Raw genomic sequence first — 144179 nt, 5'->3', positions numbered from 1 at the left:
GACGTCCCTGGTTCAAGGGTCCTCACTGGGGCACTACTTTTCTGTTTATTTTAATACAGGTTTTATGTAGGTAGATTAGGTTGGACCCTTGCTGTTCTATCTGTTGAAAATTCTGTAGCACCCTTTTATTTATCCGATTATACAGCACTCCAGACACAGAGACCATCATATCAGTAAAAATGTTTTAGCAGCAGCTGTAACCCGTGCTTTGACCATCTGTAACAACCTCCTCACAAATGGTATGGCTCTTTTGAATAAGCTTTTTTTTAAATATACCACCCAAAAGCAGATCGCTACATGAGTGACACTCCGTGGAAGGCAGGCATGCCTCCACATATTGGCCATATAATAAACCCTGTAAAGGAACAGGTCAATGCAATTTTTTATTACCACAGGATCAATAGTCATAGTTTTACGAGGATCCCATTTAATTGCGTGATCATCTTTGCTTGAATGAGACAGGTGCTGCTTGGTCATCCGTTGTCATCGCACATAGATATTTGTATTATACTGAATGTTCTCAACCCTTTCGTTGAAACCCTTGACTGACATATGTCAGTCATTGTCTTGTCTTTGAGAATCTCTTGAAACACACTCTTGGACAGGATGTTGATGACTGTCAGTACATATTTACAACTGTCATTACGCTTTGCTAATTTATTTAAATCGATTACATCTACTTGCCTTTGATGGTTTGCATTCCAAGTTATTGTGGTTCTTCATGGATAGTACACACTAGCTGATTTATGAAGAGCAGACGAATCTTCCCCCATAGCCACTCTATCACATCAACTCTTTTGATCTTCAGTACCTTGTTAGTACGAGTTTGTCTGACATGTTTGACCTGAGCTTTCTGTTTATTTTCTTGCATTTTCTCAGAAGAAGGCTAGTTTGCCTTCTGAAGGAATCGTTGTTACAGTTTGTGTTGAATACTGTGCCTTATTTTTGACCGTTTTAAAAATATCAACCTCTCATACCTTTGCAGGGCTGACAACATAATCCTCAAGTTATACTTATCAGATTGTACAATTGTTACTGATACAACTAATGTCCTTTAATGCAGAAATAAGACTGATGTGGTTGATCCAGAGCAGGTTCTAGATCTATGTACAGCTGCAGCACTTGCAAATGAACGTCTTCTTTATACATAGGCCAGTAACCGTCCAGGATACAGATAAACCCACGCTTTTGACATCTCTCAAAATTAGGAAAATCTATTTTCAGAAACAGTATTTTTTCCTTAATGAGTAGATAGAGAACTTTCAAAAGTGTGCGGCACATCTTGTTGCAGGTCCTGATAAAGGTATTTGTACCAATTGTGTGTAATCATTGTGTTTCAAGCACTTCTTTACCACAGCAGCCATTACACCTCGAACCATAGTGACTTTCTTCCATCCCTGTTTCATCTTTTAACAGCTCCCCTGCAAATTCCTTCACATGTCCCAACTTTGTACAAAAATGTGATCTCTATGTTTTGAGGAGCAGAGACAATACAATTACCGATTGCTCCATACTTACATTTCCAGCAACATCCTTGCCTTCATTGTCTGGGGTTTTCACCTGCGCAGGGGCATCATCCTCAAATTGTTGCATGAAGATTTCTACAAGCTCCTCCAGACCCTCATTGAAGCTACTATCATTCTCGTCCTCTTCCACAGTGTCCATGAACAATGGTATTTTGGGGTTCTCTCACAGAATCTCACTCCACAGCGTTGATAGCCACCTCTGTTTCCTAGTTGAAGATGTTCTGCTCCTAATAGCATAATTTGCCACAATTCTGAGGCAGCTGTTTGAAATATCGAAGACAGCCCGCTCTTCTTTGGCCCACATATCGCACCCTGCGGCAGTGGGTCATTGTTATCATATCATATGTCTTGGGCTAGTAAAATAACCTGGAGAAAAGCAATTAAAATTCAAATAAAGCAGAAATACAAAAAAAACATTTTAATAGAAACTGCAATTCAAAAAGTGTTTGAAGAAAGAAATGTAAAAGAAAGGAAAAGAAATAAAACATATTTATATAAATAAATTGATCAAATATGATATTAAAAGGGGGTGAGCCTCAATACCTAGTGTCAACCCCCTACGGAGCACTTGCCACTTTGACGAAAGTATTCCCTTTTTGCTATTAATGCATGCTCCCAAATCCCTCTGCTGCGCTGTTTCACATTGCACAATTGTAGGAACAACTAATATGATATGATACTGATATCATAACATATCATATCATATATCATAATTAGTCGTGGGCTTAATAGTTAATCTGAGAGTCTAGTAAATACATAGTATTATTAATAGTAATTCTATACATTATTTTTCAGGAAGGCAGTTTAATTGATCTGTGAACAGGGATTGGTTAGGTATACGAAACATGCTGGAAGAAAGACAAAGGAGAGCGAGGAAGTCTTTGTTTGATTCTGCAACAATTTATGATTTATTGTATCAATGCCACATATGCTAAATGACTGATGGAGGGTGTGTTTATGTAATTGAACATGAAACAATGCATGATGAATATGAATTAATTTAGAAAATAATTGTATGTGTACAAAACATTTTTTGACACAAGAAGGATTTTTGTGGATTGAATACATACACTATACAAATTGTTTTTTCTAGCAGAATTCATTAGCTTAATGTGCTTCATTTGAATGTGAGACATTTAAATGTATTGAAGGTTTATATGATTGGAGTGCGTTTTGGTTCCGCATTAGGTATAATGGGCTTGTTTATGCCATCTATTGGGCACAGCCAGCATGAAAGTGTTTTCAAAGTGCAACAGTAGTGTCGGGGGGAAATTCTCCCGGGGTCGGCTGGGCCGTCCGCGGACCTCCGGGCAGGGAGGCCCCAACTCCTCCCGTATATCCCAAAAGAGATATGAGACACACGCAAGAAGCAAGGTGATTCTGCTGTTTATTAAACAAAACGGCAGGGATGGGTCAAGGATCGTACGCGTCCGTCCTGACACTCTCTCAACATCGTGGAGCTCGCAGGCCCTTTTTACTTTAGTATGACGCGCTACTTGCGTCACCTGAGAAAGTTAGCAAAAAACCTATCGCCACTCTGGATTGGTTCCTCGAGTGGTAGGGTTAGTATAGCATACGTATAGAGAACGCTGTTAGTGGTTAAGGGTCAGTCAGGTGGTATAGTTGGGTTGTCCCTTCAATTTGATACATAAAAATTCTTACATGGAGACTCCTGAGGATTGGTCAATGTTAATGGCGTCAGTGATAAAGGCCCCATGTTCTGATTGGTCCACCCGCGAGCCCCCCAGTCTGGGACCATCGCTGTTCCCAGCTCGCGGTGCACCTGTCATTTGCAACAATGTTTCACTATGGGTATGTGCAGACAATGTGAGGATTTATTCATAAGCAGGAAGGCCGACTACTCCCACCGCTGCAGATGTCCATTGAGTCGCTTAATTGTATCTGCCTGTGTCTTGAGACGGGGGATCCAGGCGCCTTCTTCCTCCTGGGCTTGGCACCCTACCAGGTTCGGCTTGATCACGTGAGGTGGACCGGGGTTGAGGCAGAATTCTGCACAATTAATATTGCATTTCTCACTGTGTGCCTGGCTTATCTTGCAGGTGTGACCTTGGTGTCGGCTTGCGGTATGAGAGTTTGTAACGTTGTGCCCTTGACTGTCTGCTTTCGCTGGGCTCATTCTGCATGGTCAGCAACCGAACTCTTGCTCATTCAATGTTCATGGAAGCTTTTGCTTGCGGCCTACTTGGGCCTGGTGCATAGGTGGAACCGTTTGATACAGAGCGCTTTAGGTTATGGTATCATATTGCTCTATCCCCAGTATCGTGTCTTCGTTATATTTCTCAGTATGGTACGTGGGCTTAGGAGATGCGTGAGTTCATTGTGCGTCTTGCGTTTCTGCATTTTGGAAAGCCTATGTGGAAAATAATAAAGATGGACGTCCGTGGGTGTGTCCGTCGCCTACGTCATAGCACTGAGTATGTTTTTCGTGTGGATTGGTGTGGGAGTGTCCGGTGTGTATGTTTGCACGGGTGTGCTGACCGTTGGCTAGGTCGTCATGGCATCTCTAACGATGTGTTGATTTGGTGCTGGATGGTTCAGTCGAGTCCATCCATGCCGCAGGTGTCGGCATGTGCAGGGCAGGCTGGTGGGCAGGCGGGTGGGCACATCCGTATGTTCCTGTACCAGGGTATTTGGTCGTCTGATAGATGGGCAAACTCCTCTCGTGGCGGGTGTCTGGGCTGTGATCCTCTAGGCCAGGGTTGAGAGGGGATTGGTGGGAGCCTTTTGTTCACTTTTCCCACTTCAGTCCCCCCTCTGGTCGACTTGTCGACCACAAACATATCATTTTCATTATCTCCTCTCACTCTCCATATTTTAGTTACTCCTCCCAAATGCCCATAGTGGTTAACATGGTCTTCGAATGACCAGTACATATACACACAGGTTCCTCCAGGTGTGCAGTATACCCATTTCCCTAAGTAGCTCCTTGGGTTTCTTGGGTTTTCGAGCTTCACAGATGGTGGGTCCAGGTGGTTGGTGATGATCTGGTTGCGCAACCTCTCTCTCTCTTTTATTATTGTGCCTGTGTGGTGGCCGTCATCTGCTGGCATCAGGGGGTGCATACCGACCATTTCGATCATCTCGTCTGTGGTGCGTGCCTTCCGGGCCTTCCAAAATGTTATTATGATAAGTGCAGCTCCAGCCAAAATTATGCATCCAACTATAATCTTCAGTCCATCTGACAGCCAAGATGGCATCCATGACCATAGCGTCGAAAACCAGCTCTCGTCCTTCTTCACACCTTTATTTTCATCCATCATTTTGGAGTGCATCTGGGCCAATTGTGATACTGCTTCCGTCAGTGTACCATTGTCAGCATCGTTAGCAGGAATGAATGTGCAGCATGATTGTCCTATCTTTGCGCAAACTCCTCCTTCCATTGCTGTGAGGAGGTCCAGTACATATCTGTTCTGTAGTGCTACCATCCTCACTGCTCGCAATTCCTCTTTTATTGCATTGAATCCATTTACTGTAGAGTTAATTGTCATCATTAGTTCGCATCTAGTTATCTGGAGCCATTTTGCGTTTGCGTAAGCCTGTAGTCCCGGATGTATTATTGATGAGAAGAACATTGCTGCTCTGCTGAATAGTCTGTGTTCTGGCGGAATTGAAGTGAGTGCTGTTTCCGACCTTCCCCATAGGTAATTTCCTGTCAGGGGTTCTCCTTGTCTTTTCTTTCTATTCAGGACAGTGTTGTTGCCGTTGTTTTGTTTTTTTGGCCCCTTCTGAAGCTGTGCAGATCTCTTCTTCCTCTTGTTTCCTTCATCCATTTTGGGGAAGTTCGCCACATTCACATGTTTCTGGGGCACCACTAGTGATGGTACATTAACGTGTACCATTGTGCATACACCATTCCACAGAAGGGGCAGTGTGTGGTATGCCTTGTCTCCACAGGCTCAGTAATGGTCCATTACTACTGCTGTTCCTGCTCCCCCCTCAGGTAGCTCTGTCACGCTTGCACAGTTGTTGTTGTATCCTACGTCCACTTCTCCTTTATGTTGGTAGCATACCTTAGGTGCAGTCATCGGCAGTATTGTTATTGGGTCTTCATCCTTCTCTATCCACGTTAGCATGGGTACGTACTTGACCCAATTCGTCCAACATCTGTTGTTGTGTTCAGCAATAGTTGTAGTATCCTATCTCATTACCATGTTGCTGCCAACCACTCCTGTGTCCCATTTGTCACCCAGGTACACCTTTCCTGTTATTATTATCAGTGGTCTTTCCCAACATCCTTGTTTACCAGGAACTTCAGTGGCGTACCAATCACATGGTAGGTACTGTAGTGTAACTTTCTTTGTTTCTCCTTTTTCAGGGCCACTTGTTATGTATCTGAATGCTTCAGCCTGTAAACTGGCCTTGTGGTAACTCAAATAGCTCTTAAGGAAGTTATTTTCATACGGGTATGTGTCTCGTGTTTTCCATACCAGGCGCACCGTGTTCCCTTGAAATCTCCCTTTCGTTTGGAACAGTGCCAGGTATATTATGCACCGTGCTGTTTTTTCATCTATTTCCGTGGCAACAAAAGTTCGCGAAGCACTCATGGCGTATGGGATCAATGAGCAGACGTAGCAGCTGTCTTCTGTTGTTTGTTTACCTATTTGAGTCATGTGTTGGTACCACATGTTGTTTGAGACGTGTGCTGAATTTTGTATGTAGTTGTCAATATCTTTATTGTCTGAGTATGTGCTGCGTTTAACTCTATTTTCCTTATGTGGAATTTTGTAAGTACCACCTGACGTAACACCTGTTGCAGCTGGGGGTGGGGGTATATTAGGTTTGGGTACAGCAAAAATATTGATAGCATAACTGTTCCGCCATACAGAGGCAGCCACGAGCCCGGTGATCATCAAAATCCCTATCATCTTTATTACAGAGGCTAGTCTCACCGGCATTTTGCTCTTACCTTGCTGCAGTCCGGCAGCTAATTCTTGCGACGTTAAAGTTGCCCGCCTGAAAATTCTCAATATGCTTGTTATTAGTGTTAGTTGTTGTTTCAAGCTCTCCCTATCAAGTAGTCGTTCAGTGCCCAGGCGAAGAGCTGTTCCCACGCCAATCTAAGTGATCTATCTCTTAGCACAGGCAAGTATGGGCGGAGGTGGGGCATTGATTGTTCTATGGCCAAGAGAAGTGCTGTGTAGTAGACACGTACCCTCCTCTTTTTCAGGTACTTTGGCCTTTTTATGTAATAGACAAATGGGTGCGATAATTCTTCAGGGTAGTTATTGTCTGAGGGTATCATCTACTCCTCCTGGGCAGTGAACTTTGTTAGTTATCTGTTTTCTTAGCAGTACAATAATACACCGTACCTGCATGTGCGAGAGAAAAAAAAAAGAGAAAAAAACATTCAAGTGTTTACATGTGTATGCGCAAAACAATGTCCTTCAGTTGGGTTATTACTGCAGTGGGTGGGGGTCGATGGGCAGAGGGTTTGGGGCTCAACTGGTAGAGGTTTCTTTACTCTTCGATCGTGTGACCATGGGGTGGGCGGTATGGTAATTACCCCATTTTATTTCAGTAATTGTCTCTGGGGAATCAGGGGTGTGGCAGGGTATGGGGACACTTTGGCCGTTAGCTGCGGTAGAAGTCCCTTCCTCCGTTGACGACGCTGTTGCTGTTCTTTCAAAGGCCCTGTCGGTGACGCTAGGGCGGGTCTGGAGTTTGCAGATCTTTACGTCATGTAGGTGATTCCAGGCACGTTTGTCCTGTAACTTTACTGCTCTCGTTGATACTTCCCCTACCAGGTGGGGGCCAGTGAAGCGTGGGCTGTTCCACTTTCTGTTGAAATTGCGGAGTAGTACGTGGTCACCTTTAGCAATTTTGCACAGTTTTCCCTTTTCCAATTCTTCATCCGCGTCTTCTTGTTGATCACTTTTAGACCCGCCCTGCGTGCGCTCGAGCTGTTGAGACACAAACACTACACTAGTAATCAAAGAAGACACATATTGGTACATTTCATCACCAAGGACAGTTGCAGTACTCTCATGGTCGGTGAATGCTCTTGATGTTGGCGTCAGAGGAAGACTAATTTGACGTCCGGTCACCACCTCGTGAGGGGTGAGGTGGTGGTCGGAGCCTGGTCTATTCCTTAGCTCAAATAGGGCTAGCGGAAGGCAATACAGCCAACTCTTCTTTGTTGTTTGCTGTATTTTTGCAATTGCCTCCTTTAATAGGCCATTCAGGCGTTCGCATATACCGTTGGCCTGTGGGTGATATGCACATGCAAATTTATGCTTGATGTTCAGTAAGGATGTGATATGTTGGAACATTTCATTGGCGAAATGCGGGCCATTGTCTGACCGCAGTATTTCGCACACCCCCCACCTGGGGAAGACCTCCCTCACTAGGAATTTAGCTGCTCGGAATGCATCTGGGTGTGAGCAGGGCCCTGCCTCAATCCACCTCGAGAATGGGCATACAACTACAATCATGTACCTATTTCCTTGACATACGTTGATCATATCAACATAGTCAATATGGATGTGTCGGAAGGGTTCCTCTGGCCGGGGTATAGTAAACTGCTGACATGTGAGACAATTGCTGATAAAATTTGACACATGGGAATTTAACTCGGGGCAGAACCAATCTTCCCTAATTCGTGCTACAATGACTTCCTTGCCTGTGTGGGCTGGGTGGTGTAGTTGGCTCAGGGCGGTGTTCAATAGTGCCAGTGGCATTACCATCTTTCCAGTGCTACCCTGGCGCCATAGTGCGTCAGTTGGCGACATTGTCATCCTTTTTTTACCCATATTTCTTTTTCTGCCATTGGTGCAGCCCCTTGTAGTTCCATTATCTGTGTGGCTGGGAGATGGGTGTACCCTTCTCTTATTAACATCTCCTTAGCTATTCCCCTCCCTCTCCCTCTCTCTGACTCTGGAGGGTTCCATATCTCGCCAAAATATGCAGCATACTTCGCGTGTGCGTCTGCTGCTGCATTCCCTTTTGAAATATGGTCTTCTCCATTAGTATGTGCAGTGCATTTGACCAAGGCTAATTCTTGGGGGTCATTTATTACTTCAATTAGTTCAGCCAATAAGAGGGCATGTTGCACTGGAGTGCCGTCAGCTCTCCTAAACCCTCTTCTTCTCCATTTGGACAACCCTGAGTGGACAGTAGACGTGACATATGCACTGTCGGAATATATGGTCACTCGTTTGTCAAAGCTTTCCTTCAACGCCAAGATCAGTGCAACTAGTTCCGCCGCTTGAGCAGAGTAATGCTGTGGTAATTGTACGCATTTCATCGCCACACACACCGGTACCTCCGTCATTTTTACCACTGCTGCCCCAGTTCTCCTGATTCCGTCACTTTGGTCAATTGTTGATGACCCATCAATGAACAAGAGCTCACCTCCCTCTAGTGCGTTCTCTTCAACCTTTCTAGTACATGAGTACATTTCAGTAGTCTTTGTACAATCGTGTGCATAGTCTCCTTGCTCAATTACTTCTGCTATAAACCTTGCAGGGTTGACCGTGCTATATCTAACAATTGATAGTTCAGCTCTAGATAGGATTATCTCATAACCTGACGCCCTCTGCGTTGTTAGTGTTGACTTAGGCTTGTTCAATATTGCAAATAGTGCATGTTCCACAAATAGTGTGGTTGGGCACCCCATGGTGATTGCTGATGCTTTCTCTACCGCAAAGGCAGCTGCGGCGAGACCTTGTTCGCAAGGGAAATGACCTAACATCACAGGATCCAAGTGGCCGCTGTAAAACGCTACTGGTTTGTAGCCCATGCTTGTTTTTTGAGCAAACACTGCTTTCATTACTGCTGAATCGCAATGTGAAAATATAAAGAATTGTCGTTCATAATCTGGGGTGGCCAGTACCGGAGCGGTTGATATTGCGTCTTTCAGTTCATCAAAAGCCTCTTTCATTTCCATTGTCCACCCCAACTTTTTCTCCCCTTTGTTAGCTTCTTTTAACCCCTCAAGTAGGGGTCCTATGTATGAGCTGTAATCAAATACCCATGCTCTGCAGTAGTTGCACAGGCCCAGGAACTGCTGTAATTCTCTCACTGTTTGTGGCAATGGTGTTTTTGAAATGGCCTGTGCTCTTTGGGGTGCAATCTTTCTTCCATATTGGGATATGAGCCGGCCAATGTAAAGTACCTGTTCCTGACAGTACTGTAACTTTTCCTTGTCTACCTTGTAACCTTTTTCAGCCAATATTGTCAGCATCTTTAAAGAGTCCTCTCTACATCTTCTTTCGTTTGTGCTGCAAATTATTATGTCGTCAACATACTGCAACACTGTGCTGTCTACTTCAATGTTACCCAAATCCATCTGTATTACTCTGTTGAATATTGAGGGTGACTCGCAGTACCCCTGTGGCAATCTGGTGTGTTTCCACTTTGTGTTTCTGTAAGTGAAGCTTGTCAGATCTTGTGAGTCTGGGTGCAGTGGTATTGAGAAAAAGGCATTTTTAAGGTCAATCACTGTAAACCGTGATGCCTCTGCTGGAATGCCGCACAATATTGTGGCCGGGTTTGCTGCTATGGGGTATTCTGTTTCCACTATGTTGTTCAAAGGCCTGAGGTCCTGTATGAAGCGCCAAGACCCACCTTTAGCCTTGCGCACTGGGTATACAGCTGTGTTACATGGTGATTCTGATGGGACCAATATGCCATTATTTATAAGGGCCGTTATCGTTTCATATATGCCCTCATCTGCCTCTTTTGATAGTGGGTACTGTTTCACTCTGGGGAGTATTGCACCCTTTTTCAATTTTATTCTTACTCCCCTTATGCTTTTTATGCACCCCACGTCATAGGGGCTAGTAGTCCATAATGATGTGGGTACTTTTGCCATATCCTCCTCAAAGAAGGGAACTGGGGTGGACGTGGGTGCCTCAAGTGCCATTGCAATTTTCTGTGCCACTTGTTTGTACGTCACCCTTAGCCATATTTCCACACTCATCATAAATACCATTTCACCTTCTTCCTTTTCTCCTGAGAAGAGCTCCTCATCTGACACCTGGGTGAGTCTACATCCCTCCGCTAGTGCTATCACTGCCCTCCATGCTCTTCCATCTCTGTCTTGGGCATGTACTGCAATGTAATCAGCGGTTGCTATAATGCTCTGTATGTCCACTGAAATCACCTTTCCTTCTGGTTCATTGGCTGGTGTTTCTGGTCTAAACAAATACGCTGCTGGCCTCCTCCAGATCTTTCCTTCTATCCCTGGCATCCATGCAAATGCCATGTCTGTCCCGTACTGGAACATTTCACCATCTACTGGCTCAGCCCTAATCACTGTCTATCCACAGTATGCTTGCATAATCTGTCGTGCAGTGAGCATGTTAATTCCTGGAGTGGAGCAAATTATGCCGTTCTCCGTAAAGGAGATCGTCATATTCAACCTACTCATTATGTCTCTCCCCAGTATATTTACTGGTGAGGCCCTGGAATACAAAAGTGGGACTGACATGTCATAATCCCCTATTGATAAGGGAATGTTATCAGTAATGGGAACCAACCCCCTAGCCCCAGAGAATCCTTGGGTGTTCATGGCTTCACCTGACATCTTAAATTTACCTTCCCTTATGCAAGACCGGGTCGCCCCGGTGTCAACAAGGAATGATAATTTTTTGTCACCTATCGTTACCTCTATGCGTGGTTCCTCCGCACTATTAGGTGTTACCGACAGGATGGGACACACCAAGGTCGTCTGTGGGCTGTCCAATTGAGGGTATAATGATTGACCACTTCCTGTGTAAGGGTTGTGTCCCAGGATCGTCACCCTACCCAGTTGTGTTTGCTGTAGTTGGGTATTGGTAGAGGTTATGTTATGGTCTTGGACTTGTGCAGGTTGCTGTACTTGCTGTGCTTGGGGTTGTTGTGTCATCGCTACCTGTTGTTGAGGCGGTGGATATGTTTGTGGCTGTTGTTGTGTTACTAGTTGTTGCTGTCCATTTCCCTGTTGCAATGTCTGCTGTTGCTCGATGCCCTGCTGTTCCTGTGTGAGCTCTTGTTGTCCCTGTTCACTCCACGATTGTGTGCCTGGTCTCACTCTACACGTGCGAGACATGTGTCCTACCAATCCACAAATCCAACACACCAGTGGTTCCCTGTTCTGCCATGGAAAGCTTCCTGTGTTGTTCTGGTATACTGGGTGCCCGGTGGGGTAGGAATTTGTAAGTCCCCCCATCTGTTGTTGTGTGTTATATCCGTATCCTCTCCCTCTCATTATTCCTCCCCTTCCCCTGTTGTAATTATAATACCCAGCTCCTGGCGTTGAGTATCCTCCTCCCATGTTAGTCGTGTATGGTTGGAGTGGCGGCATCTGTTGTGTTACAGTCTGCGATGATTGTATTTGGGAAGGGTCTTGTGCATCCACTACTTGCGTGGGGCTTTAAGTCATTGTGGTAGGTGTAGTTATTAGTGCACCTTCCATTGTGTATTTAGTAAGTTTTTTCTGTACTAGCTTAGCCTCTTCCGTTTTCCTGTCCTCTTCCTTTTTTTTCATTTTTTCTTGCCATGTCCTGCAATGATGTACTATAGTCAGTTGTATTTCTGGCCATGCTTTTGCTTCCATCCCCACTACTTTCTTTAGTTGTTTCTGGACTGCTTCCGGGAGCCCCTGTACTAGTATATGATAGAATATTGCTGGTGTTTTGTCCCATTGTTCTCTAGTTTCCATACGCCATTTCTCTTGAATTTCCTGGATATAATCAACAGGATCTTCGTTCTCACGCATCTTGCACGAGGTAATTGCTCCTATGTCTGATGTGTCTGGGTACTGTACCCTCAGTGCCTGCCACAATGCGTGTCTGCAGTTTGCGAATGGTGCCCCATCGTGAGATGTATTTGTTATTGTGACCCCGGGGAAGCCCGCTCTCTTCCAAATGTCATCCACAGCATCCCCTAATATTGATATTAGAAGGCCCTTTACATCTCCCACTGCCAATTTCTGTCCTGCGGTGTGTTTTTCCATTTCATATATCCATTTACCCGCACCTCCACTTAATGATGGGAGTCTGCACTTTATATTTTCCTTGTCTGCATGCTTCCAAGGGACGTATTGTAGTCTAACCCCTCCCCTCTCTAGAAGAGGCATTAAGTTGTGTCCCGTTCGACCCCCTGGGTTCCACAAAATCGAGTCCGCACACCCCTCCTCTTCTTCCGTCTCTTCTACATCGTCAATTTCGTCCATATTTCTCCTGGTTTTAACTCTTTCTCCTCCACCACTTCCCCTTCTTTCATCATTTCCTTTAGTTACTGTGAGCGTGTGTATTCGTTGTCCCTGCCTGCGTCCAGGGAGGTCTCTAAGCCTTCCTGCATAGGTTGTCAGTTCGTTTATGAAGGGCGCAAGTTTAGATGGGCATGTTACACGTAATGAGCGTGAGGTGGTGGAGCATGTAGGAAGGGACGGTGACGGGGTGGCTTCACGTGTCTGCCTTTCCGCTATTCCTTGCTCTTCCTCCTCACTTCTCTGCAGTTCTTCCTTTCTCCTGCAGATCCATGGTGAGTCTCTATTCGTCCGGGTGGTGTATAGTTTATCTAGGCTTTCCCTTTCACTATTTCTTCCTTCCTTCTCCATTCCTTCTTCTTCCTCACTACGAAAGTCATTCATAGATGGCAACCCCCAAACTGTCTTTTTCCCCCCAATCGTTACTGTTCTTAAGTCTATTAGGTCCGTTCCTCCCTTTTCTTCTTTACTAATCGCTCCCCTTTGTGCCGATGTTGTTGCTACTTCTGTACCTCTATATACATCCCTCCTTACTTCACTCTCCCCTCTCCTATCTTCTCTTTCCCCTTCATTTCTCTCCACTATTACTCTACCAATTTCCTCTCTTTTCCTTTTTAATTCTTCCATTTCTTCACTACTAATTATTTTCAATATCTTTTCATCTTCTTTCTTCCTTTCCCATCTATCCCTCTCCTGTTCTAATATACTCTCTATCATCCTCCCTTCTTCGTATTTCCTTGTCGCTTCTGACACTAATCTCTTCTTCCATATTTCCATTTCTTTTTCTTTCTCCTCTTCTTCTCTTTTCCTATCGCGCAGTGCTGCTCTTGATACCCTTTCTGCTGCTGCCTTTAACCTTTCGGCTTCTCTCCTTTGCTCCTCAGTTCGTTCTCTCATTTTTCCCAACTCATTCTTACCTTCTTTCCTTTCCCGTGCTCTCTCTCTTTCCCCCCTCTCGAGCTGCTTGATCAGTGTATTCTGCTCATCCCTTAATTCTGCTAATCGTTCCTCCAAAGTCCCTTCCTTTTCTCTTAACAGCTCTTCCCCCTTTCTTTTCCCCTCTTCCCCTTTCATTTCACTCTCCCTGGTAGTATCCTCGTCCATTTTCCTTACCACCACCTTCTCTTCTCCTGTCAATGAACCTCGTAATTTTAATAGTATCTGCGCAGCTACCCACTCATCATTTCCTACGTCCGTAGCCAGTTCTTCTTCAGTCCTCCCCTCCCCTGCTAGCATCTTCCTATAAGCTGATCCCATTGTACTAGTCCGCTCCCCTCCCGTGTGGCCACCTGTAGCTGTATATGGAGGCGGGCTGTATGCCGGGTTCGAGTACCCCTCAGCCGCCCTTAATTGTTCTCTTGCTATTTCTCCTAGCTCTCTTGAAGGATACAATCCCCCTCCCTCTGTTTTCACTGCCTTCGCTAGGGGTATATCGTCGCTCTGTTCCTTTTTTATTTCATTTTCGTTTGAGTTGTTACTCTTTTCTCCTCCCTCTTGTCCGTTCCCCGTGTTCTGTTTGCCTTCCCTCTCTTTTTCCCCATTCTCTCCCTCCTCCTTAGTCTCCTTATCTCCCATTGTTTCTCCTACAATGAACATTCCGTTTGGTCCTGGTCGGGACCCTTGGACCATCCTCCATAAGTTGAACACCTCCACGTGGTGTGTCAACTTCTTCCCCTTGTATGTATTATGCAGATGGTTTAATAGTGAGTGTTGTGTATATGGGTCGAAGCTACCATTAGGCGGCCATGGTGTTGTCATTTTGTTGTCCGTCCCCTGTGTCCATTCTATGCTATACTTGATCAGTTTCTCCCTATGGGGTGACAGTGTTTTACATATGTGTTGCAGCGGAGTAGTGAGGGTGTTCCCCCACCCCTCCGATCCTGCCCCGTATGATATAGTAGCGCTCCACTTGTTATCCTTCCCCTATTTGGTAGCGGTTACCTCACTAGCAGTTTACAATATACAACCTTATATCTTTACCTGGCCCCGTAAGTTTGGGGACTTGCGATAGTCCGCTAAGGAAAAATTAGTAAAATATAGTATTTACATTTGTATATTCTTTTCTTTCGTTTCTTCCTTTATACAACACCCTTACGGCCCCTGCGGCCGAGGCGCACGTAGCCCCCTGCGGCTGCGTGCCCCTTGTGGTGTTCTTATACTGCCGTCCTACTTTCACTTGCCCCTCCTCCCTCTTCTACACTTGCCGTGGCCGGCGTGCGCAGCCACGTCCCCCTTTTCGCCTTCCCCCGATCAACTCATTACCGTTTATCTCCGTTTCCACGCCCTTAACACAGCTCTCCTCCCCGATACTCAAAAATAAGGATGCCTGGTTCTCGAGATGTCCTATGAAAGCCCTACTGGTGACGTCACCGATCTCTTCAAACTACTGGTAAGTTCTTCATATATTCTTTAAGTCCAAAATACACTTGCAATCTACCCCCGTTAACCCCACAGCTGTCTTCCTGTCACTCCTGGAACAAGGTAATCAATAATATAATAGGACTGCGCACGCTGCGTCGCCTCGCGTGTGATACGCCCCTCGACAGGAGGGCTTAACCAGCCAATTATCTTCCGTATTGGGCAACTAGCTAGCTACCGCCTACAGGGAAACGTCATCTATCTATCGAGTTTCCTGCTCAATCAATAGGGATCCTCATCTACTCATTGATCAATAATTGCCAAATCGTAGGAAACCACGCACACACACACCCTTACACATGGTCGCGACCTGGGCCAATCAGTTTCTATGAGCGGCCGCACGTGATGTTTTCGTGCTCCTCCCCCTTCTCTCCCGTAACGTAGCAGACTGCTCTCGCACTCGTCCGGCTACCATTCATTTCATTGCCAACACTAAATTATCAAACCTTCGCCGCGCACCTGTGCAATATCTCCCACCTCCCGTATTCAATTCCTCCCCCCTCCCTCACAATTTCACATTGCTTGTTGTGCGTGGCATACTCACCAAGTTCTCTTGATGCGGGGCCGCTCGACTGCGTGCACCCCTCCAAGCGGCTCGCCACCTCCCCTCGTCTGGACTACGTCTGGACACTCGCCAACCGCGGGCGGGATACTTCTCAACAGGCTCCCGAGGGCCAATATCCGGATTGCGCTGTCCGATCTTCTCGCAGTTCCGCGACGGTCCTGTAGTCCTCAAAAAGGGGGCAGCGGCAGAGGGGGCCGCGCCCCCGGGCCTCCTCGCAACGGGAGTACTTGGAAAAATAAAATAAAAGCAGATCTTAAACAGATCTCAGCAGTGCCTCCAACTTGTCGGGGGGAAATTCTCCCGGGGTCGGCTGGGCCGTCCGCGGACCTCCGGGCAGGGAGGCCCCAACTCCTCCTGTATATCCCAAAAGAGATAGAGTATGAGACACACGCAAGATGCAAGGTGATTCTGCTGTTTATTAAACAAAACGGCAGGGATGGGTCAAGGATCGTACGCGTCCGTCCTGACACTCTCTCAACATCGTGGGGCTCGCAGGCCCTTTTTACTTTAGTATGACGCGCTACTTGCGTCACCTGAGAAAGTTAGCAAAAAACCTATCGCCACTCTGGATTGGTTCCTCGAGTGGTAGGGTTAGTATAGCATACGTATAGAGAACGCTGTTAGTGGTTAAGGGTCAGACAGGTGGTATACTTGGGTTGTCCCTTCAATTTGATACATAAAAATTGTTACATGGAGACTCCTGAGGATTGGTCAATGTTAATGGCGTCAGTGATAAAGGCCCCATGTTCTGATTGGTCCACCCGCGAGCCCCCCAGTCTGGGACCATCGCTGTTCCCAGCTCGCGGTGCACCTGTCATTTGCAACAATGTTTCACTATGGGTATGTGCAGACAATGTGAGGATTTATTCATAAGCAGGAAGGCCGACTACTCCCACCGCTGCAGATGTCCATTGAGTTGCTTAATTGTATCTGCCTGTGTCTTGAGACGGGGGATCCAGGCGCCTTCTTCCTCCTGGGCTTGGCACCCTACCAGGTTCGGCTTGGTCATGTGAGGTGGGACCGGGGTTGAGGCAGAATTCTGCACAATTAATATTGCATTTCTCACTGTGTGCCTGGCTTATCTTGCAGGTGTGACCTTGGCGTCGGCTTGCGGTATGAGAGTTTGTAACGTTGTGCCCTTGACTGTCTGCTTTCGCTGGGCTCATTCTGCATGGTCAGCAACCGAACTCTTGCTCATTCAATGTTCATGGAAGCTTTTGCTTGCGGCCTACTTGGGCCTGGTGCATAGGTGGAACCGTTTGATACAGAGCGCTTTAGGTTATGGTATCATATTGCTCTATCCCCAATATCGTGTCTTCGTTATATTTCTCAGTATGGTACGTGGGCTTAGGAGAAGCGTGAGCAAGCCTTTTTAGATGAGTTCATTGTGCGTCTTGCGTTTCTGCATTTTGGAAAGCCTATGTGGAAAATAATAAAGATGCACGTCCGTGGGTGTGTCCGTCGCCTACGTCATAGCACTGAGTATGTTTTTCGTGTGGATTGGTGTGGGAGTGTCCGGTGTGTATGTTTGCACGGGTGTGCTGACCGTTGGCTAGGTCGTCATGGCATCTCTAACAATGTGTTGATTTGGTGCTGGATGGTTCAGTCGAGTCCATCCATGCCGCAGGTGTCGGCATGTGCAGGGCAGGCTGGTGGGCAGGCGGGTGGGCACATCCGTATGTTCCTGTACCAGGGTATTTGGTCATCTGGTAGATGGGCAAACTCCTCTTGTGGCGGGTGTCTGGGCCGTGATCCTCTAGGCCAGGGTTGAGAGGGGATTGGTGGGAGCCTTTTGTTCACTTTTCCCACTTCAGTAGCATTATTGGTCACAGCCAACAAGTAGATGCACTACGTTTAGTCATTATTAAAACATAGTTATTGAGGGGAGGAGCACTCAATTTCTCCCTAAATGTTTAGGGCTTGCATGCTGATGACAATTTCGAGGAAATATTGAATGCATTTCACTTGGAAAATTCACCAGCCACCACTGGGCATATGTTATGAATTGGGAAAATGGGCTGAAGTGCATCCTGCCTGACTGCATCCCATTCAAACAATGACTCTAAGGGCCAAAGATTCATAGAAAAAGTGCTAAGTCTCCCCAAACTATTGAGTGCCATAAACAACATTGCGCCTACTTACGCGTGTGAAAGGTTTTGCGCTGTCTGCGGATTCATAGATTCTAAAGCGCAAAGTAACCTGCTGCACAAACAACAATTTGTGCACAGAACACCCACAACACGCTCCCACACAAACAAAAACTAGCACCAACAAACCACTTTTGCACCTGCCTTTTCACCACCATCCAGCACCATCCAGCACTCCGGCGAAACTGCGATCAGTCACCTGTAACTCAAGGCAGCACCCCGGCGAAACTGCAGACCGCCACCGTAACTCAATGCAGCACCCAAACTATGTACCATTACCCCTAGGTTCAAGCGGCACCCCAACTACGTACCATCACCCCTTCATTCAAGCAGCACCAACCATCACCCCTAGGTTCAAACAGCACCCAAACTACGTACTGTCACCCCTAAGTTCAAGTGGCATCGTGGCGAAACTGTGGCCCATCACCCGTAAATCATAGCAGCATTGTCAAGTCCAGACACCGACCACTGCCCCAACTAACCTCGGCCCACTACCCCAGGCTGCCTCCTGCAAGTCTGCCCTCCTCCTACCACCCCCACCCTCCACCACCCACTACCCCAGGCTTCCCCCTCAAGTCCTGACACCTCCCACTACGCCCACTCACCTTGGCCAACCACCCCATCTTGCCCCTGCTGGTCTGCCCTCCTCCCACCAGCCACACTCATCTCCACCCACAACCCCAGGCTGCCCTCTCAAGTGCTCACACTACCCACCACCCCCACTCACCTCTGCCACCAACCCGAAGCAGCCCCCTCAAGTGCTCCCACCACCCACACTCACCTCGGCCCACTACACCAGGCTGTCCACTGATAGTCTGCCCTCCTCCAACCACTCCCACTCACCTCTGCCCACGACACCAGGCTTCCCCCTCAAGTGCTCACACCACCCACCACCTCCACTCACCTCCGCTCATGATCCTTGGCTGCCCCTTCAGGTGCTTACACCACCCACCACCCCCACTCACCTCTGCACCAACTCTAGGCTGGCACCTCAAGTGCTCACACCAGCCACCACCCCAACTCACCTCTGCCATCAACCCGCAGCTGCCCCCTCAAGTGCTCCCACCTCCCACCACCCCACTCACCTCAGTCAACAACCCCAGACTGCCCCCTCAAGTGCTCACACTACCCACCACCCCCACTCACCATCACCCACTACCGCAGGCTTCCCCCAAGTCCTGATATCTCCCACTACCCCCACTCACCTCAGCCCACTACCCTAGTCTGCGCCTGCTAGTTTGCACCCGTACCAGTCCAATGTTGAGCAACAACTTACCTCAACTCCTCTGCCCTACCTCCAACATGAAGTACACCTGCCACATATCCTACTCAAACATGAACAACAGGGAGCACTTCTTTTGAATCCATGTCTGTAGCTCCTTATAGAACTCCCTGGTACATCACACTCAGTTGCACATCAACAGGATAGCATAATGTAGCACCAGCAACTCTTTGACCACTCCATTTACTTGTGACATAGTACTGCAATGGAATGCAATTTTGCGTATTATTGTACCCATCTGTCATTGCAATGGCCTCAAAGCGCTGTAGGTGAATGCCCTTGGAGGACTCAAATCCGAGATATCAGAGATTATTGTGAGTCATTTGGAATGTGTTTGTGCTTTGTAGCCCGCAGAAAGGAAGGAAGGAAGGTAGGTATGTAGGTAGGCAGGTGTGGCAAAGTCCCTGCAAGTGACACAAGTAGAACAGGCTTGTGGTTGGGTGATGTGAAGGCTGTCAGAGAGTGTGTGAGTCAAGGATACGGATAATGTGCACAGCCAGACAGATTAATCAATTATGTGAATATGCAGCATTTCAGTGGCAGATGTGCAGCACGATATGAGAGCAGGTAGTGGGTGATTGCAGATGTGTGCAGGTGGGTGGACATGCATTAGGAGGGTTACAGCAACAGAATATCAAGTGCAGAAGTGATGAGCGTAGCCCAAACATCTACAGTGAGGCCCTAACCCATGTGACAAGTCATAGAAGAAATGCATTTGCATAACATGGAAAAGTGATTTTGCACATGGACAAAGAGACAATAGTCTGGTATCAAGATTCATAAACTTGCATTAAAAGTATGTACACTACCATTATAAACTATGAGGAAGGGTAAAAATGTCCAGCAACGAAAATAAAATAAAAGTCCAAAATTAAACCTAACACTATACAACTATATACACTGGCAGCAGGCTTAAATGTCTAGCAATGCTCCCACCAGGGCCGAGTCACTTTCCTCATCCTCTGCCTGTGAGTGGGCTACTGTTCTTGACTGGAGGGCTTGCAGGTCCACAACCATATGCCTCTCCTCCAGCGCTGCATCCCTTCAAGCATTCTCCATGATTTCTGCCCGCCTCTCTGCCACCTCGGCCCTGGTCCTGGCAATGGTTGCCTTCCTCGCCACTGCTTCTCCACCATCAGCTGCCTCTCATATTGTTCTTGGACGTACACCATTTCCCACTGCTGCTGCCTTTCCTCCTGCCAGATGTTTGCCATTTCTCACCTGATTTGCCTCCTCTAGGTGGAATGGCCCTGCATCAACTGTCTCCTCACACTCCTCATATGCAGCAGCCTGGCAGAGTGTATGCTGTGTAGGTACAACCTCCGACTGGATGACACTTGCCGGGGTGGCACAGCACCTGCACTGGCCTTAAGTGCCAGCTGTCCCTCCATTGCCTGTTTCGGTGTCGGTGCCTGGGCAGGCACAGTGACCACCTCATGTGGTATTCTTGGGACTTCCACCTCAGGCAGGGACATAGGCGCAGCCAGACTGGATGGTGTTGGTGGGACTGGTGCACAGGGGTCTATGGTGGTATGTGGCATGGATATCTTCCTGGAGAATGACTGGGGTACAGAAGAGGAAGTGGAGGGGGGCAATTGCATGCACCAGTGCACAAAGACCACCTGAGACCAGTGCAGTTGCCAGTTGGTCCAGGGTGCAGCACATCTGCTTGTGATGCTGAACGAGCTCCTCGCAAGAAGCTGAAACAGCATCACTAATAGACATGGTCCACCTCATAAAACCAGCCAGCAGGGGGCTGCACCACATCTCGAATGGTGAGCCCAGTCCAAATGAGGGCCTCGGTCTGGGTGGAGGCAACCACGAAGGTGGTCACTGCCACAGCAGATGGCCCAGAGACAGGAGGTTGTGCAGAACCCTCCATGGTGGACTACAGATCCTTATGTCTCTGGGCCAGGGGTGCAATATGAACACCCTCCTGGATGCCCTCACCTGACCCCATGGGCTGGCCTGCAATTGCCTCCTCCTCCACCTCCACCTCCACCTCCATCAACCCTAATGACTCCAGAGAGTCTTCTGCCCTCAATGGCCCCTGTGTGTCAGCACCCTGTCCCCCAGCCTCTGAGGTGCCCCCGGCCACAATCCCCTCCTTGAAATAACCCTCAGCAGCCTTGTCTGACGGGACTGGTGCTCCCACAGCCACATTGCTCTCAGAGGAGGAGGTGTCAACGGTGAGTCGCTAGGGTTTGCACTTGGGTCTGGAGGGCCTATCCCTGCTTCTCAGCTCCACATCATGGCTTCCACCCTCTACTCCACTGCAGCAACTGTGGAAAGGTGAACAAAGAACATTGACCTCAATCAACAGCGACAATGCATGTGTGGCATACACAACATTAACAGTACCATTAATTCAGCACGAGCCAACCAGCAACAGCCACACACACACACATAAACGCCCATGCAATCAGCATGAATACTGACACCGAAGTGTTGGGACAATGATGACTAACAGTCATGACACACGCACATGTCAAACCAGCTCATTGATGTGTGGCCACAAACACATTGCAAGAAATCATGACATGGTATTGCACCAATGCCAAAGTGATCCAAGTGTAACACGCAGCCATGGCCATGGGAAGTGCACCTGGGCACATGTATCACCAACACCAACACCATTGCATGTCTCGCATAATCATCTTGTCCGCTCGCATGGTATCCAGTCATTGGGCCTCATTACGAATCAGGCGTTAAGGGGTTAACGGCGCCGTAAACGGCGCCGACCCTTAACGCCTGATTCTGGGTCCCTTTGCGCCATGGTGAGTTTAACGCCTGCTTTTTGCAGGCGTTAAAATCCATGGCGCTAAGGGACCATGGTGTTAATTACGCCACCGTAATTTACGGTGGCGTAATTAGCGCCTTCCCCACTCCCATTATGCCCTATGGGGCAAAAATGGGAATGGGGAAGGGTAAAATGGGAAATGGGGATTTCACGCCCCACTCACCTTGGAATGGGGCGGTAAATCCGCCATCCACCATGGTGTAAACATAGTTTACACCATGGTGATAAGGGCACGACCCAGGCGGTAACTTACCGCCTGGGTCGTAATGAGGCCCATTGCATCGAATATAAAGGGCCTCATTACGAGTCAGGCGTTAAGGGGTTAACGGCGCCGTAAACGGCGCCGACCCTTAACGCCTGATTCCGAGGTCCCTTTGCGCCATGGTGAGTTTAACGCCTGCTTTTTGCAGGCGTTAAAATCCATGGCGCTAAGGGACCATGGTGCTAATTACGCCACCGTAATGTACGGTGACGTAATTAGCACCTTCCCCACTCCCATTATGCCCTATGGGGCAAAAATGGGAATGGGGAAGGGTAAATGGGAAATGGGGATTTACCGCCCCACTCACCTTGGAATGGGGCGGTAAATCCGCCATCCACCATGGTGTAAACGTAGGGTTTTATTTTAAGTATAATGGGTTTTAAGGGGCAAAAAATGGGGGAAAATGCATTTGATTCTTTTTTTTGTTGCTTTTTTTAGATGCTAAGGAATTCGATGCATTGGCATTAGATGCAATCACTATAAACCGTTCGCATAGACATGCAGCGCGGGAAAGGCTAAAAACAGGACGGCCACGAGGAGTCACCCATGGGACAGGGGACCTTAACAGACATGGCATACACAGTGGCACACCAGTGTGTGGCCACAATATGCACAACTGGGCCCATGACATTGACGCACTAGAGCAATATCCTCTGGAGAAGACTGGGGACACCAACTGCCTTACAGAGCCACACTAGCAGTTCCCTGGGACACTTAATGGGGCACATGTCCAGCCTGGACCTTCAACTGATGGTCTTGTTCAGCCACTCCCGCAGCATCCAGGCCTGTAGTTACACATGACTTGGTGCCCTGGTCCCAGGATGAAGTCCCTCAAGCTCCCATGCCACATGTCCATCACACCGGGAGAAACCAACCACTGGCTACAATACATGTGCAAAATGGTGTCCATGGAGCACAGATGCAGACAACTGTGGGACACAGCTGGGCCTGCTGTGACTCAGCCTATCTGGAGGGCCTGGCCCTGCCACATCGGCAGTTGGGCCTGGCCAAAGGTACTGGGCAAAGGAACCGATGGACGTATGGCCATTAGGCAGTGGCAGACATAAGGCGACCATCCAGTGTGTGGCCTTCATCCACCAACACTTTGCTGATGTCTGCTAGTGGCATTACACCATCTGTGGGTTGAGGCACATCAAAATGACTTGTGACCCCTAAGCGGTGCAGGTCAGATGGCCACATGACATCACATGCCCTGTGTCTGCTGTCTGATGACGAAATGTCACTGTGCACTGTGGACTTCCCACATCACTCCATGTGACTGAGGGACTCCTGGACGTGTAATGATGATACACTCAAGAAACATGCCCTAATGTAGCAGTCCGACAAGAAAAAACCCTCTTAGCTTTTTACACATATTTCCATAAGAAAAGATATGGGCCTCATCACGAGATTTGGCCTTATTCAGGCGATATTTCCACCGAGCGTAAATAGCGCTACCGCAGGGAGCCGTGGTGTTAATACCGCACAGAATGCACTTGTCATATGGCTGTATTTGTGCTTTGTGTTCTTGGTGCTATTAGCAGCACCAGTAATAGCACCGGCTGTAGTAGCGCTGGTACCTTCTGGTTCCGGTGGTATTTGCGCCAACTCATGATCCGGCGAAGCGGTATTGGCGGCGCTAATCTTGTCTCGGGAGGATATCTCAGGGGCAACGCACTCACCTTGGAAACAAGATGATGTGGAGCAACACAGGTTCAATCCCGTGTCCGCGCTTAGAAACCTGTGGGTATTAAGTGCGTTATAAATAACCAATTATAATACAGTTACCACAGGATTTAAGGGCTACCACCCAACTCGTGATGAGGCCCTTTGTCAAGAGACCTAGTTACAAAGTTATTTCATATATAATTTATTTCTAAACTTGCTCATACATTAATAATTCATCTTTTCAATACCCACTTCACTAATATTTTTAAACTAGCAACACAATGCTAAAATACAGATGCCCTCTACGCATAGAGCCTGCATTTTTTTTGGGGTGTGCTTGTCAGTTTGCTGGCACCATGAGTGGGAAGGCTCCAAAAGGGTGAGGACGGGGCCGTGGTGAGGACACACATGACCCTGCCCCAGGAAGAGGACATGGTGAGGACACACATGACCCTGCCCCAGGAGGAGGATGTGGTAAGGACACACATGACCTTGCCCCAGTAGAACGGCATGGTGAGGACACACATGACCAGGCCCCATGACGTTATGAGCCTCAGCCCACAGGTGACCCGGCACAGGACGAGTACATGGTCGGAGGCCTGCAGGTGGCCCAGCACCAACATAGGTCACTAGGTCCAAGAGGGAACAGGAAGAGGTACCACCCCATTATCAGGCACAGATGAAGCAGAAGGGGCCACTTCACCAAGGAGGAGCTTGAAATCCTCACGGCATATGTGCGGGAACACCATTGGGACCTCTACCACTCGGGTGGCAGCACCCATACTCCCGCTCAGCGAATGAGGATGTGACAGGAGGTCACTGACCTTATTAATGCTTTTGGCATGGAGCAGCGCATTGCTAAACAGGTCCACAAGCGGATGGATGACCTCATTCGCAGGACTAAGGAGAAGCTCAGTGGCAACCTGGCCTCTGCTCAGACAGAGGGCAGAGGGGGGCCACCAGAGGAGTAGGAGCTGAGCACTGGGAAGATAGCTCAGTGGAAACGCGCTTGTCTTTGAAGCAAGATGATGCTGAGCAACACAGGTTCGATCCCCGGGTCACCGCTTAGAAACCTCTGGGTATTAAGCGCGTTTTAAATAACCCATTACAATTTACAATGTACTCCTTTCAAAGAGGTTGCAAGTGGACTGATCAGCAGTGACCAGGTCCATGGTTTGGGAGGGATGGATGTCTATGTTGACATATAGTTTGAGCATATCGAAGGTGTTGATAATTTTGCATGACATACTCATATATCTGTTGGAGTTCAGTTGGCTGCAGTTGGCAGCCATCTGTGGGCAATGCTACCATGTACACTTCCATCACATGACCTGCATTCAGGGAGGTAGTTCTGTCGGTTCTGTGCGTGGTACATGTTGGTGTCACAGTACACACCACTGTCTGCTGGGCTTCACTGCTGTGCCAGTACTTGCATTTGTGGTAATAGACCGCAACACACTTCTCATCTGACACATTCAAAGTTTCATGCAGTTGTCTAGGCTAATCATGACTCATAGAGAATCCCTGAAATTTGTGAATGATGTCACAGTCATTCATCCCCTGACCGTGGCTGCCGGCAGGACCGGGATGAGCAACAATGTCTTTGGGTAGACGCATGAGGCCGTCTTCCAGATGGGATGAGATGTGGATGGACAATACTTGTTTCAGTGTAGTACATTCCATATTTGAAGTGTCAATGGAAAGCAGCCTTAGGGGCTGGTTGATGCTCAGTGAGTAGTTGTATATTGATTGTAATCCGTTTTTGGCCTGTTTCATGTGCTCCTGTGGAGGGGTTTGTGTGTTTTTTGCAATAGTTTTTTGACTGGTTTGTGTTATTCTGGTGGGTTGCTCTTGCATTTCTGTGGATTCCCAGCCTGTTTTTCTGAGCTGGCCAGCATCTAGAGTGTGCATTCCCTGGGATGTAGTCCTTTGTTTGTTTCTGGCTTTCTTTCTGTCCCCACCCTCCTGCTTGCAATTGGTTGGAACAGACAGGTATGTCTTTGCCTTTGTTCCTGGCAGCCATTTCCACTTGCCTTCTGGACTGCAATCTAGAAGGATCCTTTACAGAAACCACTTGAAAAGCAGCCTTGGGGGCTGGTTGATGCTCAGTGAGTAGTTGTACATTGATTGTAATCCATTTTTGGCCTGGTTCATGTGCTCCTCTGGAGGGTTTTGTGTGTGTTTTTGCAATAGTTTTTTTACTAGTTTGTGTATTTCTGTGGCTTCCCAGCCCATTTTTCTGGGCTGGCCTGCATCTAGAGTGTGCAGTCCCTGGGGTGTAGTTCTTTGTTGTTTCTGGCTTTCTTTCTGTCCCCACCCTCCCCCTTGCAATTGGTTGGAACAGTCAGGTGTGTCTCTGCCTTTCTTACTGGCAGCCATTTCCACTTGCCTTCTGGATGTTTTTCCATTTCTCTGCTGCACCTGTGTGACCACACCCCTGCCCCGTGATTGGCTGTTTCCCTAGGCTTTTAACCACACCCCTAGGGCCGCCCACTGTCTGTGCAGCCCCTTCGGCTAAGGGCCCTAAGGCGAAGGGCAGCTCCCAGAAAAGCAGCTCCAGACTGTGTTTGCCTGTGTTCACCTAAGAAGCAAGTAGCCAGCCATCAACCATCAGCGACTGACAAGATAAGTGTGGTCTCGGTGGGGAGTACAGCAATCACTGTATTCCAAAAAGCACTGCCTCTCTTGTTACGTACACAACATAAGCATATCAAAATCAGCTATTAAAGAATACCCCCTCACTGTTGAATAACAAATTCTCAGTGGTGTTATTCACTGTTGTGTCTCATACTTAGTCGTTCTCCATCTATTCACATACTTCAAATCTAGTTGTTTGCACTTCTGCTGTACCCCCAATTTAGGCATACACATTCTGTCCTGGTGAAGTTTAGCCATGCATCACACTCAGATAGAATAACTGTGTGAAGATTAGTATTGCATCATATCTGGACAACTGTAACACTAGCTTGCGTCACATCTAGACAGAATTGTGAAGATTAGCATTGCATCACATCTAGACAACTGTAACACTAGCTTGGGCCACATCTAGACAGAATTGTGAATATTAGGTCTGAACATAGTGACCAGCAATCACTGTCCCCCATTAGGCTGTCTGACCATATCTTATCTCCTTTCTCCAATAGCATTTGGCCTGACTGTGCCAAATAGCCATACCTCATATTCAGCCTGATTGTGCCAGATCTTCTGTCTCCAATAGCATTTAGGCTGACTGTGCCAGATAGCCATACCTCGTATTTAGCTTGATTGTGCCAGATAGCCATACCTTGTATTCAGCCTGATTGTGCGTAGATAGCCATACCTCATATTTAGCCTGATTTTTGCAAGATTTTGCCAGGCAAATCTCGGACTTTCACTCCAGAGAGGCGATGAATAACAAGACCATGCCGTCCACACTGGACAAAGCAAAAGAATGCTGCAACCGAACTACATCAAAGGCATACGGTACGTGTACCTTACACCACGTCTGTGGACAGAGGCCGCAAGTGCGGCCATCCATCCATGCACTATAGAATGCAGCTGTGTCTTTGCCATTTTGGTCTAGCAGCGCACATAGCCGTCCACACTGAAATCCCTGACGTACCTCAACACCTCTGCCACTAGCATACAGCGACTACCAACAAAAATACAATTCGGCATAGCTGGGCACACATTGAATCTTCAGCAAAAGCACTCTATCCTAAACCACCAACAGCGCCCACCCACGTGCCTGACCTCTGGACTCCTTACTGGAGCCTAGCCAGGCACCTAATTCCTAAGCTGGCAAAAAATGCACACACGCATCTCTTAATCTAAACTCTTACAACCTCCTACATATTGACTGCGGTCATCAAGGGCGTTCAAACCGCAAAGCTCATTGAGGCCATACAAATGGGGTAAGAGCACCATATAAATAATGAATACAATACAATACAATATGCATGTTCTGCCAGGTACTCATGCCTTGCAATGTTGTTGTCTGTCTTTGTGCAGGTGATGATGCAGCAGATGAATAGGTGGAGGAGGTAGAGGAGGGGGACAGACAACAGACCACCAGTGGAGGCTGGGGTTAATTCCCTGTGAGAATCCCATGTTGCTGCAGGCAGTCCTCGGTAGGGTTGCAGACTCTTTTCCTGCCTCTTAAGACCCTTCACATGAAGCTGCTGAATCAGATGTGGAGGACTCACTGAGGGACATGGAGGGTTCCTCATTGGGCAGTGCACATGGGGCTGTTCAGTCTGATGAGGTGAGCCAGGAGTCATGGGTCCGGTCATTGGGAAGCCCTGCATCTATGGTGGTTCTGGTTGCAAGATCGCCTTTGCCTGTGTTAGAATCAGCAGCAGGGGCTGTTGTCCAATGGAGGGATGCAGACCTGCAGCCAAGGACAGGGTTCTCACTGCGACAGGCCTGGACCCTGGCATCCCACTGCCAACGGCCCCGGACACGTGGTGGACATGTGCATGGTAACTGTTGGAGTGGGAGCAGCAGATGCTGCATGTGACTATGCGACATGGTGAGCTCATGCAGGAGGTGGCCAGGGACAACCATCACCTGGCAGAGAACGTCTCCTCACCAGCTGCCCAGGATGCACATCATCTGGCCTCTTGGGGCTATCAGCAGCATTTGGTGGACAGCCTGATGAGGACACTGCATGCTTACATGCAGTCCTTGAGTCCCTCTCACAAACTGGACATAGAGGCCAAAATTAAAAGCCAGCAGACTGATCTGCCATCTCTGCAAGATTCCCTGCATCAAGATGCGGTGGCACAGAGAAAAGGCCTGCAGCTAAAGATGTTGGCATCTTGAACCTCCAATTGCCGTAAAATGGAGAGCTTGAGGGCTTCGCTGCATGATTAGCTCTTGGCTACAAGATCCCACCTCCACCAGGAGATAGACACCTTGAGTCAGATGCTCTCCCAGCACTATGATGCGTCATGAGTGAGCACTCATGAGGACTCTACAGCCACTCGGAAGGAAGTTCATCATGACCTCTCTGCCACTGGGTTACTCATGCATGCATCTGTGTCATGAATGGCCCCAGCCAGTGAAGACCAGGTTTTGGCACTGCATGGACAGGATGCACCCACCACAACCCCCAGCCCCACCCGAGAAATCCACCACAGGATGGCAGTCCCAGATCACCCACACCGCCTCTACCACCGGTGCCTTGATGTCCATGAGCCCATGGAGGGGCTATCATTCTTTTGATTTTCTGTTGACTCTTTTCAGTGCACCTATGTGGACACACGCCTCTCCTCCCCAACCAGGATCGACACCTTTTCTTTTCTCTTTTTTTGACCTTCAGTGATGTCCCATTGCACTCTCGAGGCATTACTGAGGGGAGGACTGGGCATGCAGTGATGCTCAGTATTCCCATCTGGCATGGTTAACTTGACTGCAACAGCTTCACACATACAGGTGCAGATTACACTTTACTGCATTGATGTACACATGTGCAGTCTGAATAAATTACTGCTTCAGCTGGTCCAATCCAATGTCCTATGTTGTTACAGGGATCCTGCTTCATCCAGTACCTGCACTGCCTGAGAGGCCCACTCAGCACCCTTTTTGTACCCTAGTTCCCATGCTCTCTGCCAGACACTGGTCCTCTATTCCCCAATGCAGAGGCACAGTGTCGGGTGGAGGTGGTGAGGGAATCACAGCACAACAGCTCTGCCAACAGGTTATGGTTGTGCCCTGTAAATCATGCTCATGGCTGGTGATGTTTGCACTCCAACATTGGTATGCGGTGGCACACATAGGGTTTGCATGGATCATGTGATTTTGTGATGTTGCCTGTCACTGAAGATGTGAGTTGGGCCACATGTCTGTTTGTGTGCATGTCTGCTTGATCATCCATGCATGAGCTTTGGGTTTTGGTTGCACTTCCACAAAGGACTGCCGACTCAGAAGGTTGTGCTTCATTTATCCTCCTTGAGCCATCACCAGGCATTGACACTGTCAACGATAGCATCCTCATCAGCAGATGCCATTCTCTAGGCATCGTAGACTCTGCATTTCGATTGTTCACCTTTTACCTCACTGACTGTTCACAAATCTGCTTCCTATCACTCTTCTCCTCCCCCTGACCTTTCTGCAATGGAGTCCTGCAGGTGATCTCCCTATCCACCCCACTCTTCAACCTGTGCCTGTGCCCCCTCCCCACCCTTATTCACTCACATGACCTATTTACTTTACTTTACTTTTCACCCACATCCTTTCCAAGATCCCCAAGACCGCAGCTGCCCCCCATCGTGACTTCACCTCGGGCCACACCGATTTCAAAACACTGCATGGCAGCTAACACCACCTCCTAAATCCTGGTTGAAGCAGAATCCTGATTTGCAGTAATACAACACTCTTCCACAGGGCTTTAAGTGGGGTAAGAAATTGAGGGGGGGCCCTCATTTGGGGCGTGGCTTGTGGGGGGCGTGGCCTAAAACGTACGCAAATCGTAAGGTATGCACACACACATATATATGCATGTTATATATCTGTGTGCGTACCTTACTATGGTTTGTGTACTTTGCAAGCCATCTTTTCTAAACATAGAAATATGTATTTCTATGTTTAGAAAAGATGGCTTGCAAAGTACACAAACCATAGTAAGGTACGCACACAGTTATATAACATGCATATATATATATGTGTGTGCATACCTTACGGTTTGCCTACTTTTCAGGCCATTTTTTTAAAAAAACATTTCGGTTTTATAAAAGATGGCTTTGAAAGTACACAATTCAAGCCATCTTTTATAAAGCTTTCACTACGGACAAAATTGTCCGTCGGCAAAGCTTTATAAAAGATGGCTTGAATTGTGTACTTTTCAAGCCATCTTTCATAAACCTCGAAAAATATCAAGGAATCCCCAGGTTCGCCGAGGGTTAAAGACGCCTCGGCGACCTGGGAAAACAAAGGGACATTAACTGCCTCTGGTGACCCCTCGCGCGAGAGGTCACCAGAGGCAGTTACTTTGATTTACAGAAGTGGCAGCCAGGCACAGCATTGCTGTGGCTGGCTGCCACTTCTGTCAGATCGCCTGACTTCATGGCAGGCGCATATCCCGTCGCGGCTGCTGCCGCGACGGGATAATGCATCCCGCCAATGTTGCGTGTGGTGGGACGGGGGCCCCGGCAGGGCCCCGGCTCAGTCCCACTTTTTGGAGACTGCCGGGGCCCGGCCCCGGCAGGCCCCGGCCCACTTAAAGCCCTGCTCTTCCACAAACCGAACCTCTGGCTGTGCTCCCGAGACCACACTGACACAGCATCTAGCTCAGTGAAGAACCTGGGATGTACCATGGTTTAAGACAGAACACTCCATCACCACATGAACGCTGCTCGTAGATCATATCATCTACACCTCCACATCCTTAATTGATCCTTCCCTTGCCCATCCTACCCTCACTGAGTCATGGCAATGTTGTCAATCCTCCTCTCCCACCTAGACTGCTCTTATTCCAATTATGTGGCCCAGAAAGCAGCAACAGATTCAAAACAACTCAGCCTGCCTCATCCTTGCACTCACCCCAGGGAACACATGACTCCTGCACTCAAGGTTCTTCACTGGATTCCCACTGTCTGACACACCACCTTCAGGGCCATTTGCATCCCAACTGTGCCCTCCAGAAGATGTGTCTTGACTTTCTCCAACACTGGCTCACAGGCTACTCACACTATAGAAACCTCACATCAGGCTCTGCACTACTCCTTGTGATCCCTTTCCTCAGTTCACTAGAATTTGAGGTACCACTTTCTCTGTCAAGGCTCCCACACTCTAAAACTCCCTCCCACTCAGCATACGCCAAGTGGTGGACCACCTTTCCTTCTGTAAGGCACTCAAAACCTGGCTCTTTCCTTCCCCAAGCTGGACAAAGGCCACACCCAAGCAATATCCCAGCCTAGATTGTCCTGATGGGGGCACCCTGCCGGTCCATGGCACTGTTGTACTTCATGCCATGGCTGTGTTGGTTTTCAGGAGTCCAGCTTGTGTTGGCCAGCAGGGTGTGCATCAGCACATTTGTACATGGATCCAAAATCAACAAAAACTGTCGCAGCAGGTTATACAGTGTAATAATGTTCTGCAACCTCACTTACGCCAAAGAAGAAAAGATAAATAAAAGGGATCAATACTGACTGGAAGCTCTAGTCACTGTCTCAGATATTGTCCTATCCTAAGCTATTTGCTCAAAATAAAATCACATACATGTTAACTGCAAACATACATTTAAGTTAACCATTCTTGCCATTTTATCAAATTCATTGGACCTAATAATAGAAAAACAATTTCACAGTTTATTGCAGAAAATATCATTTTTTCAAGAGGTCCGATTTACACATATTTCATAAAAAAACACATCATAATTATACAGAGTCCAACAATAATGTTTAGTATCAACAGACAAACAAAAAAAGAAGAAAGGCAGCAATCGACATGGGGAATCCCTGCGAGTCAAGATATTCCTACATAGTGGTTGCTACCCTGTAACTCCTGCAGGTCTATTTATTTCCAAAAGAAGCATCACATTCCATCAAAATGATAATTCATTCAGTTGAGAACAATGTCTCACTGGTTATTTTGACTCTACTTCAATTAAAGAGTCAGGATAGTCCCACAGCAGCATTAATGTCCAATTGCTTTTGTAGAACTATTAATTTCGTGTTCGATCAATGTCTCACTATTCTTACAACTCTACTAAGGGTCTACATATCCTGCCTGTCTGGATATACACAGGCATCCCACTCACACCTAGTTGGAGATTCAAAATGGCGTGGCGGAATATCTTTCGGCGTGTAGGTCAAAATGGCCACCTTCCTCAGGACCAAAAGTCAGATATGTAAGAACAAGACCCCTCAGAAAAAGGAAATAAGAACAGAAAAAGAATATGTCACAATACAAATGTTGTAGTGAGTGTGTCTAGCTCTCCAGACCTCACCCATCAACCACAGTAAAATCAAAAAGTGGAGAGGGGAAAGATAGATTGAAATTATAGAAGAAAGAAGAAGAAAAACACACATCCCTAATGTTGATAAAAAAACTATATGGTGAGAGAAAAATCTCTCCAATAGCAAATGTTGCCAGGAAATTAATAAATATAGGCAGATAATGTTACCACCTCTGACAACATGGATTAGTGAGCAAAGACCAAAGAAGGCCAGTACAGATCTAACAGAGGGCACATATGCATTAGCAGCGCAAATCCTGTTTCAGCCCATGAAAGTCCTGATGCTAGGGCAGGGGTTCTAAGCAGAGGGACCTGCTGGGTGAATCTAAGGAGCAGTGCTTTTCTACCTCACATTCATAGCCTTGATTAATATAGCATGAGTGCCTCCATCTACAGATTTATATTTATTTCTTACTATTATGGTAACATATTATGACAGACATAGCAACTATAAAAACAAAACCAGATTAATGATCGTCTGCCCACAATAATTGATTGTGAACAGGAGGATTGATCTATAGGCTTAACCAAAGTGATTGTGGTCCTGAAGAAGGTGGCAAATGAAATGCCACTGAAACCAGTCGACCCTCACTATGGATTTCCTTTTGAGTGATTTTGATAGTTATACCTACTAGGAAAGCAAATATGTTCCTTTCTTTTTAAGCTCAGGCATGCTGTTTTTTTACTTTTGAAACAACCTAAAAGCTGATTAATTTGAAACCACATACTAACATACTGGGGTGGGGTAGATTAAAGCCTAAAATCCCTGCTGCAAACGTTTGATGTGTTTCATTTAACAACATTGATTTTTATCATTTACCTTTCTACAATGTGTTGACACTTTATGTAAATAGAAGAAACAAGTGCCTTCTGACTAGTAATTTGTACTTAGAAGCAAAAAAAAGTGAGTTTGTTTTCCTGTTGAATGAATAGTGGTAGTTTAGCAGAGGGACTGTTTCCTCTTGTAATCTCCCTGTTAGATAGGCGGAGCAACACCTTTACCTAGAGGCAGTTTCCACCTATGGGCAAAGTAGTCCTTCTTCGAGGGACAGAGAGAGTTTAGTTTGAGTTTATGATTCTTTCAAGGCATTAAAACACTTGTATTAATCAAGGTCACCCATGTGTGTTATGGCAATGTGTTTACTTCACTGCGAGTGATTATTCTGTTCCTGAGTTCAGATTTTGGTGTATTAATTGGTGCTCACACTCTTTGGTGTGACCTTCTGATTGTTGCCAGAGGGGGGACCCAGTCCATCTGTGCATGCAATGCACACTTATCGTGTTGGTTGATCTCTGGTCCTGAACTGTGTCTCTGTCTGGGGGCACCCACAGAGCCTTCCCCATTCTGGCGTGCCTCCCACATTCATGGCCACAGTTTTCAAAAATTGATTCCATCCACCTTGGCACTGTGTCACGGGTATGCCCCCTTGGGTGGGTCCCCTTACATGGGTGTCTTTCACCTACAGGCAGAGGAAAGGCTAAGCATCCTGGAAGCTCACTGGTGACCAGTTCATAGTGGACTGGTTTGGGTGTTGTGTGCCGCAGTGCAGGCCCTCTCGGCCATACTGTTCAACCTTCACCATTGAGCACATATATGCAGCCGTCCAGACAAAACGTTCTGTGGGATGACAGGGGGTGCCTGTCACCACACTGGTGGTGGCATGTGATGTGTCCCCTCCCACTTTTAGCTGTGCCTGAGGCTAGTCTCTCCCCTTCCACCACTACCCCTGGTGCAGTCTGGCCTGTTGGTGCATGCTTTGATGACGTGCCTGAGGTAAACACCAACTATGGACATGAAGGTGTGAGGAAGACTTTATTGATTTTAGAGCTACAGGGCTGCATCAATTCCTCCTCACCAGCAGCTTCCAACTCTCTCATTTAAAACACAACATTCTTTGAGATGTTGGCCATTCTGAAGCTCTCTACTGCATCAACAGGTGATATAAGATTCTACACATGGGTGAGCAACTATATACAAAAATGACCCTTTAACTGTATACACTACCAGCCCAATTACCCGGCTTTGCCCTGGATGTCCATTCTCAGATTTATTTTCATATTCCACTGAAAAAGATGAACAAATATTGTTGTTTGCCACAAAATTAACGCGATACATGTTAATTTAACTAATTAATTGAACACCAAATTTTCACTTATCTCTGATGTAAATTCTCCCATAAATATCATATTTGGACTTACTCTGATTATTTGCAGTGTTATGAGCAGGAGTGGCCATTGTCGCTGCTAAACGCACACTGCAAATAATCAGAGTAAGCATACAAATATGATATTCATGTGAGAATTTAATTCATAAAAATGTGGTGTTCAATTAATTAGTGAAATGTGCATGTATTAAGTTTATTGCAAAAGAAATCAATGAAAAGAAAGACACACTCACTCTCTTCTAAAAAAATTAGAAAACAAAAATAACGCAAGACCAGTTCAGAATAGACAGCGCAATAATGAGCACTTTCGACAAATTACCTGTAGATGGCGTGTGGAACACCACAAAACGTAATGCAGTTAATTATCTCGGGAACAGGATGACATATTGAGCTAGAAATAGTTGCATTAATTCGGCAATGAAAATAAAGAAAATTCATGATGCCAGACCTCAACGTTCATGAGGATTTACGTCCACAAGATCAACGCCACATACAAATCCACAAACGAACATGACGTTGTTTTATGTATATAGATATACACTATATAACACTGTCCACCGCCCAAGTGTTGGGGCTTTGCGTGCTCTCCTGCTTCTGTCCCACATAAGTCCCTGAGTGTTTGCAGATCAAGGCACGCCCATTGCTATGCTCAGGCAGGTGAAGCTAATGTGAGTATCCAGCCAGTGGTATTTCCTTGTCTCAATGAGTGAGCCATACATGTTTTTGTACACATGGCTAGTACGGTGAAAGTGCAAATGTCTCATTGAGTTAGTGATGTCCCCTTTGATGGTTGGCTCAGTTACATTGATTTCCATGGTGGCTATACAGCTAATACATGCCAGGATACGCTGACCTCCTGGGATGCGTGCATTAGTCAGCACTATAACAATATGGCATATCATGGTTGCATCAGTAACTGTAGCTACACTTGGTCAGTTTGCACCTCCCAGTGATGCAAACATATATAGTGATGTCTGGCCAGTCAACTTCCTGTGCCTACCATGGTGCTCAATGGTAAGGCTGAATCATGTTTCAGTTCAAGTGAGTGAGCCTGACAAACAGCCACCACATCCAAGGAAGGCAGCAGGCATGCTAATAAGCCAATCCCAATTTAGGGAGGTAGTGCCTTGAATCAATGTCACAGGATTCTTTCAATTCACTATGAATAGAATGTGTTCAGTTCACATCCTTCAATGGGAATCATTGGGGGCAAGTCTGGTAGAAGCAGCCATGGTGAGTCCAGGTCCGCATGCATAAGTTACATTTGCTGCCCTTGTAATTGGCCCTAGTTGTATCTTGTGATGGGTTGGTGATCTTGCACAAGGCACACATTTGCCTGTCCCAGCCCTGGCCTCCGCCTCCATGTGAATGGCCAGCATGCTGCCACAGAGACCACCAAGCAAACTTAGCGGTCAGTGCACTGGGAGCATGTTTGTTGAGTTCCACGATGGCCTGGTTGGACTCCCAAGTGTGGATGCTGAAAAGGGCATGGGTCCATCTCAGGTGCTGGCCAACATCTGGATGGATGTAAGATGTCTGTGACTCTTGTTGATGGATCACTCAGCTCATGCATCAATAAAAAGATGCAGCAAGCTGCAATTTGTATGTGTGATCTGTAGAACACATTGATCGTCGTCATATCAATCTCACCTTGCAGCTCTGTGTTCCTCCTGAGGCTAAGCCGGTTAGAGTGTTAGTTTAACATCAATTGCCTCAGGGCCCTCCCCGGGGTGCAACTGTGCCTGTCACAGGTCCCCCTAAGCTCAGACACAGTCACTGGATCCATGGACCTGGTGCAGTTACTTATTTCCGGGCACTCCTGGCCTCATAATTTCACTCCTTGTGGGGGCCGGAGAGGCACACCAACAGCATGCACCCGGCGGTGGTGGTGGTGGGCTAAACCTCCCAATGCACATTCCCCTACCCAAGGGCAGCTGATTCTGACACATGTGGCTGTCTAAGGTGTTCCACAGTTGCCAGCATGGGACAAGTGTTGGGCACAGGCCTCACAACCACATTCATGGTGTTTGTTGCAGATCAGGACAGCACACACTTGTTAATGAAAGAGGTACCATGCTGGGAGAACACCCCAACAGGGCCGGGATCAAGCCCATCCACCTTAGTTTCTGCTCATCTAGTATGGCCTCAAAACATATGTGGGTAGACGCAGAATGTGACCATCCCACTAAGCGGGGTGAAGTAACTGACCAGGATTACCTCCGAAACGGCATATGGGGAGGGAAGATCCCAGCACTGGATACACATCCAAAGGCATGTATAGGGAATTTCGTCTACAGAAGACCAACTCCACAGCATCACTCTGGGTGCCCAAATCTTTCTGTTCAGGGCACACCACATGGATGGTGTTAGGCTGGTAGCGTCCACTGGCACAGTGGTTTCACCAAAAAAGTACAGGTGGAGCAGCAAAAAATAAGTGCCACACCGACAGATCCGTTTCACACTGTGTACAGTAATCCAGAGGAAGGTGAGTGATCTTTCTTGTGCACCCTGGGTGACAGAGGGGGAGTTCTGGTCATGAACAACCTGCCTCCTTCTGGACCCACATTGAAATTGCATTTTTCAATTGACAGCCATCTGGACTTTCACAGGAGTTCATCCATCTGGTAGTGCAATGTATTCCAATGGTCCTGGGCAGGAAGGTCCATGTGGCCCCATGACCAAGGGACAGCAGGACTCGCTGGGCAGGGGCCAAAGCAGACCTGTATGCAATCCAGGCGCACAAGGGTCAGGGTGAGGAGGTGCAGCAGCAGTGGTTGTGCTTTTCCCTCTGAGGGACAGGGACCCCAGCAGGATGCTGCAGGTCCGCTGCTGGCCAGGCAAACGGTCAACCCACATTCCAGGCTGGTTCTCTGGGGAGGGAGCTGCACACCCATCTATCATGGAGCTCAGGCCAGGGGAGAAGATAGCTCTTCAATTAGCCAGATAAGCAGACACAGCCCCTGGCCTCCTAGCAGAGAACAACCCCCTCTGTGCAGCCCCAGGAGTGAATGCCCAGGTGATTATATGGTGTAGGGGGGCTATGGGTACCTTGGCAGTGCAAGCAGCTGCTAAACACATTGGGCCTTTGCAGAGCCTGGGGCTCACCCCAGGGACACACAGGGCACTGCTCAGTAAACAATGGTTGTCAAGTTTACCAGTTCCATGCAGGATTCATTGACAAAGTCCTTATTTTATTTTTCAATGCAAGCCTAGTCGAGCAGACCAGGAGGTTTGACAGGCCATGCCCAGGCCTCTCCAGATGTCATGGGTCAGAGGTGTCCCAGCCAATGCCCTGGCCATCCAGGGTGCTAAACCAGTCATTGCACACCTTCCCCTGATGCAGTTTGCCAGCAACACTACTCTACAGAGTTCCTCAAAGGGGACCAAACCTACCCTGGAGGGAAAAGCTCAAAGGCATTGAGGAAAGGACCCTGGATGAGCAGGGGTGCTACCCACCTTTTGGTGCCACTGGGTAGACCATAGCTGTCAAGTTACTTGTTCCATATGGGACTCCTCAAGGCTGTCCCATTGGTTTACTTTCACACACTGCATGTTTATGAAAGCTGGAAAGGTGATTTAGGGTGAAATGCTTTGGATGGGACCCAGGTGTGTACTTTGTGCAGGTTGGTTCATGGCACTCAGGGGAGCACAGGTTATGGTGACCTTGGTGGCAGCGATATGTTCACTGTGTTGGGTGTATTAATGTGCATTGGCCTGAGGTGAGCAGGTCCAACTGCATGGGTGCGGAGAGAGACATGAGATGGGAGACTGGTGTGTCATTGCTTGCAGTTGTTGCATGTCACTCAGGGGGACACACAGTGGTGGTGTTGTGGGTGGTGATGCTGTCACTCTGTGGGGTGTTTTTTCCGTGCCATGGCCTGAGGTGAGCAGGTCCAGCTGCATGGGTGCGGAGGGATGCATGGAGATGGGAAACTGGCGAGTCATTGCTTGCAGTTGTTGCATAGCACTCAGGGGGGGCACAGGGTACAGTGTCTTTGGGTGCAGTGAATTGTTACCTGCTCTGACCTTGTGTGTTACTTTCTTCTGAGGCATTCTGTTGGGGAGATGGTTACTGCTATGCAAGGACACAAGGCTGTGGAATGCCTGCACACCACACCTCAGCAGTCTAGGCTGCTTTGAATACCTACAGAGAAGTACATTGCTACATGAGTGGGGACAGCTGGAGCAGACTCACAAGGGAAAAGAGCTGAGGTGAGATGGGCATCTTTCTTGAACTGACCTTGCAGTTTTCTCAGTCTATATGACTATTTATATGTAGAGGGATTTTATGAGCTGTATTGTTGGCAGGGAATGTAGTAGCCACTCCACATGCATGTTTGGGCGACAGTAAAATTGCCTAGGGTGGCCAGAGCAGTCCTCACAAGTGTTTGTTCCTGCTTACATTATATGCTGTACCATTCTACTTGTGTTCTCCTGTGTGTTGTTGGGTGTCTGAGTGAACAATTGTTGGTGGTGATCATGTGGAAGTGATTACAGGTTTCATTGATTGTGTTGTGTGCTTTTGTGTGAATGACAAAGATACTGTTGTTTCCACTTGCTACGACTGTTTCTGTGGTTTGTGCACTTGATTTGATGGCAATGGACACACACAGTTTGCCTCTCCCAGACACACATTCTCAGGGTGTTGTTATAAGCAAGGAGGATTAGCCCTGTTTCATCATTGAAGGGCACCAGGTATGTGGCTTCACTGTGTGTGCTCCACAGGGGCTGCTATTCAGGTGAAGTAGGTTTGCAAGACCTGATTACTTGCATCCTGTCCCTGTGACCTTTGGCCTTACAAGGGGATGGGTGGTGCCTGTGGCTGAGGGTGATGTGCCTCCTGCAGCTCTACTGTTATGCCACGCCATGTGGCAACATTGTGCAGGACACAAGATGCCACAATGAATTTGCATACTACTGGTGGGGCATATAGCAATATGCCACCAGAGTGGTCAAGGGAGCGGAAAGCGTGACTTGAGCACTCTGATTGTGCTCTCCACTATGCCCCTAGTGGCTATGTGTGCTGTGTTATACCTTACCTAAGAAGGGGTTTTAGGATTCCTGAATGAGGTAAGCAGGAATGGTGAGAGTGAGCGGGTACCGTCCCCTGCAAATGTAGAAATTGTTGTTATTGGCATTGATTGCAGTGGCCTGTTATTCTGTGTCTCATGGGACAGCATGCATGTGTGTGATAGTTGATACTCACCAATGAGGCAGATGGCAAAGATTCCTGATGCCAGGGCCTGGTATAGTGGTGACCAGTGGTAAATGAAGCTATCATGTGTGCTTCCTGGGAAATTGGTATTCATATGCATGATGACTATCTTTGCATCGAAAATGACCTGTGAATTGATTGAATGCAATTGCTTCCGATTGAGGTAAATATGTGCTTGGTCGCTCGGGGGCGAGGGGGGGTCCTGTAGCGCAAGTGCGTGCAATCAATGGCTCCTAGTACCAGTGGAAAGGGTGCTATGGCTTAAAACTCCTGGCACACTCTCTGCCTTGCCTGCAGTGTGCATGACATGTATATGTGCCTACGCACATGTGATGTAATGCAGCACAATACCTGGTGTAGGCATCGCGATTGCATGGCCTGCGATAGGCCCCCAACAATGGCAGAGGTGTGCTGGAATGAACACGTACCCCAAAAACATAGGGCTGTCAGCAACTTTTTCAGGGGTGTGAGTGTATAGGAGCAGATAGTGTGTGGTGCAAGGTCTTCCTCCCACTGCATGACGAGGTCTAGCATGAAATGGGGAGGGAATCTGTACCTTGCATATGCCTCTTCACCTGGCATCCAAAAGAGCATTGTACGAGGATGGAAAATCCTGTTCCTCTCCATCCTCCTCCTCCTTCTTCCATAAACATGTATGATCGCTACTACTAAAGCTGGATTCATCCTGTAAGTGCAACTTTGAAATGGTATACCTTGTGTGCTTACATACATAACATTTGGGCTTTGTACGTTGCGTTACTTATCATGTGGCAGTGAGGTCACAAGGTTGCGTATGACTTTTTGCTCCGGGAAGTTGCAGTTAGTAATCCATGAATTGGGTTATGTTTGCGCTTCACTGGGCATGTTAGTCTTTTACATGCCTCGTCTCTCAACACACCCAAGTTTTTCCTCGTTCTTCCTCATTTTGCACAAGGAATGGGGAATATGCATGTTCCGCCCCTTATTTGTTTCTCTGCGCTGGCCCTTCCCACACTTTGCGCTGTGTGTCACGCAAAGTGCTCAGCCTCATGCTAAGTAGGGAAAGGCCAGCGCAAAGTGAGTCCAGACCCACGCTAAGTCTGATCCATGAATCGGCAACATGAGTTTTGCGTGCAGCAAAGTGCACTTTTTCGGCGCAAAGTGACGTTGCGGCACGCAAAATGTTTTATGAATCGGGCCCTAAGTTCCGGTGGCCTAACAGAGATACGCACTGACCAAACACCTTTTTGTCGCCAACAGAAATCTCTATTTTCAGCGCTAAAACATAAACGAGCTATAAAAACATGACGCCATGGCCTGTTTTGAAACCTTAACTGTATGACCTACTTAGTTTCCGAAGTACTGGGCACTGAAGAGCGACATCCATGATTTCATAAGCGGATGCAGGGCTTAATGCTGACTAAAAACAGATGTGGTTCCAAACTTCTTTGTAGTTTACTTATAGAGTACTGTACATTTAGACCGCCTTATACAATATACCAATGAATATATAGCGAAGGGAAATATTACAGTTGTTCTATTAGCATTCAGGGCGGTCTGAATCATTCTGCTGGAATGGGATTAAAAGTCTAACATTTCTAATATTGTTTTTGCTGTTACAGAAAAGTGAAACCATCCGTGCACTGCATACTTTGCATCGTTAAAAACATGTTATTCTGAAATGAAAGCTATGATCTAATCTATGACTTGCATATCATGTAACAACTCTGTGCGTTTATAATAGCTACTTCATCGCTATTATAAACGCACAGAGTTGTTACATGCCCTTCATCAGGTCATTATTTCAAGAAGCAGTGAGGCGTCATGAGGCAGTGACGAGTCAGCTGACCCACTTTGGTTCCTAGCATAACATGTGGCAAGCAACCCTTTGCCGTGAAGGGGCCCTTTGAACAGCTCTGCTGGAAACGTTTAATCCCCCTGGGGATCACAGCCCCCTTCTTGCCTGCCTTTATTGTGTGCATGTCTTTAATTTTCAGAAATGCACATTGAAAACCATTGGTTGAAATATTGATATATTCGTGCCTGCTTACTTTCCAGATAAGTTTGTATGAATTTGCAGTGCTGTTAGATGAAGAGGCTATAGGAAAAGCGCGTTCCTAAGCAAGCAGAATAAAACATTAGTGCCCTCATTACAGCCTTGGCAATGATAAAACAGTAGGTATTATAAGAATTTGGCCCATTTTACTCCACGCCACATTACAGGATTACTGAGTGATTACAAGATTGATACTGTCTGACAACACTACCAAATGTTAGCTCCACCCAAGAGATTAAGATACAAACTGTAGAAGGCACGCTACCGTTTTGTTGCATTTTTTTCTTGCAGTTAGGGGAAGTGCAGGTACTTTTTTTCACTGCAGAAAACAATTTCTGTATGGGAATGGCAAAGAGGTGAACAAATGTGCATTTCTACGGCTCACCTTCTTCCAGCGTTTCAAAGTGAATGCAGAGAAGGGTCAAGATTGACACCTCTCTGGATTAGAAATAATTGTAAAGTAGCACCATAATCCATTACTACTGGCATTAATCCAGACAAAAAACACCAAAGTTATAACAAGTTGATTTGGGAAGTATATTGAAATGAGCAAAATGTGCCAAAACGCGCCTGTTAGAATTGCGCAAATGCCTAGCTATTACAATGCAGCAAATTCACTAAGACGCAGTGTGCAACATGTGCAATCTGTAAATAGGTGTTCATGTTTGTTGCTGCGGAACATAATGTACACATTACCTGTGTACTGTCTATAACCTGCAGTGAAGAATCCAGGGAATTTGTCCCTTCTCCCCAGAATGGAGAGCTCCGCACCCCTTGGGACTAGGGAGGTGATCTTGCTGCGCAAACAGCCCCCTCTATAGGTTTGGGAAAGCGGAATCCCACTGGGGTGACCCCCCCTGTGGGGACAAGGAAGGCCCAAGACAGGCTCGCATCCCTCCTCCCTCTCCCCCTAAGAGCCTGGTATTTATGGGTTACATGAGAATTGACCCGATTACTTACATGCAAGGTCCCTTTAAGGTGGATGACTTGGTGACTGACCTCTTTTGGCTCAAGTGAAGGACTGGCAACTTTTGGTTTGAGGGGGAAGTAGAATTCTTTGACCCATGGTGCAGTGCAGAGGCCCAAGCCCCTAATGCAGCAGCCCCCAATTGCAGAACATGTTGGCTCAAGACCAAACTCTCACCCTCCAATGCATTTCCAAGTATACATAATATACATTATTGACATTACTTTCCTTTAATGCAACGCTTCTTTCAGTTATGTTTGTGGATTCTTAGATACCCGGATCCCAGGCAACTCTCCCACATGCCCAACATTGTGAAAGGATTTCACCAGGGTCACATAAATGGTAGAATGGAAAAGCTGGTAAAATGTACCCAGGTTTCCCTGTGTCCCAGATTGTAATTTGACAGCAGGCTACATCTCCTACCATCCCACCTGATTCCATATTTAGTTTACGACCAATCTAAAAAGAGGTGGTGAGGCTAGAAAATTCATTAGAACAGTTGAGCTATTGTCACGATCCCTCATCATGTGGTCCCCAAGGCACTCCCCCATCCCCCGTCTCGCCCTTCCCTCTCTTTCTCCCTTCCCAGGGACTCACGTGGACTCTTGCACGTCTTGCGAGCGCACCCGCGCCTGGTCCGTAACAGGACGGCTGTCAGGTTACGGCCGTTCCTACATTGGCAATTGCCTTGGCGCTTAGGATCGCGAAGGGCTAGCCCTGAGCTTCCGCGTCACGGGACTGTAAGGTCACGTGATGCTCTTGCTCGATCATGTGACTCAGCCGCTCATCACGTGACCAGAAGCGCGAGTACTTAAACTCGGAAACCCGGGTACTCGTTGCTTCACAGCTGTGCTCTGCATTCTGTTTGGCGCTATGAACCTTGAATCACCTTTGGATCACTCACGGAATCGACCTGGCTTGCTGTACTGGACTCTTCTTGGGTTTTGCCCCTTTGGATTTGTTTGCACATTAATACACGGCTCTCGACCACGGACTGTTATTGGACTGCCTCTTGGATCACCCTCTTGCACCTTGGCTCTTTGGACTTCTTGCCTCACAGCTCCACAGCTCCACAGCTCCTGCTAACAGGTGAACTACTGAGAATTACTCCTCTTGGGGTACCTCCGTCCACGTGGGTCCCGCACCTCTCCATTAGGTTCACTACCTCTTCCTTGACCCCGATTGGTAAGACCTTTTCCGTTTTATTCTAAACACTGTGGTTACTGTTTCTTGCTTGGTACTTAATCCGCATTTTCTTGCAGCAGTGTGGGGTCCCAGAGGTTCGCGGTCCCGGACTTGAACATCTTCGCCTGTGGCCTCAACGGCTGCACAGAGAGTGGCTTTAAGTTCTCTCTGTGCGGCATTTGGGGACGGAGGCCTCTTCTGCCTACACAACACTCAAGTCTCAACAGCTATAGCTGAACCGTGGGTCTGGCTTCTCTCTCAGAGCCGTACATGAGTTGGCACAGAAAAAGAACCACACCTGGCTTCATGCCTCCCCAGCCCACAACACAAAGCCCATACTTGGCCCTCTGTCTACTCTGTCAACCCAGACATATAGACCCTCACTTGGCAACCTGCCTCCCCACCAGTTTGCATTATATGCATGGTTACAGTTATTATAATGTATTGAGTAACCATGTAGATTATAAACCCACATAAGTGAACCATTCCCTAGTGAAGGAACACATAGAAAATAAAGCTCAGTGATGAAAAGTGATTTGCTCAGGATTGCAGAACATATGAAGTGTGGAAGGGGGGGGGGTTTAAGCCCTGGCTTCCTGGTTACACAGTTTCAAAATTAGAGAGCAGAGCACACTTCATCTTCTCCTATTCCATCTTCAATATTTTAACCAACAAAATGCTTTTTGCAAGGTTGTAATTCAAGGTGCAAACTAGTGCACTGTTCAATAAATTTGGCAATCAAAACACCAATGTATCTACTAGAGGGAAGCCTCTTAATAGTGTGTATCCTGAGGCGAAAACTTCTGAAAGTACACACAATTGTACAGACTCAGACTATAATTAATAATGACAACTCACTGCAATTATAATCTTAGTCTGTACAATTGTGTCTATTTTTAAAGGACTTAAGCCACATGATAAAGGAACCTGAATGATAAGAGAAGCATTTATTGAAACATATGTTCATAAAGCAAGCATGCATCTTTGTCAGAAAATAGAAAGGGGTCGAGCTAGTCCCACAGTCGGGTGCAGTGACTTGCATGTCAGGCACAACTCTCAGAAACAGTCAATCAACCTGCTGACCTACCATTCCAGATTTGTACCTCTGTCTCATATACTCTATTTTCCTTACCCATCACCTTCCGGTGTATTTCCTTTGCACCAGATCCTTGATGCTCCTTATCCCCCTTCCTTGCAAATCCCCTTTTGCTCCATTTTTAACCATCCCTTCCCTTGCCTTGTCCTCACCCTTTTCCTGAGACCACATATTTCATTGACCAACTCCTTGTCATTCATCCCTACCATTGCCATGGCTCATATGTAGACATTATACCACCTTGATTTTAAAGTTAGCCTATGGGGTCTGCACTTGGACAACACAGAGTGAAAGATGCTGAAGGGACTTGGCTTTCACTGTGCTCCGAAGTTGCACTTTCTTGGAAAGTCAGCTGCATATTTTAATTAATGGAAGCAGAGAGAACTGTGAGGAGCCCACCTAGGATTTGGTGATGATGACGGAACAAGAGCAACCTGTTATATCTATTTGTGTTTTCAAAGAAGGTGGAGTGTGTGCGTGTGTGAGTGTGTCTGTGTCTCTGAGCTTGCGTTTATGTTTCTGTTTCTGTGACTGTGGTGATAAGTTTGAGTTTATTTGTGACTTTGTTAAGTATAGGTAGAAGGATCTACATGTGTTAATTTGACCGTGCATCTTTATATCTGAATCTTTTGTTGATTTGCATGTATGTCCTGTTTTGGTCACATAAGAGTGTTCTGGACAAGACAATACAAAACAATAACAGACTGAGGGGATCATCATAGTTGGTTGGTAACAGTAAAATCTGCAGTATTTGACGTATACCACCAATAGTACCATCCACTTAATTCAAGGATTGATCAAATACCATCAGCAGTAATCCACATGATTGCCGGGGGCAGTATTTTGGGCAAACTTATTTCTGTTTGGAAGGAATCCACAGGTGCTTGCATTCAATATAGTGAAGTATGTTCTTACAAAGGGCATGTTAAGGGGGTGAAAAAGTGGGCATTTCTGATGCCACCTCATCAATGTAACAATGTAATGCATGAAAAGGTCAGAATTTATCCTATTTTGCATACAAGAAATGTACAGTAGTGGTATGAGCCACTAATGTACATAATCTGTTTTCACCATCACATGGCAGGTGAAAATGACTGACATTGTTTTTATGTTGATAGTATATATAAAAGAAGGTCTGAGGCCCATTGTCTTTGTCCGTTGCCTCTTTATAAAAAAGGCTGCCGTTGACCATTTCTACCTTGATTGTTTCCTCTTGCACCTCTTCCTCTATTAGATCTATTCTCACTTTCATTGCTGTTGCCACTCGATCCTGTTGTACTATATTCATCGTTGTCATCAGATCCTGCACTAGAGCTATATGAAGAATTTCTAAAACGCTCTCTACGGTTGTGCTGTTGGTTAGCCTTTTGCCCAGGTTTTGGGTCTCCAAACTTATAATCTTTATTGGTGTAAATAAAAGCTTTCTCATGAGAAAAATTCTGTACATCTTTCTTCATGCGTTTCACTCGTCATCACGCGATTTTTTGACGCACGGCATGTGAAACGCGACCGCGTCGCGTTAGTGACATAAAAAGCGGCCATTTTGTTCTTGCAAATGGCACAGGCGTACCTGGAACCTGTTTTGTGGCCAGAACCTGTCTCCTTTTTGAGGTAAGAGGGAGTGTACATACTATCCTGCAGTATAGACACATAATTAACTTCTTAAAAAACTCTTTCTGTAAGAAAAACTGTATCCAATTTACCTGTTGCAACCCTAGAGGCTTGAGGTTCTGGTTTGAATTCTACCCCCTAATGTAGTAATCACATACATTGGGACATGTAAAAAATGTGTTTCAGAAATCAGTGGTTTGGGCATCTTGTAGAAAGTTTAGTCCACTGATTTTAAGACCCACGTTTCTTTCCTGTTTTTTGATTCCATAGGAAGCCCTTTTTCGCCTTTTCATTTTACCACCTATCAAGATGGAGGCATATTCCAATCCCGAGCACTGATCTATGTGAAGGATCTGTAAGTAAGGTTCATGTGTTTAAAGATATAGGACCATGTAAGGTTCCCACCCCATTCTAAAACTAGGTTTTGTATTTTTTCTATGTGTTTCTTTGTGGAACTCGAGAGGAAGTTTGTGAGCGACCTTCTGTAACCACTTGGAAGTCGCTTTTATCAATACCAAAGATTTGGTGTTGTTTTGTGGAAGTTATGACCACAGTTTAGAAGGTATGTAAATGAAGATATATACCAAACACCCTTTTTTGGATCAGGGTGCTTATGTTTGTAGTCTATTTAATAAGACACAAAACATCCGTACAATCTAGTAATAGACGTTGTTTTTATTCCACAGGGTGTCAATTTTAGAAGTTCTATGTCTGCAAGAAAGTGATAGGAAGGAAATACCATCACCTTTGAGAAACAAACACATATCATTTTACCCCTGATGAATGTCCCACATTAATCTGTGTCTCTAGGACAGAAACTTGTACAAGTTGGGTTATTGAGAAACTACTAATAAGACCTAGACAAAAGAGAAATCACTCCAGAGTCAATTTAAAAATCAGCAGAATCAACCCATAATTTGGGATTTTCATGTGTTTTGTGAAGTACAGTCCTTTTATATGTTTTATATTTTGTATGTTTGATTATGAATTTTATGTAACATGATCATTTTAAGAGTGTCATAATTAAATAAATATATGTATTTAGAAGTATATTTGGTAATATACGGTTTCTTGTGTTTGTCATCCCTGTGGATATATTGTTCGGTGTTTACACCTTCTTTTATATATACTATCAGTCTTATCCATGTGGTAAGGAGTGTGTTTTGATCCATTAGAACATGGTTATTGCCGGTTGAGAAGAATATATTGTTTTTATGTTACCATAGGTGGTATTTCTGAAATATTGCTGGAGGTATTTCAGAAATACCATCTCTGCTGGTGGTAAACTCTGCATTGGGTGGGTTTTCAGAAATACCATTGGTGGAGGTAGTAACTTTCTCCATGAATATTTAATTAAATAAAATCCACCCAAATGTGGATGGCTCCTTTAGTTTGTAGTCTACTAATAATGAATACCTGGCTGTTACTTCTTTCTGAATATTTTCTTTCAATTGTGCCCAAAAGTGAGTACCACAAGCAATTGAACATCTATTTCCTTAAACACCATATAGTAACATCCATGGGTGCTATGAAACTTGTTTGGTAAGGAACTAACTAGTTATCATGCAATTCACTGCAACATAGGAGAGGAGTTCTTACAGAAAGAAACATAGGGAACATTGTAATAAGATATGGACCCTTACTTCCTTGGCAAGTTGTGAAAAGCTGCTAAGGATTGTAAAAGACCAATTTGCCAACATTACCATTCTGGGTTCACAGAAGTAGTCATTTAAATGAGTCCATTGCCGCTGGGTGTCTGAACATGCATCTGCAGCTTGGGCTCTTCTCATTCTTACTCACACACTATGGCAGCCAGGTACACTTGAAACATTTCTGAAATCAACATGAGTGCTTCACCCCAACTACAAAGAAGCTGAGGAGGCCTACCAGCACTCAGTTAGTGTGTGGTGTGGATTCTGAAGGATTTAGCCTTTCTGAATATTATCTCTTTCATTTTGCTGCTCTGGCCCTGTGAGCAACAGCTCAGCCAGCTTGGAGGCTCAATTGGCTCCTTGCCCCCCTCCCAGTCCACCCCTGTTGTCTCCCACCTCCTCTGAAGTCTGATGATCAATGGACTTCGTTTTCTAGATCCCAGGAGGAACTTAATGTGAGCAAGAGAACAGTCAGAGGAGAGAACATCAGAATGAAAGTCCTGAAGAGCAACCCTCACTAGGACATGGAGGACAGAGGCGGATGCTTAGTCTGAGGAATGAGAACCGTGCAGAGGATGTGGTGGGTGGAGCACAGGAGCTCTGTGAGAATGACAGATGCTTCAACAAAGGCGGGGAACTAAGGCAGTCCATGATTCTTGAGGAAGGGAGCATGCAGCAATACAACCCCAGGTACTGGCCAGCCAACGTACACACTGCCCTAGCAAAAGGGAAGAAGCAGATGAGACGCTGGAAAAATACCTTCTTAGAGCGATGCCAAGCTGTGGAACTTCCAGGGACCAGAATGCTGATGCCATCCAGGAGTCCCACCGCAAGAGAGAAGGGACGGGGCATGATACGGGGAATAGAAGGAGGGCGGTGCAGTGAACAGCAATAAAAGCTGTGGAAGCCCAGAGCCCTCTGAGGGGTGACAGCTACAATTTCCCAAAAGGGGATAAGAGAGACTTACCAATTAGGGCTGAGAAAGCCCATGGCCCACTCAGGGCTGAGAGCAGCAAGACACAAATGTGAAAAGAAAAAGGATAGTAACCAGGGCTGACAAAAACACATAGGCCATTGGGGGCTGAGAGCAGTAGGACCTCGCAGGGGGACTGAAGAAACCTTGTCATCAGGGTCAAGAAAGCCGATGGCCCACTGGGACTGAACCAAACTATACCTCAACGAGAAATAGAAATAGAAATAGAAAAAACATATTCACCCGGTCCACGAAATCCTAGAGAATCAGAGTCTCACGAGGGAACAGAAGAGACACACTAATCAAGGATTTGCATCTGGAGACTGAACTTTGTTTTTATTCCTAGACAGATGGAACTATCCAGGTCAAGAAAGTTTAACCTCGAAGAAGGGATACATTCTTTACTTTTTGATTAATTGAGAAAGAACATTAGGGCAGTTGTCACAAAGACCAAATACTTTTCAATTTCTTTCTTTGGTTAATCATAGGAAGTGCTATTGGAAATGACTGTAAGGACATTGTTGCAGTTGGTCAGAATAATAGCCACCTCCAGGTTTACCAAGAGGGAGTAAGCCTTTTGACTAAAACGTGACTTAGACTTTCTTTCTTTCTTTCTTTCTTTCTTTCTTTCTTTCTTTCTTTCTTTCTTTCTTTCTTTCTTTCTTTCTTTCTTTCTTTCTTTCTTTCTTTGGTTGGAAATAGCCTACAATAGGATTATTGACAGAGGACAACATTTGTTTTCATAAGACTTCCTGATGAGCACCAGTTTGTTATTTTGTAGCATAGGGAACCTATGTCCTCATGTCCGTCTCCTATTTCTGACCCACCACACTATATAAAGTACATGTGAGCCAATTGTTCATGGATCTATTGAGAGCCATATTTTGACTGTAATGGAATTACAGGCACATTTACTACATCGCCAAACTGCATGTTGGACCTTGAAGTGGAAGATTTACCCCCACTTCAACAACAATAATCAGTGTATTTAACGTGGCCTGCTTACCGCTTGCTGTAAATCTGCTAAAAATCCACATAGTCCTAGTAACTCTGAAAAATGGGACTAACAAGAAAAATGGGACTAACACAGCCATGCCACCACTTGGAATACAATGGAAGTCTACGAGACTGAGAGGTAGTAAAGGCAACCATTTTTTGGCAGTAATTTGGCAGATTTACCACTGAATTACCATCAGTCTTGGAATGAAGGTGATTGTTATTAATAGTAGTATTATTGTAAAGTATGTATGCGATAAAGTAGACCCTACCATACATTAGTACCCTGCACTGTTTCTCTATAATGTAAATGCGCCCGCAATTGGACGCAAAGCATGTGCTACTAGCCCATGAATACCTTACCACTGGTGTCTCAAGCCGGATCCTGCAACGGTCTTTCCTTTTTAATTTGGGGGCATTTAATTTCCTTATGTGACGCCCTCCAGTTTTGATCCGCACTGCATGTGACTTTCGCGTCCCGCATTTCAATCCTTTCATTGATGCCGCGGCATACTTCAGCTGCCATCTTCATGTCGCATAAAGTAAATCCTTTTCTTCCAAATCATCGATTCAGCTTTTATGGACCCTACACTATTTCTTTTAACTTGTTTGCCTCTCAAACCATGGAGGAGTTGCTAGAGGACAGTAGCACTGAAACAGAAGGCAGACAATGCTGCAAATCACAGCCCAGTACCTCTTCTATTGTTACTAATGTGGTGACTGATTCTAAGAAACATGCTAGTGTGGGCAGAAATGAATTAGGCTGAAGCTAAAACTCAATTTGGTACCAAATGGGCTGTGGAACCTTTCAAAAGTTGGCTACTTGAAAAAAGATATTCTCAATCTTTTGAAACAGAATCAATTGCTACTTTAGCTAAGCTTCTCCATCAGTTTTATGCTACCAGCCCCAAAGCCTTATTTTGCTCCAGTCTGGCATTAACCGGCATCTCGTTAGTCCTGTTTAGCTGCAACCTCAACATTATGCATAACCAAGATTTCATCTGAGACGTTCCGGAAAAGACCTTGCTATGCATAAAGCACCAATTTCTCACTTTGACCTTTTAAATGTGCGCTCTTTTGGAATCTTTAACATCAACTATCTTGATACTCTACAGTTTAAAGTGTGAGTTGATATTCAGATCCATTCTACCCATCGTAGCCAAGAAGAACTCAGACTCTTGCCAACCAACGCATTCCATGTCGTTACTGACGAAAATCACAAACATTATGTCAGTCTCACTTTCAATGAATTAACAAAAAAAAAACATTCGATTAAGTAAAGACACCGCAGTGATCTTTGGCCGAATGTATGCTATTCTGCATCAAGCTGACTGTCCAGTATATTCACCATGCTTCTTTGTGGCACCCCATCGTCTTATTAACGATGAGCTTGCAGCAGAAAAATCTGGGACACGAAGCAGCCTTTAGACAAAAATACTCAAGGAAACTTCATGCACAAAATAAGTTAGCATGGAAACCTGAATGGCATCTGTACTAATCACTCTATCCGCCCCACAGCAATTCAGCTTCTTTCAAATGCCGGACTAGAAACCTGACAAATTATCTCTGTTACTGGACACTGCAATGCTGCCTCCATTGAAAGCTATTGGCACCCACAAGCCAAAGAAAGAATGGATTGGCCATCCATCCTGCACCATGGCAATGTTAAAAAATCTCTTCCAACCTATGCATCTGATTCGCATACCAAAAACACTTTGGACCTGATTCACAGAAGTCTTTTAAAATGGTACAATCCCATTGGAAAACGCTCTTTAAATCAGGCTTTTCGTCTTCTACTTCCAACTTGATACCATGTCCCTCCTCTGCTTCATCGGCCCCCTATTCAAATTCCATTTCCAATTCTAATAACGTTCCTCAATTTGCAAATGGTTCCTTCACTCAATTTAAATCACACTTAAGGCTTTTGCAGTTGTACATCTTGCCATATGTCTCTTTACTTTATATTTCCTTTATGCACATATGGTCTTTTAAAAAAAATAACTGCATTATTCATTCTCCGTTCTTTAATTTTACTTCCACATGTTTAATATTTCCCCATCAGTATTTCCACATTGTTCACCTCTTCATCTTTCTAAATGCAAAACAATGTACTTCTGTTGCCATTAGACAAATTGGTGCCTCCATTTTTCTTACATATGTAATAAATATGTTTTTCTTTAATTTAACTTGAAGTGTTCATATTTATTTTTTAAGCTTTAATTTCACTGATTTACATTGTACAGGAATAGAATAGAAAATATTCTGCAAATGTTCCATTGTATTCCCACACAATGTAAGTATTATGCACTCACCCAACATGGCTGCCGTTGTCAAGCAGTGCCTGTTTGAATGGCATCATTCTAGTGTACTTAAAAAAACTCCAGCTTCCGAATGCGATGACAACGGATCATCACAGACGATAAGCTGAGTTTCTCCATTGACACCGCCACACCAGAACTATTAGTATCCTGGAAAATACACCTGGGATACTAATAGCAATAAGCCCCTCGTCGTGGCAATTACTGAGTCAGGTAATTCCCGAGGCCTTCGTTAAGGTTGTTATGGACCTCGGGGCACTACCTGACTCGCTAATGCTGCCCTGGCTCGATGCTTATTGCTGAATTATGAGTGTATTGGCATTCACAAGGGTTTTGATGACAAAACATAGGACAGAGGCTGAAGGCCACATTCCTTCATAAGGTTACAGAGTCTCTATATTATATAAACAGAAAAACTGTGGCCATATTATCAAAATGATGCAAAGAATGGTCCAAATTAATTTAGTACCAGTCGTTCTGCTTAGATAATATCGAATGGACCAAACAGACCAAACATCTCGCAGCTCAATCTTCATTCCGACTCTGTTGGCTCTCTCCATGACCAACAATCTGGCTTCAGGACCACCAGAAGTACGGAAACTGCTCTCCTGAACATCCGTGAAGACCTGCTCTCCAACTTTGACACTAACACTCCAAAATTTCAATTTCAAATTCCAACACTTCAAAATTGGTGTGCCGCCACACACATCTCGGACATCTCTAAAAAGTCAAACTTCCTACTCCACCTCCTTAGAGGTACTCTGCCTTTCCTCTCCTTTCCCCAGAAGCTCACTGTCTCCAAAGCTCTGGTTCTCTTGCTTGCTTGACTACTGTAACAGCTTCTTTCTAAATCTACCTGTCTCCACTCTCTGCCCTTTACAACTAATCCAAAACAGGACTGAGAGACTTGTCCTTGGCCTCAAGCCCTGGGATCATATCTCTCCAACTCTGAAATCCCTTCATTGGCTCCCAGCGAACGCAAGGATTACATTTAAAACCCTCTGCATTGTCCACAAGACTTTCTGGGGTCTGGGCCCAAAATACCTTCAACTATCCCTCTGTAAATACCTCCCCTCTCAAGCCCTTCGCTCCTCCATTTCTAGCTCCCTCAGGGTCAGTCGTTTTTCAAAGAAACGAGCTGGGGGTAGATCTCTATCCTCTGCGATGTCCTCCCTTTGGAACAGCCTCTGGGCGACCCTGAAACTTGAGGAGAATCACCTCCGGTTCCGGAAGCACCTTAAGACCTTCCTCTTCACTTCTGCCTTTGCCAATCTGCTCTCTTGCTGATCTGTTTTCTTCCTAGGTTTCATGCTCCTGGCCCCCCTTTTGTCCTTCAGGCCCAGGGACCAGCTCACCCTCCTGCACTGCCTCCGAGCCACCCCTTGCACTGGGATCTGTATCTGTACCTATACAGTCCCTCATTTTTCTTCTGCACTTCTGAGATATACCCTATCTGACAAATCACGCACTTGCCTCTGCCTTTATTTATTTATATATTGCATTTATTTATCTATTGCACTTATGATTTATTCTGTTTCTCTCCTCTTCCGCGCACTTCCCCCCATTGTCCCTTTCCCATGCACTTGCACGTTCTTAATGTCACTGGGCCTAGTAAGATCGTTTGTTTTTTATTCTCCCTTGTTCCCCTCCCTTTGCTTGGTTGCGCTCTGAAACACTTGTGTATGAGCGCGATATGAATAAAATATCATTTCATTTAATTTCAAACAGGTTTTGTCCCAATCCGTATTATCTAACAACATTTGCAATCAGGCAAATATTAATAAGTCTGTTTTTACTATGTTTGTTGCATAAAATAAAAAGAAATGTGTTTACTACATTTCTTTTCATGTTAAATTAAATGAAAGAGGCTGCTTCATTTTTGCCCTACTGTTTTTCTTTGTTTATGCAGATTAGAGCTAAAACTGTTTGCTCCATTCCATATATTTGAGCAGCAAAGTTGGTTCTATATTTATTTTCTCCATTATTTTCACAAGGACAAAGTTTTTGATAATCTGGCCCAAATATTTCTATTTAGATGATATGGAATGGAGCAGCAATGTTTTGTCACAATTATATTATCTAGCAACTTTGGCACCGGAGCAATAATCAGACTGTTTTTATGCTATGTGCGAGGCATAACATAAAATGAAATGTCTTTACTAAACTGTTTCCTTGTGCAATAAAATGTAGCAAATTAATTTAGGACATGCTGTGCTCAGACAATGCAAAATGGAGCACAGAGGTGTTGCCCCATCTGTATTACCTCGCTAAACATTATCCCAATTTGCTCCCTTAAATCTCATGCCCACCACTTGGGGGCATGATTTGGGGTTATTTAGTATTGGATTTCCTACTAAATCTTGCATCCCATAACTGTGGTGAGGGCCACACTTCCAACCTTACTTGCCATCCAGATAAATTTCAGATGTTTGGCAGCCAGGATGCTTTTTATCCAAATGCCTCTGCTTCCCAGAATGCCTTGCGCAATGCTTCATCACCATCCTAGAAGGGCAAGATTACATGAAAAATAAGGTACACCTGTGGCCAGCCGGTGCTAACAAAGATCGCATCTGAGGCTTGCATTTATTGGTCAGCTTAAAAAGCCTCCCTTTACTTTATTCTAATGGTGGCCATTGCTCTCGTTCGCGACTGGTCCCTGGTTCTATATTCCTAGTTTCTAGCTCCTAGTTGCTGAAAACTTGCATTCGATTTTTGCTTGCTTATTGGTATTTTCTGATGCTGGATTTGCTTTGTAGATTTTCTCTGTTTTTGTGTCAGCACTTTCCAGTGCTTTGCGTTCCTGAACAGCTCAGTTTATTGGTTTCTGATAGTTCCTTGACCTTGCTGTGTTCTACAGTGTACACCTAATTCCTGAGACACCACTCTCCATTTTTAGAGACTTCCTATTATTTTTCCTTCCTTCCATGGCTCGCGAGAGGGAGGTTTTGGGTTGCTAATTTTTTTTCCCCTGATTCCCTCTTGGACTCTGCTCCTGGTTTGTCCCACACCTCTCCCTAAGGTCCCTGTTGATTATAGGTATGGTGTGCTGTTTTTAACTGCATCTGTGTGAAAGCTCATTTTCCGCCCTATCATATAAATGACTATTCCTGTTTGTCCCTTGTTAATAGTCGTATTTACTAAGTTATTCTCCCTTTAATGTTGTAGCCTTTTTGTGTCCCTGTTTGATCGTCAGGTTGGGCATCGCTGGCATACCTGGGGAGGTGTCTTGTCCTTGGAGTATTGTCTTTTAGCTGCCTTGTATAATACTATCAAGGGTATCAGCACATAGATCATGTCATTGCTTGTCGTATATGCAGACAACAATTGTGGGTGAGTAGTTTGCTGATTTTCTCCACCGCTGAATCTTGCCACTTTGAACTTTCCTGCCTCATGCTCTACCAGTGTGAAATTGAGGTTCCCTCACCACAAGGTTTTGCGACTAAGGGATAGCCAATACAGAGAGACTTTCGCTACTGTGAACCCATTACCACTGTGAGGCATTGGGGGTCATTACAAGGTTGGAGGTAACCATGCCGCTATTTGCGACATGGCTACCCCCATACCGCATACCGGGTACGGGTTCCCTGAATGGGGAAATACCGGGCCATTCCAACCTTGGAGGACTCGTTATTTCCCCATTCAGGGAACACATCCCCATTCCCATTCGAGCCCCCATAGGGCTAAATGGGAATAGGGACCATGCTAACAACGGGCCAATTAATAATGGGTCTGTTGTTAGCATGCTGGTCCTTTAGCGGGTCCCGCTTAGGGCGCCTGGTAAAACCAGGCACCCTTAGCGGGACCCGCTAAAGGACCTCGTAATGCGGCGGTAAGGGATTGACAGCTCCGGCACCTTTACCGGCGCCGTTAACCCCTTACCGCCAACCTTGTAATGACTCCCATTGACAATGTGGCTCTCAGCCACAATGAATCCACCACCACAGGGAGGCATTCTTCATTGTGAGTTTCCACAGTCACAAGGTTTTTGGTCCATAAGGCCCTATAAGGCCCTGACACAATGAGGACTCGCCAGTCTCAGAATCTGTCATTGTGAGAACTGACGATTACAAGCTTTGGTTGTAAACTATTTGACTAGGGCATGGAGGGGAATGTTACATTGTACTGTCTGATTATGTATTTTGTACAAAACTGGGGTGAGAGCGAGTTACATCTTTTGAAGTCGCTCTTTGCTTAACACTGAGCCTGTTATTTAATTGGAATGGGAACCCCATTCGGATACAATGATATAAATAACACCTTGCACTTTCCTGTTTGGATTCAATGTATTTATCTGGATATAATGTTATAAATAGCACATTGCACTTTTCAAGTTTGAATTTTTAAGACCTCCCCTTCCCTTGAAACGTTACTTACCTGGTTTCAGGGATCTTGCTGGGCTTGTATGGCATTTAGCCTGCCTGCCACGTAAAGAACTACAACTCCCACAAAGCTTTGTAGTGCTCCTTGTCCCTTAAGGACCTTGTCAGGCACGTCAGCACCGGCGCGTAGAAGCCGGTTTGTGCCGGTTTGTGACTAGGTGAGTGAGCTACCAGCTTTTAATCTCCTCTTCTGGTTCACTTCTCTTTGCTATGTGCGTTATTACAGTGTCATCTCGTTGTGACCTCATCTCTTCCATTTAAAGAAATTGCAGAGCTAGATTATTAGCTGTTGAGGATGACCTCCCAAATATCTGTAACACAGCCGAAAATGTTAACAATATCTGCACTTCAGTATCTAGCAAATCTACCTTATCCACAGCATCTCTGCCGCTGGATCAGCCTATGGCCACTAATATTAAGTTACAAACACCCATTGATGCCACAATTGATTCTGGTACTGATATATCAATGGTAATCTCCACCACACATGCCATCAAATGCGCTTTACTTAACACGTGCTCTCTAGTTAAATATGTTACTGAAGTAGCTGACCTTATTTCTCAAACTAAAGTGGATTTTCTGGCTATTGAGGAGACATGGCTGCATGAGGCCCCCCCCCCCCGAGTACGCTTTACAACTGGCAGCACCACCCGGTTACTCATATTTACACTTGAATCGTACCAACAAGAGGGGAGGTGGTGTAGCTCTAATTTTTAAATCCAGCCTCAATTTTCATATATCAGATGCTCCGTTACTGGATCATTGTGAGGCCTTATTTTTTAAATTAAATATTGACCCTGTGACAACTTTGAGTACATTTTTGCAATATAGACCACTGATGACTATGCCCTTGTTTGAAGAGCAATTATATGCGTTTTTTCATAACGCCTCTAAACAGCATTCCTCTGTCTTGATTTTGGGTGATTTTAACCTATGGGCTAATGATCCTTCTGATCAAGAAGCAACATCTCTTCTTGAACTTTTCAAAACCTGGAATTTGTCCAACATGTTAAATTGCCTACCCACACTGGGGGGAACACCTTGGATTGGGTCCTGTCAAAAAATCTCCCATATAACTGTTGATAAATGCATTTGGTCTGATCATCATCTCCTGTCCTTTTAGATATATAATAAGGGCTATCTAAATGGTACCACTCAGCCCATTATGCCAACTTTATCTAGGAATCTTCGTAGTGACCCATGAAGCTTTTCATGTATTAGTTACTCCTCTACTTCCCTCTCCAGAAGACTTTACATGCCGTTTTAGACAGGCAGTAAACCAGGCTTTTGATATACTTGCTCCTCTGAAACTCTCACACCAGAAAAAGTCAATAACCTCCAACGTGCCTTTTTGCTCCTGAGGTTATTGAGTCCAGAGCATTCAAATGAAAACTGGAACGTACATGGCATAAACAGCCTACTGATCACTACCTCTCTGTTTACAAACAGGCTTCTAAAAGTTTTAAGATTTCGATCTTTAAGGCTAAGGAACCAAGTTTAAATACCAGTATCCTAGCAGCAAAATCAAGACCGAAGGAGCTGTTCTCTATTTTACCTGATGTAAAAGGAAGTACTGCTTCCACAACACCTATAGATAATAACTGGTGCCAACGCATCCCCGATGGCTTTACAGAGAAGACACAAAAACATCAGAAGACTATACAAGATCAAATTCATTTATTGCCTAACACAGATGACCCCATCGCTGATGTAGCTAGGGAACATGATTCTGAGTCAGCACTCTTTGCGTTTAAAGCAGTATCTGAAAAGGAAGTCCTGGTAGTAGTCCATACACTTAAACCTACCTCCTGTAAAGGGGGCATTTTCCCAGCTACTTTCTTTAAGGAGTTTATTTCGACCTTGGTACCCTGGGTTACCAGGTTCATAAATAGCTCTTTTCAAGAAGACTCTGTACCTGAAAACATTAAGGAGGCATGTGCCAATCTTTTGAACACTGTTGAAGAAGAAAAGCTTGATCCTGAAGAGGTCAGTAATTATCGACCCATCACCAACATTCCATTCATCTTGAAGATTCTTGATAAAATAGCATACATGCAATATCAAACGTTTGCTGAAGGTCAGGATATCCTTGCAGCTCAGCAATCTGGCTTTCGCCCAAATTACGGGACAGAGACGGCTTTTCTGGATCTAAAGTCGCATATCACTGGTATTATAGAGGATGGTAATGCAGCACTGCTCCTACTTCTGGATCTCTCTGCCGCCTTTGATTTGGTGGACCATCGTCTTTTGGCAGACAGACTTCTTCTGCCACATTATGGTTTAAATCTTTTCTGGGTCCAAGAAGCATGAATGTTGAAAATGGAAGCACGCATGCAAGCAGGATTGCTCTCACTTGTGGAGGCCGCCAGTGGTCTTGTCTATCGCTTTTGCTTTTTAATGTTTACTCAAGACACCTAAGTGATCTCTTGTCTACTCTTGGCGGGCATTTTACAAACTGCACTGATTACACCCAGATTGTAGTAAGGCTGTCTGGTGTATGCATTGATGATTCTGAGCAGATACATAATATCTTCATGGTAATACAAAAATGGATGCCACTGAATTCTTTGGCCTTGAATAACTCAAAAACTGAGCTTCCTATCCTAGGTACTCAACACAAGTTGAAAAAGCTTGATCCTAAATATGAGAATTTTGTAATAGCTCAACACACTCTTCCTGTTTCTAAATCAGTGAAGACCGTGGGAGTTTTTCTTGACACCGTTACCCTTTAACTGGCAGGTTAGTCACCTAAAATCCACATGCTACTATTACACACAGCTATTATGGCATATTTGTCCATTTTTAACGGATGTAAATCGAGCAATGATTGCAGCTGCCATTATAAACTCCAAACTGGATTATTGCAGTAGCTTACTGATAGGGACCTCACAGACCAATATTAAAAAACTCCAAGTTATTCAAAACGGCGCTGTACGCGCTGTCTGTGGCTTGAAGCATCAAGCACATGTCACTGAAGCTTGCAGGAGTTTACACTGGCTGCCAATTGCCAGAGGCTGCAATATAAAGGTCTAGTTTCAGTTTTAAAGTGCCTCCACAATGAGGCCCCCTCCTATAATAACCAGAATAACGAAGAATCCTATCAGACGCACTTTACGTTCCAATAACACTACTCGATTGAGTCAACCACGTACTCTCCTGAAGAAAATTGGTGGAGCCAGTTTTAATTCCTGGGCCCCTGCTTTGTGGGATATACTTCCCAAACATCTTGCTGACATCAATTTGACTGCTCTTTTCAAAAAACATTTGAAGACGTTCCTTTTTGATGATGAACTTGGTTAAATTACAAAAAACCTATCTTATTTGGCTCACCCCTTTCTGTGCCTGGGTTTTTCCCCTTTCATTGTCTATGTTTCTCATTGTGAGCGACCTGAGGACTACGGGTTATTGGCGCTATAGAAAAGAGCAGACAGATAGATAGATAGATAAATAGATAGATAGATAGATAGATAGATAGATAGATAGATAGATAGATAGATAGATAGAAATGTTTTATTTATGCTTTCCTCATATTGAGTTTTTCCTATTATGACAAAATGGTGTAGATACGTGTAATTGTATTTTCATGTATACCTGCATTTAATAATGTATTATTACACTGATTGTTTTGTGATTATGAAATGTTTGTGACATTACTTGTAATCTTTGACCGAAATAAAGTTAATTGAATCGAATTATAATCGGTTACAAACTTTTACTGCTGTGAGGCATCGGCCACAGAAAAGTCTGCACAGGCAGCCTTCTGCTATTGAAACACTCTGCCCCCTGCAATACTCCTGGAACACTTTGCCCTGAGTGATACTCTGCCCCTAGTGATGCTCTACCTGAATGATACTTTGTCCTCTGGAATATTATGCCCAGTGGGATATTCTGCCCATGCGATATTCTTGCGCCTTGAAACAGTCTTGCCCCAGGGATATTTCTGCCTGCCCTGGGTGGGATTTTTCTACCCCCTCTGATATTCTTGACACTGGGATTGTCCATCCCTTGGATGGTTTGCGCGCCTCGGACAGTTTTCCCCTGGGATCTCTACACCTGTGATATTGTCCCCTATTGTATTGCCCCCCTTCACTATGCCCCCACCACTCTCAATTGAATAGCCTGAACAAACACGACTCAAACAAATGTTGCCCACTGAGACGCCAATCAACAAGGAATAGTAAACAAGGAAAAAAACTCAACACTGATACAATCTGTGTGACTGCACATCACGAGATAAAAGACCTGCAGACAATCCACCTGAAAAGACCTGAACCACCACCCGAATTGGAAAAACAGACTCCCAGTCAAACAAGAAAACTACATCCAACCAGCAAGTCTGCATCACAAAAATCCCTTGTACCAGGAAAGACAGACACACAAGAAAAAGGTAAAAAAGAACAAACTGGAAGAATTAATACAAACCAGCTCACCTCACCATGCTAGAGAATCACACAACACCAAGTTACAACAAACATAAATGTTCTCTGGGAAGAAAGCCCCTTTGCCAGAAAAAAAACAAAATCACTCTACTTGTCACGCTACTCATAAACCTACTAGCTGCCTGAACTACCAACCACACACAAACACCTTAAGCACATGAGGAGGGTTGCCGAAAACACAATGAACAAACATGAAAGCCAGAGAAAAAGCACAGCTCAACATAGTGAACACAACACACCTTTCATCACAAAAAACTGGTGAGCCATAAAGAATCAACACTATCACACAGACAACTCTGAAGGAGACATCAACCCAAAACCTAGCAACAAATCCCAATGCAGAATCTAAAAGAAAAATGTACCAACACCAAATCAAATTACCAACGCCACCTTTAAAGGACAAACAAATCCCTGTAATCACAAGGATTCACTGCAACCTAGTCAACACTAGATCAATGTAAAAAATCTCTTCAGAGATATACGAACTCCAAAGCGATGTAGGAATAGGCATCCTGTTTCACACAGAAGCCTGTTTAACACATTTGAAGGTAGTTGCACATGAATCCCTATACAAAAACATTAAAATTAAGGCAAGCCAACAGAGAAGGAAAAAGAGGAGGAGGTCTTGACGCTGCATACACCTAAAGATGACAGCACCACCACCATTAAACATCAAATACTGTGAATCATCCCTCCATGCAGAGCTGGACCACCAGGCCAACCTTTCATTCCTACTCATCTACAGCCAGCTGACATACAACCCTTCTTTTATGGACACATGTGTAGATGCCATCACCAACATCTCCATAAAACATCATCACCTGATTATACTAGGAGAATTCAATATCTGGTTTGTTGAAGAAAACCCCAAATCGCATAATACATTGACAAATCAACTATCAACAATGCATCTAGAGCAATTGGTCATGAGAGTGAACCACACAGCATGGCACACCATTGAAGAAATCTTTTGCAAAATAAACCTGGCTACAACAGCACCCCTTCATGATCCATCTACCAATGCAAATACATGCTAGCCATCCTAATATTCCTCTAATTTAGAAAAGGAACTGGAAATTGATAAACACAATGGACTGAAACACACGACTGGAATCCACAAAACCACGATCACCCTCTTGGATTCATCCAACATCGAAGAAAGAACAGAGACAATGGAAAAATAAATCACAAAAACACTAGATAATTTTGCACCAGAAAAAAACATCCACCCCCTCGCTAAAGAAAAGAACAACAAGATGGTTCACACATCACCTCACAGAACTGAAGAAACTGAACAGGAAACTGGAACAAGAATTGAGGACAAACTACGATCAGTTAAACAAAAGTCATACCAAAGACAAATACGACTTTACAAAGTCAAAATCCTCAAAGTCAAAATCCTCAAAGCAAAACAAACTATACTACACAGAACATATCACAAAATCAAACAATACCTAGAAAGAAATGTTCAGCATCAGCAACGAGCTAAGATACCAGTAAGCCTGCAATACCGCTTCCACGCCCTCACAAAAACTATGCGATGACCTTAAAAACCATTTAAAAAACACAATCACAGGCACCCATCAAGACTATGCCCAAAAACACCAACAACATCCCTAACCAGTCAACAGCAGAACCAACCACAAGACTAAACAACTTCTCAGGAGGAGAGCCTTGTAGTCAAGCTTTTGTTTCATTAACCGCTGATTTGCAATCCTAGTCAGCGCGGCTCACAAAGACATTTCTTTCAGGACAGCAAGCTGCACAACTGTTTTCTTCAGTCTTCAGTGGTTGCCTTTGTTTCCTGAGTGAAGACGGCAGTGGTTTATCCCGGTGTCAGGTTTGCGGGTTGTTTAAGGAGTGGCGGCGAGTGGCAGTCCTGCAGGTTACTCCAGTTGCAGAGTCTGTCCTCACTGCCCTTTACTGTTGGAGGAGGAGCGTGTACAATCTACCTACAAGACCCTCTGCTGTACGCGGAGCGGATGTGGAGCGGACGCGGAGTGGCAGCGAGTGGCAGTCCTGCAGTCATGGCAGTCGAGGCTGTGAGGGCTGCCTTCGCTGTTAACTTCCCCCGAATGAGGAAAGGCGCAGGTTGCGCAATACACGCCCCCTCTTGGAATCTGATGGAGAGATGCCTTCAGAGCCCCCAAATAATCAAAGGTGTGCAATAGCGAAAAGCCCTAGAGGGAAAAAAGGTAGACCCACAAAGCTCGACCTATGCAAGTCGTCGAAGGATGTGTTAATAGAAGATCAACACAACACTCAACCTATAGTTCCTCAACAGACAGCCCAAGCCCAGAAAGATCCAACGAAGGGCCTCGAGAGCACTGACAGCACTGGAACTCCACCAACAATCTTGGTGAACCCCGAAAAGTCTCCCATTATGGACCGCTTACCTGGTACTCCCGGAAGGGGGATTGGGTCGGCGTTACCCAGTGGTGGCGCTCCGGGGGTCAAATTCTGGAGAGTCTGGTTTGCTCACGGGCCCTGAGAACGCCGTGGGCAGCACACCCGACGGTGTCAGTGAGGGCGGTGTTCGGCAAACCCAGGTAATCAGAGCTGAGGAAATGGGGGAGGGGCTGGGGGAGGCCGTCCCCGGCTCTCTCATTGCAGTCCAGGCCCTAGCTCACTGCGGCTCTGGTGATAGTCAGACGAGGCTGCACCCGGAGGAACTCCAATCGCCTTCCGAGAGCACGGCTATGGAGAACCAGCTGAGAGAAGAGAACCAAGGAGCTGACGCGGATGCTAAACAGTTAAGTTCGGCAGAACTAGAGGCAGTCGCAGCGGCTCTGCCGCACAACATAAATCCAAGGAAAAGACATAGACCCATCCTTTCTGCCCCACAGAACAGGACAAACATCCGCCGTGGAAAAAAAGAACTGTTAAAGAGGGGCCGTCCATTCGCTAACCAGACTCCTAGTGATACTACCGGCAGAGGGGACGTGCCCCTGCCTACGAAGAAGGGAAAAGAGAACAAACAAACACCTTCTCAGCCCTCGCTAATGAGTTTTTTTAAGGGCATTAATGCTGGTCGTTTTGCCCGCTGTGCTGAAATAACAGATATGGAAATCCTGGAAGCTATCAAGGACTATCGCCCGCTGTCCAAACACAGAAGGCTGGACCGACAAGCGACGTTTAATCCACCATTAACGCCTCCTCGCCTTATTTCTCATGACCTCCTCCCCAAAGAGACAAACAATTTGGGGGCCAAGGAGCAACAGATGCCTCTGAGTAAAAACGACTCATATTGCAGGCATGAGGGAGAGTTGTCAATTCAAGACCCTGAAAAAGAACCTGCGACTACAGCGACACATCCAGCTCAAAGTCCCGATCATGTCCGAGAGCCTCAAAAAGAAACTGTGACTACATTGACACATCCAGTTCAAAGTCCAGTCCATGCCCAAGAACAGATAGAAGATGAACATACCCTTCCTGACAGGGCTATCCAAACAGCAGGGGCAGATTCCACATTAACAGATGTTACATCTACAGACGAAGAACCCTCAGTGAATCCCATTCCAACTAAGCCACCTAGCCCGAATACGGCCCCACAAAACCTGTTGGGGAAAGGAAAGCCTGGAGCCACTTTAAGGAGATTTATGTGCGTTCTCCCACATTGGATTTCACGCTTATATCGGACCCAACCACCAGTGGTTCTGGCAACATCAGACGGGACAGAGTGGAAGAGGGTCCGTCCTTTTCCTGCCAGCGACCCCCACACAGAGGACTCTTCTTGGACAACTCTGTAAACACTCATCAGCAAAAACCATCGAGTGTTGCTCATCCACTTTTTCTTACACCCAGGAAGTCAACTACTCAAGGTTTACCACCTGTAAACGAGACTCCTTAAAAAAAAACGGATATCTTCCCCATTATGTCGGCTATGACAACAGCATTAGCTCCATTCACAAAACTTTATGAATCTATGAACGATACTTTAAAGGACCACACGACACTCCAGGAACTGATACATACAAAACTGATTTATCTTGAAGGCTACGTAATGGCACAGGTGGACCGTCAAAAACAGTCCAAAGACGAACCCCATCACAAGCTGCCAACGCAGACCCCAGATGGTACACCAGGCCCCCTGAACGACGGGCAGCCTGTGGCCAAACTCATGAACGATAAGGCTGAGAAAATAACATCACACATCGACCTAACTACTCCAAGTGAGCAGACAGTCCATTTAAAGTCAACGGTCCCACCACCAACTAAAAAGACCGTAACTGGGGCAGAAGACTGCAGAAGTACGGAAGTGCTTCTAATTATAGACGAGACCGCAGACTTACACCCTGAGAACTCGGATCACCCCTTTCAGATTTTCACAAAAAAGGCCCTCCAACCAGAAAGAGCCTCAACAACAGGAAAGAAAGCTTCCATAACCAAGAAACCTCAAACTGTGTCAACCAGTCTTAAAAAGAAAACAACAGAAGTCCAACCACCAACCGTATGTTTACCTATTAGTAATCCAGGTAAACATCTAACAACATGTGGAGAGCAAAATAAAGTCTCACAATCACCTAAATCGTTAGATGATTTTATGGAAAACGAAAGCCTTATGAACATCAGTCAGCTCCTAGAGGATATAGTCCTGCTAGGCCCCTCAAGCAAGACGCAATCTTCACCGGAACGCAAAGTGACATTTGGTGCCTTTCCAGATAGTCCATCACGGAGTACACCTGAAGACAACTTGGCCCAAACCTCCCCATTTCTGACGCTAGAAGAGCGTTGCAAAAACACAATAAGAGGAGGTACGGCCGACAAAGAAGGAGGGAAAATGGAAAAAGCTTTCGGCAAACCGCAACAACCTCCAACGAAAAGGCCTTCACGATCTCCAACTCGGGTAAATTCAGTGGAGAGAGCTTTACCGGCTAGACACAGCTCAAAAAACGCTCAGAGAAACCCCTAACCATGAGAAGGAGACAAGGCGTTCGTCAACCAACTTACATTCTCGCAAGAGGCCTGGCCATAAGCATCGATATCGATCGCAAACAGAAAAATATCACAGAGTAATAAAACCAATGCCGGAATGGAGGTGGCACCTAAAATTAGAACAAATCAAAGAAAATCATGATGATGTGATTCTAAATAGAAGATCCGTGCTAACCCTGTTCCACTATGTTCCCAATCTGAGGGCAATAACAACTGAAGACCTGAAGATAGTGGACCCAAGCCATAAAAATGGCAGAGCATTAACTTACCTGTATGCTTCATCTAAAACGGCCAAAGAGTTACTAAGCAAAGAGGCAGACGAATTGCTTAGATTGGGATATGATCTCACGGAACTGAAAGAAAATAGACAAACTTCTTAATCTGAAACACGAGTCGTATCACCCTCAAATCCCTCACGGTCTCATCAAGTAAACAGGGAAGCGAGAAAGACTCAAAAGAGGCACACGAGAGAATTAGAAAAGCCAGATGTAAGAGCAAACAAGGCCACTACACACAGGCAAAGGAAATACCCACAACCCCTCTTGTCCTAGAAAAAACCATCAGACAAGAAGTCCAACTCGCTCCTTCTGACAAAAAGACCAGAATAAAATCTCTGTCTGTCTCGGTCTCTGGGCCTGGCTGCCTAAAGCCCTTATAGCAACAAAAAAAACAAATAGCAATACAAGCCTTGACTCCACGGCAAGAGGGATCTTCGAACACCTACATCGCATAACATAAGACTTGGTTCCTGGAACACCAGGGGCTTCCAGCATTTAACAGTTACAGGAGATGTCAACCTGGGTGACTTTGACATCTTATGTCTACAAGAAACATGGCTCGTGAAACAACCTTCACTGGATGGCTATGAAATAATCCTGGCACCGGCGAAAAAGAGCATAAGGGGGCGCCCATCATCGGGACTATTAATGCAATCCTTATAGGCCATGGTTTAAAGCTGATGAAAGTATTGACGGCTAACCAGTCTTTGCTAACAGTTCTCCTAACATGGATGCATACACAGGATATTGATTTGGAAACTCAAGTTACGACTATGGCCATTTTAAATACTTATTGGAATCTGGCAAAAATCGAACCCGGTACCTTTTTGAAGGAACTTGAAGCAGCCATTGATGAAATTCTGGTGGTCCATCAAGTATCAAACCTATTAATATGCGTAGATCTAAACTCAACAGCTCCCCTGCAAAAACCCAAAAGAAGCCTCATGCCAGCTGACCACAGAGGGGTACTGTGGCACAAACTAATGAACTCTAGAAAGCTGCAAAATCTTGATATGGTTTTTCCCAACCCGGATCGTCCACCAACATGATCAAATGGTACGACTGAATCTACAATCGACCATATATTCACCTCGAGACCTTTCTTGGACCTGATTACATCCTTCGAGGTAATCCAAACTAAGGCTAGTGACCATAACCTCTTAGCCATTACTTGGAAGAGCTTGATTGACCCCGTGGAGAAACTGGATTTCCAGTTAGAACTGAATACGCAAGGAAATAGAATTCGACTTTCAGCAAAAGATATCAACGATTTGACGATTAATTATAAAAATCTTAAATCCGAGAACCAGCCCAACAAGACCGACTATGGCCCACTGTTAACAGCGTACAAAAAGCCCTGCTTAAAGACGCACTCACAGCCTGAGTCTAAAAGCCATACTTACGACACGATGGTAGTCGAAAAACAACGGACCTATCGTAAAGCTTTGAGAAACGCACTAAAGTTAAACAGTGATAAAGTGGAAAAGGCCAGGCGTGACGCTGAAATTACATACCGTGCATGGCTACGAACCCATCGATTGAACTTATACCAACAAGACTCAGAAGCAATTATCAAATCCATCTGCACAAAGAACCCGAGAGAATTTTGGTCGCTGTTAAACTCTACATCATCGAATAAGACTAGCAGCATCCAAAAAACAATCGGTGAAAGTTCTTGGAGAAAATACATTGAGGAAACTTTCAAACTTCCGTCTGACAGCCAAACACCTAAACCCTTGGAAAGCACCAGCATTTGGGATAAACTAGACGACAAAGAAGAAATCTATGAGCTAATAACCACCCTGAAAAATTCTAGAGCTCCTGGCTTGGAGGGTATTACCAACATCGATTTGGAAACCTACCCTGCCGCGTGGACAACATTTATCAGCAGCAAAGTCTTCGCAAGATGTGCGGAGTCTAAATCGATACCAGTATCGTGGACGTCTGCCACCATTATCCCCATTTACAAAAAAGGAGATCCCAACAACCCTCTAAATTATCGACCAATTGCCTTGCTTGAACCAATTGGAAAGATCTACGGCTCATTACTACTGAGAAGATTTCAATCTTGGGCCAGTGAGGCCCCATGCAATGACCACTTTCAATCAGGGTTCAAGAAAGGTATGGGCGCCACTGCCAACATCTTGACGCTTAGTGTGCTCAAAAGTAGAACGATGGAAGGGGGTCCTGGGCTATACTTGGCGCTCATAGACTTCACCCAAGCTTTCGACAGAGTTGACAGGTCACTCCTATGGAACAAACTCGAAGCTTGGTCCTGCCCAACCTATCAAAGCCCTCCACACGAACACTACTGTTAGAGTCTGACTAAACTGTAAAGGCACTCTTTCGTCATCCATTGCGACAAATAGAGGAGTCAAGCAAGGGTGCCCACTGGCCCCATCAATCTTCCTGGCATACATTGGAGACTATCAGCTGTCAGAAGCATCAGTTAGATCGTTCCTTCCAAATTTAGGATGCTAGCTACCAAAGGCAAAGCTATTGACCAAAAGTTCGGTCGGTTTTCAACGATCCCAGCCTTAAACTTTTATAAATCAAAAGCAGTACCCTCTATAACTTAAGGAGTGGAACCCATGTTGCAGTTACCGTCCGTCATCTGGCCAAAGCTGGAAGGTTACTACTGGAGAACCGTGCTTGGGCTACCCTCTTCTACGCCTGTTGCCTCAATCCGTAGAGAACTGAGCTTACTGTCCTTACAAGGGACAATGAACTGCAACTCCTTAAGACTCTACAGAAAATGTCTACTACCCACAAGCCCTATTCTTTACAAACTAATAAAATCCGAGCTGGAAACGGGCACAAATAGGATGCTACAAACTTGGAGGAATGATATGCTCGTACTACTCAAATCAATTGAGAGTGAGGAAGAAGAACTGCTCTTAAATCCGTCAAAGATTCAGAGGAAAATTAAAGAGCTAGACTGGATACAGACCCTGGACAAAGCTTCAGAAAACAAATTAACTCATCACCTACCGCCTAAAAAACTGAACGAACTTCAGGGCTACATAAAACAATTTCCGAGCAGACAAGCTAGAAATGGCCTCCTAAGAGCAAGGCTCAACCTGCTTCCAAAGAATGAAATCAAAGCTATTAGAGGACTCTCAGATACTAGCAATTGTAGACTCTGTCACAACCCAAATGAAAAGGAAACAATACGGCATCTTCTCCTCAGCTGCATGGAAACAGAAAAACTTAGGACCCACTATATGCAATATTTTGCATCTGATCCATCGCTGGAGCCGGAACTCTGCTGGTGGTCAAGGATGATCAGCGGTGATAGGCCGACGTGGCAAATGGCAACAACAAAAATTCTCCAACATGTGCTGAGTCACCTTGAAACCATCCTTGAATAAGGGCTCAAAAAAAAACGTATTCCACCAACAAAAAAAATCAAAGGGCCGCAGGTCAGCTGAAAACGCCAGCTAATCCGTGAAAATTAAATAAACTTGAAAGGCAACCTACTACTGTAGGTAATGTTTTGTAAAAATCATTTATTTGATTAAAACAAATAAAAGAAAAAAAAATAAACAACTTCTCATCAATTTCAACAGATATATTTGACAGACTTGTGAACAAAAGCAACATAGCAGACTAACAGCAGACCCTTGCCCACCAGACATGTACAAGACTGTCCTCACCCAAAAATCACCTGAAAATAATTCCACATCCTCTTTAACCATTCACTCACAACATGAAATGTACCACAAAGCTACCAATCATCATATATAAAATCACACCTTAAAGACCCCTTGGGAAACACAAAAGACCTAACCAACTACTGACCGATATCAAACATCCCATACCTGGCCAAATTCCTAGAAATCTACGTACACAAACAAGTGCTGGAACAAGTTGAAAACAATATACAAGACCAGGCACAAATGGGTTTTAGACTCATGAGAGGAACACAAACAGCACTACCATCCATATGGGATGATCTAAAAAACCAGTGCTGACAACAACACCACCCCAGCATTAATACTCCTTGACCTATCAGCAGCCTCTGACATAGTCCACCGTGAAAACCCTCATCAAAAGACTCTGAGAAATAGGAATCAGCAACAAGGCTTTACTATGACTAAAATCCTTTCTGACAGAAAGAACAGAAACAACATGGCTAACCACCTTCAATTCAGCAATATGCACAACATCATGCAAAGTTTCACAAGGCTCATCACACTCGCCGCTGCTCTTCAACATCTGTATGACACCACTCAATCTTATCAAAAGACATGGACACACCTGCTACAACTATGCAGAGGACCCACAAATCATCTATAAAATCAACACTACTGGAGAACCAGACCTAACCCTCATCAACTGGCTCACACAAAATAAATGAATGGATGAGCACCAACCGCTTTTAGATCAATCCGGACACAACAGAAGCAATGATCACTCCAAACAGCTCATCAAACCAACACCAGATTCTATGGTGTGAAGGATTCTAACTGGGCATCACACACCGGACCAGGACCTTCGTCCTCAGCCTTAGATGTAGCACGCAATTAGAATGCTTTTTCTTTAATTTCAACGAATTCGAATGGAGGTAGTCATAGCGCTATTTGCGCCATGACTGCCTCCCATACCGGTACCGACTCCGGTTTGGTGAAAGGGGGACTTACCAGTCCAGTCCGACCTTGGCGGGACCGGTAAGTCCCCATTCACCAAACCATTCCCCATTCCCATTTGAGCCCTAATAAGGCTCAATGGGAATGGGGAAGTAGCTAATAACGGTACCGCAAATTGCGGTACCGTTATTGGCTGTGATTTCCCTTAACAGGTCCCGTCCATAACGCCTGGTCAGACCGGGCATTAAGGAAGGGACCCGCTAAGGGAACTCGTAGTAGGGCGCAAAGGGTTTACCGGCACCAGTGTCCTTACCGGTGCCGGTAATTCCTTTGCGCCCAACTCGGAATGAGGCACAGTGCAGTCAAATCACACATGGAAAAGTTGCATTTTTTCTAGTTTGCAGTTGTAAATGTCACATACGTTTTTTCAGAAAAATGGGTGAAATACTCTGAAATGGAATGTGGTTTTTGGGCTGGGGGATAGAGGCACATCACAGGGACAATATAGAAGTGAAAGGATGGCTATAGCTGAATAATTGAATGCGATTTTCAAGGTGGAATGAGGTTCGATTTTAGGAAAATAAAGCAGTTAAAAACGAAAATCAGTTTGGAAGGAAAGGAAAAGTTTTACTTGCATGAGATTTAATGGCTAGAAAAGAGGAACACCACCCTTGATTTATAAAAGTTACGCTGCAGTTGTAACCCTTCATGCAGTGTAACCCTTTTCTTTAGGGAAAATTAATTTATTCAATCAAAATATTGCTAAAGAGTTACAAGATGGGGTGAATGAGAGAGTGGCACTAACACTAGAAAAACAAGGAGAGGGTGCACAGAGAATTAGAACAGTTAAGACAAGTTATCAGGGTATGGATAGGATTACTTAGAAAATACGGTAAAGAAAAGGGGTCAAGATGGGGTATTCTATGTGTTTTTATGGGATGGGGAAATACAATCAGCACTGTAGTTTGGAATTTGGGACAGCTATTTGAATTCTGTACTCAAAAGGTTCTTGTCACCGGATTGCAGGCTCCCCTTGCAAAAGACAGCTGGCCAAAGGTCTGGTCACTGCACAGCGACGCCTCATCTAGTTGGGGCGGGTAAGCAGGGCAAGCAGGCGGCACTGGGGAATCCCAAAGTGGGCTCAGCCACATTTCCCCTTTCTCCTTGAAGTTAGTGGGATTTTGTTATGGGGTTTTAGTGCTGAAGGGTGGTTCTGCCTGGATAGGAAGACCTGGGTCAACTATCCCTTTTCTGGCAGTGGGGTCTAGAATTTTTCAGAGTGAAGGTGGAATATCTGGATACGCAGGCGCTGGAAAATTCAGAAGAGAGTGTCCAGAGTTTTGTCAGGCTCCCTTATTTATAAGGCATGGTGACATCATAGGATTATATGGTGGGCAGGCTTAAGCTAGGCATGCCTCTAACAACTGGATTGGACATGGGTGATCGTTACCGCCTTCCTGTCAGCTGGTTGGGCTTTTAGAGACATGACATCAGCTTTATCATGTGGGTTTACAATGTCAAGAACCTCCCACAGTTAATTTTGCCCCAACCCAGTTTTAACATAAATGACACATTTTTACAGTTGTGGCATCTTAACAAATTACATAGGCGGATTACATATTTTACGCAGAGCATGCAGTCCAATTCTCACATTTGTAGGATTTTGTTTCACCCGTCTAATATTTGTTTTGCAATTTTCAGTGATAAATATTCAACTTCAAATTCTATAACTTTATACATGGATATAGATTATCATAAGGCATGTAAGTATTGAATTTCACAGTGGCATCATGTACACTTTCCTCAGACTGTCTAATTATCTGCCATTTCTATTCCCAATATGGCAATGAAGGCTACCACGTCTTAAATTAAAAACCACAACATTATATTTAAATTGTTAACTTTTTACATTCCTGTGAAGTCCTGTTGCACAGATAAAAGGTCTTATATGTTTATTAATAAAATAGTTTTTAGAGCCAAAATGGTCAGCATTGTTCACCATATAAGGGCATAGCTTACAAGGCTGCTCTTGAGTTGGCTTTGAAGCTCCCAGTAGAAGTTGTGGGGACATGTGATTTCCTACTTCACATGTCCGTGTCCTAGAATCTCTATTGTAAGCGGCCTCAGCACAGACAAAAGTCTAATGCGCCTGTGATATGCGGCCTTCTGGCCCATTCAAAGTTTTCAAAGGTGGCAATTGGCACACATGTGTCCTAGAATCTATTGTGGCTCCTTCTGTTGCTAGCACACCCCCCACCCCCCAGCAGAAAACCTGTTTGGGCAGATTTCCCCAGTGTAGCCAATGCCATTATTACTTGATTTTGTTTTGTTTTGTTTTGCATCAAAAGCAAGCCCATGGAATAAAACATTCCATATGTGTTTTCCAGCCCAAACCCCTTTACATTGCTAGGCCAGGACAGGGTCTTATCCAACATACACTTTTAAAACATGTATTTTTCTTATTTGCAAAAGTACATTTAAACACGTAATGAAGCCTGCTGGCATGTTCCTTTCAAAAGGTTGCATCTGAATTTCCCACATTTTTCTGCAGCCCCAGTCAGTTTCTCTTTTGCAGCAATATGTCTAAGACACAGATCCACTGATTTTTTTTTTTGCAGCATTGATTTTTGACATTTTGTAACTCGAAAGTCAAACGTTTTCCCATGTGGCTGAAAGTAAGCTTCTTTTGATTTCTCAAATTTGGCCTGACATGGCATGTCATTCAGGGATAAGGCTCTCTTCTGCTGGAGCACAATCTGGATATGGGTGGGTATGTCAGGGTCTCACTTATAAAAGTAGTGTGTTGATGAACAGGTGAAAATAGCATCAGGGCAGCATCCTTTTTCATGTAACATATTCCCTTTTCAATGGGAAGCAATCAGCAGAGCAGCGCTGCTTTTCAATTAATTTCTTTGGTGCACACAAGAACCCACACTGGCACCTTTCTCGGTGTGTTCCCTGTGCCAACTCGCCCAATAGGTGTTTGGCAAGATGGTGCAGCCATCCTTTTGCAGCTGCAAAACACAGTTTTGATGCAATGGTGCTCCAAGGAGCCAGCACAGCCATTTTGCTGCCGACTGCTGAAGTGCAGCTTGATCAAGGATGGGAATTCTGCTGAGTAGGTCAATGTACCCCACAATGGCCCGTTGAAAAGGGAAACTGACTGGAAACTTACAAAGTAGTTAAAAATCTTATACTATTAATGGACAACGACTTAACTCTCAAACTACAAGTCAACACAGTAGTAAAGAAGTGCTTCTTTCATCTTTGCACAATGAAGTGGATATTACCTTTCCTCACCTTCGCACATAGAACACCCACCGTTATCTAGCTCTTCATGTCAAGAATAGACTACGCCAAAAGCATATATCTCGGAATGCCAGACAACCGCACCAAAAGAATACAGCGAATACAGAAAATAGAGCAAAATTACTCCTCAGATTCAGAGAGAACACATCATAGTAGCACTGAGAACCCTACTGTCATGCAAAGGAGTACCCTCCCGAGCCTCCTCCTCACCTTGCTCCTTGGGGATGCTGTTCCTTGAGTCAATAGTCTTCTTCTTGCTTGTTCTTCTTGGACCGGGTTCCTCTTCTTCCTTAGGCTTCCGTTTCTTCTATTTGTGCAAATAGGGTCCAGCTTCCCTAGAGGCCACCCTGACCGGATTGGGAACCTGGACAAGGGGAACTCCAGGGAGCCGATCCTTGAACCCAGGGAAAAAGCTGAAGGCACTAAAAAACCCTGGTAGATGGTAGAGATAGCAGCAGCAGATCGGGTAGGAGTAGATGCCGGTAAGTCTTGCACCGATCCCAGATGAACAGTACCCACGTCCGCAGCTTCCTTACTAAATCAAGAAGGTACTTGGTCGGCTATAAAGGCAGGTGCTCTTCATACGGGAAGACAGGAGGATATGACAATGTCCCAAGAGTGTGTTCCATCAAGGGAGGATGGTTTAGGAAAGATGGAAACAAGAATCAAGCAGAAGGAAGGCAGCAGCAGAGAGAAACAGATAAGGTAAGTGCTAACATAAGAAGAGGTGAGTGAGATAAGAATAGCAGAGAAGGAATAGAAGCTACTACAGAAGGATGAAAGAAGCTTGAGGTACGGATCACAGGAGTGAGCTGTAACTGTTAAGTCAATCTGGGGCAGACCTCAGTAAGAAGCACAAGATGGTCCGAGAATAGTAGCAGCGCAGGGGAGACCAAGCTAGAGATATTCAGGCTACATAACGTCATAGAATGAACGGCGCGAGGAGCGCAGATCAAAGGGCAGAAAAAGGAGCACAGGGGCGCTGAGTGAAAGCAGTAAGAGGAGAAGAAGCACGGGAGGCAAAATGATATGAAAGTGAAAGTAACTAGAAGGATAGAAACTAGCAAGCTTACGGAAATGTAGAAAAGGTACCGAGGAGGACGAGAGGAGAGAAGCAGTTGAAAGCAACATGAGTAGAATAGGAACCCGGAAACACAGGAAGGGCAAAAACTGGAGAGACACGGAGACGCGGATAGGCAGGTAATTCTGTGAAAACACAGCGGCGAAGTCCAGGAAGTGACGGATGCAACGCACCGTTCCTAGGTAATGGTGCGTTGATAAACAGTGAGCGGCCATGTTACTTGAGGACTAGACCACACTGTTAAAGGCGTCCTGTCTGCAATCTCCACCGGTGCCACATCTTCCAAGGGCAGTGCCTGACACCTACACTGGCTACCATTTAAAAAATAATTTCTTTAAAACGCTCTGCAAAACCCACACAGCAACCCACGGCCAAGGAGCAGGCTTCATACAGGAAAAAATCTCCATCTACAAACCAAACCGAACACTGATATCCAGCAACGACATTCACCTCGAACTGAAGCAATACTGAAAGTTGAAATTTTGTGGATCAGCATTCTTCTGCATCTTTGCTAAACCTTGGAACTCTCTCCCGAAGGAAATACAAATAACAGAGGAATATCTAAAATTCTGAAAATTACCAAAAATATGGCTGGTTAACTCACCAAACTAAACAGCAAATACCTTCGAAGAGAAACAGCCAACCATAACAGAAGGAGAGATGCTGAAAACCAAAACAACCGAAACCTATTGAACAGAAAAAGGGATACCCAATGAAAGAAAGCAGGTTAATGCAAACCACCATACGAGGATATGAAACCAGCCAAGCCAACTCAACCATGACAGAGAAGTGCAAAGAGCACTCACCATTAGCTCTACTAAAGAATGTCCAGTATCCAAAATACTCACCCACAACCACCAAACTAAAACAAACGTATACGTCTGCCACAGCAGAAACTTGAAATCACCACATTCTGCACATACTCTACAAAACCCAACTAAACCCAAAACCCTACAGAAAAATTAAACCACAGACACACAAACCACCCCATACACACTCATACACCAAAACACTGTTAAACCGTTACCAACTATCAGCAAACCCAGCAGGCAGTGACCGTATTTTCCCGAACTTCAGCTACCAATGTCACAACAAAGCTGTCTTGCGCTCTCCCTCTGAATCCGACTAACTAACCCTCCTGAGCCCTCCTTCCTGCCAGAGTGCTTGGAGACCATGAAAATGGCAGCTACGCGTGGCATAAATCGCAATAAAATAAAATAACTTTCCTTTTATTTACAAGGAGATTCTTATTGATTACCCAACATCCCAATACATATGTTTGTATTTCTATAACCTTCTACTTGCACAGCCTGGGTGTTGTTGTGCATGTATCTTGGCTTCCGGGTGCATGTTGTTTCATACATATGTATTCACTGTGTGATCTTTTCCCTTGTGCTATCCTCTTCCTTTTGTCTCCTCATAGCATAAAAAGAAGTGTAGTAAACTCATTTATTTTTGTGTTACGCAGTAAATCTAGTACAAACAAACTTGAATACATTGTTACCCTAGTGCACATTTCTTGATTGCGTGTTATCGAATCAAAAAACTGGTGCTAAGCGCATTTGCTCCGTTTTTATCACTGGTGCACCCAGGAAGGCTTGGATGGGCAATAGAGACTAGATAATCTACCCATTGCACCATGCTAAACATGAGCTAATGCACTTAGCACCAGTTTTGCTGCTTAGAAAATACAAAAGCTAGGTAACAGGGTTTGCCACTATCAGTATTATCTAGCAACGTTTACACTAGGGTAAACATTCATCCAACTGATGTTTCTACTATGTTCATAACATAAAAAGAAATGTGTTTACTACATTTAAATTCATGGTACACAAAAAACATAGTACACAAAACACTGATCTTAATGTTTTCCTTAGTGAATATGTTTTTAAATACAATCCATTGGGGCTAAATCTGCTTGCTCCAGAGTGTCTGATCTATGTAGAGATAATAGCATTACATTAATTTGCCTCATACTCTGGCCTGTGGAAGTGACATTTCAGCCAGGCAAACACTTTGGCTTTAAAAGTGCAGGCATAAAAGGCACCAACCTTCAGCACTACATGTCTTTGCAACATTCCACATCAAGATTTCCAGATTCCAAAGAAGGACCCTTCCAGAGCCCAGATTATCTATGTCTGCTCCAATCCATATTAATAGAATTTTTTTTCAGTAGGACAAAAAAATATCACACTGGGCCTCACTACAAAGTCGCTGCTGAAGGAAAAAACTGGTGGCTGCCATTTTTTGGGGAGATAACTAAAGACTGCTGTTTTTACCACAGTGCTGAACTACAGACTTGACCCTAAAGTGGAGGACATTCCTCCAGCATCATGCTGGAGGCAAATCTGCCACTTTAAGGTAAAAAAAAATCAGTGGAATATTTGCAGCAGAATTGCCACTTGTGGTAATTCTCCCGATATCCCCAGGGAGTCCTATGGATTCCAAAATGGGGATTAACACCATCCAACCACCACCTGTAATCCCGTGATAAACCCACGGCACCAAGTGGTGGTAAATCTAAGTGAGTTTGGCAGCAATTCAGCAAATTTACTGGAGAATTACCATCAAACCCGTATTTAAACCCTCTGTTTTTTACTGTTTGCTGCATGACATAAAACATTTAGTGAACACATTTCTTGTTATGTTATACACAAACATGGTACAAACAGACTATACTTCAAATTTGCCCTAGTACAAACATGTATAGATCAAATGGGTTTGGACAAAACCTGTCTGTTCAGTGCTGTATTACCTATGCAGCAAAACTGGTGCTGAGTGTATTTGATGAATTTTTAACACTCGTCCAAATGTTGCTTGCGCTGGTCCCAGCACTTTGTTGGGTGTACACTGTTCCTGCTGATCATCGGTACGTTTTGTTAAATATAAGGAAGAGTAGAGGAGCTCAACTCCATAGAGAGCAGTCTAGTAAGCGTAGTAGTATCGGTTATACACTAATTGTCCCCATTCAACCGACTGATAAGTTTTGACAGGTGCCTGGGTCCGCAGGGGGTGGTTGTTGGCTATGTGTCAGTGGGCCATAAATGAATTTAATTGGTCCACTGGCAAATAGTTTTGTTGGTGGAGTTGTAGTGGTCTGTACGATAATGGTCCTGAGCCTTGCAAACTGTGTATTATCGTTCTGTATAATCATTTCATTATTTTGTTTAAAAATATAATTATTTCTCATACAATGCCGTGAGATAAGGCATTGCGCTTATATTGGCACCGTGCCTAGGACACATACATGTTCATTGGAGCAGGGTCAAAAAGTGTTGATTTTATATTTTTTACATTTCTGAAAAGGTCTGTAGGATTTATAGATAAAAATAAAGTAAACACATGTATTTCTATTCAACAAAATGAGACTGGGGGCTGATATAAAACAGACCTTTTATTTTTCAGAAAACTTATAGGGTGTTTTATTATAACCAAAACCACACTTTGTCAATTGGGGGACTGGGGGAAGTCTGACTGGAAAGGTAAAAAAACGGATTTTAAAAACGTGTAAGTGGTGCTGTGAGCTGACTGTTTGCAGGCATTGTGCTCTGACAAAGCGGGTTGATTTCTTTTTGAGACAGCATTGGGGGTCTTGCTCTCTCTTTTTGGGGCAATCCCTTAACATTCCTCTTTGTCCATCGAGCAGTTGGAATCTTCTTTGCCAGGTTTCTCCTTCTTCTAGAAGTTATTTCCATTGTCTCTTTCACTTCTGGCTGCTTGGATCCAAGGGCTAGGGTTCAAATGACTGGGTGACCAGATCCTGTAAACCGCATCAGTAAAGGAAGAGTTATACTCCGAGTTTTGTCTCTCCTGAACAGTATTTTCATAAACCATGGGCCTCATTACAATACCGGCACCGCCTTGGCGGAAAGGGGATTTACCGCCCCATTCCAAGGTTGGAGGGGCGGTAAATCCCCTTTCCGCCATTGCCCTTCCCCATTCCCATTTCTGCCCCATAGGGCTCTATGGGAATGGGGAAGGCGCTAATTACGGCACCGCAATTTTGCGGTGCCGTAATTAGCTCCGAGGTCCCTTAGCGGGTTGGATTTTAACGCCTGCAAAAAGCAGGCGTTAAATCCCCCAACCCGCAAAGGGACCTCGTAGTAAGGCGGTAGGGATTTACCGGTACCGGTATTTTACCGGTAACGGTAAATCCCTACCGCCATCCGTGTAATGAGGCCCCATGTCTGTGAGAACTTAGGTCTAGGCCCATGGTGCATGCATTATTTTTGGGTACAGACTTTTATGTATCAAGAAAGGTTTGGGAAAATGCCTCTCTGTCCCCTAAAGTTAAGATGGGTTTCCCCACCTCAAAGAAAACTAGGGAAATTGTCACAATGTCCAAAAAGTGCAAAGTCTGTTGCTGTCGCGTCTCAAAAGCCTACCTCTGTCCCTAACACTAATAACTTAAATCAACTATGCAAGGCCAAAGTAAAATGTTCATGGTAGTTCCAAGCAACAGAAAAATTACCAGTCTCTCGGGTTAATCAAAACTGATGAAAAAAACAATGTTTACAAATATCAGACTCCATGGCTAGGGTCATGCTCCTTTCCCACTAGATTGCTTCTTATTCTACTTTCCTTCCTTTTGGGCTTCTGAGCCTGTATCCTTTTGGATAAATGTCAATAATCAACTCACAAGGATATGCTTCTCGGATTCACAATTATTTATCCCACCAACTTGGCAGACTTCCCCACTGTGATGCTGGAAATGCATCAGAGGGACAGGGCCTCTGAATACTTGTCCTTTATTGCTTTTGTCATGTATGTTCTGTCTTGTTTTCTGTGCAGGAGCTGAAGTGGAACTCCTGGCAGTGCAGCACTTCCTGTATTTGGTTTGGTGAACAGACCCTTGGAATACCCTTATGGCACCCATGGGTTGGAGTACACCCCTGTACTCCTAGTGTATGTTTTTGGGGCACATGTGTGTGACCCACAGAGCAGGGTTCGGGCTGGTGACCGCTCCGTGTTGAATTGACAGGTGCCCTGCAAATCCTCCATTTTGGGATGTCCAGGCCCTGCCATTGGAATCAGGGATTTCCTGATAGGAAACAAGATTGCTTCTGTGGCCTCTTGCTTTCTATCGCCTATTACCTTACTTTTCCCAAAGTCCCGGGAAGCCCTGACTCTGTCCCTTCCCCCTGACTGACTGTTGGGTGGAAGTTCCATGCATGGTGTTGTGGGGAAGTCCAGGCCAGACCGGCTGGAGCCTTCACAATGACTGGATGTTTGTAGGTATGCCCGTGGGGTGGGACCTGGGTAAATGGAGTGTGTGACGAATACCAGAATAGCATTTCATGTTATGGCTGTCTAGTATCTGGTGGTTTACACAATAACTGAGACAGCCCTGTCCAAAACTGGTATGAATGCAGTGTGTAGTGCTGAATGGCAGAGTGCTTATCCGAATCCACATTCTGTGTTGTGAGTGTCTGGATGGAGAAGAATGGCCTGAATGCACCGTGCGCCTGATTGGCTCCCTGACTGCCTGAATGCCCTTCTGAGTGATTGGTTGACTGAGTGTGACCCAGCAGAGTGAATGGGAGATCAACAGTATATCTGGGGGCCTCTCACTGCAAGAAATCGTTCAGAAGCTGAAGTTGAAACTGATGCTTAACATTGAAGCCCACTGGAAGAAGAATTGCTGCTGCTGTCCTTCGCTAATCTGAAAGCTGCTGTGCCTTCAAGGAACTCATCCAAGAGAGGACCTGGCTGGGAGACCTCTTCCCGAGCTACGAGGGACCATTGTGCACCAGCTGATCTTTGCCAAGGTTCCTTGGTAGAAAGACCTACGAAAGGCTGCCGACCGGAGAAGGGGACCACCGAGGAGAACGAAGAGAAGCACCAGACAGCCGTTTACTGTCGCCGACCGCCGTTGCTGACTGGAGCCAGAGTTCTCCCTTTGCCTAAGAACATTTGATCCAAGGATTCCTTGTTCAGTCTCGTCAACCGGTTTTGTCCTGCCGCAGAAAGTCAAGGCCTCCTACGACGGAGCAGAATCCAGCTGTTGGTTTCCCTCCACCCGAAGACCTCGTAGACGCCGACAAAGCTACTGAAGCCAGCCGTGGTCACGTCCGGTTCACCATCACCAGATGCCGACGGCCCGATGCCCTTGCTGGGCCAAAGTTCTTCACAGACTCTTTGCAGCAACGAACCATCATCGTCGAGGTGCAGCACACGCCTCTCCTGTTGCAGAATGTTTTAGACCACTCATCAACGAGCAACGCAAGGACCGAAGCAGCTGCCTCAACGTCGTTCACCCTTCCATCATCTCTGAAGTTCAACGACCCGTGGCTCCTGTCTGAAAGGAAGGGCCCGTCAATTCCCCGACAAAGAACTCTCCAACACAAGGTACATTTGGTTTGCAGAACTATAGAAGAAGATAAGATTTTAATAGACAATATATGGACTGGGCTTGTAGTGCATCTTCATTTGCAGGTTGCCCAGGTGGGGGGCTCCACATACCGAACTGTGTCTAGGTATCGGGGCCAGTATTCTGCCAATTGTCTAACCCACTTGTTTTCCTCCTAAATCTATGGTTGATATCGTTTTGCTGTGTTGATTCGTATGCTATTTGAACTCAGTACAGTCGATGCATTTTAATGGAATCAGAGTAATTGTGGTACCACCTAGAACTGTATATATTTACCATTTTAGAATTGCCGAAACACAAAGTGTGTTATCGTGATTGTGTATATAACATTGAACCTTATTTATTTAAAGACTGTGTTTTAACTCACATAGTGTGTGAACATTCCTTTGTGGGGGCTTTGTGTAACGCTCACCTGGTTCCCACGGGGGCGCTGGTCTAGTCTGGATTGCTGTGGCCTCTTCTAGCGTGATGCGCAGGACCCGGAACACCGATTGGACAGGACCTCCAAATCGTGCTTGCCTGGCCCGTAGGAAAATCCTTCTGCAGATGAGAAAGGGGATTAACAGTCTGCAGAATAGTGTGCTAGCTCCCCCCTTTTCCCCTTCGTTCCTCTCTAACTTCCTCCAAACCCCGGTTTAAGCTCACCTTATGGTTTGGAAGGATGAACTCTCCATCCTCCTTCTGGTGCAGGGGCGCGCGTTCGTCCAGTTACTTCACTGGTTTTCAGAATGGCGCTGGCAAAATCCACTTGACTTTCCTGAGCGATGCGCGTAAGTATGAAAGTTCAAAGTTCAAGTGAGGCCCCCTTTATGTTGTCTTTCTAACCTGTGATCTGTCCTTTATTTCAGGTGCAGAATGAAGGCGATGCGTCGAGGGGTTAAACTGCCGAGGTGAGTAGTGATGAGGGAGATCCCTCTAAATGTCCTTATCATTCCCCAGAAATGTCTCTTGTCCTTTCCCCATAGGGGCCGGGGTACAGTACCTGCCAACGGGGCGGCGCCGACCCGAAATGTGGAAGAAAAGCCAGTAAGTATTATGGTTGTTAATCAGGCTTTCCTTCTGTGTTCCTTCTGCTCACCTTTTGTTTCTTCCTCTCTCCCCAACTTTTATGGCAAAACCAAGCATGCTTTGGACACCTTTCACCGAACTAGGTGATGGCCATTTGAGGATGGCATCCACTTTCCATGAATCCATTCGGACCCCTTTAGGTGTCAGGATGAATCCGAGAAACTCAACCTCGGTGGTATGGAAAACACATTTTACCAGCTTGGCAAACAGTTTGTGCTGATGCAGTTTCTCTAGGACGGCCCTGACATGCTTTCTGTGATCAGATTCCGAAGAGGAGTACACAAGAATGTCATCGATATACACGACAACACAGACATCGATGAGTTCCCGAAGGACATCGTTCATGAAGAATTGGAAGGCTGCAGGCACGTTGCACAACCCGAAAGGCATCACCTGGCATTCGAATAGTCCATATTTTGTACGGAAGGCCGTTTTCCATTCGTCGCCTTCTTTTACTCGTACCAGATGATAAGCCCCCCAGAGATCTAACTTGGTGTATACGCAAGCGTCCTTCACCTGGTCAAGGAGTTCAGGGATCAGAGGCAGAGGGTAACGATTTTTAACAGTTATCTGGTTCAATGCGCGGTAATCGATACAAGTTCTAAGGTCGCCTTCTTTTTTAGGCACGAAGAACAAAGCTGAGGATGCCGGGGACTTTGACGGGCGAATGAAACCATTGGCGAGGTATTGATCTAAATATTGTCTCAAATGCAGATTCTCTGGTTCAGTAAGGGCGTAAATCCTGCTACAAGGGGGTTGTGCACCGGGCACCAGATCGATTTGGCAATCGTACGATTTGTGGGGAGGTAACGTGTTGGCCTGTTCCTTTTGGAAGACGTCCTGAAAGTCTTGGTACTCTGGAGGTAGTTGCACGGGGACAGAGGTTACTGATGCTAGATTAATTTTTGGATTTTCTGGGTAGCAGGTTTGTGCACAATCCGGGAAGGTTATTCTCTTCGCTCGCCAATCAATTTGAGGATTATGTGTCTCTAACCAAGGGATTCCGAGAATAAGCTGAAACTGTGGAGCCTTGATTACATCAAACACAACTGCCTCCCGATGGCCATCCGGACCTACAAGTGTCACCTCAGCTGTGGAATGTGTTACCGGTCCAGAGGCAATTTCGGTTCCATCTACTGTGCTGATGACATCTTTGTTGGTTTTAGGACGCAGAGGGAGGTTTATCCTAGAGACCAATTCTCGATCCACAAAGTTTCCTATAGCCCCGCTATCGATGTATGCCTTTATAGCATGCAACCGTTTAGGCTGTTCCGGATCTACGAGGACCATTGGCACAATGAAATGCGAGGTCTGAGAGTTAGTTTTCAAGCTCGGCAAGCGGACCCCTACGCTTGCCGGGCGTGATCGTTTCCCGATACAGAGTTTCCATGGATTTTATCAGTGGCTCCTACCACCTTCTTGGGCGGCTTAACCGGGCAATCTCGTAGAAAGTGTCCAGAGGACCCACAATAAAGGCATAATTGCATCTGTTGTCTTCTTTCCCGTTATTTTTGAGTTAGGGGTCCTTTAACCCCTCCGATTTGCATAGGCTCCGAGCCATCAGCCCCCTTGGGGTTAGCGTGGGTCTTGGCCAACACCCGGGTTTCAAACTTGGACCGATCTGCTTTTCTGTTTTGCAGCCTGTGATCCAATTGGACCACTAAGTCTATATATTCAGTGCATTCTTGGGGCGGATTTACAACTTGTGCCAGGACATCTTTAAGTTCTCCGCGTAGACCTCGATAGAATAACGTGATTCTTTTATCCTCTGGCCAACCAGTTTCCACAATTAGTCTATTGAAGGTTGCAATGTAGGATAGAAGGTCTTGATTGCCCTGTCGCAGAGATAGAAGTTCGTCATCCAGAGCCTGTCCCTGGGAGTGTCGAGCAAATAACCTTTCCATGCTTGTTTGAAATCCTTGAAAATCACGAAGAATCGGGTCATCTTGAGTTACCAGTGGGACTGACCAATCAGCAGCACAGCCGCTGAGATATGACAACACAAAGGCTACCTTGGTCTGATCATTAGGGAAGGCCCCAGATCTGCATAGGAAGTGCAAACGACACTGATTCATGAATACAGCGAATCGTTTGGGGTCCCCAGCAAAGCGTTCAGGTGGGGCCAGCGGCATGTTTCCAGGTAGATTAATCTGCACCGGGTTACTGGAAACCACAGGAGCGGGGTTCCCCCCGGAACCGGGTAAAGGAGTTTGTCCAGCTTGACCTTGCAAAAGCTGTTTAGCCAGGTCATCAGCTCTATCCTTTATTACAATCACTTCCCTCCTGAGGGCACTAGTCTCATGACGAGCGGCGTGTACTTCAGCCCGTAATTCCCCCAGTAATTGGGCCAACTGGTCAGTTTCGGAAGTTTCCATAGCGCCTGGGTGGGAATTTGTAGGAAGGCTTCGCTTTCTGTAATGCTCACCTGGTTCCCACGGGGGCGCTGGTCTAGTCTGGATTGCTGTGGCCTCTTCTAGCGTGATGCGCAGGACCCAGAACACCGATTGGACAGGACCTCCAAATCCTGCTTGCCTGGCCCGTAGGAAAATCCTTCTGCAGATGAGAAAGGGGATTAACAGTCTGCAGAATAGTGTGCTAGCTCCCCCCTTTTCCCCTTTGTTCCTCTCTAACTTCCTCCAAACCCCGGTTTAAGCTCACCTTATGGTTTGGAAGGATGAACTCTCCATCCTGCTTCTTGTGCAGGGGCGCGCGTTCGTCCAGTTACTTCACTGGTTTTCAGAATGGCGCTGGCAAAATCCACTTGACTTTCCTGAGCGATGCGCCTAAGTATGAAAGTTAAAAGTTCAAGTGAGGCCCCCTTTATGTTGTGTTTCTAACCTGTGATCTGTCCTTTATTTCAGGTGCAGAATGAAGGCGATGCGTCGAGGGGTTAAACTGCCGAGGTGAGTAGTGATGAGGGAGATCCCTCTAAATGTCCTTATCATTCCCCAGAAATGTCTCTTGTCCTTTCCCCATCCCCATAGGGGCCGGGGTACGGTACCTGCCAACGGGGCGGCGCCGACCAGAAATGTGGAAGAAAAGCCAGTAAGTATTATGGCTGTTAATCAGGCTTTCCTTCTGTGTTCCTTCTGCTCACCTTTTGTTTCTTCCTCTCTCCCCTATGTGCAGAGATGTGGCGTCCGATGCTGACAGCCGCGATGGAGCCCTGAGATGTCTCGAGGACAGGTGAGTGAAGCGTGGCGCTGCAGCGAGCAACGCAATGCTTTTAAATGGAAGTCTTTCTTCAGGGATGCTGGCGAGAAGATTCCGGATGCAGGTAAGAAGTTTGAAATTGTCCTTGGTTTTCACCTTTCTCTTCTCTTCCTTCCTTGCAGGTCTTCCAGGTTCGAGGCGGGCGTGGATGGAGTCCGGGAGCAGGAGCAGACACGGTGAGCGTTAAGCTGCAGGAAGCAGAACAACGCGAAGCATGAGCTGCTGTCTGGGCGTGGCTTAAATAGCCTCCAAAGAAGTCCCAGGTATGTTTCTTTCCCCAACTAGGTATGTATCCTTCCCTGGCCACGCCCGAGTGAAAAAATAGTCCCTATGAAAAAATAGTTCCTTTCAGGTCTCAGGGAGGCCTGAAGCGTGCAGCATGGTCTGCATCAGGTAAGTGCACAAAACACCTCCCTTTATGAGCCTGGCGCCTATGGCGCCAGGACTGATGTCCAACATGAGCCTGGCGCCAAAGGCGCCAGGACCGAGTCCAAAGAGCCCCTATAAGGGGCCGCTGGGCTTTTACCCGAGGGCATGATGCCTGCTTCCGGGGGTGCTGGGCCTGGCCTGGTGCTCCGGGGGTAGGCATCATGACACTTTGGGACTACACTGTACTTAGGAACCTGCCCGCATCAGCTCCCGAGAAGACAGTCCTTGATTGCTCGCCACGTTTACCAATATAGAGAATCTTGGCTGGGGTCCTCTGTGTCGCTTCTCTACCATATAGTGAGCAGAAGTACAGGCACCCCCCACCGGTGAAGTCTTTACACCCACCAAGTGTAGGATTCCTTCTAAATACTCACCTTTTAGTTCCAGGGTTCTTGTCCACCTTATTCTCAACCTCTCATGTGGTGCGAGCCCCAGACTTGCAGTATTCCAAACAACTTGGTTTACTCTCCTGCCAAGCCATTGTCCTCTCATGCACAGTCTCTCTTTCCCTCACTGGATCCCATACCCTCTTATTCTTCGTTACTTTAGACATTTGTCTCTCATATGGGTGCGGGTAACAGACTCAAATTGTAGCATTGTATCTGCTTGGTTTAATCCCCTGCCAATCACACAACTCTTCCTTGTTTTCTCCTTTCTCAATCAGGGTCCCAGACCCTCTTATTCTCGGCTTTTCATATGGGTGCGGTCCCAGACTTTCAGTTCATTATCCTATCTGCTTGGTTCACTCTCCTGCCAAACATACGATTCTTCTCTCTCAATCTTGGTTATTCCCGGGGTCCCACACTCTCTTATACTTTGACTTCCATATAGGTGCGGGTTCCAGACTCGCTATTTTCTCTCAGGGTCCCAGACCCTATCATGCCAGCTTCTGCTTTCAACTCCTTGCATCCCTGGGCCTTGTAGGGTATTTTGTGTAAATTTGGGGCCTAGCGGTATTTTCTTACCGCCAAAAACAAAGGTAATTTCGCAATGACTACTCCTTGCATTTAGATTGGGTTTGGCTTTATGGTGGTATAGTGACTATGCATTATTTCAGTACACAGATACATTTTGTTGGTATGCATCTTGTTGTGGTATAGTGGTGAGCATAGCTTTCTTTTCTATTTGTGGCCCTAATATACAAAACCCCCTTCTTCTTGCTTGGTCTGTTCCTGTGATCACTAGATTCCTCGGACCTACATTTATGGATACCACCATTTTCACATATAGCATTCACACACCCCTGTGGTATCATCAATAATTTATTTACATTAGTGAGATTATATTTCCAGAGGCCTCTCTCTGCTGATTCATCTATACTCAGCAGATTATTGTATTATATTCCACTCAGAAGCCACACACACATACCCTGAGTGGAATCACGCACACAACTATTTATAATTGCTAATGACATTACTTCATCTGTATAGGAAATTTGACACGTATATACCTAACAACCTCCCCTTTTCTTGTATGGTATGGTTTAAATGCACCAAAGAAAAACAGAAGCAAAAACACCTTTACACAGACGGTGTGTTATAACAGTTTCATTTCAAAATAGTACATTACCAGCTTGGTGAGGCAGTCCTTTCTAAAATAAACAGAAGAGAAACAAATGCAATAATACAACGCATTTCATTTTACATTTGCAACAATGAAAAGAACAGTACATCAATATGACAGCATTTAGATGGCAACATTATAATGTGGCATTTAAACACAGTGATTCCCTAGCGATATCTTTCCTGCCTGAAAAAAACTTCATTCACACGACACTCCCTCAAATTTTACGTGATAATTACCAGTTATTTGTAGCTCTCCAGCACGCAAAATCTCCTGTCTTGCCTCCTCCGAGAAGTGGGCCCGCGGTTTTCTTTTTTCTTTAAAGCACACAGCGAGAACATGCACTTCAATCTGCAATCTGCAGTTCTCAAGCCGGTGCCAAGTGACCAGGAACCCCCAGTCTTTGAAGGTCAACAGTGCAGCTGGAACGACACCTCTCAGCAGCAGAACGAAGGCGACCTCACTGCAGCTCTGCAAAATGTCTTCTCCCTTCATTCTCTCAGAGCTACCCCAAGAAACCACTGTTACATCCCCCAGGCTCACGTGTCACCAATCGAATTCACAATATCATATCCTCCGTCCTCAACAATAGCTCACTTTTACAGTAGGCAACTGTTTCTAACTGATTTACTGGTATGTGGAGTGATTTCCTGCAAAGACAGTGAACAGAGCAAAGAAAAAAAAATCTAAATGCACGTTTAAAAATGAATCTCAGCCTGACTCCTTTTTCTACATGGAGAACACATTATAATGTAAATGAGTTAGAATCAGTGTTAGTCTTTGTTAATTAAGTTAGTCAATCAGGTATCTAATGTGGTCTCCTGTAAGTGAGGCATTTCAAGTGACAAAAAGAAATGGTGTGCTTTTAAAATCTGTAGCCTGTCTTCATTTACATGTCCATATGTTACACTGGCAACACATGGCTTGCTGTACCACATTATAGCAATAATGTGATCCCATGCAGTGGCGCTGCACTCCAAAATACGCTAAATTATACTACAGCCTCTAGCAGCTCTTGGGTAACCTGTGTACCTGTGTGTCTTTTCTGTGCAGGTACCAGCATTTGTCCAAGCAGCTGCACCCCTTCTCGAGGCTCCAGTAATGCTCGGGTAAGCAGTGGGGTCTGCAGCTGCTCTGCAGACTTCTGACTCTTCCTGGCTGTGCATCCTGCTTCTCTAGAGTAATCCTTGGACTCCTGGTCATCTTCTTCACAGTACTTGTTTTCAAACCATGTATAACACAATTGGTCTTTTTTGGTATCTCCATTTTGTCAAGTAAATTAGGTTGACTCCTTTGACAATATAATACATTGGCTCCACCTAAAGAGGGGGAGGAGGATTTGGTATTGGAGATGGGTTTGGGTGTATAGAAGCTGGGGCATACCGTGTTCCCTGAGAATGGTCGTCCCCAATCCCATAAGGGTCTTCCTTCCCCATGTGATCCTCCCTCTGTGCACCACCCCAGAGGGATTATTCTACTGTGGACGCACCACCCTGGTCCCATGAGAAAGGTCTCCCCCTAAGGGAGAAGGGACGACCTCCTCAGATTCATCACAATTCTTACAGGGAGCTTTCAAACTTACCTGGATCGCTCTTAAAATGACATTGGCAGTATTGCCTGACTCTACACATTTTGGACCTTTTTCCTCAGTCCAACTTAGGTCACTCGAGTTGTAGGCTAAATAGTGCAATTTAAGCAAGTTCCCCTGATTTTATTTGTATTTTGAAGGTCTCGTATTGCACAACTGCCTATGAGAAATGCCTGGTTACAGTGATTAACTGCATAGTATTACAGTATCTTTTTTCTATGAGCGTAACATGTTGGTGCCCAGGTCCCCTCCCCCACCAGTCACACACATGCAGTGCCTTCCTGGCAACACCCACACTTGGGGACTTTTTCCTGTACCCCTACAGTCCCACTACCAGCATTTGACACCTGATGTCTGCACTTTCCCTTGCACTTGCCACCTGTTGGCCGTACCTTTACCTATTGTTATTTATTCTATTAACCCATGTACTGCACTGTCCCCTCCCCGCACTTTACTCCTTCCCCCTTCCCATGCACTTGCGCAATCTGAATGACACCTGGCATAGTATGATTGTTGTCTGTCTTCCCTCTGTTCCCTCTCCCTTGCCTCGTCGCGCCTTGAAACACTCGTGTATAGGTGCGTTATAAATGCCATATCAAATCATATCATATTATATGTCTAAATGAATTCTGACTTTTTGTGGCCTCTGGCATTGTGTTCTTAAGTGTTCAGATCTTTTTTTTCCCCCTCTAGGTCCTATTTACTGCAAGATGTCTATATGTGTATCTGTATATTTTCTAATGCTATGCCCCAGAGGTTTAGGAATACCGTGACTGATCTCAATGTTGGAACATGGGGCTCTGATTATGTTTATGTAAATGTATTATTCTACCGTCTCTAGGATCTCTTTTTTCTTCCCACCCCAATTATGCATGTATTTTGTCTATACCGAAATAGTGGGCTTACATTTTAGTTTGTGGGTTGGGCCCTAACTGACCATGACTCTTTTCATGCATGCACTATGTTTTCACCATGTGCTACGTTTAACCTATCATACTTTTTTTAACAGAAAGAGATTTTGTTTGTAATTTTAATTAAGTGTATCCTTTTTCAGGATACTAGTGTGCAGTGTTCCGTTTGGTTAACTGTGTGGACTAATTGTACTTCACTACCTGTCTTCTTCCCTCCATGAGTTCAGCCTGACAGTTCAGACACAGCTACCTTTTGTAGAGAGATTAATTAAAATGTTTGGTTGGACTTCTCTCTCTCCTTTAGGTTAGGTGGTTACACAGCCCTCACCACAGGGTTGTACAAAAATCTGCCCAACAGCACACATCATCTCTTTCTTTTCAGAACACGTGTTGGGTCACTTTGTATATGTCTTGAATGACGTGTTACTTGTGTCCTCCTGTATTGCCTCACTAAATAAAACAAATATCTTACAACATGCTCGCTCACAGTGCCTCAGCTTAATGCCCAGACACATAATTTAAAACTAGTGTGATTGTATTGCACTGTGCAATATTTAACTTGCGTGTTTTATACTGGTCTTCGACTTATAAGTGGCATTCTTCACAGTATAATAGGGCACACAGCAGCATCACACACTGTGTTGGTGTTATATGCAGTAGCATACGCCTTTCTGATAGGCAGGAAGATGAATAAACGCACACAATGGCATACTGTACTCTGGATGATCTGCGATATTGTAATATACAGCTTGTTAGGCAACTTTTCCAGAAAACTGGATGGGAAAGTTCAGGAGCCTTTAGTCGATGCCAGCCTTACTTGACTGTGAAGAGATTAGTGTTTATTTATAATGCGCTTAATATGGAGGAGGTTTTTAAGCACGACCCGGGATTCGAGCCTGTGCTGCTCTGAATCGTCCTGCTTCCAAGACAAGCGCATTACCACTGAGCTATACCCGTGCGGAGTGAGGTTTAGTGAAAATACACAAAGTGGACTCATCCATATTGCTAACAGACCTGACGAAAATCGTGGAGGGCGAATTCTTGGCCCATTATATTTCAATCCGTAGAGCTCGGTCCACTTATATGTACAACTATATTGCTGTGCGAGACTCTGAAGACCCTGCTGTTCTGGGGCTTTCTAAACTCTTTATAATTCAACACGTGGTATTGATTTCCAACAGAGAGTGGGGTCGTCATTCGATCGTAGAGGACACCGAACTTTACATAAATGTAGATGGACAACACGTGCGCGAAAACAGGATCTTTCCACATGTCTTTCCATATCACAATCTGAATGAGATTCAGCTGATTACAGTTGACAACGTCCAAGACAAAGAGTTCAATTTTATTGGAGGCAATATTCATGTGGTAGTCACTGTTCATGACATTACAGGCAACGCCATGGAGTTCATCTTCATTGTGGGGTAAATTACACCACGATGAACACTTACGCAAGGCGCATATGTCCCATATCAAACAATTTATGCCATGCGCAGGGTTCCATGGAGGAATGTTAGTCCTGCCTTGAAAGCCAGCATATTAGTAGCAGCAATTGTCATTTATATAGCGCGTTTTCCCATTTGTATGGTCTCAAAGTGCTTTGTGGTAGGAACGCCCCTTGGGGAACGAAGTCCAGATATGGGAACATTCTCAGAAAAGGCTTAGAGTGCATGTGTGCATTTGGCCAAGATTAAGAATTAGGTGGGATGGCTAGGCTCCAGTAAGCAGTTCAAGAGGCCAGGCATATGGGTGGGTGCTGAGGGAGGTCAAGGCAGAGTGCTATTGCAAGAGTCTCGATGTGTGACTAGCTAGACCGAAAATTGTCATAGGTTATCGCTGTATTCTAATGGAGAAGTTGTTGAGGCAAGTCAGGAGTAAAGGGTTAAGCCATTACGTGTCCAGCCAGACTGAATTTGTCGTAGTCGTAGCTGCATTCTGAAGTGTGTGGATGGATAGCTGTGTCTGTGGCAAATGTCCACCGAAGTGGTGCGTTTATACATACCTTAAGCTCAGATGGAGCTTTTCTTTGATCTCACTGTGCGATCCAATCGTCTGTTGTTGGAGGTCCCATATGGCGAAAAAATTTGGCGAATCCGCCTCTCATTTATGCTGTGCATTCATGCATCGCTGTGTCATAGCCATTTCCAGATATACGTAAAAGACGCATATCCATTACTGGAAGACGCAACGAGCGGAAAGCGCTACGCTGTCATGGAACTGTTCCACACCATTAGAGCCCCCGGCCATCCTACAGTACAAACCCTGCTGGTCCCACAAATCAAGGCCGAGATAAGGGCTGACAACTCAAAAAAACAATAAAAACTGCCGTGACCCTACCCTACCCCCAGGACACCCTGGCCCCCACCATCCCCCAGGAGACCCACTGGTCCCACAGACCAAAGCTCAGGCAAGGACTGACAACTGTAGGATCGCCCCAAAAAACATAAAATTAAAAAAAAATCCCTGCCCTGCCATCAGGACCCACTGCCACACACATGCCGCCAGGGCCCCCTAACAACTAAACCTCCAGCATCCCCTGTACCCCACCAGTCCCAGCGACCCGCCGGTCCCACCGACCAAAGCCCAGGTAAGGGCTGACAACTGTTAAACCAATCCAAAAAATATAATTAAAATAACTGCTCTGCCATGCACCCATGAACCCCTACCCCCCACCAGACTCCAGGACTCCTGACTTCCCCTGCCCACAGCATCGGTTGTACCCCGCAAGCACCCAGGACCCCCAGCACCCTCTGGTCTCCAGGACCCCCTGAGAGGCCTACCCCAGTGTCCGCTGAGAGCCCTTTCCTCTGGGTCCCCCTGAAAGTCCCTGCCTCCAGAAACCCCCAAGAACCCTTGCACCAGGATAACCTGCCCCCCACCTCCCGCATGACACCCTGGGGCTCCCTGATCTCAGGACCCCCTGACACCTCCTACCCCCAGGATCCCCTGAGAGACCTTATTCCCAGGACCCCCTGACACCTCCTACCCCCAGAAACCCCTGAAACGCATGGCCTCAGGACAAACTGAGAGTGCCTGCCCCCACGACCCCCGGAGATCATCTACCTCCAGAATCCCCTAAGAGCTGCTGACCCCAAATCCCTCTGCTTCTGCTCCTGGTACCACTATCTATGCACTGCCACCAACAATCTCGGGTTTTCTCCAGAGTCATCACATCCACTGTTGTCCACCAAACCCCAGTGAATTTGACAATTCCCTGCTCCAGAGTCGTCCACCACTTGGCAACTCCCTGCCAGACCCTCTCCCCTTGACAACACTGGGAAGACACTGGGACTATGCTGCAGCAAAGATGAACCAAGTTCACAGATGAGGAGCTGAAGGTTCTGGTGAAGGGCATCACAAAGGATGTTGGGTGCCTTGTGGTTCCTGCATGTCTCAAAATACAAATGCACTAGAGCAACAAGATCTGGAAGGCCAGCCTAGTAAATGTAGATGTAGTTGCAACAACACCTCGCAGGGTGGGGTAGATCCAGAACCCTCAGAAAAGCTGTGTGCCCAAGCTGGTAGAAAAACACAGCAGGTAGTGCCTTGCCACAGAAGGAGGATCACTATCCCTGGGCCTACGACTATGGGAGCAGCAGGCTCCCAAGCTGGTAGAAAAACACAGACCTTGCCACAGAAGGAGGATCACTATCTCTGGGCCTACGACTATGGGAGCAGCAGGCACCCTCATGGTGCATGCGTTGACATCCACATTTCCCATCTCCACATGGAGAGATTGGGGAGATGGTTACTGCATGAGACTGAACATGTTCATGTGCACACCTGAGCACCCTCCACAATACAAGCACATCTACCTGTGGAACAGTGGCAGTGGTAAAGTGGCCTCTCAATCACCACCATCCTATGTGAGATAACATACACACAGTTTCCCTAGATCCACATGCCACATGATGCTTCAAGAAAAGCACATTCAAGTGCAGCAAGTGGTCTTGCACCTGTCCCATTTGATGGCATAGAGTCAATGTGCATACTGTCACATGACACGCAGGCAGTGACACCATAGGAAATGAAGATGGTCTCCAGCCACAATACAGCCACATACCCCAGTCCACACAACTTGCATGTGAGTACACATTGCACTGAACAATGAACACATGAGGGACCATGGGCCGCCTTACGGGTTTGGTGGTATCTGGGCAGTAAATACACCCAGATACCAACAAACTGAATTACAGTTACTGCCACTTGGTCCGGTGAGATTACTGCCAGATTACAAGTGGTGGTATGAATCCCAATTTTATTTTAGTCCACAGGACTCTACGGGGCTTTTAGGGTGGAATTACTGCAGTGGTAATTCCGCCGAATTTGCAAATTTTTTGGCAGATAGTTGGAGGATTTACAACAGCATTTTGCTGGAGGTAAATCCCCAACTCCAGCACCATACCTGTAATATGGCAGAGAGGGAAAAGTGGTTTTAATTCTGGTACTGACAATTTTTTCCCGTTCCGCCATACTTGTAATGAGGCTCATGTGTGCTGTACCCAGTCATGTAACGCAGTTAACCCCCCCACATGCCACAGCCATTCCATTGACCCCAACATGCACTTCAGGATGTGAATGGAAAAGTGAAAGGAGATCTAGACCATGCAGCTGTGCCATGCCAACACTTACCAGCATAATACTCACCTGTTCTGCATGCCAAAGGTGACATAAAATCAGCTATACATCGCCCTCACCCACATATGGAGTTTGATAAATGCCTGTGGCACCCATTCAACACCATGTCAACGAACAAATGAAGAGCCAGCATGATGACACAGAGCAGAGGGGTTAACGGGTGACAGGGTGCAGGGGAAGTGGGGGGGCACCATTGTTTGCCGGCATCCATGCCTGCGTACACACATGCGAGATAAGACAATGGCAATAGGCATGAGTGACCACATACCTTTGGTGCACTCCAGAGTATCCAAATGTGAAATTGTGGATTACCACCCTGTGATGGGAGTAGCATGAACACCACTCACCACACTGCAACCATCCCTGAACCATACGCATATGGAATTGTATGGAATGACCATGGCATGGACAACTGTCAGAGACATTGTGCAGGTACAGGAATCCAATCCATATCTCACTTGACATGCTCATTACTGTGTGTACTAATTACTACAGCAAATGGCTACTTTTGTATTGCACTCCGCACTGTGTAGTGAGCACATTTGCTGTATATATGTATAGGTGTATGGTGCCCATATTGCTACATGTGCCTGAAACACTGACATTGCCTTCTCATTCCCAGGGATGGAGATGACACAGAGGAGGTGGAAGAGGTCGAAGAGGATGATGGTGACGACATAATGGTGTGGGCAAGTCAACCTGGCCAACATGAGACTGGGGAGAGTAAATCTCCACAGAAAACCTTGCCACCACCACCTGACACCATGGAGTCCGAGCCCTCCACCAGCCACATATCGCTCATGCATGGCCACATTTACCAGGACACTGTCAGCACACATCACCTCCATGGACACTGTCACCATGGCCCCATGTGGCATCTGCTACTGATACCTGGGGACACCCTGGTGGCGGTGGGGGACATCATGCCCCTCCCATGGAGCCATCTTTCCAAAGGCAGGGTATATCCTCTGGGGCCTTATTGTAATCTGTCAGCTGCGGTCCATGAATCCATAATTTTCCTCCCACATCATGTTCCCATGGCACCTGCCACTGTGACTGCCAGTCTTTTGGGAGACATTATAGAGTGAATGACAGCCATGGGGGCAGCCTAGACATGGAGCGAGGCCAGTGGGAAGGAAATGCGGGTGGCCTGTCTGTCACTTGGGCCAGTTTTGGGGGATGTCCAACAGCTTTTGGAGGATATGCACCATTAATTGGTGGCTTCCAACAGGCTAAGAGAAGACATGCTGGCAGGGGCACTGACATCAAGAACAGCGAGCGAGGAGGATGCTCAGCTTGCTTGACAGAAGGCCTCTTCTGCAAAGGATTGTGCTCAGGCATGGCATGATTCTCAGCTTGCCATGAAGCAGGCAGCTGCGTTGGCATCAGAAGCCTGTGCTGGGGTCCAGGAGGAGGCCCGACGGGCCCGAGAGCAGGCCTCTGCTGGGGCTGCGTCCACTGCAGAGATCTATGCTGAGGTCCGGAAGGATGCCCGATTGAGCTGGCCTTTAGGACCAGCCAGGCCACTTGCAATGCTGCCAGTGCCTCCTCAGCAGCAGTGTGCCATTTAACCTGTTATATGGTCCCCTCTGCCACCAGATGGTGGAGGCCAGCCTACAGCATACTCAGTCCCACACTGTCATCAGGACATGCTGGCCCGCCATGAGAACTTCCTTGCCCTAATGCACTAGTTTGTGGGCAGAGATTCCACCATTTCTTCTCCCCTTTCCACGTCTGCATCCCGCCTTGACACAGCAGTCGCCTGTGAGGCCTACCCCTACCCAGCACCTGCACCATCAGTACCCCCCCCTACTCATACCAGACAGGGCCTGCAGTCAAAAAAGTCATGCAAGGGTAAGTGACCCGCACCCATGCTTGCTTCCTTCCCCTAATTGCCCCTTCCAAATTGGAACTGTATTTGTGCTGTTCATGTTGACCATCTTAGTTTACCCTGTGGCATTTTCATCACTGGAATTGACCCGCGTACCTAATCCCAGGAGATTTCTTCAGACTTTTTTTGTTATATACTTTGGACACTTTTTGGAAGTGCCTGGTACTTTATGTACGCCCTATCGTTCCTGCATGACACAGGATGCCTCTGATTCACCCCCACCATTCATTTTCATGTCCAATAAATGGTGGCTTGGAAATGTGTTGAATGTCTTTGAGTGGTGCTTTGTTTGAGGCATCGAGTGGTGGGGGAGTGGCATGTGCTGTTATTTACAGAGATACACTCACCTCTACCGGAAGAAGTAGTGCACAAGTTAATCAAGCAGCACAAACCCTTTAATGTTATCCTGCTGCTGCTCACATCTGGGTGTGTATGGTAAGTGTGAAGTGTGGGGGGCTGGAGTAGAAAAGGGAAATGGTCATTGGGTTTTGGGTGGTCTCTGGGTAGTGTGCCGCTGTGCTATTGTTTCTTTCTGTATGCGGTTGGAGTAGTCTGCTCATGAGGAAGGTTGTTGTGTAGTTGTTTTTGGTCTCTTTTTATATCAGTGATTTGAATAATCACGTTTTTAGCTGTTTCCTGAAAGTTAGGTGGTTTTCCATCATTTTGATTTCCTTTGAGATCGAGTTCCATAGTTTAGCTATTATAAAGGAGAAGGCGGTTCGTTTGAATTGTGTTTTCTCGTAGTGTTTATTTTCTATTTGGAAGTCAGTCCTAGATCTTAAAGCTCTTCTGGGTTGGTATTGAGTGATTTAGCTTGGAGGAGTTCGACTCCTTGTGTGTCTAGAGTTTATCGGCAATGCAGAGGGCTTTGAGGTTGATACGTTGATTTGCTGGCAGCTAGTGTAGACTTCTTAGGACTGAGGCTAAGTGCTCTCTTCGATTAAGTCTTAGGAGTAGTCTTGCAGCAGTATTTGGGATGTGTTGTAGTTATTTGGTGAGGCGTTCAGCCATTTCTAGGTATAGAGGACTATTAGCATAGTATATGCTTAATAATACCAAGGAAATTATCACTAGGGTTCTGTGTGGGAAATTGAGGTGGAATGGATCCCTCTTATTAGTCGAAGGTGGTGAGACATTTCTTTGATGTTGTGTTCACTCGTGGTTCCAAAGTGAGACCATTGTCCATGAGAATTTCCAGGTTTTCTATCACTGTTGACGTCTCCGGTTGAGTTTCCATGCTCAGTCCGGGGAATTGTGAGAGATGTCTGTGTAAGATTGTAAACTGGTTTAGTTTAAGATTGTTGTTTGCCATCCAGGTGTGTATACCAGTGAGGCATTTATTTAGGGCATTGTCAGGGTCATGGCTAGTGGATATTTTAAAGATGAGCTGGGTTTCGTCTGGTAAGCTGTCAGACCATGAGTTCGAATGATCTTCATTAGGGGGGGGTCATATACATGCTGAAGAGGAGTGCAGAGGAGCTTGATTCTTGTGGTAAGCCGCAGGTGATGTTTTTTGTGTTCGATGTAAATGGTAATATATAGATTCTTTCGGTTTTGTCTGTGAGGAAAAATGTCAGCAATAGTAGTGCAGAGTTTTGAATATCTGATTTTTCCAATCTCTTGATTAATGCTGTGTGTTTGCTTGTATTAAAGGCAGCTAATATGTCCAGTAGTATGAGGGCCGATTGAGTGGTGTTGTCCCCGTTCATCCCATGGTTATCACACTTAGAGGAGTGTTGATTCAGTTCCTCTCATGTGTCTGAAACCAACCTGTGATTGGTCAAGTAGTCCGTTGCTTTCCACATGGTTGAGCGTTTCTTTGTACACATGGTTCTCCAAGATGTTTTCTGGGTAGGTAGGTTTAACATAGGCATATAGTTGGCAGGGTCATCTATTTTCCTGTCCTGTTTTTAAGAGAGGTTGATATAGGCTGATCTGTATGATTTTGGTACTATTCCAATGTTCAAGGATAGATTCATTAGTGGTCGGGTATAGAGGGCTGGTGTTTTATGGGTGAGCAGCTTTTTGTAGCTGTCTGGTGGGCATGGGTTTCTGGGAGATCCAGCCATGTTGGTTTATTTTAGAATGTTGCCGAAAGTGTCCCAGCTTATTGGTTTGAATTGGTTGAATGTTATGCTGCTTGTTGGGGTGTTGGTTTCTGGGATGGTGTTATTTGTGGTCCTGCTGAATGTGTCTATTTCCTGTTGGATTGAATTGATTTTTTCTCTTAAGTAGTCCATGATACTGTTGCATAACATTTGTGAGGATATGATGTTGATTCTGCATGAGGTAGGGTTTTTTATTTCCTTGATCATTCTATACATTTCTTTCTGTGGGTTTGTTGCCAATTGGATTCTTGTGGCATTGTGTGTTTTCTTGGCTTCCAGAATTGCTGATTTGTATAGCAAATTTGTCATTGGTAGTTAATTTTGTCCAGTTGGTTGTATTTGTTCCTCCATCTCTTTTCTTATTTACATTTAGTTTTCTTGAGTTTTCTCAGTTCCTCTGTGATCCATCTCGCTGTGACTTTTTTTCTGTGTGGGTTTCAAGAATTTTAGGGGTGTTCATTGATATAACTTGTCTGTGAACGAGGTGCAAAGGTTCTCGTCAACACTCTGGCATCATTTTGATTAGCTAAGACTTATCCGATTTGGTGTTTTCTAGTAACTGTGTTACATTTCTAGGTTAAGTCTTTTTCATTTTCTTTTGATTATCATTGGATGTTTTGTGTTTGTCTGTATTGTGCGGCTTGGGGTTTTGATGGTGAATGGGATCACATGATGGTCACTCCAGATGATTGGTACTAATGAGTTCGGCAGTCGAGAGTCCTGCAGGAAATTGCATCGTGTGTCCAGCTCTGTGAGTGGGTCCATTCACCGTTTGTTAGAGGCGGAGAGTTTCTGGTAGGGCACTGAGGGAGTTTGTTGTTGTTTCATTTTCTCTTTCAAACCAGATGTTCAAATTTCCCAGAATAATGATGTTGCCATGCTTTACAGCTAGGTTGGCTATGGTACTGGTGAGTTTTATGGTCAAGGTATGGTTATAGGTGGGTGATCTGTAGATAAGAAGGAAGAGTGAGGTGGATTGTTTGTTGCGGTTTAGGTTGACTAAGAGTGGTTTGCAGTCTTCTTTTTCTGTAGAGGATAAGAATGTGGAGCTGATATGGTTTCTGTGTGCCAAGAAATTCATCCTCCTCTTCTGGTGTCTCTGTAAGCTTGTATCAGTTTGTAGTTGCCTGTGAACCATGTTTCTGTGTGGAATGCAACATTGAAATTTCAGGTGGGAATGTTCAAATCGACAAAATTCTAAGTGGAATGATTCAGGCATAAATTCAAGGTGGAAAAGTGGTAGGGTTCAAACTGATGGAGTGAAGAGCGGTGTAGGATTCAATGTAGCCTGATTCCAAAGCAAGAGAGATTGGAGTGGTATAGTTTAAAGTGGCATCGTTCAAAGTGGCAAAATGCAGAGGTTGCAGTGTTCAAGAGCAGCAAAGATCAAAACAACAATTTTCGAACGCAGTAATACTCAAGTGGTAAAATACAAATTGGCAAATTGGCAAAACCTCAAAGTGGCAAAATTCAAAGTGGCAAATTCAAAGCGACAAAATTCAAAGAGGCGACATTCAAAGAGGTAAAGCTCAAAGTGGTAAAATTCACGATCCAAAATACAAATTGGTGCAAATAAAACTGGCAAAACCTCACAGTGGATCAATTCAAAGTGGAAACATTTAGAATGGCAGACTCCAGGATGGAAAAATACCAAATGGCAAAATTGAAACTTGCAAAACCTCACAGTGGTGAAATTCACAGTCTCAAAATTGGGTTGGCTCTCAATAACACCACAAGAGTAACCTGGTGATGAGCAGCCAGCAGTGCTTGTCTTTCTGTTGTTACCCATCTGCTCCACAAAAGCAAGGAGAGGGAGCTGGTTATTCAGACTGCTCCTCCCACCAGACCTAAGCGGCCCACAGCCTGTGTCTGCTGGCAAACTCTGCATGGCCTCTAGATCGTGCTGGAGAGCACAGCAGAGATCACCACCATAAAGTCTGGGAAAGTCTGTCCAACTCCCTGGGGATACCGGTGGAGGGGGTATCACCCAATGGGCAAGCAGAGCCTGGTTCTGTGCAAGGAACATGAGATATAGCCACCCCCAGACAGGAGACCAACTCCCGAGGGAGATCATCACACAAAGGACAAGCAGAACCTGGTTCCCTGCAGGGACCAAGAGATAGCCACCCCGAATTTGCGACCCATCATGGAGAGGTCATCATCCATGAGTCGAGCAGGAGCCAGATGTCTGGGGAAATCATCACCCAAGTGCACCCTTGGAAGAAGAGGGGGAGCCCATTACACATCAGGAGAGCTAATCACCCAAGGGACAACTAGGACACCTCCTTATTCTGGGGTCTCAAGACTCCACTGATTTAGGGACAGGTGGGACCCTGTCCCTTAAAGAGCTTCTCACAAAAGGAAGAAGCAGAAGTCAGTTCTTCTCAGGTTTTAGGGCACTTCAGTCCTAGCATGGTGGTCGTCTGGGACAGATATTTGCCCAAATGATAAGAACTTGTTCTATCTCTGTATTTCTGGAAGGAGATGCTGCGAGAAATCCTGTCAAACTTGGGCCTACCGCACCAACCCTGTCCTCATTTGCACAGCAAGCAGAACCCAGCCCCCATGTTCATGCTCGACCTGTACAATGCCATGGCCATGGGGGAGGAGAAAGGGGGCTTCACCTACCTCTACAAGCTTGTCTTCACCACCCAGGGCCCACCGCCCTCGGCCTGCAGGATATCAACTTCTTTAACGATGCCAACATGGTTATCAACTTTGTTAACTTGGTTGAACATGACAAGGAGTACTTCCACCAGAGGTGCCATCACTGAGGCTTAAAGTTTGATCTCTCGAAATTCTCAGAGAGAGAAGCCATCACTGACGTCGAGTTTCAGATCTATAAGGATTGCATCCAGGAACACGTTGATCATGAGGTATTTCAGATCAGCAGCTTCCAGGTGCTGCTGGAAAACCAAGGGAGGGATTCAGACTTGTTCACATTAGACAACCGGATTATCTGGGCTGCCAGAGAGGGAAAATAACTGCTCTGCCATGCCCCCATGAACCCCTACCCCCCACCAGCCTCCAGGACTCCTGACATCCCCTGCCCACAGCATCGGTTGTACCGCACAAGCACCTAGGACCCCAGCACCCTCTGGTCTCCAGGACCCCCTTAGAGGCCCACCCCAGTGTCCGCTGAGAGCCCTTTCCTCTGGGTCCCCCTGAAAGTCCCTGCCTCCAGAAACCCCCAAGAACCCTTGCACCAGGATAACCTGCCCCCCACCTCCCGCATGACACCCTGGGGCTCCCTGATCTCATGACCCCCTGACACCTCCTACCCCCAGGATCCCCTGAGAGGCCTTATTCCCAGGACCCCCTGACACCCCCTAACCCCAGAAACCCCTGAAACGCATGGCCTCAGGACAAACTGAGAGTGCCTGCCCCCACGACCCCGGAGATCATCTACCTCCAGAATCTCCTAAGAGCTGCTGACCCCAAATCCCTCTGCTTCTGCTCCTGGTACCACTATCTATGCACTGCCACCAACAATCTCGGGTTTTCTCCAGGGTCATCACATCCACTGTTGTCCACCAAACCCCAGTGAATTTGACAATTCCCTGCTCCAGAGTCGACCACCACTTGGCAACTCTCTGCCAGACCCTCTCCCCTTGACAACACTGGGAAGACACTGGGACTATGCTGCAGCAAAGATGAACCAAGTTCACAGATGAGGAGCTGAAGGTCCTGGTGAAGGGCATCACAAAGGATGTTGGGTGTCTTGTGGTTCCTGCATGTCTCAAAATACAACTGCACTAGAGCAACAAGATCCGGAAGGCCAGCCTAGTAAATGTAGATGCAGTTGCAACAACACCCCGCAGGGTGGGGTAGATCCAGAACCCTCAGAAAAGCTGTGGGCCCAAGCTGGTAGAAAAACACAGCAGGTAGTGCCCTGCCACAGAAGGAGGATCACTATCCCTGGGCCTACGACTATGGGAGCAGCAGGCACCCAAGCTGGTAGAAAAACACAGCAGGTAGTGCCTTGCCACAGAAGGAGGATCACTATCTCTGGGCCTACGACTATGGGAGCAGCAGGCACCCTCATGGTGCATGCGTTGACATCCACATTTCCCATCTCCACATGGAGAGATTGGGGAGATGGTTACTGTATGAGACTGAACATGTTCATGTGCACACCTGAGCACCCTCCACAATACAAGCACATCTACTGTGGAACAGTGGCAGTGGTAAAGTGGCCTCTCAATCACCACCATCCTAGGTGAGATAACATACACACAGTTTCCCTAGATCCACATGCCACATGATGCTTCAAGAAAAGCACATTCAAGTGCAGCAAGTGGTCTTGCACCTATCCCATTTGATGGCATAGAGTCACATGACAGGCAGGCAGTGACACCATAGGAAATGAAGATAGTCTCCAGCCACAATACAGCCACATACCCCAGTCCACACAACTTGCATGTGAGTACACATTGCACTGAACAATGAACACTTGAGGGACCATGGGCCGCCTTACGGGTTTGGTGGTATTTGGGCAGTAAATCCACCCAGATACCACCAAACTGAATTACAGTTACTGCCACTTGGTCCGGTGGGATTACTGCCAGATTACAAGTGGTGGTATGAATCCCAATTTTTTTTTAGTCCACAGGACTCTACGGGGCTTTTAGGGTGGAATTACTGCAGTGGTAATTCCGCCGAATTTGCAAATTGTTTGGCAGATAGTTGGAGGATTTACCACAGCATCCTCAACTCCAGCACCATACCTGTAATATGGAAGAGCGGGAAAAGTGGTGTTAATTCTGGTACTGACAATTTTTTCTGCTCCGCCATACTTGTAATGAGGCTCGTGTGTGCTGTACCCAGTCATGTAACGCAGTCAACCCCCCCACATGCCACAGCCATTCCATTGACCCCAACATGCACTTCAGGATGTGAATGGAAAAGTGAAAGGAGATCTAGACCATGCAGCTGTACCATGACAACACTTACCAGCATAATACTCACCTGTTCTGCATGCCAAAGGTGACAGATACAATCAGCTATACATCGCCCTCCCCTACATATGGAGTTTGATAAATGCCTGTGGCACCCATTCAACACCATGTCAACGAACAAATGAAGAGCCAGCATGATGACACAGAGCAGAGGGGTTAACGGGTGACAGGGTGCAGGGAAAGTGGGGGGCACCATTGTTTGCCGGCATCCATGCCTGCGTACACACATGCGAGATAAGACAATGGCAATAGGCATGAGTGACCACATACCTTTGGTGCACTCCAGAGTATCCAAATGTGAAATTGTGGATTACCACCCTGTGATGGGAGTAGCAGGAACACCACTCACCACACTGCAACCATCCCTGAACCATACGCATATGGAATTGTATGGAATGACCATGGCATGGACAACTGTCAGAGACATTGTGCAGGTACAGGAATCCAATCCATATCTCACTTGACATGCTCATTACTGTGTGTACTAATTACTACAGCAAATGGCTACTTTTGTATTGCACTCCACACTGTGTAGTGAGCACATTTGCTGTATATATGTATATGTGTATGGTGCCCATATTGCTACATGTGCCTGAAACACTGACATTGCCTTCTCATTCCCAGGGATGGAGATGACACAGAGGAGGTGGAAGAGGTTGAAGAGGATGATGGTGACAACATAATGGTGTGGGCAAGTCAACCTGGCCAACATGAGTCTGAGGAGAGTAAATCTCCACAGGAAACCTTGCCACCACCACCTGACACCATGGAGTCTGAGCCCTCCACCAGCCACATATCGCTCATGCATGGCCACATTTACCAGGACACTGTCAGCACACATCACCACCATGGACACTGTGACCATGGCCCCATGTGGCATCTGCTACTGATACCTGGGGACACCCTGGTGGCGGTGGGGGACATCACTGCCCCTCCCATGGAGCCATCTTTCCAAAGGCCGGGTATATCCTCTGGGGCCTTATTGTAATCTGTCAGCTGCGGTCCATGAATCCATAATTTTCCTCCCACATCATGTTCCCATGGCACCTGCCACTGTGACTGCCAGTCTTTTGGGAGACATTATAGAGTGAATGACAGCCATGGGGGCAGCCTAGACATGGAGCGAGGCCAGTGGGAAGGAAATGCGGGTGGCCTGTCTGTCACTTGGACCAGTTTTGGGGGATGTCCAACAGTCTTTGGAGGATATGCACCATTAATTGGTGGCTTCCAACAGGCTAAGAGAAGACATGCTGGCAGGGGCACTGACAGCAAGAACAGCGAGCGAGGAGGATGCTCAGCTTGCTTGACAGAAGGCCTCTCCTGCAAAGGATTGTGCTCAGGCATGGCATGATTCTCAGCTTGCCATGAAGCAGGCAGCTGCGTTGGCATCAGAAGCCTGTGCTGGGGTCCAGGAGGAGGCCCAACGGGCCCGAGAGCAGGCCTCTGCTGGGGCTGCGTCCACTGCAGAGATCTATGCTGAGGTCCGGAAGGATGCCCGATTGAGCTGGCCTTTAGGACCAGCCAGGCCACTTGCAATGCTGCCAGTGCCTCCTCAGCAGCAGTGTGCCATTTAACCTCTTACTCCATGGGGATACCGGTGGAGGGGGTATCACCCAATGGGCAAGCAGAGCCTGGTTCTGTGCATGGAACATGAGATATAGCCACCCCCAGACAGGAGATCAACTCCCGAGGGAGATCATCACACAAAGGACAAGCAGAACCTGGTTCCCTGCAGGGACCAAGAGATAGCCACCCCGAATTTGCGACCCACCATGGAGAGGTCATCATCCATGAGTCGAGCAGGAGCCAGATGTCTGGGGAAATCATCACCCAAGTGCACCCTTGGAAGAAGTGGGGGAGCCCATTACACATCAGGAGAGCTAATCACCCAAGGGACAACTAGGACACCTCCTTCCTCTGGGGTCTCAAGACTCCACTGATTTAGGGACAGGTGGGACCCTGTCCCTTAAAGAGCTTCTCACAAAAGGAAGAAGCAGAAGTCAGTTCTTCTCAGGTTTTAGGGCACTTCAGTCCTAGCATGGTGGTCGTCTGGGACAGATATTTGCCCAAATGATAAGAACTTGTTCTATCTCTGTATTTCTGGAAGGAGATGCTGCGAGAAATCCTGTCAAACTTGGGCCTACCGCACCATCCCTGTCCTCATTTGCACAGCAAGCAGAACCCAGCCCCCATGTTCATGCTCGACCTGTACAATGCCATGGCCATGGGGGAGGAGAAAGGGGGCTTCACCTACCTCTACAAGCTTGTCTTCACCACCCAGGGCCCACCGCCCTCGGCCTGCAGGATATCAACTTCTTTAACAATGCCAACATGGTTATCAACTTTGTTAACTTGGTTGAACATGACAAGGAGTACTTCCACCAGAGGTGCCATCACTGAGGCTTAAAGTTTGATCTCTCGAAAATCTCAGAGAGCGAAGCCATCACTGACGTCGAGTTACAGATCTATAAGGATTGCATCCAGGAACACGTTGATCATGAGGTATTTCAGATCAGTAGCTTCCAGGTGCTGCAGGAAAACCAAGGGAGGGATTCAGACTTGTTCACATTAGACAACCGGATTATCTGGGCTGCCAGAGAGGGAAAATAACTGCTCTGCCATGCCCCCATGAACCCCTACCGCCCACCAGCCTCCAGGACTCCTGACCTCCCCTGCCCACAGCATCGGTTGTACCCCACAAGCACCCAGGACCCCCAGCACCCTCTGGTCTCCAGGACCCCCTGAGAGGCCCACCCCAGTGTCCGCTGAGAGCCCTTTCCTCTGGGTCCCCCTGAAAGTCCCTGCCTCCAGAAACCCCCAAGAACCCTTGCACCAGGATAACCTGCCCCCCACCTCCCGCATGACACCCTGGGGCTCCCTGATCTCAGGACCCCCTGACACCTCCTACCTCCAGGATCCCCTGAGAGGCCTTATTCCCAGGACCCCCTGACACCCCCTAACCCCAGAAACCCCTGAAACGCATGGCCTCAGGACAAACTGAGAGTGCCTGCCCCCACGACCCCGGAGATCATCTACCTCCAGAATCTCCTAAGAGCTGCTGACCCCAAATCCCTCTGCTTCTGCTCCTGGTACCACTATCTATGCACTGCCACCAACAATCTCGGGTTTTCTCCAGGGTCATCACATCCACTGTTGTCCACCAAACCCCAGTGAATTTTAAAATTCCCTGCTCCAGAGTCGACCACCACTTGGCAACTCCCTGCCAGACCCTCTCCCCTTGACAACACTGGGAAGACACTGGGACTATGCTGCAGCAAAGATGAACCAAGTTCACAGATGAGGAGCTGAAGGTCCTGGTGAAGGGCATCACAAAGGATGTTGGGTGCCTTGTGGTTCCTGCATGTCTCAAAATACAACTGCACTAGAGCAACAAGATCTGGAAGGCCAGCCTAGTAAATGTAGATGCAGTTGCAACAACACCTCGCAGGGTGGGGTAGATCCAGAACCCTCAGAAAAGCTGTGGGCCCAAGCTGGTAGAAAAACACAGCAGGTAGTGCCTTGCCACAGAAGGAGGATCACTATCCCTGGGCCTACGACTATGGGAGCAGCAGGCAGCCAAGCTGGTAGAAAAACACAGCAGGTAGTGCCTTGCCACAGAAGGAGGATCACTATCTCTGGGCCTACGACTATGGGAGCAGCATGCACCCTCATGGTGTATGCGTTGACATCCACATTTCCCATCTCCACATGGAGAGATTGGGGAGATGGTTACTGTATGAGACTGAACATGTTCATGTGCACACCTGAGCACCCTCCACAATACAAGCACATCCACCTGTGGAACAGTGGCAGTGGTAAAGTGGCCTCTCAATCACCATCATCCTAGGTGAGATAACATACACACAGTTTCCCTAGATCCACATGCCACATGATGCTTCAAGAAAAGCACATTCAAGTGCAGCAAGTGGTCTTGCACCTGTCCCATTTGATGGCATAGAGTCACATGACACGCAGGCAGTGACACCATAGGAAATGAAGATGGTCTCCAGCCACAATACAGCCACATACCCCAGTCCACACAACTTGCATGTGAGTACACATTGCACTGAACAATGAACACTTGAGGGACCATGGGCCGCCTTACGGGTTTGGTGGTATCTGGGCAGTAAATCCACCCAGATACCACCAAACTGAATTACAGTTACTGCCACTTGGTCCGGTGGGATTACTGCCAGATTACAAGTGGTGGTATGAATCCCAATTTTTTTTTAGTCCACAGGACTCTACGGGGCTTTTCGGGTGGAATTACTGCAGTGGTAATTCCGCCGAATTTGCAAATTTTTTGGCAGATAGTTGGAGGATTTACCACAGCATCCTCAACTCCAGCACCATACCTGTAATATGGCAGAGCGGGAAAAGTGGTGTTAATTCTGGTACTGACAATTTTTTCTGCTCCGCCATACTTGTAATGAGGCTCGTGTGTGCTGTACCCAGTCATGTAACGCAGTCAACCCCCCCACATGCCACAGCCATTCCATTGACCCCAACATGCACTTCAGGATGTGAATGGAAAGGTGAAAGGAGATCTAGACCATGCAGCTGTACCATGACAACACTTACCAGCATAATACTCACCTGTTCTGCATGCCAAAGGTGACAGATACAATCAGCTATACATCGCCCTCCCCTACATATGGAGTTTGATAAATGCCTGTGGCACCCATTCAACACCATGTCAACGAACAAATGAAGAGCCAGCATGATGACACAGAGCAGAGGGGTTAACGGGTGACAGGGTGCAGGGAAAGTGGGGGGCACCATTGTATGCCGGCATCCATGCCTGCGTACACACATACAAGATAAGACAATGGCAATAGGCATGAATGACCACATACCTTTAGTGCACTCCAGAGTATCCAAATGTGAAATTGTGGATTATCACCCTGTGATGGGAGTAGCAGGAACACCACTCACCACACTGCAACCATCCCTGAACCATACGCATATGGAATTGTATGGAATGACCATGGCATGGACAACTGTCAGAGACATTGTGCAGGTACAGGAATCCAATCCATATCTCACTTGACATGCTTATTACTGTGTGTACTAATTACTACAGCAAATGGCTACTTTTGTATTGCACTCCGCACTGTGTAGTGAGCACATTTGCTGTATATATGTATATGTGTATGGTGCCCTAATTGCTACATGTGCCTGAAACACTGACATTGCCTTCTCATTCCCAGGGATGGAGATGACACAGAGGAGGTGGAAGAGGTCGAAGAGGATGATGGTGATGACATAATGGTGTGGGCAAGTCAACCTGGCCAACATGGGACTGGGGAGAGTAAATCTCCACAGGAAACCTTGCCACCACCACCTGACACCATGGAGTCCGAGCCCTCCACCAGCCACATATCGCTCATGCATGGCCACATTTACCAGGACACTGTCAGCACACATCACCACCATGGACACTGTCACCATGGCCCCATGTGGCATCTGCTACTGATACCTGGGGACACCCTGGTGGCGGTGGGGGACATCACTGCCCCTCCCATGGAGCCATCTTTCCAAAGGCCGGGTATATCCTCTGGGGCCTTATTGTAATCTGTCAGCTGCGGTCCATGAATCCATAATTTTCCTCCCACATCATGTTCCCATGGCACTTGCCACTGTGACTGCAAGTCTTTTGGGAGACATTACAGAGTGAATGACAGCCATGGGGGCAGCCTAGACATGGAGCGAGGCCAGTGGGAAGGAAATGCGGGTGGCCTGTCTGTCACTTGGGCCAGTTTTGGGGGATGTCCAACAGTCTTTGGAGGATATGCACCATTAATTGGTGGCTTCCAACAGGCTAAGAGAAGACATGCTGGCAGGGGCACTGACAGCAAGAACAGCGAGCGAGGAGGATGCTCAGCTTGCTTGACAGAAGGCCTCTCCTGCAAAGGATTGTGCTCAGGCATGGCATGATTCTCAGCTTGCCATGAATCAGGCAGATGCGTTGGCATCAGAAGCCTGTGCTGGGGTCCAGGAGGAGGCCCGACGGGCCCGAGAGCAGGCCTCTGCTGGGGCTGCGTCCACTGCAGAGATCTATGCTGAGGTCCGGAAGGATGCCCGATTGAGCTGGCCTTTAGGACCAGCCAGGCCACTTGCAATGCTGCCAGTGCCTCCTCAGCAGCAGTGTGCCATTTAACCTGTTACTCCCTGGGGATACCGGTGGAGGGGGTATCACCCAATGGGCAAGCAGAGCCTGGTTCTGTGCATGGAACATGAGATATAGCCACCCCCAGACAGGAGATCAACTCCCGAGGGAGATCATCACACAAAGGACAAGCAGAACCTGGTTCCCTGCAGCGACCAAGAGATAGCCACCCCGAATTTGCGACCCACCATGGAGAGGTCATCATCCATGAGTCGAGCAGGAGCCAGATGTCTGGGGAAATCATCACCCAAGTGCACCCTTGCAGGAAGAGGGGGAGCCCATTACACATCAGGAGAGCTAATCACCCAAGGGACAACTAGGACACCTCCTTCCTCTGGGGTCTCAAGACTCCACTGATTTAGGGACAGGTGGGACCCTGTCCCTTAAAGAGCTTCTCACAAAAGGAAGAAGCAGAAGTCAGTTCTTCTAAGGTTTTAGGGCACTTCAGTCCTAGCATGGTGGTCTTCTGGGACAGATATTTGCCCAAATGATAAGAACTTGTTCTATCTCTGTATTTCTGGAAGGAGATGCTGCGAGAAATCCTGTCAAACTTGGGCCTACTGCACCATCCCTGTCCTCATTTGCACAGCAAGCAGAACCCAGCCCCCATGTTCATGCTCGACCTGTACAATGCCATGGCCATGGGGGAGGAGAAAGGGGGCTTCACCTACCTCTACAAGCTTGTATTCACCACCCAGGGCCCACCGCCCTCGGCCTGCAGGATATCAACTTCTTTAACAATGCCAACATGGTTATCAACTTTGTTAACTTGGTTGAACATGACAAGGAGTACTTCCACCAGAGGTGCCATCACTGAGGCTTAAAGTTTGATCTCTCGAAAATCTCAGAGAGCGAAGCCATCACTGACGTTGAGTTTCAGATCTATAGGGATTGCATCCAGGAACACGTTGATCATGAGGTATTTCAGATCAGTAGCTTCCAGGTGCTGCAGGAAAACCAAGGGAGGCATTCAGACTTGTTCACATTAGACAACCGGATTATCTGGGCTGCCAGAGAGGGAATATAACTGCTCTGCCATGCCCCCATGAATCCCTACCCCCCACCAGCCTCCAGGACTCCTGACATCCCCTGCCCACAGCATCGGTTGTACCCCACAAGCACCCAGGACCCCCAGCACCCTCTGGTCTCCAGGACCCCCTGAGAGGCCCACCCCAGTGTCCGCTGAGAGCCCTTTCCTCTGGGTCCCCCTGAAAGTCCCTGCCTCCAGAAACCCCCAAGAACCCTTGCACCAGGATAACCTGCCCCCCACCTCCCGCATGACACCCTGGGGCTCCCTGATCTCAGGACCCCCTGACACTTCCTACCCCCAGGATCCCCTGAGAGGCCTTATTCCCAGGACCCCCTGACACCCCCTAACCGCAGAAACCCCTGAAACGCATGGCCTCAGGACAAACTGAGAGTGCCTGCCCCCACGACCCCGGAGATCATCTACCTCCAGAATCTCCTAAGAGCTGCTGACCCCAAATCCCTCTGCTTCTGCTCCTGGTACCACTATCTATGCACTGCCACCAACAATCTCGGGTTTTCTCCAGGGTCATCACATCCACTGTTGTCCACCAAACCCCAGTGAATTTGACAATTCCCTGCTCCAGAGTCGACCATCACTTGGCAACTCCCTGCCAGACCCTCTCCCCTTGACAACACTGGGAAGACACTGGGATTATGCTGCAGCAAAGATGAACCAAGTTCAGAGATGAGGAGCTGAAGGTCCTGGTGAAGGGCATCACAAAGGATGTTGGGTGCCTTGTGGTTCCTGCATGTCTCAAAATACAACTGCACTAGAGCAACAAGATCTGGAAGGCCAGCCTAGTAAATGTAGATGCAGTTGCAACAACACCTCGCAGGGTGGGGTAGATCCAGAACCCTCAGAAAAGCTGTGGGCCCAAGCTGGTAGAAAAACACAGCAGGTAGTGCCTTGCCACAGAAGGAGGATCACTATCCCTGGGCCTACGACTATGGGAGCAGCAGGCACCCAAGCTGGTAGAAAAACACAGCAGGTAGTGCCTTGCCACAGAAGGAGGATCACTATCTCTGGGCCTACGACTATGGGAGCAGCAGGCACCCTCATGGTGTATGCGTTGACATCCACATTTCCCATCTCCACATGGAGAGATTGGGGAGATGGTTACTGTATGAGACTGAACATGTTCATGTGCACACCTGAGCACCCTCCACAATACAAGCACATCTACCTGTGGAACAGTGGCAGTGGTAAAGTGGCCTCTCAATCACCATCATCCTAGGTGAGATAACATACACACAGTTTCCCTAGATCCACATGCCACATGATGCTTCAAGAAAAGCACATTCAAGTGCAGCAAGTGGTCTTGCACCTGTCCCATTTGATGGCATAGAGTCACATGACACGCAGGCAGTGACACCATAGGAAATGAAGATGGTCTCCAGCCACAATACAGCCACATACCCCAGTCCACACAACTTGCATGTGAGTACACATTGCACTGAACAATGAACACTTGAGGGACCATGGGACGCCTTACGGGTTTGGTGGTATCTGGGCAGTAAATCCACCCAGATACCACCAAACTGAATTACAGTTACTGCCACTTGGTCCGGTGGGATTACTGCCAGATTACAAGTGGTGGTATGAATCCCAATTTTTTTTTTAGTCCACAGGACTCTACGGGGCTTTTAGGGTGGAATTACTGCAGTGGTAATTCCGCCGAATTTGCAAATTTTTTGGCAGATAGTTGGAGGATTTACCACAGCATCCTCAACTCCAGCACCATACCTGTAATATGGCAGAGCGGGAAAAGTGGTGTTAATTCTGGTACTGACAATTTTTTCTGCTCTGCCATACTTGTAATGAGGCTCATGTGTGCTGTACCCAGTCATGTAACGCAGTCAACCCCCCCACATGCCACAGCCATTCCATTGACCCCAACATGCACTTCAGGATGTGAATGGAAAAGTGAAAGGAGATCTAGACCATGCAGCTGTACCATGACAACACTTACCAGCATAATACTCACCTGTTCTGCATGCTAAAGGTGACAGATACAATCAGCTATACATCGCCCTCCCCTACATATGGAGTTTGATAAATGCCTGTGGCACCCATTCAACACCATGTCAACGAACAAATGAAGAGCCAGCATGATGACACAGAGCAGAGGGGTTAACGGGTGACAGGGTGCAGGGAAAGTGGGGGGCACCATTGTTTGCCGGCATCCATGCCTGCGTACACACATGCGAGATAAGACAATGGCAATAGGCATGAATGACCACATACCTTTGGTGCACTCCAGAGTATCCAAATGTGAAATTGTGGATTACCACCCTGTGATGGGAGTAGCAGGAACACCACTCACCACACTGCAACCATCCCTGAACCATACGCATATGGAATTGTATGGAATGACCATGGCATGGACAACTGTCAGAGACATTGTGCAGGTACAGTAATCCAATCCATATCTCACTTGACATGCTCATTACTGTGTGTACTAATTACTACAGCAAATGGCTACTTTTGTATTGCACTCCACACTGTGTAGTGAGCACATTTGCTGTATATATGTATATGTGTATGGTGCCCATATTGCTACATGTGCCTGAAACACTGACATTGCCTTCTCATTCCCAGGGATGGAGATGACACAGAGGAGGTGGAAGAGGTCGAAGAGGATGATGGTGACGACATAATGGTGTGGGCAAGTCAACCTGGCCAACATGAGACTGAGGAGAGTAAATCTCCACAGGAAACCTTGCCACCACCACCTGACACCATGGAGTCCGAGCCCTCCACCAGCCACATATCGCTCATGCATGGCCACATTTACCAGGACACTGTCAGCACACATCACCACCATGGACACTGTCACCATGGCCCCATGTGGCATCTGCTACTGATACCTGGGGACACCCTGGTGGCGGTGGTAGACATCACTGCCCCTCCCATGGAGCCATCTTTCCAAAGGCCGGGTATATCCTCTGGGGCCTTATTGTAATCTGTCAGCTGCGGTCCATGAATCCATAATTTTCCTCCCACATCATGTTCCCATGGCACCTGCCACTGTGACTGCCAGTCTTTTGGGAGACATTATAGAGTGAATGACAGCCATGGGGGCAGCCTAGACATGGAGCGAGGCCAGTGGGAAGGAAATGCGGGTGGCCTGTCTGTCACTTGGGCCAGTTTTGGGGGATGTCCAACAGTCTTTGGAGGATATGCACCATTAATTGGTGGCTTCCAACAGGCTAAGAGAAGACATGCTGGCAGGGGCACTGACAGCAAGAACAGCGAGCGAGGAGGATGCTCAGCTTGCTTGACAGAAGGCCTCTCCTGCAAAGGATTGTGCTCAGGCATGGCATGATTCTCAGCTTGCCATGAAACAGGCAGCTGCGTTGGCATCAGAAGCCTGTGCTGGGGTCCAGGAGGAGGCCCAACGGGCCCGAGAGCAGGCCTCTGCTGGGGCTGCGTCCACTGCAGAGATCTATGCTGAGGTCCGGAAGGATGCCCGATTGAGCTGGCCTTTAGGACCAGCCAGGCCACTTGCAATGCTGCCAGTGCCTCCTCAGAAGCAGTGTGCCATTTAACCTGTTATATGGTCCCCTCTGCCACCAGATGGTGGAGGCCAGCCTACAGCATACTCAGTCCCACACTGTCATCAGGACATGCTGGCCCGCCATGAGAACTTCCTTGCCCTAATGCACTAGTTTGTGGGCAGAGATTCCACCATTTCTTCTTCCCTTTCCACGTCTGCATCCCGCCTTGACACAGCAGTCGCCTGTGAGGCCTACCCCTACCCAGCACCTGCACCATCAGCACCCCCCTACTCATACCAGACAGGGCCTACAGTCAAAGAAGTCATGCAAGGGTAAGTGACCCGCACCCATGCTTGCTTCCTTCCCCTAATTGCCCCTTCCAAATTGGAACTGTATTTGTGTTGTTCATGTTGACCATCTTAGTTTACCCTGTGGCATTTTCATCACTGGAATTGACCCGCGTACCTAATCCCAGGTGATTTCTTCAGACTTTTTTTGTTATATATTTTGGACACTTTTTGGAAGTGCCTGGTACTTTATGTACGCCCTATCGTTCCTGCATGACACAGGATGCCTCTGATTCACCCCCACCATTCATTTTCATGTCCAATAAATGGTGGCTTGGAAATGTGTTGAATGTCTTTGAGTGGTGCTTTGTTTGAGGCATCGAGTGGTGGGGGAGTGGCATGTGCTGTTATTTACAGAGATACACTCACCTCTACCGGAAGAAGTAGTGCACAAGTTAATCAAGCAGCACAAACCCTTTAATGTTATCCTGCTGCTGCTCACATCTGGGTGTGTATGGTAAGTGTGAAGTGTGGGGGGCTGGAGTAGGAAAGGGAAATGGTCAATGGGTTTTGGGTGGTCTCTGGGTAGTGTACCGCTGTGCTATTGTTTCTTTCTGTATGCGGTTAAAGTAGTCTGCCTATGACGAAGGTTGTTGTGTACTTGCTTTTGGTCTCTTTTTATATCAGTGATTTGAAAAATCACGTTTTTAGCTGTTTCCTGAAAGTTGGGTGATTTTCCATCATTTTTATTTCCTTTGAGATCGAGTTCCATAGTTTAGCTATTATAAAGGAGAAGGCGGTTCGTCTGAATTGTGTTTTCTCGTAGTGTTTATTTTCTATTTGGATGTCAGTCCTAGATCTTAAAGCTCTTCTGGGTTGGTATTGAGTTATTTAGCTTGGAGGAGTTCGACTCCTTGTGTGTCTAGAGTTTATCGGCAATGCAGAGGGCTTTGAGGTTGATACGTTGCTTTGCTGGCAGCTAGTGTAGACTTCTTAGGACTGAGGCTAAGTGCTCTCTTCGATTAAGTCTTAGAAGTAGTCTTGCAGCAGTATTTGGGATGTGTTGTAGTTATTTGGTGAGGCGTTCAGCCATTTCTAGGTATAGAGGACTATTAGCATAGTATATGCTTAATAATACCAAGGAAATTATCACAAGGGTTCTGTGTGGGAAATTGAGGTGGAATGGATCCCTCTTATTAGTCGAAGGTAGTGAGACATTTCTTTGATGTTGTGTTCACTCGTGGTTCCAAAGTGAGACCATTGTCCATGAGAATTTCCAGGTTTTCTATCACTGTTGACGTCTCCGGTTGAGTTTCCATGCTCCGTCCGGGGCATTGTGAGAGATGTCTGTGTAAGATTGTAAACTGGTTTAGTTTAAGATTGTTGTTTGCCATCCAGGTGTGTATACCAGTGAGGCATTTATTTAGGGCATTGTCAGGGTCATGGCTAGTGGATATTTTAAAGATGAGCTGGGTTTCGTCTGGTAAGCTGTCAGACCATGAGTTCGAATGATCTTCATTAGGGGGGGGTCATATACATGCTGAAGAGGAGTGCAGAGGAGCTTGATTCTTGTGGTAAGCCGCAGGTGATGTTTTTTGTGTTCGATGTAAATGGTAATATATAGATTCTTTCGGTTTTGTCTGTGAGGAAAAATGTCAGCAATAGTAGTGCAGAGTTTTGAATATCTGATTTTTCCAATCTCTTGATTAATGCTGTGTGTTTGCTTGTATTAAAGGCAGCTAATATGTCCAGTAGTATGAGGGCCGATTGAGTGGTGTTGTCCCCGTTCATCCTATGGTTATCACACTTAGAGGAGTGTTGATTCAGTTCCTCTCATGTGTCTGAAACCAACCTGTGATTGGTCAAGTAGTCCCTTGCTTTCCACATGGTTGAGCGTTTCTTTGTACACATGGTTCTCCAAGATGTTTTCTGGGTAGGTAGGTTTAATATAGGCATATAGTTGGCAGGGTCATCTATTTTCCTGTCCTGTTTTTAAGAGAGGTTGATATAGGCTGATCTGCATGATTTTGGTACTATTCCAATGTTCAAGGATAGATTCATTAGTGGTCGGGTATAGAGGGCTGGTGTTTTATGGGTGAGCAGCTTTTTGTAGATGTCTGGTGGGCATGGGTTTTTGGGAGATCCAGCCATGTTGGTTTATTTTAGAATGTTGCCGAAAGTGTCCCAGCTTATTGGTTTGAATTGGTTGAATGTTATGCTGCTTGTTGGGGTGTTGGTTTCTGGGATGGTGTTATTTGTGGTCCTGCTGAATGTGTCTATTTCCTGTTGGATTGAATGGATTTTTTCTCTTAAGTAGTCCATGATACTGTTCCATAACATTTGTGAGGATACGATGTTGATTCTGCATGAGGTAGGGTTTTTTATTTCCTTGATCCTTCTATACATTTCTTTCTGTGGGTTTGTTGCCGATTGGATTCTTGTGGCATTGTGTGTTTTCTTGGCTTCCAGAATTGCTGATTTGTATAGCAAATTTGTCATTGGTAGTTAATTTTGTCCAGTTGGTTGTATTTGTTCCTCCATCTCTTTTCTTATTTACATTTAGTTTTCTTGAGTTTTCTCAGTTCCTCTGTGATCCATCTCGCTGTGACTTTTTTTCTGTGTGGGTTTCAAGAATTTTAGGGGTGTTCATTGATATAACTTGTCTGTGAACGAGGTGCAAAGGTTCTCGTCAACACTCTGGCATCATTTTGATTAGCTAAGACTTATCTGATTTGGTGTTTTCTAGTAACTGTGTTACATTTCTAGGTTAAGTCTTTTTCATTTTCTTTTGATTATCATTGGATGTTTTGTTTTTGTCTGTATTGTGCGGCTTGGGGTTTTGATGGTGAATGGGATCACATGATGGTCACTCCAGATGATTGGTACTAATGAGTTCGGCAGTCGAGAGTCCTGCAGAAAATTGCATCGTGTGTCCAGCTCTGTGAGTGGGTCCATTCACCGTTTGTTAGAGGCGGAGAGTTTCTGGTACGGCACTGAGGGAGTTTGTTGTTGTTTCATTTTCTCTTTCAAACCAGATGTTCAAATTTACCAGAATAATGATGTTGCCATGCTTTACAGCTAAGTTGGCTATGGCACTGGTGAGTTTTATGGTCAAGGTATGGTTATAGGTGGGTGATCTGTAGATAAGAAGGAAGGGTGAGGTGGATTGTTTGTTGCGGTTTAGGTTGACTAAGAGTGGTTTGCAGTCTTCTTTTTCTGTAGAGGATAAGAATGTGGAGCTGATATGGTTTCTGTGTGCCAAGAAATTCATCCTCCTCTTCTGGTGTCTCTGTAAGCTTGTATCAGTTTGTAGTTGTCTGTGAACCATGTTTCTGTGTGGAATGCGACGTTGAAATTTCAGGTGGGAATGTTCAAATCGACAAAATTCTAAGTGGAATGATTCAGGCATAAATTCAAGGTGGAAAAGTGGTAGGGTTCAAACTGATGGAGTGAAGAGCGGTGTAGGATTCAATGTAGCCTGATTCCAAAGCAAGAGAGATTGGAGTGGTATAGTTTAAAGTGGCATCGTTCAAAGTGGCAAAATTCAGAGGTTGCAGTGTTCAAGAGCAGCAAAGATCAAAACAACAATTTTCAAACGCAGTAATACTCAAGTGGTAAAATACAAATTGGCAAATTGGCAAAACCTCAAAGTGGCAAAATTCAAAGTGGCAAATTCAAAGCGACAAAATTCAAAGAGGCGACATTCAAAGAGGTAAAGCTCAAAGTGGTAAAATTCAAGGTCCAAAATACAAATTGGTGCAAATAAAACTGGCAAAACCTCACAGTGGATCAATTCAAAGTGGAAACATTTAGAATGGCAGACTCCAGGATGGAAAAATACCAAATGGCAAAATTGAAACTTGCAAAACCTCACAGTGGTGAAATTCACAGTCTCAAAATTGGGTTGGCTCTCAATAACACCACAAGAGTAACCTGGTGATGAGCAGCCAGCAGTGCTTGTCTTTCTGTTGTTACCCATCTGCTCCACAAAAGCAAGCAGAGGGAGCTGGTTATTCAGACTGCTCCTCCCACCAGACCTAAGATGCCCACAGCCTGTGTCTACTGGCAAACTCTGCATGGCCTCTAGATCGTGCTGGAGAGCACAGCAGAGATCACCACCACAGAGTCTGGGAAAGTCTGTCCAGCTCCCTGGGGATACCGGTGGAGGGGGTATCACCCAATGGGCAAGCAGAGCCTGGTTCTGTGCATGGAACATGAGATATAGCCACCCCCAGACAGGAGACCAACTCCCGAGGGAGATCATCACACAAAGGACAAGCAGAACCTGGTTCCTTGCAGGGACCAAGAGATAGCCACCCCGAATTTGCAACCCACCATGGAGAGGTCATCATCCATGAGTCGAGCAGGAGCCAGATCTCTGGGGAAATCATCACCCAAGTGCACCCTTGGAAGAAGAGGGGAGCCCATTACACATCAGGAGAACTAATCACCCAAGGGACAACTAGGACACCTCCTTCCTCTGGGGTCTCAAGACTCCACTGATTTAGGGACAGGTGGGACCCTGTCCCTTAAAGAGCTTCTCACAAAAGGAAGAAGCAGAAGTCAGTTCTTCTCATGTTTTAGGGCACTTCAGTCCTAGCATGGTGGTCGTCTGGGACAGATATTTGCCCAAATGATAAGAACTTGTTCTATCTCTGTATTTCTGGAAGGAGATGCTGCGAGAAATCCTGTCAAACTTGGGCCTACCACACCAACCCTGTCCTCATTTGCACAGCAAGCAGAACCCAGCCCCCATGTTCATGCTCGACCTGTACAATGCCATGGGGGAGGAGAAAGGGGACTTCACCTACCTCTTCAAGCTTGTCTTCACCACCCAGGGCCCACCGCCCTCGGCCTGCAGGATATCAACTTCTTTAACAATGCCAACATGGTTATCAACTTTGTTAACTTGGTTGAACATGACAAGGAGTACTTTCACCAGAGGTGCCATCACTGAGGCTTAAAGTTTGATCTCTCGAAAATCTCAGAGAGCGAAGCCATCACTGACGTCGAGTTTCAGATCTATAAGGATTGCATCCAGGAACACGTTGATCATGAGGTATTTCAGATCAGCAGCTTCCATGTGCTGCAGGAAAACCAAGGGAGGGATTCAGACTTGTTCACATTAGACAACCGGATTATCTGGGCTGCCAGAGAGGGAATGCACGTCTTTGACATAACAGTGACCAGTAAACACTGGGTGATGAATCCGCAGTACAATCTCAGGCTGCAGCTGTGTGTCGAGAGTGATGGAGAAAGCATCAATACCAAGATGGCAGGTTTGATTGGAAGACATGGGCTGCAGAATAAATTGCCCTTCATATTGGCATTCTTCATTGCGACAGAGATCCACCTCCATAGTATACACACAACTGGGGGGGGGTGAAGAATCTGAGGGCATCCTCACTTCTTTCCCCAATATATCCTCCTCCATGGTGGCCAGGGAAAGACTGTTGCTATCAGATCCTGACCCTGGGGGTGGACATGCGATTGAGGATCATCTGGGTGGAGGAGACTTGGGGAGTGAGGATGAGGCACCCTTAGGCGAGATACAGTATCCCCCATTACCCTTTCACCATGAGGCCACTGTCCCCCAGGCCTGTATAGGCTCTTGTCAACCCCTCCCCTATTTTTCCCTTAAATCATTCCCCAATAGACACCCATTTTGTACTGGGACAAGGACGAGATCAACTAGAGAAATACATCCTCTCTTTATTGACACACACACATACAAATATCAGTTAGGTACTTGGACGAGGAGGAGGCCAGCAAGAGCAGTTCAGGACTCCTGATTCAGCAATGAGCAGTCTAGTCCTTTTTGGACCCATCAGCCTGGCGGAAGGTTTAAAAGCAGGATGAATTGAGAAAATGGATCCGGCTATGAAAGCAGATCTACAGATTGCTGAATGAGAGCACACCACTCCTGGAAAGTGGCGTGGCAGACGGTGTACTCGAGAACCCCTGGAAGAAGCAGAGTGTATGCAGTGGGAAGCAAGGCTGAAAGACGCTGGATGCTGGTGACAGACTGCAGAAAGGGAACCAGCGTGACCAGGCAAATCTACAATTTGAGGCCAGACCTGAGAGAGGTGCATTGGTGGGGTTGAGCGGAGCCACACAGAGCCACTGGGTAGATGTATCAAGGCACTGCACAAGAGAGAGAGGGAGCTTGTGGCGGCTGGAAGCCTGGCTGGAATGCTATGAGCACCGACCAGTGAGTCAACCTAAGCAGGGGGACACTGGGATGGCAGGCAACCACATAAAGCTTATGAACACTTTAACGAATGCTGAACTAAATGAAAGCAAGTACTTTTTCAAAAACGATCCAAATGAAAATGAAAGTAAGTACTTTTTGAATATCGATCTGATTGAAAGCAAGTTTCTGGAACTTCCTGATATAAGGAACTGTGTAATTTGAGAGAGAGCCAGCATTGGCAAACAAGTGTTAGCAAGAGCCATGACAATATAAGGAACTGTGTACTTTGAGAGAACATTCATTGGCAAACAAGCATTGGCAAGAGCCATAAGAGTAAAAGGAACTGTGCAACGTAAGTGAACAAGCATTGGCAAGAGCCAGGAGAGTATGTGAAAGTGCAAAAAGTGAATGGTAGCAAAACAAGCAATGATGAAACATAATGAGGATGTGAAATGAGAATGAGTCAAGCACCAGTGTAGAGCTGAAGCAGTGGCAACACGCATATGAAGAAGAAGCCAATAAGGTGTGTCGGTTGCATGACCTGTAATGGGTGGACAGTATGGTCCGACAACTGCGCCTAAACCGAGTACACCCATCTAAGGAATAGCCACCTAAAGCACCACAAAGAAGCTTCTGATTGATTATAAAGGAAATAATGTATGAAGAGAAATTAATGAACTATATGAAATTGGTGAAAGGTAACTAAGCCAGAAGAACTGGGAATACCAAGGAATTGTGTTGGAACTGTTGAAAGACATGGAAGCACGAGGGAGGGAACACCCTTTTGCGTTGTAAAGCATGTGAACCTTGGCAAAGAGAAACCCTTTGAAAACCAGGAGCTGGATGAAGCTTTGAACTTTTATTTAAATACTTATCATTTTGATACTGACATCCCTACACATTGTATACAAATAGATGTGAGGGCAAATATAGGTATTGGACACAGACAGACATTTCCTTTGGACTTCATGACACAGACTAATCTTAGTTTTATTTAGATATAGAACTCCCACCTTAACATAGGGCAAGTTAGACCATTTTCCAACCTTCTTTTCTTTTGAATGAAAGTTTATAACCCAAACTTGAATTGCGTTGTATGTGTCTACTTCACGATGCCTTCACAGGTGAAAGAAAGAAACCAAATTTGATCAATGGCACCAAAGAACCAGGAAGCCCTGCAAGTTACGAATGTCGCAAAGAACAGTAGCAGCAACCAGAGGAAAGCAGGCAAGAAATCTGAGTTGTGTGTCAGTTTCAGAATCCTTGGCTGGCAGGACTGGATAAGTGCCCCACAAGGTTATGTGTTTTACTACTGCAAAGGAGAATGTTTTTTCCACGGAATACCTATTGAATGCCACAAACCATGCAATTTTTCAGATGCTGATTATTTCCTCAATCCTGAGTCTGTCCAAAGACCTGCTGTGCTCCCACACAACTCAATCTGACATTGGTTCCCTACTTTGACGACAGATCCAACGTTATCCTAAAGAAATCCAGGAATATGGAATATGGTGGTTCGGGCACGTGGCTGCCACTAGGAAGGCCAAAGACATGGTTGCAAAGTAATGCTGTCTATCAGGATTATTCCTTTTAATATGGATTTGCAAAAGGTTTTAGATCTTCTGAATATTCTATCTTTCTAAATCTAGGGACCATATTTTGTAAGACAAAATCAATAAACGAAAACTGAAGATTTTTGGACCACAAAAATTCCAAGTGGCAAAACCATGCAGTGACACATTTCAAAGTAGTGAAATAGATAGTGGCAAAATTCGGGGTGACAAAATACAAACTGGCAAAAATCAAAGTAGCAAAATAACACTGTGGCAAAATTCAGAGTGGCAAAGTGCAGAATGGAAAATTCAAATTGGCAAAATTCCGAGAGGCAAAAACTCAGAGTGGCAGAGTTAAATGTGTCAAACTTCAAAGTGGTAAAATACACTCTAGCTAAATTCAAAGTGGAAAAACCTCACAGTGGCAAAATTCAAAGTGGCAAAATTCAGATTGGCAAAATCTTGTAGTTGCACAATTAAAAGAGGGAACATCCAAAGGGGCAAAATACAAATAAATTGGCAACATTCAAAGTGGCAAAACCTCACAGTGGGGAAATTCATACTGGCAAAATTCAGGGTGGCTAAATGCAGATTGACAAAATTATAAGTGGCAAAACCTCCAAGTGGCAAAATGCAAATTGGCAAATTTCAAAATGGCAAAACCTCCAAGAGGCAAAATTCAAATTAGCAAAATTCAAAGTGACAAATTCTCACAGTGGCAAAGCTTTCAAGCAGCAAAATACAAACTGGCAACATTCAAAGTGGCAAAACCTCCAAGTGACAAAATACAAATTGGTGAAGTTCAAAGTGGCAAAACCTCACAGAGACCAAATACAAAGTAGCACAACCTAACAGGTTGGCGTAAATGCTGAGGATTCCTCTGGGGTCCACTGGCATTATGCACCAGCAAAAAGCAGGCAGGCCCCTGTAGGGATACATTGTAAATGCTGACTGCCATGCTCACATGGCTGTCAGCATCTACAATTGAAATAAAATGCTGTCTGACATGCTGGCAGCAGCATTTCATTTTAAATGTGAAGACTACTTAGCATGCGAGAATGGTAAGCAGTGTTCACAAAGCAAATGAAATGCTGTCTGACCTGTGAGCTTGCGAGACAGCACTTAATTTCAATTGTGAGCACAGCCTGCTATGCGAGCATGGCAAGTGATGCCCACAATTAAAAGTAAACGCTGGTTGGCATGCAAGCATGCCAGCCAGCATTTACTCACTTTGAGCTGCAGAGTGTAAAAGTACAGGGCAAAAGGCGGAGTTCATGCGTGTATACCACCTTTTGCCCTTCACATTGGTACCCGATAGTGCAAATGATGAAAACTTGGTGGCGGGGTGCTGCCTACGTCAAAGTGTTATCATGGCGGCTCGCCTCTGTCAAATTACTTTAAGGAACAAAATGAGCTGAAAAGCGACAGAATACAAGGTGGCTGAATCCAGAAATGGGAGTGGAGAATGGGGAAAATTTAAAGTCAGGGTATTACGATGTCCCTTACCTTCTTCTCTGTGGTACATTAACAGGCCGATTCATGGAATAAATGTGCGCCGAAAATTCCGGCGCAGAGGGGCCTATACGTGCGCTGGGCCGAAAAATAGCGAAAAGCGCAGGGAAACCAGCGCACGTCGATTCATGGAAGTCCGTGCGTAAGAAAAGCATAGGACGTGCGCTGAAAAAGTGCGCGGCGCACGCCGGCGCACAGGTCAACCAACGGCGTGCGCCACGGCCACTGCGCTATCACTCCGAGCGCAGCGCACAGCTCTAAAGTAGGCGGAACACAGGGCGGGACACTCGGAATGGGGAATAAAATGGGGCACAACACTCGGAATGGGGAAGAATGCGGGCGGCACGGGGAAGTACAGGAGGCAAGTGCGCGGAACGCCCACACGCTCTCCGGCAACACGTATTCATGGATTCGAACAGGGCAAAACAGCGCTCGATCAAACCAGCGCACAGGCCCAAAAACGTACGCCACAAGTAAGCAGGCGGTAGCGTCCCGACGCACTTAACGAAAGTGCGCCAAAACCTGCGCCAACAAATACCACCCACATACAGCAATGGGCCATACCGTGACCCCAAAGGACAAATGATGTGCAAAGGTGTACGCCATTTACACGGACACCCACTGTTCAAAAATTCGCGCGTGTGTGTACAACGGGTTGCGCGAGAAGTCACTCGCGCGATTGCCCTGGGTACGTGTATCCCGGGGTGCGGGGAAGTCCCACACGCGATTGCCCTGGCCACGTCGATATCAGGGGTGCGTGTGAAGTTCCACACGCGAAAAGCCAGGGTACGTCATTTACAGGGGTGCGCGGGAAGTTTCACACGCGAAAAGCTAGGCTACGGGAATTCCAGGGGTGCGCGTGAAATCCTACACGCGAAAAACTAGGGTACGTCATTTACAGGGGTGCGCGGGAAGTTTCACACGCGGCTCTGCTGGGTGGGTCCTCACAGGTGTTCCATTCACACCCTCCACGTCCCCTGCATGCAACCCACACCACAGGGGACTACCCTGCACACCTGCCCCCCCCGCAGTCAGGGGCACCTGCCAGAAGGCCCCCACCCATGTCTACCACCACCCCCACCCCCCCGCAGTCAGGGGCACCTTCCAGCAGGCCCCCACCCATGTCTACCACCACCCCCACCCCCCCAGCAGTCAGGGGCACCTGCCAGCAGGCCCCCACCCATGTCTACCACCACCCCCACCCCCCCGCAGTCAGGGGCACCTTCCAGCAGGCCCCCACCCATGTCTACCACCACCCCCACCCCCCCAGCAGTCAGGGGCACCTGCCAGAAGGCCCCCACCCATGTCTACCACCACCCCCACCCCCCCGCAGTCAGGGGCACCTTCCAGCAGGCCCCCACCCATGTCTACCACCACCCCCACCCCCCCCGCAGTCAGGGGCACCTTCCAGCAGGCCCCCACCCATGTCTACCACCACCCCCACCCCCCCAGCAGTCAGGGGCACCTGCCAGAAGGCCCCCACCCATGTCTACCACAACCCCCACCCCCCCCGCAGTCAGGGGCACCTTCCAGCAGGCCCCCACCCATGTCTACCACCACCCCCACCCCCCCAGCAGTCAGGGGCACCTGCCAGAAGAGACCCCCACCCATGTCTACCACCACCCCCACCCCCCCGCAGTCAGGGGCACCTGCCAGAAGGCCCCCACCCATGTCTACCACCACCCCCACCCCCCCGCAGTCAGGGGCACCTGCCAGAAGGCCCCCACCCATGTCTACCACCACCCCCACCCCCCCCGCAGTCAGGGGCACCTTCCAGCAGGCTCCCACCCATGCCTACCACCACCCCCACCCCCCCCCGCAGTCAGGGGCACCTTCCAGCAGGCCCCCACCCATGTCTACCACCACCCCCACCCCCCCAGCAGTCAGGGGCACCTGCCAGAAGGCCCCCACCCATGTCTACCACAACCCCCACCCCCCGCAGTCAGGGGCACCTTCCAGCAGGCCCCCACCCATGTCTACCACCACCCCCACCCCCCCGCAGTCAGGGGCACCTGCCAGAAGGCCCCCACCCATGTCTACCACCCCCCCCCCGCAGTCAGGGGCACCTACCAGAAGGCCCCCACCCATGTACCATCCATGTCCACCTTCACCTGGGTCACAACCCCACACAATCATGACCGTAATGCACAGTCTGCCCTGCAAGAATTCCCAAACAACTATCCCATCCACCCACATATCAAACACAATGACATGTGACACACCCAATGTAAATCATATGAATGAACACATGTCTGTCACACACAGATGTTGCAAGTGAATGTCCAAACACCCCACATGTCATGCATGAAAGCAATGAGATGATACAACACATTGAAGGATCAAATGAAAATGTATTAAAAATAAACAAGGATGGTAAAAATAAAAAATAACAATAAACATGCAATGCAAACTAAATAATAAAAAAGCACAACCAAAAAAATCAGGAACACTAATTAACAAAAATTAAGTAAAATAGGGGTCCAAAGTCAAAGTCCAAAATCAAATCCAAGTACAAATGAAAGAAGAAACACATTGCCTCATGTGAAAAATTCAAACAAATATTAACATCCCTCAAACTATCAACATGATGATCCGGGTCCATGAGCCCTAATAAATGAAACCTAACTATTTACACTAAGTAAGAAAATGTCTATATACAAAAATGTGGTGCATTGTCCTTTGGCAACCAAATAATAACATTAAAACAAAGGAAACCTAACTACAACTAAACTACAGAACTATATACAAAGGCGGCGGGCAAGTCCTGCGGCTCACTGATTGTTGTCCCGGGCCAGGGCATCATCGAACTCCCGCTCGATGTCCCGGAGGCGGCCCCGTTCCACAGCCCCGAGGGTCCGCAGGGACGCCGATGTACCCACCTCCAACTCCCTGCGGATGGCCTCGAGGCACTCGGCCCGCCTCAGGGCCCTCCGCATGGAGTTCTCCGCCCTGACCATAGCGAGCCGCGCCTCTTCCGCCCGCCGCCGCTCCGCATCTATGGCATGGCCCAACCGCTGCCACACGGAAGACACTTGACGTCCAGGGTCCTCCTGCCCTCCGGCTGATGCCTGCCCCTCTGATGGTGATGGCCCCGAGCCATCAAGGCTCCCACCTTCTTCCTCCTGCTGCTGACGTGCTGGTGCCGGTGCCCTGACACCTGCTGCCTGCACATCCTCCATTGTTTGGGGTTCTGTTGTTGCGGTGGCCACCCCTGCTGGACTCACGACTCCCGACTGGGGCAGGGATGTGTCCTCCACCAGCTTGGCCCCATCGTCAGAGGCAGCTCCACAGGGCACCCAGGTGACAGGTGGGTAGGAAGATGGCACGGAGGACGACTGGCGCATAGGGGGTTCAGGTGAGGAGGGGGTCGGAACAAGGCCCAGTGTATGGAGGAACACAGCCTGGTCTCCCTGAGAATGGGTCCGGACGTGGGCAACCCTGCTGGTGCAAGATGATGCAGACACAGGACCGGGGACAGGATTACACACAGGCACCTCCGCGGCGGCCTGTGCTGCCTCCTGTCCCTGCCCCTGTGCTGCACCACTAGCACCAGTGGAATGCCCACCTCCAGACCCCATCTCAGTCCCTTGCACGGCCTCCTCCTCCACCAAACCCACCACCAACCTGGATGACTCCCTGCCATCTTCCGCCGCGGAACCCTGTGGGGTCTCAGCTGCCCCTTCTGCTGCCGAGGAGTCCAACTACCTCCTGCGCCTCCTGGACCTCCCCTCGGCAGCTGCGACCTGGGACACAGCACCGGACTCCTCACTCCCCGACGAGATGACAACAGGGGAGGGGAGCCGGGCCTTGTGTCTCCGGCTGGCGGTGGCATCCCTGCTGCTGTGCTCCACAGCACCTTCTCCGCCCTCCACATCAGATGACGCTGCAGGCAGGGAGAGACAGGAGACAGGCATCAGGACACTGTACAATTGACTCACACACATAACAGTTGTACAAGAGTGGCATTGTCATACTCCAGACCTGGCATCACAATCCCCAACACACTTGTCTCCTCAACGCACACACATGAGTCATTCAACAGCCATATTGCTACAGCCCGCTACATACATTCACATACAGCAGCATGAGCAGACAAAGGTGAGCCACACATCACATGATACACACGGACTCAAATACACATGCACACATGCAAAGCACACATCCAAGCATGTGTACCACTCCGCAAACTGTCAGTCATGAGATGAACATCCATGTCACATTTGCAATTCACTCTCCAACATGACAGTGTCACCTGCATCCATGTAGCAACACTGTTGCACCCTTCACAACTACACACACGCACACGCTGCAGACTAATGCACCTGGAATCAACATCCATGTGTCACACCACAAGCATGCCAACTCACATGCACAGTCAAACACATGTGCCCACACACAAGCATTTGCACTGCAAGCACACACACACACACATGCACCATCCTTGTCTCACACATCACAGGCACACATGTGCTTGTCTCACAGCCCTGCACACACACATTTATACATGGCCACACAAAGACATGTGCAACATGCACACTCCTGGCACACCACCACACACACAGCTTACAATCAGTATGCATGTACACTCACCGCTCGACTCCAGACGGGTCTGCCTCCCAAGGACCTGGACATGGAGCGCTGGGGATATGCGTTCCAGGACCCGAAGTTCATCTTGCGACAAGTGGCCCCGCCGCCCCTTGGCATCCACTGCCTTCACGAGGCGCCGGGCCTTGTTCAGGGTCCTGGACCTGTAGTCCTCCCAGCGCTTCTTGACTTGATGGAATTGTCGGACTGCCACCCCCTCTGCGTTGATGGCAGTCACAATGTCCGTCCAGATCCTGGTCCGTCCTTCCTTGTCGAGGCGCATCCGTCCGTAGAGGGCATCATACTGCCCCAGGACTCGCTCCACCAGGACACTAACTTCGGTGGCACTGAAGCTGGTGCCCCTCTGCCTCCCTGGCCGGGGGTTGCCAGTCGTGCCAGATGTTGTGCTCCCTGACATGGCAACCCCAGAGGCAGGAGTGGGTGGCCAACTGGGTCCTGGGGCTGGGCTGTGGAGCCGTGCCTGGGGCATCAGCCTGTGCCGGACGTGCACTCTTCCTCTTCCGCTTGGAAGGGGGTGGGGATCCAGAGTGTCCTACGCCGCTGTGGACACTAGGGGCAGGAGCCGTGGTGGACTCAGTACTGGGTGTGTGGGATTGCACACTCAGCATGGGAGTAGGTGCAGGCATTGGGGGTAGAGGGATAGGGTCAGGCCTGATCTGAGGTGCATGAACTAGGACCGACACAGTCTTGGCAGGGTGTTTGAGAGGTGGGGTGGATGGAGCCACACCCTGCCCACGGGGTGCAGCAGATGACCTATCTGGCATAGATGCGCGTGTCCTGATGACACCAATGTGCACCGGTGCACGTGCAGTGGACCTGCTGACCTGGATGTCAGCGATGGAGTCACCCTCGGACAGGTCTGGTGCCACAATGGGCTTGTCCAACAAGGGCTGATCAGGGTTGGTATCAGCCACATGACCCTCAACCTGGGGGGGGGGAGGGGGGGGGTATGGGTGTCCCTGACTGGTCCTCCAGACTGGGGGGGACAGGGGCACCCTGCAAGTCACAACCACGTCCCCTAGTGGATCCTCCACGGCCACCACGTGTGGCTCGGCCACCTTTGCCACCCTTACGGCTTGCACGCCTCCCAACCATGGCACTGATGTTATTGTGCGTATGGGAGTGGGTGTGCACAATTGTCCTGGGCAATTGGGTGTCAAAGGGGTTGGGTACCAGATGGTATTCGTACCCTAGTGCAGTGGCAAGGCTATATGACACCCCTGGGGAAAGATGATGGGTCACGCAACGCACAGGCACCCCAAAAAAGTTAAGGAACGTGCACGATACCCCTCCTAGACCACGTGTGCGTATGAAAAACCCTGCACTACGCTGTGGCATCCAGTAACACAAGAATGAACGTATGCGTGTCACACGCAGCCTAGATTGACCTCTGAAGAGGTACGTGACACACGGGGCAAGCACAGATGATAGATGCGTGCGCAACTCACCGTCTGCCAGGGAGAAATGCGTAAAAAAGATGCACGTGTGCGCGTTGGCAACACCCCCGCCAAAAGAAGAATGGGACGCTGTCTGAGGAGACAGGACAACAGTAGAAGGGATCGCTGTGTGAGGAAACAGGCCCAGGAAAAAGAGCAAAAGAGAAAAAGCTGTCAGAGGTAACAGGGAGTACGACCTTTGAACGCCGTGAAGTAAATCGCGTGTCAACTGACAAGAAGTACAGAATACACCAACTCGCTCTCCACGAAAAGCACGTACAAGGAAATGGCGTTCTACATGTACCTTTTATGCAGGCCCACAGGTCCTGCGTCACTTCTGCGTGTAGGCGCTGAAGGGCCAGCCTCCAATCACACGCATTGACACTGGCTTGTGTTTCTTTCACGCGTGTTGGGAAACGGCCGTGCGTTATAGACGCGCTTACGCGCCTGGCCCTTTGGACCAATCACGCGTGTTGGGAAACACCCGTGCGTCATAGGCGCGCTTACGCGCCTGGCCCTTTGGACCAATGAAATCGGGTACGCGTGCTGACGCGCTCGCGCGGCACGTGTATTTTTTTCACGTGGGTTGGGAAACACCCGTGCGTCATAGGCGCGCTTACGCGCCTGGCCCTTTGGACCAATGAAATCGCGTACGCGTGCTGACGTGCTTACGCGCTGAGGGCCTTTCCTCGGATTCCACGCAGACGTGCATGATTTTCACGTGCCAATTCACTCCGTATCAAGCTGGCCACGCGTTCACACACGGAAGACCACGCTCCTGCCCAGAAGGCCGAGTTACTGCCCCCCAGTGCCCCGAGCAGCCTCCCACGTGCCATCTGCTGCTGCCTGCCTGCCTGCTGCCACCGTGCCCTGCCATTTGGTGCCTGCACATCAGCCATCTGCAGGCGTACAGTTGCTGTGTCCACCCCTGCTGGAACTGAAGACTCCCGACTGGAAGAACACCACTCCACAGCCCAGCCCCAGGACCAAGTTGCCCACCCACTCCTGCCTCTGGGGTTGCCATGTCGGGCACTGAAACATCTGGCACCACTGGCAACCCCCAGCCAGAGAGGCAGAGGGGCCCCAGCTTCAGTGTCACCGAGGTTGGGGTCCTGGTGGAGCGAGTCCTGGGGCAGTATGATGCCCTCTTCGGAAGTAGCCGCGCCAACTATGAAGGACGGACTCGGATCTGGGACGACATCGTGACTGCCATCAACGCGGAGGGGGTGGCAGTCCGCGACAACCCACATGTCAGGAAGCGTTGGGAGGACTGCAGGTCCAGGACCCTCTCAAAGGCCCGGCGCCTCGTGGAGGGGGGCCGGGGCCACATGAGTTCGATCCAAATGAGGGTCCTGGCACGCATACACCCAGCGCTCCACTCCCAGGTCCTTGAGAGGGAGACCCGTCTGGAGTTGAGCGGTAAGTGTGCAGGCATTGCTGTGTGAGACAGTGCATGTTGCAGTGTGCTGGTTGTGTGATGCTGTATGTGTGGAATGGGCCTTGTAGGCATGTATGTGTGCAGTGTTGTCATGGCGATGCATGTGCGACCAGTAATTTGTGGATCACATGGTTGTTGTATGTGTTGCTATGCAACCTGAGGAGGCCTATGCAGATTGGACACATGTGAGCATGCAAGTGTATGTTCGTGGACATGGGTGTGGGTGAGGGATGGATGCTGATGCCAGGTACATGTATGGTGTCGAGGTCGGTGTGCTTGACCTGCATGTCTGTGACTTTTGAATGGCATGGATGCATGACACATGTCTGTGACACTGTACAGATTCACTGATGCTGCCTAATCATCCTTGTATCCACTGTGTTTGTGATGTACGAGGCCACATGGATGTGACAGAGGTGAAGTGTGTGCGTGTGATTTGCATGACCAATGATGCATGTGAGTTCCATGACATCGTACTTTAGAAGAGTACAGTGGACATGTATGTTGATGTGCATGCCATGGACCATGGGTGTTGCGTGTGTGTATTGCCTGACCCATGTGTTGTGGAGGGACATGATAGAAGTGTACTTTACCATTGCCAGTCATCTGATATTGCTTCCTGTGTAGGGGACCATTGTACAGTGCCCTGATGCTTGTGTTCTATGTCTCCCTCTATGCAGCGGCTAGTAATGGAGAGGGCGGAGACGGCGCTGTGGAGGTAGACGGCGGGGATGCCCCCACGGCTGCGGCGGAAGGGGTGGGTGAGCCCCCACAGGGGCCAGCTACAGCGGAAGAGGGCAAGGAGCCATCCAGGTTGGTGGTTTCTACAGAGGAGGAGGCGGCCGAGACTGAGGCACACCTGAGGCCTGGTGGGGGCATCCCTGCTGGTGCAAGTGGTGCAGTCCAGGGCCAGGGGCAGGAGGCAGCACAGGTCGCCGTGGAGGTGCCTGTGCATGTCGCTGTCCCTGACCCTGTGAGTGCACCACCATGCACCAGCATGGATGCCCCGTCCCAGGCCCGTCCGCAGGTGGAGGGGGTGTCTATGTCATCTGACTCCCCTCCACCTGCGGACGAGGGGACCCGTGGGCGCATGGAAAAGGTCCTGATTGGGGTCGCGTTGCGCACGGGGGTCATTCGTGATGACGTGCGTGCTTCCCGGGAGGAGCACGCACATCATCACGAAGAGCACCGTGCCGACGTGGCCCAGTTGGGATCTGCCATTGGCGCGGGTTTTCTGCAGGTGATGGCCAATGTGTCGGGCATCTCCTCCTCTGTGGAAAGTATGCGCCGGTCGTTCTCCTTGCCGTCTTCCGGCCCAGTTGACACCAGGGCCCCCTGTGGACCTGCCCCGACCAATGCAGCCGGCTCAGTGGGGATCCCATCCCTGCCACAGTCGGGAGTCGGTGGTCCAGCTGGTGTGGACACCATGGCAACTGGACCCCTGCAGGTGGAGGAAGTGCCGGCATCATCAGGCAGGGCACGTGCACGACGGCGTCGGTGGATACCATCAGCCTGGATGCCGTCGTGCTGGCAGAGGCAGTGGCTGCAGAGGCAGCGACAGCGACGTGGGAGGCGTCATGGCTCGGGGCCATCAACATCGGAGGGGCAGCCATCGGCTGGAGGGCAGGAGGACCCTGGACAGAATGTGTCTTCCGTGTGGCAGCGGTTAGGCCACACAATAGATGCGGAGAGGCGGCGGGCAGAAGAGGGGCGGCTCGCTATGGTCAGGGCGGTGGACTCCATGCAGAGGGCCCTGAGGCGTGCCGAGTGCCTTGAGGAGATCCGCAGGGGCTTGGAGGTGGACACTGCGTCAGCCCTGCGGGCCCTCGGGGCCATTGAGGAGGAACGCCTCGGGGAGATAGAAAGGGAGTTCGATGATGCCCTGGCCCATAACATCTCTCAGTGAGCCGCAGGACTGGCCCGCCGCCTTTGTATATAGTTATGTAGATAGTAGGTTTCCTTTATTTTTATTTATTATTTGGGTTGATTGGACAATGGCCCACGTTTTTTGTATATAGTTAGCATTAGTTAGGTTTTGGGTAGGTTTCATTTTATGGTTTTTAGGGATATTGGACCCGGACAATCATCTTTGTACATAGTTTGTGGATATTTTCGATTTTATTATTTGGACCATGGGGCAATGTGTTTGTTTTTGATTTCCATTTTGATTGACTTTGCACCCGTTCTTTTGGATTTCACCTTTCATTAGATTTTTTTTTTTTTTTTACCTGTTACTTTGTGTATTCATTTAGGTGTTTCTTTTTTTTCCTTCTTACATTTTAATACATTGTTCTTTTGATTCTATTGTGTGGACTTCTCTCATTGGTTTGTTGACTGTCACAATCTGGGTTTTCACAGTCATGTGTTGCCATTGTGTGAGTCTGACAGACTTGGACTCATGCGCATTCTGCTCATTGGTTATGTATCATGTAATGGGTATTTGATTTTTGAATGGATGTGTACCTTGGATGTGTGTATGGACTGGGGTGACATGGGGTGGGATGTGGTTGCCCATGGGATCCTGGGATCTGTATTGTGATTTCCTATTGGTAGGGGAACATCTGTGTGGGCCTGGTGGAGGGTGCCCCATGACTGCTGGGGGGTGGGGTTGGTGGGAGACATGAGTGGGACATAAGTGGGGGCCTGCTGGCAGGTGCCCCACAGTCCTGGGGGGTGGGTGTGGTGGGAGGCATGAGTGGGACATGGGTGGGGGCCTGGTGGAGGGTGCCCCATGACTGCTGGGGGGTGGGGTTGGTGGGAGACATGAGTGGGACATAAGTGGGGGCCTGCTGGCAGGTGCCCCACAGTGCTGGGGGGTGGGTGTGGTGGGAGGCATGAGTGGGACATGAGTGGGGGCCTGCTGGCAGGTGTCCCACAGTGCTGGGGGGTGGGTGTGGTGGGAGGCATGAGTGGGACATAAGTGGGGGCCTGCTGGCAGGTGCCCCACAGTGCTGGGGGGTGGGTGTGGTGGGAGGCATGAGTGGGACATAAGTGGGGGCCTGCTGGCAGGTGCCCCACAGTGCTGGGGGGTGGGTGTGGTGGGAGGCATGAGTGGGACATGGGTGGGGGCCTGGTGGAGGGTGCCCCATGACTGCTGGGGGGTGGGGTTGGTGGGAGACATGAGTGGGACATAAGTGGGGGCCTGCTGGCAGGTGCCCCACAGTGCTGGGGGGTGGGGTTGGTGGGAGACATGAGTGGGACATAAGTGGGGGCCTGCTGGCAGGTGCCCCACAGTGCTGGGGGTTGGGTGTGGTGGGAGGCATGAGTGGGACATGAGTGGGGGCCTGCTGGCAGGTGCCCCACAGTGCTGGGGGGTGGGTGTGGTGGGAGGCATGAGTGGGACATAAGTGGGGGCCTGCTGGCAGGTGCCCCACAGTGCTGGGGGCTGGGTGTGGTGGGAGTCATGAGTGGGACATAAGTGGGGGCCTGCTGGCAGGTGCCCCACAGTACTGGGGGGTGGGTGTGGTGGGAGGCATGAGTGGGACATGGGTGGGGGCCTGGTGGAGGGTGCCCCATGACTGCTGGGGGGTGGGGTTGGTGGGAGACATGAGTGGGACATAAGTGGGGGCCTGCTGGCAGGTGCCCCACAGTGCTGGGGGGTGGGTGTGGTGGGAGGCATGAGTGGGACATGAGTGGGGGCCTGCTGGCAGGTGCCCCACAGTGCTGGGGGGTGGGTGTGGTGGGAGGCATGAGTGGGACATAAGTGGGGGCCTGCTGGCAGGTGCCCCACAGTGCTGGGGGGTGGGTGTGGTGGGAGGCATTAGTGGGACATAAGTGGGGGCCTGCTGGCAGGTGCCCCACAGTGCTGGGGGGTGGGTGTGGTGGGAGGCATGAGTGGGACATAAGTGGGGGCCTGCTGGCAGGTGCCCCACAGTGCTGGGGGGTGGGGGTGGTGGGAGGCATGAGTGGGACATGGGTGGGGGCCTGGTGGAGGGTGCCCCATGACTGCTGGGGGGTGGGAGTCATGAGCAGGTGTGCAGGGTAATCCCCTGTGGTGTGGACTGCATGCAGGGGACGTGGAGGCTGTACAGGGAAGACCTGTGAAGACCCAACGATCGGAGTAGCGTGTTCAACTATCCACGCCCCCCTGAAATGGACGTAGCCTAGCTTTTCGCGTGTGAAACTTCCCGCGCACCCCTGTAATGGACGTACCCTGGCTTTTCGCGTGTGGGACTTCCCGCGCACCCCTGTAATGGACGTACCCTGGCTTTTCGCGTGTGGGACTTCCCGCGCACTCCTGCAATTCCCGTAGCCTAGCTTTTCGCGTGTGAAACTTCACGCGCACCCCTGTAATGGACGTACCCTGGCTTTTCGCGTGTGGGACTTCCCGCGCACCACTGCAATTCCCGTAGCCTAGCTTTTCGCGTGTGAAACTTCACGCGCACCCCTGTAATGGACGTACCCTGGCTTTTCGCGTGTGGGACTTCCCGCGCACCCCTGCAATTCCCGTAGCCTAGCTTTTCGCGTGTGAAACGTTCCCGCGCACCCCTGAAATGGAAGTAGCCTGGGATTTCACGTGTGAAACTTCCCCGCGCACACCTGAAATGGACGTACCCTGGCTTTTCGCGTGTGGGACTTCCCGCGCACCCCTGGAATTCCAGTAGCCTAGCTTTTCGCGTGTGAAACTTCACGCGCACCCCTGTAATGGACGTACCCTGGCTTTTTGCGTGTGGGACTTCCCGCGCACCCCTGTAATGGACGTACCCTGGCTTTTCGCGTGTGAAACTTCCCGCGAACCCCTGTAATGGACGTACCCTGGCTTTTCGCGTGTGGGACTTCCCGCGCACCCCTGGTATTCCCCTAGCCTAGCTTTTCGCGTGTGAAACTTCACACGCACCCCTGTAATGGACGTACCCTGGCTTTTCGCGTGTGGGACTTCCCGCGCACCCCTGCGATTCCCGTAGCCTAGCTTTTCGCGTGTGAAACTTCACACGCACCCCTGTAATGGACGTACCCTGGCTTTTCGCGTGTGGGACTTCCCGCGCACCCCTGCAATTCCCGTAGCCTAGCTTTTCGCGTGTGAACTTCACGCGCACCCCTGTAATGGACGTACCCTGGCTTTTCGCGTGTGGGACTTCCCGCGCACCCCTGCAATTCCCGTAGCCTAGCTTTTCGCGTGTGAAACGTTCCCGCGCACCCCTGAAATGGAAGTAGCCTGGGATTTCACGTGTGAAACTTCCCCGCGCACCCCTGAAATGGACGTACCCTGGCTTTTCGCGTGTGGGACTTCCCGCGCACCCCTGGAATTCCCGTAGCCTAGCTTTTCGCGTGTGAAACTTCCCGCGAACCCCTGTAATGGACGTACCCTGGCTTTTCGCGTGTGAAACTTCCTGCGCACCCCTGAAATGGACGTAGCCTGGGATTTGACGTGTGACACTTCCCGCGCACCCTTGAAAATCGCATGGGTCGCTTGCCGTGATGGTCCAGGGTTAGCATAGCCCCTTGCGCTGGTTTGTGATTTTTATGAGATTTCCCAGCGCAAGGGGCGTTCCTGGGGGCGTAACTGGCGCTGCAGCGAGTCGCTGCGCCACTGTGCGCCACGGCTGCCTGGGGAAGCTAAAATCCATGAATACGCTGTGCGCCGGATTCGGTTTTGGCGCACACGGCTGGCGCAGACTATCGCACGCGCACGCTGTGCGCCAGCCGCGTGCGCTACTTGTGCGCTGAATTCTATGAATTACCCTGTAAGTTGGTAGGGTTGGTGGCGGAGCTGCAGCTCAGGGATGGGTGCTAGGCGAACAGGCAAACAGGGAACATCCCTTATCCTCTGCCTTTCAGTGACTGCCAGGGCGTGGCTGCCTTGGGGATCCTGTTTAAGTCTGTCATTCTGGGTCTTGTGACCCTCTCACCGGCCAATACGAGGTGGGCAGGACAGGAGGAAAACAGTGAAGGGAAAGCTGGTGGGAAGTGGGAGGGAAATGGGGAAAAGCACATTTTACGCTTTTAAAAGGTTAAACCCTTTTCAAAAAATGGCAGTCAACGGTGGAAAGAGGTTGGGTTTTCTGGTGATGCAGGGCCTTAGCTCTCTTCTCTCTGCAGTCTGTGTGGGCATCTGTGTTCTGAGGCCTTAGTGCCTGCTCTTACGGATCTTGTGACCCTCTCTCAGGCCAATCCGAGGTGGAGAGGACGGAAGGAGGGCTCTGCTGGTAAGGTTGGTGGGAGGGAAATGGGGGAGAAGTGTAGATTGTGCTTTTAACATGTTAAAAGCATTTTAAAAAAAAAGTGGGAACTAGCATGCAAAGTTGTGGAGCTAGGTCGGGTGTTTTGCTGATGCAGGGTCTTCTCTCTCTCCTGCCTTCTGCGGCGCTTATGCAGTCCGTGCGCGCCACAGAGTTCAGTTTGTTTCTAGGTTTCATTGCTATCTCAATGTTCCATTACTTTCACAACGTATGTATTCCTCTCTATCATCACAATGGACCCAGATTTATCTATGTTTTTTAAATAAAATATTGGGATAGTTCTGAACAGTATTAACTGCTAATCTTTCTGATTGAGAAGGCTTGTGTTACACATGCTATTATGAAAGAGAAACTCAATAACTGTGTTTAAATACAACAGGCTGAAAAGAATTAAAAGCTGTATCTTTTCACAATATGCTACAAATGACCGTTAGAGTTATAGTCCAAATATTGATTTTCAATAGCATTTTTAAAGCTTGCAACATCAGAGAAATTCAACTTCAACTTAAAAGGCCGAAAGAAAGTATGCAACTCAATAGCAGTATCAAACGTGCTTTCAAATGATGTAAGAACAAAAATTGTGCCCATAAACAACCTCTCGGTTCTTGAATAATCAACACTCTCAATGAAATATATATAATGGTCTTGTTGATTATTGGGACTAGGTTGGTTGTCTTGCTTCTGGTCTTCTGCAAACCGTGAGTCGTCATTCCATACTTGTGCCTAAGAAGAAACCTTCTTGTGATGGCCGCAAGGTCCTGGAGTTGAATCTTGAGCAGCTCTTGTGGATGTAGAGAGCTGATTAAAGACAACACAAAAAAGCTTTTGACTAATAGAGACCAAAACAGTCTTGTATTGTCTCCTTAAAATTCATAAAGATTTGTTCAGTTGCCTCTAGGATACCTATTGTCACCCATTGTGCCAATATTTATGATAATATTTCTACCTACATTGATATTTTCATTCACATAATACTTGACAGGGCCCTCATTTTGTTAAAGACACATCGGATTTCATCAAAAAGGTTTAATCATGGAATGATTGAACAGAACAAACACGTATTTCAACTTTGGATGTATTTGGACTCTATACCAACTTTCCAATAGAAGAATGTATGCACAAAGCACAAACTAAATGGCACGCAATTTAACCGATAATTAATCATATTTTTTTGTTTTCCTTTTCCTTTTAGAATTAGTTTTCACTCTTAAGTATTTCTATTTCAACAAGCAGTATTATTGTCAGTTACTCTGAGCGTCTTTGGGTGTAAAATGTACTGAAAAGTTCACGTATTGATTAATGGAGCTTTTTGAAACAGCAGAGAATGTTTACTCTCCCACTGTGACAAATAGAAAACAATCGTTCGTTGTGATACATCAATTATGTTTTTCTTACTTAGTCTGGATCACAAAAATCTTTAGAACTAGTTCTGGAGTATTTAAATGATATCCAGCTCACCATAAATTTTACATCACAAACAGGCCCAAAGCTATTCATTTTGTGGACACTTGTGTGGAATTGACAGAAGGTATTCCACGTTTTGATAGTTACTAAATTTAAAAGTCCCACAGAATTATTTACCTGCACCTTTTCAACATCCTTTGTCAAGCAAACAATTCTGCCTTTGTCTGAGTATTTAGGGTTTGACATATTATAGCTGATGAAGCAACATTTCTAGAAGCCAGTTCAAGAATGTTCCAAAGATATGTTCAAAGGGACCGATCAAATGCTTGATTGCAGTCTACTAAAAAATTGTGTGCAGCAAATTAGTAGCCAAACTTCTCTAAGTTCCACTGCTGATATGAAATAGAACACAATAATTGTATATGTGTACTCACACATGATACTAGTGTGGAAAAAATATACAATTACCTCTACAAAAAGACACCCATTATCTTTGCCGAAAGCAGGCATATTCCTGTATTTTGAATATTCCTGTAATGAAGCATGAATTTACTTTCACCCAGTATCAGGTGAAAACAACCTTTAAAGCATGACATGAAATGTCGAGCAGATCATGTGGTATATTAATTCAAATGTCCATATCACCAGGTATGTGTTGGTCAGACCAGTCTATGTATGAAAACATGTATCGTTGAACATAAATCTGATTAACGAAAATGCATCCATAGTACACCATTTTCCGGAAACAAGACATAATGTTGCACAGTTAGGATTCTTAATTTTGGAACGTATGAAACCAAATTCACATCGCAGAGTTAGCCAGACTCAACTATTACAATGTGAGTTGTTCTGGATTTATTTTTGCAATGGTAACATCCACAGGGAATGAATGACCATATGTCGTGGAATACGTTTTACTACTGAACATTTCTTTTCTGTATCTCAGTTGGGTAGTTAGGCTAAGCAGGGCTCAGCAACCTTTGGATCTCCAGATGTTTTGGACTACAACCCCCATGACCTCTCACCATTGGCTATACTGTCACGGGATGTTGGGAGTAGTAGTCCAAAACATCAGGAGAGCCAAAGGTTGCAGACCTTTGGGCTAGTATGTTGTTTATCCCTGTGAGTTTCTTTCCACTAGCACTTTTAAATTGTCAGTTGACACATTCTTTCAGGTGTAGGTGGTCAAAGGAACAAACTGTTTCCAGATCAGCATGCTAATCTAGAGTTCTTAAATCACATGATGGTACTTCACAGATACAAGTTACTTGTTTTTGTTAAGGTACGTTTAGTATATTTTATGTAATATTGATGTTATTGGCTTATTCCTATAGATTTTTTGATTTTTTGTAGCACTTCAGGAAGAGGAAGGTGTTCCTTGAAAATTGTTGTGCTTTATTTTAGGAAGAGGAATCCAAATGAAGAAAATTAGACATGAATGAATGTGAGCTCATTTTTAACACGTAAGTAATGCATTTATCAGTCAGTAAATCTCCACACAGGTTAGACATTATTATAATCCTTTGTGACTTTGTTTGGGCCATTCCAGTTCGACCAGTGTGCAGCACCTCACATTAATAGCACGAGTGCACACCGGAATCAGTCATTTCTGTTTGCACTGAAAATAGACCAAATAGAATTTGACGCTGGAAGTCTGGCTCCTGTCACTCTCAAAGCAATGGTTCTTAGGAGGTTGTGGTTGCAGCACATCAATAGCAAAGCATGTGGGACTCGAGAGGCCTCAAGTGAACCAAAAGCGAACTGTCTTCTTTCTGAGAGTTGGAGAGGTCAGAGAAGGTGGCATACCCATTCAAGCTAAAATGTGAAAGTTATAAAGTACATACATATGTAAAACTGTATCAAACATGTTTTAAAGAAAGCTGGTGCTATTACCCAAGATACTGCCGTACTGTACCTCTTCAGAAATGGTACATGCAGTGGTTGCAAAAACCATGGGGTAGGGCACTCCAAATTTTGCTAAAAAAACTTTTTCGAAGGGTTCTTGAACAGTTAAATAAACTGTTTAAGAAATGCAATACTTCTGAGGCCCGATGAAATCCCAAGCAATATACTTTGGAATTAAATTGCAATGAGTAACAAGATTATTTTCTTTCGTTATTTATAATTCAATTGAGTATTTTCTGGATTGTCAGTTGGATTTGTATTTCACTTCAGACAATTCATGAGCTTGTTCTTGGGGCACATTGAACTTTTTCCTTGAAAGATTAGTCCATCATTTAAAATGGTTTCTGTGTACAGAAACGTTGGTTAGCTGATGTTGCAAAGTAGAAAAAGAAGATGGCAGCCAAGGAGACAAAAGCAAATTATTTCAGTTGTTAGGGGATATAAGAGACCAAGAATGAAAATGGACTGCGCCTACAGTGGTTTAGGGAATGTAAGAAGAATATGAGATAGAGAGCATATGTAATGAGACGCAAATAATGTGTTATAGAGGTGCAAGGAGAAAGACAGAAAAGAATATAAGTAGAGGAACTGTAGGATGACAAAGAGGAGCAAGTTGGTATGCAGCAAGGCCAATCAAAAGAGTAGAACAGTAGCCGAGAAAAGAAAGAATCTAGGGTTGAAATAAAATGTTTTGCTGCTCGAAGTGAAAGAAAAGGATGAGCTTTACATAAATTATAAGGAGGAAAACAGCAAGAGTGGGCAACACTGGAGATGTCTAAAGTAAAAGAAAGACAAGGACCAACAATAATGCCAAGGTTGCCTGCAGTGAGAGAGAGAAAGGAAGTTGAGATAAAAAGCGGGAAAACCCAGGGGGGGACGTAGAAAGCTAAATAGTCAAAGTGGGGAAGTAAAGAACCTTAATTTGGTAGGATTAAGATGGAAAGAATGTTTAGTCATCCAAGATTGGATCGCAAGAAGGCAGGTAGAAAAAGCAGAAAGAAGAGAATCAAAAAAAGAAGATAAAGAGAAAAATATCTGGGGATCATCAGCATAGAAATTACATGAGAAATGAAAGAAAGAGCTATTAGTGGGCGTTGGATATAGAGAGAATAAAGGAAAGGACCAAGTACAGAACCTATAGTTATTTCAAATTCAAGGGGGAGATGAGATGATTTCCAAATTGCCAATGAGAGAGAATACATGCAGTCAGAAAGATGGGAGGGAAGCCATTTAAGGAAGGAATCTGAGAAATCCAAGGAAGAAAGACGAATAGTTAGATCAACATTACCAAAAGCAGTGGAGAGTTGGAGAAGAACAGGAAAAGAGAAAATATTCGAATGACAAGCAGAAAGTAAGGAATTAGTAACGTGTTGGTCAAAATGAATGCTCAAATTCATGCTGTCAGCACAGGGAGAAGGGGCCGGCATAGGGAAAGGCGTATTGGTGAGACAACACTGTTTTGCTCCAATACACTGTATTTCCTTGTATATGTCCCTGTGAAAGAAGCAAACTGTTTTTTATTTGTGTCATTGGATTAAAAAACCTATCAATTAAATGTCATACCAGGAAAGACAACCTGCTCTGCAATACAGGCAAGAGTAGGGGGCAGCCCCCTGTGGGTGGTCTATACATAGGGAATCACAGTTTGTAAAAAATAAGAAAATAAAAAATAAGGGGAACTGCACAGCCAGGTTCAGAATAAAATAAAAATGTCATTACATCAATGATAGATAGCATCTGTCCCCAAATGTCAACATCATCTGTGGGCAAATTATGTAACATATCAACAGGTGCTAAAAATCGAGCAAAGGCAAATGATGCTACTTGTGTCATACTCAATGGAGCAAACATGGTTTGGCCCAATCCGTATTTCATAGACACTGTTTCAATGGTATGAAATGATTTTGCCCATTTAGGGCCTGAATTACAAAAGTGATTTTCAATGGGATTGCGCTATTGTAAAGGCTTTTGTCTGCTACAATGATAGCGAAAAGAGTAAAGAGGACTTGCACCAAATGTAGCTAAGTCCCTGTTACATACAACGTTGACCAAGGCAAGAAACATCAACGCACAACCTGATTTGTCGATTGTTTCTGCTTATTCAATAAGGGACTTTTAGGAGAGGCCGAAGACAGTCACAAGTGGTCATTATTTTGCTTCCACACAACAACTGAACAGTTTAAGTCAATTGAT

General features: G+C 46.9%; 1 pseudogene; it reads left to right on the top strand.

Moving 5' to 3' along the window:
- Nucleotides 1-75567: 75567 nt before the first annotated feature.
- On the top strand, nucleotides 75568-123492 carry LOC138480650 (bone morphogenetic protein 7-like; annotated as a pseudogene).
- The last annotated feature ends 20687 nt before the right edge of the window (nucleotides 123493-144179 follow it).

This window comes from Ambystoma mexicanum, chromosome 5p (genome assembly GCF_040938575.1).
Source record: "Ambystoma mexicanum isolate Mex_15411 chromosome 5p, UKY_AmexF1_1, whole genome shotgun sequence".
NCBI classification, from domain to species: Eukaryota; Metazoa; Chordata; class Amphibia; order Caudata; family Ambystomatidae; genus Ambystoma; species Ambystoma mexicanum.
This window is presented reverse-complemented; position numbering and strand designations above follow the sequence as displayed.